This window comes from Vanessa cardui, chromosome 8 (assembly GCF_905220365.1).
Source record: "Vanessa cardui chromosome 8, ilVanCard2.1, whole genome shotgun sequence".
In the NCBI taxonomy this organism is placed as follows: Eukaryota; Metazoa; Arthropoda; class Insecta; order Lepidoptera; family Nymphalidae; genus Vanessa; species Vanessa cardui.
This window is the reverse complement of record NC_061130.1, coordinates 12,584,939-12,702,378: the sequence shown is the minus strand read 5'-3', so window position 1 is coordinate 12,702,378 and position 117,440 is coordinate 12,584,939. Positions and strand designations below refer to the sequence as shown.

Here is a 117,440-nt window from a genome sequence, read left to right as displayed (position 1 = left end):
GAAAAAACGCTAGCTTATCTTTTAGTGATCCTTAATTGTGGTTTTATTTAATACTTATAAATGAATAAAAAATGTTTCTATATGATAGGTAATATCAGATAAATTATCATACAAGCAATATGCTCACTGAAAACTTACTTAAAAATATTACTTAGTAGTGTTTTATGCATCTCTTAGAAAAATTAAATAAAAATATAAGGTTCTAAAAGTATTTAAATTGAATTGCGCGCTATGAGATGGAAATATGAGGTTTTACTAAAGTTGATTTACTTTTCGTTATTTACGTATTCTGTCAAATGTACAAAGATGGCAAACAGATTCTTAAAATTTGTTTTGAAAATTTTAAGTAATAATTATTTCAATGTTGTAATTTTAAGGAATATTTTGAGTAAACTAAAATATACAATAAATTTTAATAATTTGTGCACAAATATTTGGTGATCTGACGATATATTTGATCATACACTTTATATACATATAGTAAAGAGTTAAATACCTCAAAATATTCACAGAAAATTACACAAAAGTACATATTCATTCTTCACAAATCGTTACTGATATACATAGATAGATCCCATCTAAAACATAAATGTAAAATGAGAGCCAAATACAATATTAAGATAGAAGCCTTGGTTGTTGACTCCAACGACAAAAGAAGTGAGATCTAAATGTGTGCCAAGTACAATGGCCAGTCCTGAATGAATTTATAACTACATAAAACATCATTTATTTGCATAACTTAGGATAATACATTTTAGCCTATGGTCTGACTTGGATAGTCCTCGATACGAATTATATTATAGCCTAAGCAAGTTCTAAACCTAAAGTGATACTAAATGAGTTAAAGTCTAGTGAGTTAAAGTATCATTAGCATTATAAGCCAGAACAATTCACCCCAGATTATATAAAGGACTCAACTAAACATAATAATCGTGTAGATAAAATTTGAACTATGAAATCGTGGAATAATGAAATTTCCCGTTTATTTGCTATTAAATCATAATTTTCTTTACTACATATGACTTCTTCATAATGTTTTTACCAAAATTTAAAAACTTACAATTGAGTTGCAATATGTTTAGTTTTTATAATATTAATATATATCGAATTTCAAGCTCTGGAAAGTCAATGCATCTTTTCTGGGGCAAGGTCTACAACGGATATTTTATTTTTTTACAAGTGACACTTAATAAATTTACTTATGTTAAATAATAATACTAGTGTTCGCCTGCACCATCGCTCTTTTTTTAATTTTCGGTCAGCCAATGTTCTTTCTCGAAGTACAGGCTTTGCTTCATACCTAATTTTTCATACTTACTTGACATATCGATATATTTTGGAAAAAAAGAATATTAGTTTTTATATCATGTAAATTTTGGGGAATGGGTCAAACGGGAAATTACATTATACGTTATCGGTAAAAGCATTAATGTTAGTTTTTATTTATTTCTGTTTTTAATAAAAGACCGTTTTTAAAAATGTTTTGTTTTTATGTATAGAAACACTACGAATACATTTAATATTCATGACAACTGTCAAGGTCTTTTAACGAAAATTACACGGACGCAGCATAAAATTTGGCACACATACATACATATACTATTCTGGCAATAACAACAAACGCTACGTCAAAATTTTTGGAATTTTGATTTTTTATTGTTATATTGACGAGGTTTCCTCCATCTGAGTTTTACAAATAAACATTTATTTTTGTTAGCAGTAAATGATAGTCTTATTTCTAACAATTGGAGACGACCACTGGTTCTAAATCTGTCTCAATACTATCTTTTTATTCAAATGTAATTTTTTTTTAATTTACAGCTACTGAAAGTCCCATTACACTACCACTTACGGACTAATTTCTATTGAGGGAAAGGTTTGAAGCTAATTTTACCACACTACTCCAATGCGTATTGGTGTCTTGGGGGTTCGGGCAGATACTGGAAATATGTAGACCTTCCTCACGTTATTTTCCTTCACCACTCACGAGCACGAAATAATCATAAATACCATTGATTGAGCACATAAAATTCAGTATTCAGTAATTCGCTGACTCGTCAAGATAGAACCCGAAATCATTGGTCATGCGTTACTAGTTTTAACTAATTAATTAAAATATAATAAGTATATAACAGTACCTGCGTCCTTGAAGGAAAGAGTAACATATCTCTAAACAGGCGTATTGAGTTTGCGGAGTCGGAAACTAGGTGTTCTTTACTTCTCGGTTATTATCAAAATAATCAATATTATTGTAGTTATACAATAATGTTGACGTTAATATACTGTAACGTTATCGTAAGTATTCCTATATTGTTACAAACATCTCGACTTCTAACAACTATATCTAGAATATTGAATATCAAACTGAAGTTACACCAAATGTAATTTTCTGACAAAACACCGTATTTATAACATTTATAGAATTCTATGATTGGGAAGGGGCTGACGATGGTGAGTAACGCTTGCGTGATACATAAACTCGATTTTTTTAATTTCGTATCTGTATACAATCAATCATATCATATTTAATTTTAGTGTGTGTATAAATATATATACTTTAAGAAATATATTACAACAACTGTACAAGCTGTACCCGCGACTTAAATTGAAACGCGTACAGCGTTTGAATTTAACAAAAAAAAATATTATAGCCTCAGTTACTTCTTATTACATCAGCTATCTGCCAAAATTCCCATCAAAATCGGTCCAGCCGTTCCAGAGTTTAACCGGAACAAACAGACAGACAAAAATTGTAAAAATGTTATCTTGGTATATGTACCGTGTATTTGGGCAAGTTTAATATTACAAATAGACACTCCAATTTTATTATATGTATAGATGATTTGATGATTAAATGATTTGATGAATTAAATGATAACTTACCAGATTAGATACAATATATTATGCTGAGAAGATCCAGGTAACTCAGTAAGTACTTACTCTTTTTCGTCAATTAAATAACATACGTGTGTTCATTATTACAATTATTTTTATATAACATAAACAAATACTGACTTCAAGCTTTTTATGGTCAAATTATTCAATAAGAACATTATCTAACTAACAGATTTTTTTTTATTTATTCAATAAACAGTTAAAAAGCATATTCAAGGTAATTTAAATAAAATTGAAAACTTTTCTAAAGCTATTTCGCGCAGATTTTATAGATATAATAAAATAAACTAAACGATTCTTTGCAGTTTACCGTATTTGTTGTTCACGATAAAATACTGACGCCATTATTTTGAGCACCTATGTACCAAAGGTGAAGATTTACAAGATATGACGTACTTATTATTTTAAAGTTCCTTGCCTATTAACATAAATCATTCGTAACAGAAAAATAGTTTTTTTTAAATATTTTAACATATAAGGTGAGATCATAGTTAAAAATAGTTTTTATTTTTATTTTTAACATATAAGATGAGATCATAGTGTAGAGCGTTTGTGTGACTTCTGTTCAAACTATTGGCCACTAATGAGTCTCTTTATATACAATAGATACCTATTCGTTTCTCACCCCAGATTTTTTAAATAACTGTCTTACGATGATTTACTCTAAAGAACTCGAGTTAATATTTATATCTAACATCGGTTAATTTATTAATCAATTTATCACTTTTTTTGTTTTCATTCTTTTGTAAAAACGAGTGTCACTGTGAAAGTCCAAAATAAAAGAACTGTCTGATTCTCAAGAGATTACCTAAATAATCAATGAGGAGTTTCTAATCTTCTAACTATTGAAAATAATAAGTGTACATGTAAAATAGCGGTTTGATATTTATGTATCTGTAAAACCTAAGTCATGAAATCATAAGAATGATCGCAATCTAATCGTACTAAACTGACAAGATTAAGAAAAGAAAAGATTGAAAACACTTATTTCTTAAGTGTATCGATTTCACGTGCTAGATAAAGTCTTTATCTAAATTGAGGAGTCAACTGTTACCCTAGAATTTAATAAGCAAACTTAGCGAATAGTCAATATTAATGTATTAATTTGAATTTATAAAAAAAAGCTGTTTTAAGAAACTCTCTGACTATTTACCTACTCTACGCCACTTATTGTCGCCCATTATGAGTGTACTCTGCGATAACGGCAGCTATTTATCTCGAATTTACACGGTATATATAAATAATTCAATTATTGTAATATTTAATAATAAATTGCAAAAAACATACCTATAAAATACTGAGAGAGATCTATCCGGTCTAACAGTACAGAAAACTAACAGTGGGCTACACATCTTACGACACGCCCGTATTTTCATATTTGCTTTGCAGTCTTTATTCAAATACAACTACGATGTACATTTTAACTAAATAAAAAAAAAACAGATCTAAATACGCATAAAAATAACATTGTCTGGAAAGCGATGATTCAATGACATTGTTGACTGATAACAGTTTAGCTCAGAATACATTGACTTTCTGGTAATCGGCTAGGTATAAATAAGTATGTCCTTTCTTGAAGTTCGAGTTTACCTGAAACAAAACTTTATGTAATTCGGTTCAGTGATTTGGCTGTGAAAATACTTACAAAGTTACTTTCGTTATAATAATATTAGTAGAGATTTGAACAGCTTTGCTTGTCGTTAAACTATAAACAAATGTTATATGAAAGTTTTTCGTCCGTCAGATTAATATATTATTGCGTGAATCTGAAAATAAAAACAAAATCAACCTTATATCTATAAATCTAAACATTAAAATGTATTCCCAAATTTGATTGATTTGTTTAAAACTTTTATTTAAAATTATTTTTCCATTTATATAGGAACTCTTAAAATTTTTAATGAAATATAAAATAAAGTTTAATATTAAATTACAATCAATTTTATTAATCTTTTACTAATGACATCCACCGTTTCTTTCCCGCGAGATTTAATGTATAATATATATTTTTTTAAATATTCAAATAAAATAGAACATCCGCATGAGAGTAGTTTTAAAAACACCCATTATTGGAAATCCGTATTTTCATAAATTTCCACGTTTAATTAAAACGACCAAATTATGGATGATATTTACGATAGTTACGATTCAGCCGAGAAAGATCATTGGACAAACGACATTGACGTCCCGTCAACGTCGTTTCTGTAAATAGGGTCAGTCTAAATGCTTTATGTATTCCCTATGAGAGAGACATCCAATGACATTGGTTTCCAAGACTATCAGGAAAAATACCTGGATACTTGTATGGCAGATAAAACTTATTTTTAAAACGAATAAAAAGGAAAATCAAATAAAAAAATAATAATAATGGTAAACATAAATCTATAATGTATAATATAATTAGCTTTACTGAGTTTGAAATTCTAATCAGAAATCGGATCGGATCAAGAAATAACAAAATACTACTATCCGATTATTTTATCAAACCTACTAATAAATTGTTGGAAGGGCTTTTTTCGTACAATGGCCATCCGCTCACATATTCTGCAACAAACAACATTACTTATTATTTTTATTGATATGAAGGGTGAGTGGGCCAATATTATTACATATAGCATATGTTATAACATGAATACCCAAGAAGTGGATAATATTTCTTACAGCGCCAATGTGTATGTGCGGTGGAGACCACTTACCAACAAGGGACTTATTTGCCCGTACGCCTACCTATATCCTTAACGTTACATATATATATTGTTTATTGAACAAGTAAGTAATTCACTCCAATAATAACAAATTTTCTCGTTATTATCCAATTACTAAAACACTAATTAATTTTAGTAAACTAAACAATAATAAAAAAACATATGTACCAAGAAAGATATCATTGACAAATATAGACAAGAACGGTACTGTATTGTATTACAATTAGATTATTTGGATTAATTACTTACTTTAGTTCAACATAAATGGTATATAATATATATTACTCTAATTTAATTTAATAGATTCGAATCGTAAGTTTAACATTAGCAAATGTTAGAAGCAATACTTGAACTTTTTATTGAATGTACAACGATTCCTCGGAAGTGTCTGGACAGATTTAGACTCGCCTTTGACTATTTAGTCCTTGCTTTAAATATGAAATCAGATGATCAGCTTTTAACTGAAAAAATCACAGATCTAGTCAAAGTACTGAATTCAAATTTAAAAGTTTACATTGTAGTTTAATTCATTAATGAAAGTTTTTAGCTAAAAAATTAAATATAAAATGTTAAATTTTTTATTACTCTCGATCCATTAAATGAATAAAGTAATCTATCTATTCAACTGTGTTCAACTTTTTATAGCTTTGACAGTTACGAATATAATAATTTAGAGAATTTAATGTAAAGTTATTAATTGCTTTTCTAAAAGTTTTGTTTTTGTCACTTAATAAGTTTTAGCAAGCCGACGACATTAAGAGAATTTATTCAGTAAATTGTAACTAATGTGATTTTTAAACTTCTTAATTCTCGCTTCTAAATATATAGATATACATATACACATGGCCATGGCCGTAGGCTGGCGGGGTTTTGGGGGCTTAAACCCTCCCTGTAATTTTTTTGCTAACCGCTATCGTATTATCAAAAATTATTTTGCGCTAATTAAACAAAAATAACGTAAGTATTTATTGGTTTCTACAGAAAATTAAGCCGTTTGGTGTAGATACGATACTAAATCTAAACAAAATGAATCATTTTGCGCAAAGACTAGAGGGAATAATAATCATACCGTTATTCACATTTTATTAAGTTACAAATTTTTGATGTCATAATGTCATGTTACTTATTTTAGATACTAAAGAGGATAAACCTTTTACAGAGTGCCATTACATTTTGAAACATGTAAGACAGATTGTAAAATTTCTGATAAAAAACGGATAGTCGGCGCTCTTTACCGAATAGTCGCCGACTACTAAAGCAAAGCCGAACTCCTGGAAGACTACTTTAGTGCCCCTAAAAAAACAATCGACCAGACCAGTCCGATTATAGGCCAATAGCCATCAGCTCCTTGTTTCGTTTCCGTCGGGGTCGTTCAGCCAGTGATCTTCTAATAAGATAATCATCTTAGTCATAGATGGGCGAAAGCAGTGTAGAGGAAGGAGGAGGCACTGGCGGCCAGTCTAGAAATGCGAAAGCCTTCGATAGCGTATGGCACAAAGCGCTTCATTCAAAGCTCCCTTCCTACGGGCTTTCCGGGACATTATGCAATTGGATCACCAACTCTTTGGCAGATTGCAACATTAAAGCCGTTATATATGGTGCATGCTCTCATTTAAAATTCTGTAATGCTGTTGTTGCACAAGGCTGCGTTCTATCACCCACTCTGTTTCTACTACATATCAATGTCTTGTTGCAAATCTGTAACATTCACTGCTATGGAAACGACAGTACTGTAGACACCTCATACACCGGCCGGGCTAATATTTCTAAGGAAAACGTCGGAAAAAACCGGAACAAAATTGTGTCTGAAATCGAGTCTTCATTAAACAAAGTCTCGTACTAGAGGTGGCTAAACTTAGTCTATATATGATTGCTGTTATGCTATTATAATATCTGATGGCGGGGAAGTACTCTCCCTTAGTAGTCCCTTAGGCTCGTTTAGTAGCTTCGGATCCCCCGGCTAATATTAGTCCACTTCAACTCCAAAACGAGGCAAGCTTGCGCGTTAGCCGCTTAAAAAATTACCATTTCTCGTTACTCCACAATTTCAGAAGATTCCAATAGCCACTACAGCTAGTATCGGAATACTTGGCGTGGATATTTCGAGCCTCGTTCAGCTCCGCGGTCAATTGGAACGCAAAGCCAAATTGACATCAAAAAAGCTCGGTGTGCTCAGCAAGCCAAGACAGTATTTCACGCCGGCCCGTCACCTATAACTATACAAGGCGCAAATTGAACCCACATGGAATATTGCTCACACCTCTGGGCGGGTGCTCCCCAGTACCAACTCCTACCATTTGTTCGTATCGAACGCAAAGCGGCTCGAATTATCGACGATCAAGCCTTATTCTACCTGCTCAATCAGGGTCAATCCTTTGGCTTTGCGTAGAGATGTTAGATCACTCTGCATCTTCTACCGAATATTTCACGGAAAATTTTCGGAGGCATTGTTCGGATTAATACCGGCTGCAGAATTTCACCTTCGGATTTTCGAAAATTCAAAGTTTTACCCGCACCACCATGATGTCCGAAAATCCACAACAGCGCGATCCTTAAGACTTTTTCTACCTTGCACAACCACTCTGTTGAACCAGCTTTCGCCGACTCTTTTTCCGAACCGATACGACTTCGAAACCTGAAAGAAAAGAGCCTACTCCTTTCTTAAAGACCGGTAACGCAACTGCGGTAGTAATCATTTTCCATCTCGTGCTCGTTTGCCCCCTATAACATAAAAGAAGTCGTCGGTTGTTTTTTAAATATATGTGTATAAATGATGTATAATTTTAATACATTTATGCTTATTTTAAAATAAAGCTGTTGCTTTTTTTCCTGGAGCACGAATGGTTTTCTTACCTTTCCAAAAATGTAAAAAAACTAGGAACTAATTTCAAAGCAGCCGAAATAATATGACCAGAAAGGACGCTGGCGGAAATTCGTATTCGAACATGAACGAATTTGTACTAAAGGTCGCTCTTTAAAATTCCCACAAATTCAATTGAAAATAAAACGTGATAATTCAAAAATGGTTCACTTTTGGATTATGCATATTGGGGTTAAAATTATTGCAAATAGTCACCCCTATCACCTCCTAACGGAAGTACGTCGAATTACTAATAACCCTCTATAATACAGAAGAAGCTTTATTAAATTCCGATTACTATTATCTATTTATGCATAATATGTAATTAGTCAAATATTCGTTTAAATTATGTAATCATAACAATTATTAATGTTTTATTAAGCGAAACGGGTTTTTTCTAATGGGAAGTTAAATAAAGTGATTGATCAATAATTCAATACGTGACGTTTTTATATAAGGAAATTAATTATATTTTTAAGCTGTTCCTATGTAATTATAATCAGTATTGTTAGAGAAACCAGTGTCATTTATTTTTTAACAGTTCCCAGCCAATTATAAGTTATAAATAGTAATTTATTTTTTCACTGTAATAATTTTGTATCAGATGTATTTGGATACTAACGTTGTTATAGCATCTATTACGTTCGTTAGCATCTATTACGTTACGTTACGTATTTATAACTCACATTTTTTTTCATATTAATTGTTATACATTATTTTAAATGATTTATCTTTTCATCGCAATGTATCTTCTGCATAATAAATATTATATACTTCTACTAGCGACCTAGTCCGGCTTCGCACGGGTGCAATGCTGCTACATATTGGATTTGTTTATTTACGACATCACATTAAAACTTCTTATATTATCAGCGTTTCTTTACTTTTTCCATTATTCATTTATCCATGTACTATATACAAAAACCTTTATTTCGAATTACACTATCTATTAAAAAAAAAACCACATCAAAATCCGTTGCGTAATTTTAAAGATCTAAGCATTAAGGGACAGTCTGCGGTAAACGACATTGTTTTATTCGATGTAATGATAATGAAGAACATTAGATGTAGGTAAGGTAGTAAAATTGAAAAGTTTGTGGAAGAAATTGCAACTTTTTCTTACAAATATCTAACACGAATGACATTCAAATTATTCAAGTAGTTTTTAATGGAAAGCCACGCACGAAAATGTGTAAATCAATTTGACGCGTATCATACTCAAGTGTTTTTCCGCAAAGTACACTATAAAATTAAACGATTACCTATCCCTTGGCCTGTTGGATAATCTCATTTGCGTAAAATGTAACCCGTTACCAAAATCGATAGAGATTAATCACCAACATTTTAATTATTTTAATAACGATATCTCACAATGGCTAATTTAAATTATCTTTTATAATAAATAATCTAATCTCGGAAATAGATAAGTGATATCGCTTCTGTATTGATAGGTAACAATTATTAGTTCAGTTTAAAAAATAATTGGCGCGTTCCACAGTTGGAACGAGCTCAGTAAAAATATGATTTTGTGTTTGTTATTAATATCAATAATATCAGGAAAACATGTACATGGTGAGATTTCATTAATTAAACTTATTGACTTATTGACAAACTAAAGCACAAGAAGTCCTAAAAAGAAACGTTTAAGCATTTTAAAATTTGTATGTAAGAACGTTTAAGTAATTTGGTTAGCAATTCGAGCAGCTAACTGACATTGTTGTTCCAGTCTCTTTTTTCTCATCCTAAGCCGAAACCCAAAAGAAGTTGCAACAGCCTTGTCTTGCACAAGTTGAATATTAAAACATTTATCATAAGTTGTTAGGAAAAAACGAGGACAGCTGATTTGTATTCAAATTTGTTTTAAAAAATACGTTTACATTTTCTGTATAATATAGCATTACCAAATTGGGTAAGTGACAAGAAGTTTATTTTCGCTCAAATTGTTTCTTTCGAATTGGCTTAAATAACATGTACCCAATTATTCTTGTTCAGTGCAACTATATGGAAGAAAATTAAGTTGAATAATAATATCATAGTAAAGGCTGATAAGATCTTTTGATTAATAAAATGAGATAAATGACACAAATTATACTTCTACGTAGAATAAAAAGTTACAGCACATGTTAATTAATATTTAAATAGACTTTTATTACTGATAATTTAGCCTGACATGAATAGTTTGTTTATGCTTTCAACGTTACTCGATACAGGCCACTGCAAACCGGCTTCCAGCGGTCAATCAATCCTAAGGTTTGGCTCAGTTTAAAATAAATTCCTACCTTTCATACGAGTTCTTTCTCATGTCAAGTTGAATTCAATAAATGTACAAATATAACGTATTCCTATTTAGAATACAATCTATTGAATAATATAAAAATATGTACATTTTATTTTGCATTAGTAATAACAATATCTAGATATACTTCAGCAAATTTTAAATCAATTCAACTACATTATTTTATTGTATTTAGGAACATTACACGTCCTTTATAACTATCAAAAAGGTGATATAATTTTGAAAATAAAAAATCTTAGAGCTGAGAAAAATGATAAAAATTACATTTTTTTATTTTTCAACTTTTTTATTTACTATAAAAAACTGCCTTCAAGTCATGGATATTGGCACTCTATAAATTGTTAACCATCAGTTCAGTGGAAGAAATAAGGGTCAAAAGTGCAATTAAATTCTTAAAATTTTTTGAATAAATCCCATATTCTCGTAACATTTGATCGAAGACCATGTACTATTGTAATGGAATTATTTTGTCTGCGAACTGATGTACTAAACTTCTCTTCAAAATAAGAACTTGCTGTTTCTTTAATATAATCTTCAATCTTCAATTTCTTCTTACTAATTATTTTAAGTACCTATTTCATGCCAGTGATATTTTTTCAAGGAAGTTCTGGATTTTTAAGTGTTCAGCAGTTTCGCGAATCTTCTGTGCAATGTCAGTTTGTGTTTTGTTCGCTTCGGAATATACTTTGTACATCAATTTTAATCATAAATCAGCTTCCAAAACCCATACTTTTCGAATAAGAAACAATCAGTTATCTGTTTAATCATGATTTCGGTGAATCGCGAAGTAACTTTGCGTTGGAGTTGACAAAGGTCGTTTTGAATGTCATCAACAATGTTTGTCTAAAATACGAAAGATTGCTAAAATAAACGATTTTCCTAGGTAAACTAGGTTTGTATGATTCTCAGATAATATTCATGTTTCAATTATTTTTCAGCTCAATTCGAAAACTATAAGCAAGACTTTGGGTATGTCACCGTCCGCGAGGGGGCCCACATGTTTTATTGGCTTTTCCATACAACTGCAAATGTAACAAGTTATACTGAACGACCTCTAATTATTTGGCTACAAGGTGGTCCTGGGGGTTCTTCTACTGGAATCGGAAATTTCGAAATACTTGGACCTCTAGATCTGTCGCTTCAGGAAAGAAATTATACTTGGGTATGTAGTACAAAAATAATGATTGAACAAACGATGAACAATAATTTATTATGTTTTGTTTTTAGGTTTTTATATAATTTTTTTTGTTACTTTGGTGTTTGGTATCTAGTTGTATATTATAATTTTTGAAGCAAGCGGCCAGGGCTATTTAACAGGTTACGATCGTATATTTTGTAGACGATAGTCGATAACAGTACAAAAATTGTAGATCTAATTAATGAAGACGCACATCTTATTCAAATCACACTCAACACAACACAACTCACACACAATGATCTTGTTGGGGATAATTTTTATGTCCTTATTAAAAAAAAACTTGAGGTTATCGTTTTAATATTACCCGTTCCTCAACGAATTGAGTAGCTAAGTACTTATATAAATATTTTCTAACAATATTTAACTTATTATTTCAAAATCCTTTTTATAATTATATCGTTTTATACGTTAATAATCTGTTAAGACTTATAATAGGCATATTTTGTTACATGCCGCTGCATAATATTATGAACACGGTTCAATTTAGCTAAAATTGTGCAAACACATTTGTTCCTTGTTGTCCATTTGGTTCCAAAAGACGAAATAAAACAAACCACATTTTATTGAGAAATGTTAAAACTAATTTTAAGGTGTTTATTTGCTGCAATTTTGTTTCAGGTTAAGAATTTCAATGTCCTTTTTATTGACAATCCCGTAGGCACGGGATTTAGTTACGTCGATGATTTGAAATATTTGACAAGGACTAATGATGAGATAGGTACTTATTAATTTGTTCTTTTAAATACGCATACATCATTATTTTATCTCAGGAGGTAAAAAGCGTGCACACAGAGCTTTATCGCTATAGCATTCTCTTCCAGCTAACCTTTCTGACGAAAACTTAACTATAATTATAAAAAGATTATTTTTACAAAAAGTGTCCTGTAAAAAGGGCCATCCGATGGTAAGTAGATCGCCCCTCATAGACACTGGCGCTATAAGAAATAGTACCCATTCCTTACATAACTAACGCGCCACCAACTTTGGAAAATAAGAGCTGTAGTTACACTAGCTTACTAAATTCTAATCTAACCTACGTAATATAATTTAAAAAAATATATATTTGTGTTCATATAAAAAAAAAAACATTTAAATGACTAGTTAATACATCTATATAACTCATTACATTACAGCTTTGGACTTCGTTGAACTGATGCGAGGGTTCTATCGAGCTAATCCAGAATTTGAAGGAGTTCCACTTTACATTTACGGACAATCGTACGGAGGGAAAATGGCAATAGACATGGGTATCCGAATGCGTGAGGTACTTATTAAATTACCCTTTTAATAATTTAGAATACGTACATCATTAGACTTGTTTCGTATTCATGTTTAAACGCAGAACGCGAAAAACATATGTATGATATGTTACATGTATAAATAACCTGACAGCGATTTGAAACGGGTCGTCGTCAAATCGTAATATTTATTAATGTAAATAAAAGTTATTCACATTGAAAACTTAAGCAAATATTTATACAAAAAAAACCTAAATTACTAAAATAGTTACTGTACACGTAATGAAAGCGTGTATATCGTATGAAAACTGAATAATCTATTTTATTTTAACACTTATTTGAAGTACATTATATTAAAAAAGACATTAAAATAATTATTTTAATTGTTTCTTAATTGAATGAATACTTTTTAACGAGTTATGAAAGACTCGACAAAGGTAACAGCCAACAGGTAATGTACGTAAATTTAAAAACTTAAGAATACAACATTGTATATATTTAACTGTTATTTTCTTTAAAAAAAAGAAAAGAAGATTGAAGATGATTTTAAATATTACCAATGAATACTAACATGTATTTTTAAAATATATTTTTAAATGTCTCTTTTAAATGTAATTTGAATTAATCATTACTTACGTAAGTTTTTTTCCGTTATTTAGTACTTTTGTATCACATAGAAAGGCGGAAGAGCAAATATGACGATGGTAAGTGGACACCAATAAACATTATAAATAATATTACTTATTCCTTACATCGAAAATGCACCACCAACCCTGGGAACTAAGAAGTTATGTCCCTTATGTCTACAGTTACACTGGCTCACTTACCCCTATAACCGGAATACAACAATATTGGATCTTAATCCAGCAGTGGGACATTTACACACTGTTACTACTATTACTTACTTTAAAAGTACATACAATGTGGATTATTTACATACAAATTGAATAGACTCGAAATGATAGACGTCATGAAACAAAGTGTATATGACGAAAAGTTGATAATCAGTAAAACAAACAAATATTATCAGTCAAGATCCAGTGAGCAATCGCTAGGGTTTCGATTGTAATAGATAACTCTCAAACGACATGTTCATTCAAAGTTGACAATAAACAAATCCCTATTTCTACATAGGATAAAAATCATACTCCATATTTGTTTTGCTATTCTCATAACTATTCATAAAGTATTAAATGATTACTTTCGGATGTGACAAAAATATACGGATTTTAACTACGGGACTCTAAAAGCTGAAACACATTGTAATGTATACACTTACTTAGCATCCTGTAAATCACTTCGCATAATATTGTGTGAGAATTCTGTAACGTTAACATTAAGGTTCGAGAATAAATTTAGCATGTGACTTGTTTGCTAACATCCGGAAATTATGTTCTAATAGGCGGAATTAGCTGGTTCAATTAGATCAAATTTGCGAGGTATCGCTATGGGTAACGCATGGATCTCACCAGTCGATGCTACACTAACTTGGGGACCTCTGCTCCTTGCGGCTGGCCTCGTTGACCAAGCAGGATACGATGACATACAGAGAAGTGCCATGGAAGCCGAACGCCTTTTTAATGAAGGACAATATTACGAATCCACGATGCAATGGGCAGCAACCCAGCAAGCCGTGTTTAGGGGAACGACTAATGTAGACTTTTATAATATACTGACTAAAATGAGGACTTCTGGACCGGATACTTTTCAAAGTGATTACGGTAATATTACATTTTAATGATAATTTACTTTTTTACAAGAGTATATATGGTTTTTATACGAATACATTTTGTTTAGAATTTGCAAGAGACGTGATGATTCGTGACGGACGCTACACGTCGCCTCGTAGTCAAGAGTGGGACCTTAACCAGCTAATGAATACAAAAGTCAAGGAGTGGTTAAAGATTGACAGCAGTATTACTTGGGGCTCCCTTTCAAATGTGGTATTCAATTACTTAAGAGAAGACTTTATGAAGCCCGTAACTGACGGCGGTAACTATGAACATTTTTTATTAAAATCGGTCTAGCAGAGTTTCTGTAAGGAAATTGCACTGCCGTCTTTAAACATAGTTGTATACGCTTTTAAATATTACGTCTGCACTCAGAGTATTCGCACTTGTGATTTTAGATCTCTACTGTGAATCATAAGGGAGATATGGGGGTAACAGTAATGGTCTTTTTTTTCTCAGAAACTATTACAGATATTGAAATGAATCCAACGCGAATACTAAATATAGAGCTTTTTGATATATATATTTTTAGACGCCCGTGCAATTGCCTTATAGTAAATCTGCTACACCTTTATATCGATGATCTTTTATATATGTTTAAATGATAAACGAAAAACTTTTCTTTATAATTTATATGTTGGTATGCATGCTATCCTAGATGGCTCTTGTGTTTTATCTTATTTATATACAAATTATACTTACTACAAATTCAAAATATGTAGGTTAGTTATACTTTCTTTGTTTCCAGTTGAAAAACTCCTTAACGAAACAGATATTATTATCACTAAATACAACGGTAATCTTGACTTAATCTGTGATACTCCTGGTAAGTAATATTTTATTTAATATCATTATTATTATTAGACGACACTTAAACCATCCATACGAATTAGTCAAAATCAGATCGAAGATTCTCTTGCTTAGCGAAAAGAAATAGAACCACGATTTTAAGCCTATTTTTTTCTATAAATTTGACAATATTCTGTCTTTAATGCCTAGCTCAAAAAAAACTAAACTATCATATGTATAACTTATACCAGAAAGTGAATCGCGATATAATGATATATATAATATACCTAATGGTAAATAAAGCTACGTAAAGTGTCTGAAACGGACGAAATAGACCAGTGAACTGATTACAGACTATTATTTCAGTACCTATGTAACAACAACAATTTGCCTAAGAATTTCCAATACTCTAGGGTACTTACTCACATACGTACGGTGTCATAAGGGAAATACGGACAAAATGACATAAATGGACAAAATGACATAGTCACCTTATTTCGAAATTGGTGGATTTTATTTACACCCCGCGACAGTATCCTCTAACAACAACCATTTTTAAAATCCTGTGAGATGTTGGGCGTCATTGTAACAGTCGCGTCAGAGTAACCAGTTCAAACGTGTTTCGCCCCTTTAAAAGTTTATATTACACAAGGTTTTCTCCTATTTTCTGGTAAGTTATTTATTGTTATTTGTAATTATTTCTATTAAAATCGACGAACTATGTCAATACTCTGTGATTTCGATTATTTTTATTGCAACTACTTCATTTTCAATCTGAAATTGAGCATGGGTTAGTCGAACACATAAAGTTTTTAGAAACACGACTTGGTTTGACCCCTACATCGCTTCAAGAGCTTGCCTTTAAACTTTCAACAAGAACAAGAAACGTACTGGACAAGAATGACTTAAACACTCTCTGAGATGAAATAGAAAGTTGGATACGATGTATTTCTTGTTTCCTTTGGGCTCATGCGTCATGTGCTGATGCCCAAAAGAAGACCACAAACGATTTATTTGTGAACTGTGTTCTTAACCATTAGTAGGTCATTTTGTCCGTACTCTATGGATAGCATGGTTTTTGTGATTAGTTACATTTTTCTTAATATACATTTTATTATAGTTCCTATTTAATTGAAAACTGTGTTACTAATAGTCATCAAAATAAAAATTACCAGAAACGATTGAGACTGAGTATAATACTATTAAATAAATAAATATGATTAAAAAACCAAACACCATGTCATTTTGTCTGTACTTCCCCTATACATATATGTATTTGATAATAATGATGGTTTTTGATTTTCGTAACTTAAAACGTTATATGTGATTGGGTATTAAAAATAAACATACATTGTTTAATTATTTCGATAAAGATACGTTTGAACAAATCAATCTCTTTAAAACTTTAGTTAATCATAATTCCTAATGCAACAAACAACAATATAAACATCATACATATGATAAAAAATGAAGCATATATTCAAATCCTTCACTGTCTTCCAGGACAAATATTATGGGTAGATCGTCTTAAGTGGCCCGGAGCTGAAGGGTATAAAAACGCACCTCGACTGCCGATCTGGGAGAACAATCGGCTTGAAGGCTACTACAAATCCTACGGCAATTTCCGATTTTTCTGGATTAATGTGGCTGGACACAGCGTGAGTATAATATAAATGGATATAAAAAAATAATATTAAAATATCTAGTCAAAATATGATATTACGTCCCATCTATAGAAACACGTCTTTCCCAAAAATTAAGAAAAAAAAACAACAAAAGCCGCAACTTTATCCATGATAATTCAGTAAATTGACGCAGTTTTTGCAAAACCTCGCCGAGTTTTGATAGCAGTGGCGTTAAACAAATCATCAGCATTGTACCCAAAATAATAGGATTCGCAGATACATCATAATATAATTATTGTCAGTCCGATCGACAGTTTATACGAAAAATCAATCTTAAAGTGCAATTTAATCTTTAGCTGGTCAACACAACAGTTGCACCAGCTACACCATTAAGCCTAGTTCGAAATATCGTAACTCAGAAAATCCAACTTTTGGGTCATTGATTTTCGAAGGACATAATCGCATCGTAGTCGTTTTTACATACAAATATTATATGTATATTATTTTTATTTCTATTGCAGGTTCCACGCGACAACCCAGAAGGTAGCAATGCCTTTCTTCGTGACATGACGTCATTCGGTTGATGTATTTGTTATTAAATTGTAGAAACCTGATATTGTTTTATTGTATTCCTACCAATGTTATTATATAAATAAATCATAATATATTAATTAGACCTGGAAATTTATTCGTCTCGCCTTGTAAAAACACATACGGAACTGGAAAAATATTCCCATTGTTACTTGCTTTTGTGAGACATTATTAAATCTAAATACGAGACTATTTTTTACTACAAATATTTTTATTTATTTGATGGATATAAATTGAGAAATCTTTTCCAAATCATTTAAGACTATCTTCGGTAATAAAGCACTTTAACTTGGGAGATTTCAGTTGAACCAGACTTTGTCTATTATATAATCACGCTAGATATTATATTCAATTACAAATTTTCAATAAAATCTTATTATAGCCAATTCGTAATCGATATGTCGAATTTAAATATTATTCCTCAAAATTCGATTAACATATTTATAGCCGACACAAGATTAATTTGGCGGATCAAAATGTTCATTCTGTGTAATCCCATTGGCCTTATTGTATAGCGAGCCTGCATTATTTTTTAATTTAAAATGGTCATTTATTGGTCGTACTGAAATTCGAGTATTTAATATTTTAAATATGTATATATTAAGAACTCTGAACCCAATTAGTTTTATCTTACTTACGTATTAACTAAAGTATAACATTAAATATCTAATCAATAAAATGATAGGTTCCATAGTAATCGTGTATCGGTTGTGGAATCTTAATTCCTTTTTATATCTTCAGAAACGATATTTTTTTTGATTAATAACAATATGAGTTTAATCTATCGATGGTGACATCGGTAGATTAATGTCAGTAGCGTATAAGTAAATATTACAAATTATAAGTATTTAAAAATGGCGAACAAAATAATAGTTACTTTAGTGATTTTGGGAGTTATATTAGGTGCTGGTTTGGGTGTTTTGATTTGGTGGTTAATTCGTGCTGACGAACTCTATGAAACAATACGTAAGTTAGGCATTTATTTTGATAATTTTATTTAAAATGCAATATCATAATGTCTGTATTGTATTTATTTATAAAACTATAAACCATTGTTGATCAGTGAATGAAATCTTTATAGGACTAGAAGGAAAAGGTATCGGAGATGTCGAATACACGGCAGCATACACAAGAATCTCGGACCAAGGAAATATGTTTTGGTGGTTCTACCCAACACTTTCTGCATCGCCAACATCTCGTCCTGTATTGATGTGGTTACACGGAGCTACTGGAACACCACCAAGCTTTTTAGCCAACTTCGGAATGTTTGGTCCGTATGACACTAACATGAATAGAAGAAATGACTCCTGGGTTCGTATTTCGATATAAACAAAAAATTGTTAAATATTCTAGTGGTGACACTACTTGCTCCGTATCACTGTCTCATTAATTACTCTACCAGTAACTTCATATAACTTAAATCCGGTTTGAAGAGTAAGTACTAGAGTGTAAATACGCAGAAGTGAAATATTATCTTAGATATGAAATTTAGAAGACGATTAACGACGAATTTAGTTTACAAAGAATAGTTAATATTTCTTCAATTGGAAATGCTTTTATCTACATATATGCCCATAGGATGCTCAACTTTCACATTTTTATTTGCGTGTTTTTTATCAAAAAAGAAATTTAAATAGTTTGTATATAAAAAGGCTTAACCACTAGATTCTTGTATTCTAAATGTTGTGAAATATGTTCAAAAATTTCTTTAAGCAATGAAGTCCAAGTGCTTGCCAAATCTATCTAAATTCTTAGCACCTTCCATATATTGATAATGTTTTTAAGCCGTCTGTAATGGGTAAAAACAACTTGATAGAAAGATTAACTCTAAATTAAAAAATCATTATAAAAGTTTTAATATGTATTTATATTTGTTTGTTAAAGGTTAACGATTATAATTTACTATTCGTTGATGCACCATTGGGTACTGGTTTTAGTTCAAGTGTTTCTAGAAATGCCGACGATTTCCCTGATATTGAACAGAATGGTAAGTTAATATCTAACTGAGAATCTATTATCTGTAATTCTATCCCTCTTACTAAAATAATAGTAATGTTCCTTTCCAGTCGAACATTTACTAAGAACATTACAGTCATTTTATTCACTTCACGAAGATTACAACAATTCACCACTCTATATTTGTGGCCAAGGAGATGGTTCTCAATTAGCACTCTCATTGGCAATAAGATTATTGGAAGTAAGTTAACCATATCCTCGTGCAATTATTGGTTTATTCTAAAATACTATTCGTAAGAACTCATTAAATGATTACTTTTGGCAATATTTCAATTTCAGGAAAAAGATATATCTGGTAATTTTAAAGGAGTTATACTCGGGAATCCTGTAGTTTCGCCAGCCTTAGTTCTTACTAAACTTGGTTTCTATTTAGAAGAACTGGGCTACATAGATGGAAACGGTCGAGGAGCTATTAGAAATTTGTCAAACACAATTACCGACTTAGTTCGCTCAGAAGATTATGAAAGTGCTTTCAATCATTTCATCTCACTTGGATCTTTTATCAATGAAAACGCCGGAGCTGTGGCTGTAAACTTAGATCATATTGTTGAAAAGATGACCAGGCTGCCTAATCAAGGTTACTTTTATGCATTATTTTAACTTTTATTTTATCAGATTCATATTTTCTTCTTTCTTAATATTTTATAATTATATTTAGAATATATGCATGCTTCTAAAAAAACGTAAATAATCATGTAAATGTTCTTTTAGACTACTTCGGGGAGATGAGTTACATTGAAAGCGAATTTAATATGAAAAATAATATGAATGATTTTATGAACAACGTTGTGGCTCCAGCATTGGGCATAACAGATTCCGTCGAATACGATGGACAGCGAGCCTACGCTATACAAGCTTTAAAAAAAACTTATATGAAACCTAATGTTGACAAAGGTATTGCTTTTATTTAATGATATAGCTTATGCTTTATAACGTACTGAGTAGATGAGTGCGTATGTACACTAATTTATTATTAGTTCGATCAATCTATTTTGCATCAGTTTAAAAGTCGATACTATAAAGTGATTTGCTAGTAAAAAAAATACAAATATAAAATTATAATCAATCAACAATCTCCACCAGCGAAACTACTAGCCGTTATGTCTGAACTGAACGCTTACTTTCATGTGGCCATTTAACTTTTGACGAATAAAAAAATATTTAAATCAATTTGTTTTTATTGATTTTTCAGTGGAACACATTCTCAATAATACAAATTTGACTATTAGTATTTACAACGGTAATCTTGATGCAGTTTCAAACACTCCAGGTAAGAGGTACCCATTTTATTTTCTTTACATCTGTATTAATATAAAAGAATAAAGCATTACATTGCTTGTTTGGTTAAACGCACAAATCTCAGAAACTTCTGGAATGACTTGAAAAATATAATATATAATCATAGATAGGCTAATTATCTAAGAATATAAGGGATGTTCTTATCGCAACAACCAATAGGAGCAAAATTGTATACGAATCTGTAATATAACCGAGCAAAGGAACGAAGAGCAGGGTTGACATATATTTATTTATGAAATATTAATAATAATACATGTGAAATAAAACTTTTGATTATTTTATGAAATAAAACAAAAGTTAGAAAAGTGACTAACGAAAAAAATTTTGCATTTTCTCTAAATTCTTTAAATTAGTCGAGACTTCGGAGTATAATCTGTGTGATGCAATCACTATATTTTCCGCAGCCGCGCCATTGTGAGACTGATTGTGAAATGAAATGCAAATATATTAAAGAAGTACAAAAACCTTAATCTGGTTGTCCGGATTACAAACTAGCAACTTCTTTTTATTACACTACTACAACTACACAATTTCAACTTGATTATTCCACATTTAAAATAATATAGTGTTATAACAGTTAATCTTTATATATATTCTATTATGTGTTCTAAATAAATTGCACGAATGTGTAATGAATATACAATTTATTTATTTTTTTCGTTTTTTGTAATTTTCAGGTCAGCTCGAATGGATCAATCATCTTGAATGGACCGGTCAATCAGATTTTATGAATAAATCAAGAGAAACCCTTATTTTTAACAGTCTCATTGAGGGTTACTTTAGAGAATCTGAGAGACTGAGATTTTATTGGATAAATGTCGCCGGTCTTTTGGTAAGATTTTTTCTAAAAATTTGCGAATTCTATAAAAAATAATTGAAAGTTTGTAGCAAATTTTAATTATTTTTTTCAAGTACGAGTAAATAAGTCTGCATATTTTTAGTGGGGTTTTGGACTCTAAAAGAGTTCCTAGTATAGAATGAAGTTAGTTTAATTAAGTTTTTCTTTCTAATAACATCTTTATCCATATTACATTTCCATGTGAATGAAATAGCAATTCCACCGCGGTAAAGCTACATGGGGATGAATTCAACTAATTTATAACGTACACGATATGTTCCCGATTCTATATCGATATATTACGTTTCGATTCTATTACAATAAATTGACAATTACTTAGCAAAATTATTTGCAGTACCTTCGTACACGTGAACGAATATTTTTTTTTAAGCAGTATATGTAAATACGTAGGTATATTTCAACATATTGTATAATTTAGTGCTTTACTTTACAGGTACCGTATGATAATTCAATTGGTATGAGGCGTGTGCTGCACCGAACTGTAAATTTGGAACTGTAAAAAATGCTTATTAAATAATTAAATGGCTGGTTTTCCTATATAAATATGTTTTGAATTTAATTCCGAATAAATATTTGGGACGAAAATGTAATTTAAATTATATTTAATTTACATTTTCGTGCCATTATATATAATAAATTAAATTTAACTTTTATTAATTATCCGAGAATTTTTAATGTGTCATTTATTTTTTATAAAACGATAATTATAATGCGTCAAAGAGTTAATACACTGCATACTTGGCTGATGGACGTAGTAAGTTTCTGGGCCGCAATCTCTATTTTCCATTTAACCAAATATAATAGTGCAGAGAAAAAACTAGTGTGGCAATTTATTTTGGTAGTCAAAACTGTCTACAGATCAAGCTACAAGTACACGATAAACATTGCAAACTATGCTTTCCATATGACTTCTCAAATTTGATAAAAGCATACTACACTGAAACAATCGATTTCATTTAAAAACTGAAAATAAACAGAAACAAAACCGTTACTGGTTTGTATTACCTGACAGATTATCTAGATATAAATAATTAAATGCATTAAACTTTAACCCACTCCGTATTACGTATCGTGATGTATGTTTAAACCTTATGTTCGATCTTTTTTAAAATCACTGCTCAACAAGTTTATGACATTATTGTTTTCAAACAAATAATCAAATCAACATTTTATACGTATGTACTTTGAGAAATACTTATTTATGTAGTACATGTACATTTAAATCAGGATTTACAAATTTGCCGATAGTAGGCTATTCGATTTTTGCCGTCCCTACTAACTTTTAGAATTCAATACGTTTGTTTAGTTCACAATCACAAGTTATTCTGAAAATGAAAATTTATGATTTGTTTCCTATCGTCCTCATTACATCGGCTTTTTCCCTTTATTAGTATAATTATGAACTAGGTGACATTTCTGTCAATTACTAGATTATTTTTGCAACCTATTATGTAGATACGGATCACGGATGTAATGTGTATACATATAATTATAAGATTTTTTATTATTCTAAGATAAACCAATTTGGACTAAATTTGCCGCCCCTCTAAATATGCCGCCCTCGGCTCCAGCCTATTTAGCCTATTGGTAAATCCGCCACTGATTTAAATTAATTTCATATTTTTTGTAAGTAACATTTTGTTATTGCGTATCTTATCATCGTGTATCGTATCTTATCAGTGTGAGTCGAGATGGCCCAGTGGTTAGAACGCGTGCATCTTAACCGATGATTGCGGGTTCAAACCCAGGTAAGCACTGCTGATTCATGTGCTTAATTTGTCTTTATAATTCATCTCGTACTCGGCGGTGAAGGAAAACATCGTGAGGAAACCTGCATGTGACAAATTTCATAGAAATTCTGCCACATGTGTATTCCACCAACCCGCATTGGAACAGCGTGATGGAATATGTTCCAAACCTTCTCCTCTAAGGGAGAGGAGGCCTTTAGGCCAGCAGTGGGAATTTACAGGCTGTTGTTTTTGTTTGTTGTTGTATCTTATCAAAGTAGGTGTAATTGGTTTCAAACGTCCTATGGTTTTAAAAATAATACAAGATATTTTGAAGGTTTCCAGACTAGTCTGTTACTGAGACGTTATCGATGAACAAAATAAATATTTTATCGACCCAGCCCAGAGTTTTAACCCAGGATCTCGGGATATGCGGCCTTATCTAGCCACTAAAACGACGAGGTAGTCTTATACACAATTTACATAAACCTACTGTTCTACCTACATATTCTTATGCGTACATATCTATATAGCTAAATATTACTAGTGACCCGCACAGGCTTCGCACATACTACAGAATTTAAACAAATTGCGATATCACGGTACAAACTTCCAAAATGATGAGTTTTTTTTACTCCATGCATTATATACAAAAACCTTCCTCTCGAATCACTCTTTCTAATAAAAATAATAAATAAAACCGCATTAAAATCCATTTGAGATAGTATTCAATAAATAAACAATGTAATGATTAGGTATTAGGTTTATGCATGCTTGTAACATTTACAACTTTACAAAATAATAATATTTAAAAATGAATACAAACTCACCATAAAAGTTTTTTATAAAATCACACCATAACTATTTCATAATTAACATTTCCGTAAATTTATCATGCAACTATTTTTTCTCTAGGTAGTTCATTTGTTTTCCACATTCTAATTGTAAACGTAAAACGGTAGGTTTTTAAAAATATTTATATTTGGATAATGTAACCGATAAAGTACTTGCCAGTATTTCAGACTTAAATATCAACTTTACTCAAATGCGATTTTATTGATTATGCGATTATTTTTATCATTTCAATATTTCTAACTCAAATACAGCTTATTGTATTAAAATTTATTAATCCACTTTCAATAAACTTTGTGTGTAATTGACCATCCATGATCCAATAAAAAAATATTCGACTATCTTTCTATTAATTAATATGTTATATTATTGTCAAATTAAAGGCTAACAAAGTTAACACTGAACTTAAAGGACTACGTTAATGAAAAGTTTATTATTGTAATAATTTGTCCCTATGTTATATAACTTCAGTTAGGTGTAGCCATACAGCAATATTTATATTTTGTATCTGTGTCGTTTGAAGTTTTACTAGTGACTTTGATGTCTATAAATTGTAATTTATTCTTGATGCTACTGTATTACTTGATAGCTTTATTTATAAAATAAATTATATAAATGTGCATCGCATATTGTGTGTGTTTAAAATAATTTAAATTAATGATTATCCTGGTTTTAAATACTACATGTGATAAAATTTAGATACAATTAAGAAAAAAGAAAATGGCAGATATTTTAGATATATTGGATATAGAGCATCCAGGAGCATCAGAAATAACAAGGGACAGTATTATCCATGGTGACAAAGTAAAAAAGAAATATGTTACAACTAAGGCCGTACGGCGTCCTGAAGGGATGCACCGTGAAGTATTTGCCTTGCTTTACAACGATAATAAAGACTTACCTCCTCTTCTACCTACGGATACCGGTAACTAGTAAATTAAAATATTAAAACAGTGCGGACATTTTGTCTACCATTCGAATCTGTACGCAATGTCTCTTGAACAATTTTACCGATACTTGTTACTATTAGTTGACCTTACAGTTGTTTGTAACCAATATCTAAACTTGTTTAAGGAAAGGCATATAAACAAACAAAAGCCAAGCTTGGTATGAGAAAAGTGAGGAAATGGGTATGGGCACCATTCACAAATCCAGCACGCAAAGATAATGCTGTTTTTCATCACTGGAAGAGAGCCTCGGACGAAGCTAAAGAATACCCATTTGCACAGTTCAATAAGGTATGTCATATAATTAATAACTACTTTTACTGTACTGTACAATAATTTTATTTCATACTGGCACCCTGGCCTTGCACTGGTGCAATTTTTAAATAAATATGATATAAATATAAATTATACACTTGAGCACACAGGAATAAAGTATCTTTATGAAATAAACCATTGAAAACAAATGTAACATTTGATTAATTGTTTTGGAGATTTCTCCCTACATCCAAACATTCAAATTTTATCTATTTATAATATTAGTATGGTCAGAATAACATTTATTTCTTGTTATTTTTTGTGATTTTATTACTGATGTTAATGTGTGAAATGTGTAAAATGTTATGTTACTGATGTTTTAATACTGATTCATTATTGATGTGGTGGTATAGAAACTTTACTATCAAACAAAATCCAAAATAAATTATCTTTAATTAACTATTTGTAATTATTACATAAATAGAAGTTTATTTAGTATTTACATATAAGTCTACCAAGGTTGTCATTTTTATTATTTTATATTTTCTGTTTATGAAAACTTGTCCCATTGTAAATAAATAAAATAAAAATTAACTATTTAATGTTATTACAGCAAGTATCAATTCCTTCATACTCTGAATCTGAATATAATCAATACCTTAAATCAGAAGATTGGAGTCAAGCAGAAACTGACCACTTAATTGATCTTTGTCAAAGGTTTGACCTAAGATTCATTGTTATACATGACCGATGGGATAAAGCTGCATTTCGAGACAGAAGTGTCGAGGATTTAAAAGAGAGATACTATAACATTTGCAGTATATTAAGCAAGGTAAGTTCACTATTACTATATTTCCTACTAGGTATATACTATATTACTCTATTTTTACTACTGTTAAAATATAAAACAGATTAATAATCAATATTTATTACCGTGATAATTATTTTTATTTGATAAAATTTTCAGGTTAAAACAAATCCATGGTCTAACACAGTAACAATGGTAAATGGAGAAAAAAGAATATATCATTATGATGCTGAACATGAGAGGAAAAGGAAGGAACAATTGAAAAGGTTATTTGACAGAACACAAGAACAGGTACACAACTGATACAAAAGTATTTAATACTATTAGTAAAAATGCCTAAAATGCGAAGTGTATTCGCTTAGGGGGATAAAGATATTATATCATACATATGTATCCAACATAGATTTGCTCATAATCTAGTTTAAAATATGCCATTGGAATGCCAAAATTATAGTTATGGAATTCAGGTTTTTAGTCAATTATCAGTATGCATAAAAAGTAATATCACTCATGCATTATCATAATGCAAAACTTAATATTTGGTACTTTTTTAGATATTTCGATACTAAGGGATTTGCCATTTAAATGTATAAATATTTATAAATGTCTTATTTTATAGATTGATGAAGAACAGATGTTATTAACAGAATTGAAAAAGATAGAAGCAAGAAAACGTGAAAGGGATAGAAAAACACAAGACTTACAAAAGTTAATATCGAGAGCCGATAGTGGTAACAGTACTACAAATAACCAGGCTAATGTTACCAATGAAGCAACTATGCCAGCAAATACTGTTTCAAACATAGTAAGGCGACATGATAGGAAGCTGCATAAAAAAAAGTTGGCAACCCAACAGAGGCCAGTGCGTACAGTGGAGACTGTTGTGAGTTATATTTTTACTGTTAGCTGAGATCAGTTAAGGCTTACATTAAACTAAAGATTGCAAAGTCAAATCCAGAAAACACTTAACTTAATTCTCTTTTGCTTATAGTTTTGATAAAATTCTTCTCAGTCTTAGTTGTGATAATTAGGTAATATCATATGATATGGCCAGATGATAATCAGGAACAAGGGTATCTAACAAGCATAGTGGAGACAGCTCTTCGTCTTCTCATATGCACAAGAAGCTATAGCCCAACATTGTGACAAAATTGGGCCTAAATTAAAATAATTCGATAATATATAACTTCAAAGTTGTTCTTACATATATTACAAAATAAGCATGTAATAATTATTACTGATTCATTATTTCACCATTTTCCTTACTATAATTATTAGACACATTGACATTATTGTACTGACTCTGTAGGAAAAAAGTGTCAGAAAGAAATATCAATTTATTTTGTTTGAAACCAAAATTATAAGTACATAGCACATTTGTCTATTAGAATATCAACATAATTTTATCTAGAATGTTCTTTTATTTTATTATTTTCAACAGACAGTGGAGTGGTCTGGTATAAAGTTTCCTGAAGCACGTGGCACTGGAGTGTGGCTTCGGTCTCAACGTATGAAATTACCTCCAGGTGTTGGCCAGCGTAAAACAAAAGCAATTGAACAAGAGTTACGTCTTATGAATATTGGTAAGATTAAATTGGACCTTTTATTTTTATCTAAAAGACATTAAAGTATAATAATGTCATATGGAACAAGAGCAATTTCATTAATTTAGCCTATTCAGTCTATCAGGCACCTATAAAAGTTTTTATAATAATACTTACATGTATAAGTTGTAGACCAATCATTGTGGTGTTATGATTTACTTACCCAAACATTCAACATGGATTAATAGTCCAATGTGTCATCTAGTTGTATCTTTATAAAATATAATGTATGAGCCAGCAAAGCATGATCTTGTATGTTATTTAAAATATCACATTCCGTACAGATATTGCTCCTACCCCAACTGAAGCTATTTGCAAACACTTTAATGAATTACGTTCTGATCTTGCACTGGCATTGGATCTCAAGAATGCACTGGCTTCATGTGAGTTTGAACTACAAGCCTTAAGACATCAATACGAAGCCCTGAATCCAGGAAAGGTGATTATATTTTTACAATATTTCAATGGTATAAAGTGTTAACATTTAAGTAATGATTAATTATTATGTTGCTTCTCATTTTAATACTATCAATATTTTTTCTCAAACTGAAATAAGATGATATTTTAATAAAATCTAAATTTATTTATAAACAATTACCAAAATAAGCATTTTGTAAGAGATGCATTAACCTGCTTGTTACCACTATTTATGTTTTGATTGTTTCAGACTTTAAGCATCCCTCCTTCAATATGCAACACAAATGCCGATGGAGAAGCAAAGCCTCTAGGTGAAATCATTGACGTTGTTGGGTCTCCGGGTGCTTTAAACTCAACAATTTAATTACTTAATTTTAATTAAAACAGTAGCCCTTAAATTTATTTTATAAGCAGTATTTGCTCTGAGAATGTGTGTTTTTCTGGGTTTAAATAATACCAATATTTTAGAAGGCTCTATTCTGTTCATATTTTCAGATCATTACCATTTGTATCATGCAATTTAACTGAGTTTAATATTTATACACAAAATTATTAGACTCAGACTTTTCATTTCTGTAGTGTTATAATAAGTAAATGTCAATGAGTAAATGTTTCAATTCATGTTATTAATAAATGTAAGATGTTATCCTCTGATTATGTATAAATCTCGATAGGGTTACACTACAAAACAACATAACAAATGAGACAATTTTACAATCTTCATGTGTGATGCTATGCTTAACACTAGCCAAACATTATACTTCTTTACTGTTCGCAATACATTTTTTGATGCATTCTCAGGCATATAAATAATCAAAGGTATATATAAGATGTATGTAATAATATAGGTAATAACTAGACATGGGATTATATGCACTATCAAAATGCCAAAATATGCATGCAAATATGCACAAATAAAGAAACCATTTCTAATTAGATTTTGACATTTAGTTAAATTACCACTTACAGTTACAATATCTATAATTTTTAAGACCTAGACACCCTAAAAAATTTAAATGATTTAGCGTAATTTTTGTAAAAAAAAAACAATAATATATATTTCACTGCAAACTATATATATTCCACGCGGTCAAGATTTATACAGTAACTAGTTTTAGTTCATATTTGTATATATATATTTAAGCATTTAATGTTGTTAATTCTTATTTTAATAAAAATATACTGACTGCAAACTTATGACATTTTCCACTTAATATTCAATTCATACACTGAAATAGGTCTATTGGTGTAAACTGACATTACCGGACAAAATTAGAAATTTGGAGCCACTCCTGCAGATACCTATTCAGGATCGTCAATTGTCAAGGTGGCAATTTTCTTTATCGCGCCAAGACCAACCAATATGCATATAATCTGATATCTAGTAATAACGATTAAATTATTACTTTTAAGTTATGTAAAGAAAAAGTAAATAAATGACTTAATTTCTTAAATTTAAACATTTTATTTGCACTAAGTAAATATAAGTACTACTTATGTTTAGTATGCGATAAATAAAACAAAATGTATAGCATAACATTTTAATGCCTTATTTACTATACTGCACCTTTCGGAGCCCCATAAGCATCGGGCATTCTTTCTATAGTGTACTTATGTTCAGCAACATACATAATAGGCACACCTGGTATTTTCCGTATCCTCCTCTTTAAGTCTTTATCATTAGTTGCGACAATATAACATTTATGTTGCGTTACTCTTTGCACTAAGCAATCATCAGCATATGTACCTTTATGTAAACAAGCTAGTCTTTCAAATCGTGGATCTTTTATGATTCTCAGGGCGACTCTGTATTTACGTCCGAGCTTTTCCAACTCGCCTAGAACACAGTCCGTTACATATGGAATACATTTGGCATATAAACAATCCATCATATTCTGTATAACATCTAATTTGTTCTTTATAGAGAAATTTATGAAATTTGTATCAATTAAAATGTGATACGGAGGTCCCAACTGGGTGTTGTATTGAAAAAATAAAGCGGAACTCGCTTGTGGAACTTCACGAATTTTAACCTCATGTGGATCGATTTTCTTTTTTTTCCTCGGGTCCGCTCTCTCACTAGCTTTTATTCTATTATCACTAGGACTAATAATCTTTTTCATTTGTGCAAATCTTTTTACGACGATTTTTCTCGTTTTCTTTTGCTTGCCCTGTAAAAAATCAAAAAACAATATATTTTTAACTAACAAATATATAAATACCCATGATACCCATGACTGAGAAACTCACCATGTTGTAAGTAGTTAGTTTTTGATTATAGTAACTATAATACGTTAAATTATTCAATTTGTGTATTTATTAAATTCGATTTAAGTCAAATAACACGTGAGTGTGTTATTGGGTTAGTAAATAAAATTTGACAATTATTAATTTTTTTTTCGCTTTTTTCTTTCCTTCGAGGGAAAAGGCAAAGGTATTACACCGTACAGCCAAATGATAATTATTATATAAATGAAGCTGACAGATGAGTGAATATCCAAATACTTGCTAGCTTCTAAAATCTATTTAATATACGTCATTCAAACCTTTTTTTACTTTTTATTATTTTTAATGTAGTATTTAATTTCGTAATAACAACATAAGTTTTCACATTAAAAATGTGAAATTCTATTTTCTTTAAATGTATAAAAATCCATAATAGTATCTTATGTTTGTATTATTAATTTATTATGATATATCACCATCATTACGTAGTATAAAACAAAGTAGCTTGACGTGGTCTGTTCTTATGTATGCTTAGATCTTTAAAATTACACAACGGAATTTGATGCGCTTTATCTGAATAGATAGATTGATTTAAGAAGAAAGTTTAATACATGCACTATATAGTAGAGAAACTCTGGTATTTTAGTGGTTTTCAGACTGATATCATAAAAAAATTTTTTTTTTCGCCTACATTGAAAATGCTGGTTGAAGTAACCGGTTACTTGCGAGATGTCGATTATAACTAATTACTTTTTATACGACAGTATACTGTGTCAATATAGGGACTCGTATCGCTTCTTTCTTTTCATAGTTAAGGCGTGTGTCCGTGGCTAACATCGGCTCCAAACATATAATAATGGTAACTACATTATATACCTAATTGTAAATCGACTTTTAAATAGTCTAATTTGTCATTTCATTTTACTTAGAAGATCTCTAAAAATTATTTTGAATACATAATTTTTTTTTTAACTTTTTACTGCATATTAATTTGTTTTGAAATAATGTTTTGCTTGAAGTCGTCCTCTTTGTTAAAATTTTTATTTATTGTTGTGCAAGATATAGAACTCTGTCAGTTAGAACTATTGGTTGGCCAGTGTAACATTTTATTTATTAATTTATTGACACTAGAATTCGAAGATATACATAATATAATAAGGAGCTTTAATTTAAATCTAGAATTAATTATGAGATATTAATGTGGACTAAATATTAATGAGCGTTTTTTGGTTTGTATTTATTAGATTAGTGTACAAATCAATTAAATATTAGTAGGCACTACAGGTTATTATTGAATCTATAATAGTATAAAAGTCAAAAAACTATTTAGGTTTAATAAAATTCAACGACAAAATAGCCAGATTCATAAGATTTTTAAAACTGGTAACACATTTTCAATTAACTTCAAATTCAAATGACATTGACTATTCATATTCAATCTCAGTCAAGACGAAAACTCTTCGACATACTCGAAGCTTGAAGGAATATTTAATAAAAATGTCTTCAAATTTGACTGCATTAGAGTTATTAAACTTAGGAAATGAAGGAAGACAGAAGCCTGTTTTAAATCAAGTATGGCCATACCTTCTCGGTACATTTTTCGGGGTCGGAACAGGCATTATGCTTAATTTTGGCACTAAAAGGCCACTGTTTAGCGGTAATAACATTACATAATGGTAAAAGCATAATAATAACGAATTAAAATGCAATCTTAATTAGACTGTATTTTTTAGGAATACAAAAGCATATTGCGGGCGTAGTCGTATGGACATCACTTTTAACGTATGTAACACATAAACGTGAAGAATATTTAGCAGAGAAAGACGCAGTTCTGAGGCACTACGTACAATTACACCCTGAAGATTTTCCTACACCTGGTATGCAATTATTGTATTATAATAAATAAATATACATTTATGAAATAAATAGGATAAATTCTTAAATATGTTCCATACTATAGGTTAACATTTAAAAAAAAAATTCCTATTGAATAACAAAATGTTTAAAGTTCTCATTTTATAACATTTAAATCTTTAAGGGCTAATTTATTAATTACTTTAACAGATTAATCAAAGTCATTTAAACATTTTCTCTGAAAGTGAATCTCAAGAAAATGTATGTATGTATAGTCCATTCCAATGACAAAAGGAAACATTCAAAACATACCGTATTTTTCAATATCACAAGTGTTTTGTTGATAACTCCACTATAAGATTAACTACAAACAGTTCTTGATTAATATACCTTCATTTGTAATACAACAATATTTCACTAAACTACATAGATCCACTTTAATTTCACTTTCAAAGTAACTAAAACAGTTTTGTCGACATTCAAGACGCCATTTCTCGATGACGAACATTAAAAATAGAGGCCTCAACTAGGCATGTTCGTTAAACGAATGTAGACAAATGAATTTATACAGATAAAAAATATATTATTTTAATTTTAAAATTCATTATAGATATTTTTTTTCAATATATTTATTTAATTGGTTGTAATATATAATATGAATTATTTATTAGAAACGTAAAAAGTTACCTAACGATAGATAAAAAAGTTATTTTTACACAGTAAGGTTTTTACATAAAAATAATATTTTTACCAAAAATGTTAAAAGAATTATTTTACTTAAAAATAATCTCTTATCTCGAAATGTAGATCAGTTTTGTGCATAGCAATTTTATAGTTTTGAAAATAATACAATGTTAAGAATGACATTCGTTTCTCATCTTTCGTATCATGTGCACGGATGCATATTCGGAATTCTCTGAAGTTTTTTATTATGACCTGACTTTGTTTAAACGGAAAATTACTTTTAATATCAAGAAATATATATCGTTCTTTAGCATTAATTACCCATTCATTCAATTATTTTCACCTCACTAGTCGAACGCAAATGACATATCAATTCAAGGTCAAAGTTGTTTATTTACCTTTTCTCCTCTTCCCATTGGAATAGACTATATACATAAATTATATGTAAACAAGAATTCATAACAAAAACCTGCAGTACTATTACTGAGGGATCTACTACAAACATTAAAGTTCTTCTGCCATAGAGATAGAACTGAACTGCATTGACAATTGCAATTACTTCCTTTTTTTATAAAATCATGTATCCTATATATTGTGCTTGGTCTATGCAGGTAACATCCAGAGTAAAATACCTGCCATTTTTATGAAAAAATGTGCAAATAACCTACACTAGTAAATAATATAATATCCTTTTTTATTTTTACAAATCCGAAGCACTGTAATGCATAAAATTTGCTAAATAGCACCTTCATTAACTGGAATAAATTGGTGTCAATTAATGATTATAGACATTAAACATGAGTAAATCTTTAACTAAAATTCTCAAAAGCTTCCTAGCCATAAGACCTAATTAACTTTGATTAGTAAGAATTAGATATGATGTCTGTACATTTAGTGTTAGCTTTTATACACCCATTGAATAATTTAGAAGTTAAAAAATAATATTTTATTTTATAATGTTTTTACAGAGAGAAAGAAGATAGCAGATGTCTTGGAGCCATGGGTACCAATCCGTTAATTGGTGATTTAAATAATGTTATGCAAAAATACAAGATTCTAGTGCAGAAATGATGTTTTCATTTAAATAAATTATGATTAGTTATACTTCTTTTATTACAATTCAATTCTTCTTTTTAATAATTTTTTACCATATTGAGATAAAGTTGCATACTCTTTAGTTCTCTTTTTGAAAAAGTAAAGTTTACAATAATTAAATAATTAATTGATTTGTTTACAGATATAAATGTGACCATATTATTTAAGCATTATATGGGTAAAAAAAATAAAAATGTACATTGTTGAAATTATTAATATTTTATTTATTATTGCTTAATGACTTTATATTATGTTGTTTAATACTACATGGACATAAAATTAATCAATTATTTTGCATCTCAAGTTTATTTGTTTGAAACTAGTCACAATTTACAACAGTCTAATTTCATACCCCAATAGGGTTGGAGAAATTATTTTTAAAGCAGATATTGAAGCATTTGTTTGAAACATTTAAGGCATGCTATTTAATACTGTCATCAGTCTTGAACAGTGTGGTTTGCTGCTTTTCATGCTTTCATAAGTATGTGAGACAGGTAGTTTTATATTTAGCCTCTAGTACAATATTCCAAAGTTGGTTAAACAAAAAATGCACTTAATAATTATTGCCATAACTTTTTATTTCTACATTCCAGATTGACTGTCTGTCTGCATATTATTTATACTTTTGAGTGATGATTGAGATAATGCTGAGCTAAGGGTGCCATAAACTGAAAACTCTCTCCACAAATTGTACAATGCAAGGAATCATTAACAGATAAGTTACTTGCATAATGATGACCATCTTTAATTTTATTCTCGTATGATATAAGCGAATGGTTGCCAGATATATCATTAATTGGGATTTTGTTATCTGTAACATCATGCCTAACAGGTTGTGACATACTCTTTTTTTCATCTATGCCAATTATATCTATATTGTTGCTATTATTGTATTCATTTTGAGCCTTAGTTTTTTCAGATATTTCATGTTTCCTTAACTGGTGCAATTTCTGAAATGCAATAAATACATTTTAGTCTTGATTTCACTGGATAGAACTAATATATTAAAAGTTAAAACTATGCTAATATGGAAATAGACGTGTCTCTTAAACAAGAATTGCTTGTTGAACTTTTAAATATTGACGAGTAGGAAGACCTGCTTAATACAACCATGAGACGATACCAAGAGAAAGTGATAGAAATTCTTATAGCTCTTTCAAATTAGATATTATTTACATTTCTTTTAAAGAAACATTATTACATAATAAGCATGAGTAGATTTAATTTCACAATACTTACAAGGTCTCTGTTGTGTACATAAGCAGCACCGCATATATCACACTTGAAGTTTTTTACTCCTCTATGTTTAAACATATGCCTTGTAAGCTCACTTGATGTTATAAAGGATTTTTTACATAACGAACAAACCTAGAAAACAAAGAAAATATAAAATAAATTAATTTTATTATTTTAATAAATTAAATCCACAAATCAAACAAAATTAATTATCCTTACATGGTCTTTCTGTCCAGTATGTATTTTTAAATGCGCCTGTAGATTCCCTTGAGCAGAAAATGTTTTACTGTAAATAAAATAAATCATTGTAATTTATAATATTTTGATGATGTGATGAATGAGGTCTTTATATCAAAATCAAAACATACTTTATTCAAGTGGGCTTTTACAAGCACTTTTGAATTGTCTTTTAACAATTAAGTGAAGCTACCACCGGTTCGGAAAGTAGATTCTACCGAGAAGAACCGACAAGAAACACAGTAGTTACTCTTTTTCAACATTTAAAAAAAAAAATACAGTCATGTTAGTTAATAAAATTATTTAAATTAATATATCCTGCTTGGAAGTCAACAGGTACTAATTCCACGCTTTTTTATCATCTACAAAATCTTGTATCGAATAATACGCTTTTTTTACCAATGTATTTTTTATAAACGATTTGATCTTTCATTAAATCAAATAATATTTAACATTATACTAGAATTTTTTAAACCACTACAATATAATAGTGTACATTAAAGACTGACAATAATAATAACACTACATATGGTATATTTCATCACAAACCTGCATACATCACATTGAAACGGCTTCTCTCCAGTATGCATACGAAGATGTATTGTCAGGTTATGTTTTTGAGTGAATTTGCGTGGACAAAACATACAGGTAAATGGCTTATCTCCAGTGTGTGTCCTGTAATAAGATTACAAACAAAACTGTAATTTTGTAACATTATTTTCAAAGCCATTGTTAATTATTTACCACTGGTCGATTGGGTGTTAAGGGCGGGGTAAGGTCAAATCATACTACGAAAGACATGTTTTTTTTGTGACGACACAGTTAAAATCTCTTTACTTAACTAATGGTACATTGAAGTATGATATACGAAGAATATTTTATCAAATTTTTACGAAGAAATATTAAAAAATAAGGCAATGGCAGCAATTGTTCGGACGTGTCTCGAAAAAAACTAGAATCGCGGTCGGTGCCCCTCATAACTTGGTGTTGGATCATCGGAAATCAAAACTTTAAAGTTCGTTTGTTAGATAATAGGTAACCCCAGGTAACGCTGGGAGGGTATTTCGAAATTGACAATGATGGGATAAACGCAATTTATTTGCGAAAAAATCGGCTCCTACAGGGCCGGATATAGGGAAGGGCAACCGGGGCAACTGCCCTGGGGCCTCCACATAAGTGGGGGCCACAAAAGTTTTCAGTGAGTTAACAAATACCGAGATATAGTCAAATTATAATAATCTTACTACTTAATATTTTAAAAGTTACAGATACCAGTCAAGAAATACTTACTGATTCAAATTAATAAAAGCTAAGCTAATCCATTAATCCATGTTATAATTATTAGGATCTCCACGCTCCTGTTGGTCTAGGGCCTCCACTGCTTTGTTGCCCCAGGGCCTCCAGACCTTTAAATCCGACTCTGGTTATGTTATTGCAATATAAAAATTATCAACAAAAAAACCGAAAAATTCTCCAGCGTTACCTAGTAATTTAAGTACAGAAATAGTGTTTAAAATTTTAAAAGGATCGGTTTAGTAGTGTTAAAGTTATGCGGGCACAGACTTGAAAACGTGAATTGTGGGAAAAACGCTTTTAAAGTTTTAAGCAAATAAATCCGGCGTGACGCGTTTTATAAGCGAATTTATCGAGATACCTCACACTGAGTCATCAATGCCAGGTTCATAGGGGATGTCACTATCATCCTTTATGCCTGCCGACGACGAATCCTTCTTTGGTTTGTCTTTTAGCATCTTGCTTTGCACGACTTATGCATATGGAGTCAGATGATTGAAAATCTAATAGATATAAAAATACTCATAACTTCGTCAATTTTCTCCAATTGATTTGAAAATTTGACACAATATTCTTTGGATATTATGCATTCAATTTGATTAACAAAAAAAATGCAAAATAAAATAATACCTTACCCCCTTCTTAATGCAGGAGTAGGAAGCTTTTTAAATACATGTTTCTGTGATAAGCCTAAAAGACAAGTACAAATGCATTATGTATACATGTATACAAATGCTATACATAATGCCAACTTGGTAATACACCGAAATTGATGAAATTTGGTATGAAGCAAACTTGATCTTCAAAGGACATAGACTACTTTCTTGGCCAAACACATGACAACCAACACCCTAAAACGAGAACGAGCGAAGCTGCGGACGATAACTAGTAATTAATAATATCATCTTAAAGCAATTTAAAGCAAGGTAGGAAGTATAGTTATGAACACAAACATTAAATTGAATTAATACATTTTTTTCTTAAGCAACCAGGCAAGTACTATTTTGTTTAAAATTTATCTCACGCTCTGCGGTGAAGGAAAGTATTGTTAACAAACGTATATATGTCTAATTTCAATGGCATTCTTCCACATGAATGTCCAACTTGCATTTGAGCAGGTTCCGAACCTTCTTCTCAAAAGGGAGAGGAAAGCTTACATCAATAGTGGGGGACATTGGACATTTCAGTTACTTTAAATTTGTTTTAATTATATAATATATATAAAAACAATTATTTTACCTTACATGCATTTCCAATTGTGCCTTGCACTTAAACTGTTTATCACATTGATAACAAGAGTGTTCCTGTTTCGGTTTAGGCTTTGGTCCTCTTTTTAATTTCTCAGATTCAGGTTTCTTTTTATAATTTGATGAACTTTTTTTCTGTTCTACAATTTTACATTTACTAAAACAGGAATAATGTCAAGAACATCTAACTATCACTTTATATCTTCTAAGGGAAGGAATTAATTTTTTTTTGATAACACATAAGTGGCTTAAATATAAAATAGTAATAGTATTACTATTATGAAACTGAAGAGACAAATTAAAATTATACTTGATAAATTTGATAAAAGTTACTAAGGCCATAAATATTGATACAAGTAGTACAGAATACTTTGCACAAGCAACATAAACTTGATATTTTCTTTATAAATCCTTGATGATAAAATATCTTACCACTTTTTAATTAAAGTCCGTTGAGTTACAACCTGAAAATTAATAAAGTAAAATGCTATTTTTATTTTGTGAGATTACATAGTGAAAAACTCATGACTTTATACTATGCAATTTAAAAAAAATAGAAATGTGAATTATAGATTGTTGTAAGACAATAAATGTTGTTATAAGTACATTGATAAAAGGCACAAGTTACATTCTTCATTTTATATGAGATTGTAGTAGTATCGTTAATATTTAATACAATTAAACTATTTTTATACTAACCATAGCATCAGTCATTACCATCGCATCTTTGGTTCTGTAATAGACAAATATTTCATTGTTGAAAATTTATAATGTTCAAATTTTGGCAATTTATAAATTATGATTTAAAATACCTATTTGGTGTATGTAAGCCTAAATATTGACGAAGTCGCGTATCGGCGCTCTCGCAAGATTGTTTGAAATGATAGGCGACTCCCAATTTATAAACACAGTTGCTACAAATCTGTTCTGGTAGACCATCGTTACTTCTTATCTGAAAATAGAGCATAGATACAGAGGGAGTGATATCTCATAAAGGTGTAATAATTAATTTCTACCACCAATCTACCTTAACTTTTGTTGTGAATTCAATCATTTCACATAGCGATACCGCATAATTTTTTGCAAAAATTGACGATAAAACGCCTTCTCCTAAGCAAATCCTACATATCTTATTCATTTTGTACTTTTTTATTGATTTAACGTAAGGATCGTTTGTTTGTTTAGTCAGATAATATTTATTATTTAATGATTTATATTAACAATGCGCATTGAGATTTGAGAATTCAGAATAATAAACAAAACATTTGTCTATAGTTTCTATTAAATTAAGCCACCCATAGACAACAAATGTTCTTTATTTTATAGCAGTGCTCTGGGTTCATGTAATTTAAAGTTGTTTCAAATATAATTAAAAAATAATAATAAACGAACAAAAATTAGTTTTGATTGCATCTGCACCTAAAAAAACATTTTGTAGCTCCACTTACTTAAAAGATCCACTTTTTGAAGTCTTAATTTATTGATGGATGAAATTATTGGATTAAATTATTACACAAGACAGCGCTGATAATATATCATTGTAAGTGAAATTTTTCAGCCGTAGGCAGCTTCCTCCTCTCTCATTCTAATTAATAGATAATTTTTAGTGACTGTAATGAAATTAATTATTAAAATATATATTTTAATATACATATAAATTAAAAAAAAAACTATTTTTAAATCAAAATTATAGAGAAAATGGTATGTGAATTACAGAAATTATGCCGTCGAACTAATCAGAAGTGTTTACAAAATTTGATTCATTGTTTAAAACTAATTTTAACTATTAAAAGTGATGGAGAGCGTAAAAAACGAGCTCTATTCAAGTTAACTTAAAATTAATTAGGTATACAATTCAACCCCGATAACACTATTATTAAGCGATTAGGATTAATGTTCGCGTATTTCTGATGAAGGTATGAATTACTTCTATCGATTTCATGTCAACCACCTTTTACAATTATTAATACATATAATAAAATTGGAGTGTCTTTTTAATATTAAAATAGCCCTTTCTATGCATATGTTTTTATACACGGTACATATACCCAAAATAACATTTTTTACAATTTTTGTTGGTCTATTTGTCTGTGTGTTTGTTCCGGCTAATCTCTGGAACGGCTGGACCGATTTTGACGGGCAGATAACTGATATAATAGGGAGTAACTTAACTAATTTTTTTTTGTTTAATTAAAACGCGTACAAGGTCGCGGGTACGGCTAGTTACATAATATAAAACAAAGTCGCTTTTTCTGTCCATATGTCCCTATGTATGCTTAAATCTTTAAAACTACGCAACGGATTTTGATGCGTTTTTTTAATAGATAGAGTGATTCCAGAAGAACACTGATTATACAAGTTTCTACTGTGATGTCACATCATTGCACCCGTGCGAAGCCGGGGGGTCATTGCACAATAATATTAATAATGTACAATTGCTATGAGTTTATATAGTTCTATTTTTCTCGTCATAATATCAATTGTTATTCGGCGTTCTTTGTATATTGGTTGAAGGTAACTAACTAGAATAATTAATAATCCAATACTAAATGAGTATAAATATTGAGTTTTATAAATAAAGTTCTAAATTGATTAATATGTCCAAATAGCTTTCTTTTGTTATACATAATGGTTTTTTTTTAATAACAGCTACCAATTATTTTAAAGGATTTTGCTCAGATCTGAAAGTATTAAGATTGTTATATTGATTATAAAATAAACTTCATGTAAATTACAAAAAATGTATAAAGTAAAAATACCTTTAGTATTAGAAGTCGAAGAGAAAAGTTGCTAGATTTAAATATTGTAATTAGTTTATTGTATTTCAATATAATATGTACTACGTCGAATACAACTATTAACTATTATTGTGCGGTTACAATTACACCAATTATTTAATTAAAGTCAATTCGGATTGTTCCTGCTTACTATAATGATTTCACGACTAATTATAATAAATAATGTAATTATGATTACATATTACATGCATTGTTTTTGATGCACTTTTAATTTAATTTATATGACGTTATGATTTTGATATATTAAGGGAAGGAATTCGATGCACGTTGGATAATTTGTCTTTGATGAATAGTATTATAAAAAAAAACTTTTAAAGATATAAAACTGTCTGTGGCTGTTAGCTTGTTGTGATTAGCGGTGTGACGTCAGTGATGAAAAAAGCTAAATTATTTCTTCTCGAGAACTACATTATATGCACTGTATTTAAAGATTGATTGATGCACGATATATGTTAAGTTATTAAAGAGCCTTAAATTAAATAGAACAAATATTTTGATTACAAATAATAAACAAAAATTAAAAATTTACGTTAAATGTAGGTAATTTTGTTGTTGTTTTATCATATCAGAAGTGAATATAAAATTACGAACCTCGCACTGAACGATTGACACTTTTTTTGGAATTTACATTAAATGACGAATGATTTAGCACATATTTCACACTTCATGTAGATTTGCGCTTTACGAGCTTTGAGCAGTAGTTGACGATTTTCTATAAAATTATTGATAGTGGGTACAAAAAAATAATGTAGAATATTAATTATCAATTATAGTTTTTTAAAAACTAGCAATATTTTCTTAAAGCACTTTCCGACGTGATGGAGTTATAATATAATAGTCGCAGTTATGTTACAAGGAGACGGATGGATTCTCATTTCAGGTATTTAATTTTGTATTGCGATCTTTACTGAAACGTTTCAATAGTTCGAAACTTTCTCTGTATAAAGTATATCTCTAATCCTCTATAAAAATATATAAAAAACCTTACCTGTATTCTTTATTTACATATAGATGACAATTGTTATTGTACAATCATTGTAGAAGATTTTTTCGTTATTCCGACAACAATACTAGACATTATTAAGCCGGTATTATTTATGAGGCAATTTAATATACTTTAGTGTATTTTATTTCTTGTTATTCGTTAGAATATTTAAATTGCCTAATCCTATTGATAACTTCTTACATATGTGTACTTATATTTAATTTGTATATATTTAATAATTCCTAACGTTTTTTACGTGTTTTTATTTAACCTGCAATGTCTGTTTGTGAAGGTTAAATCCTACGAATTGACTGAATAAAAGAATCGCTGATCCTATATAATGGAGTTGCAATTTTACATTTAGTTTTAGTTCCAACGACAATACATTTTTATGTTGGGCTTGATTCGATTTTATACTCCGTATTGGCTCTAGACAAAGAAACTTCTCAATATTAACAGGATGGAAACGGATTTTGAATATTGTATAAGAAAAGGGTTTTATTAAAAGAAATTTAAAGTCGCAGACCACTTTACTTTGATAGTTTTGTCCGTACCTCTAAAATTTAGCAAAAAACTTAAATATTTTTGAGTTTAATTATAGGAAACAAATCTATAATAAACAATAAATAGGTATGTATTTAAATAAATTAAAGCCAATATTACATTTATTAATTATTCGTTATCTTCCGTGCTGGAACTTGTGTTCGTCTATTTTTTTATTGTTTGTTTAAATACTCATCTTTGTTAATATTAGTTAAAATTATAGTCACTTGACTTAATCTGTTATTCTGATTTTCTTGTTTGTTTCATTCTGGACTTTTATAAAATGTTAGTCTCAAAAAAGCGTGTATAAAATATTGTTGCTAAGAAATGTGTTAATTCTTAAAATAAATACAGAATCTTAATAGGTAATACTTAATAGTGTAAGCCGATTTTTGTCCTTGTGGATATAACAAAATAGCAACAGATAAAAAAACGGTTAATCTCATTTTGATGAACACCAGCCATAGATATGCAGTAAATTAAAGAGGTTTATTAATTCCATTTTAATAAATTGTTGCAATGTAAAAGACATATGTTTTAGAGAGCGTAAACAGCGGCTTTTTTGACTGGCTGTATTAAAATAAAATAAAAAACAAATGAATTAGATGTGATTCTACTACGACAGATTTTAATCTTTGTTTTGCATTTTAATAAAAAATATGTAATAACTCAAATAATGTGTAATCAGTGGTGATGCTTCAACGCCACGAGAATTTTTGGAAAGACATTTCACAGGAAATTCTATATCACAGAAATTTTCAAACATTATTTTACATACCTGTAAGCTCCGAATTGCATGTTTTTCCTAGAAATTGTATACAACAGTTTTAAAAAAAATCCAGTAGATACATAACCTACATTCCTGCATTATTGCTAAATAAACATAACTTTTTTGAAAATATTACCATTCCTTAAATTTTTATAAAATAAAGCAAATGAGTACTTAATATGAATCATTCCGTCCATAGATATAAACAGACAAACGCAGTAAATGGACATTGTTTTATAATTTGTAGTAAAAAAAGCGCTACTTCGAAAGTTTGATTCTACCAATAATAAAGGCCACCATTAGTTGCCGGTTGTCCTTGTAATTAATTACAATTGTGTATGCAAGTGAAAAATTCAACGAATGTATCTCAAATGTTTTTAATCGTCCGCTTAGTACTTTATTGAGTAAAACACCATTTTTCAATAGCGAATAATATTGAAATTTATGGATTGCAAAGTTAAAAGTATTGGATGAATTTTATTACAGAAGTAAACACTTTCCCCGAGAAAGGATGAATTAACTTTGCGGAGACGGAAACTCGGATATTGTAGTTTTTAGTTAACGACGTAATAAAAATAGGATGGTTAAGAATTTGATTATAAAATTCAACCTCTTTTTGATAATTTAGTATAAATGAATTTAGTATAAATGAAATGAAATTCAACCAAGACGAAGGTGTCTTTTGAAAATAATGCGTTTTATCTAATTAACAATATTTTTTGTTTTAAAAAATATATTATTATTTTAAAAAAATCTTACAATTAATTAAAGTAGTCAATATTTGGAATAGAAATGGAAGTTATCGGTCAGTGTACATTCGCTTTATCGTAATCTTAACGGAAGAGAAAAATTATTATTTTGTGAACCGAAATATATATTATACAACAAATTTTATATACCTATAAATATTCTTTATGCAAAGCTATTACTAAATAAATAATAAAGACGTTCTTTAGTATCGCAGTAAGTTCGTTCTCCAAGGCAATGTTTGTGTTATACTTTTAATATAAAACTTTTAAAATTTAAACACCAAGAGATATAAAATGCAACAAATAACACAATGAAGAACATGATTAATGTGCTTTTGAGATTTTTATGTTATACGTGAATTTTAACCGAAGGTTGCGGGTTCGAACCCGCTTAATTACCTTAAATTTTTTTTGTTTCATTTGTTTTATAATTCATCTCGTGCTCGATGTTAATGGCAACTTGCACGTATACAGTTATTGGATAAAATGTGACATACGTGTTTTTAAATGGAGTTTGGTATACGCGTTGTCGAAGGGACAGGAAACAAAGTGTTCCTACCTACAAACTCCGTTTCTTCTCTCATGCATACGGTATTTGGGACTTTGGGATTAAAATATGAGTTCGACTAGAACATCAAGTCTATCAGTTACATAAAGTTTATTGTTAACTTAATATGTCATTAACTTATGTAAATCTAATGTTGTCTTAGATTTTCCCGATTATTACACATTGAAATAAAACTAGTTTTAACGGTTAGTTTTATTTTGTACATCAAATAGACAAATGTCATCTCAGTCTACCCGTGACCACGAACGCTGTAAAGTGCTCGAAACGTCGGGATGACAAAAATAATTAATATACGCGATTTAAATCCGTTAAAACTATTTTTATTCCAATCATGTAAATCTAGTTAAACAAAGCAACATTATACATTATAAACTAGTTTTAAACTATTTTTTTTTTTATTAATAAACTCCCATGTTCAATTGAGACTGGTTTATTGTGATATATTTGAAATCAATTACAAAAGGTATTTGATGCTTTTTTTATTGAGTCTTTAAATAAATAAAAGAATAATTTATAAATCACGCAAAGCAGTAAGGAAAAACGAATTGCCAGAAGTAATCCCTATGGGATGATTGTGGGAAACTTTATCTATGAACATTTTATATAATTAACACTACCGGTCGTTTCGCCTGCGAACTTTAATGAGTATATATTACAACATTTTTGCATAATTTTATATGTATTATTATTATATATGTTATATTATTTCGGTTGTCTGGAAGAGATGGCTAATTAGCCATAAGACCGCCCGTTATACAACACTTTTAATCTACTTCTTTTTTATCAGGTTCTAATAATTAATAGAGATTTGATTGTTTTATTCTTTGGAAGATGTGAGCTCATGTCGCCATTTACCGGCAATCAATGATATTCTAATAAAAGAACATCATCACCGGCAATGGTTTTAAAATATTAGTGATATAAATTAATAATTATATACTGTTAAATGTAAGACCTTTCCGCAAAAATGTTTAGGAAGCAATTCATCTGTATCTCGCTTATGTAAAATTTTGAATGAGCACAGTGCTGTTTTAGACCCTTTTGGAGATTCATCAAACAAGTTTCACAAAAAAAAAAAAAATTTAAAAATTGTCAGCGAACTGATTTATTTTGTTTATATTTGTATGTTATTATTTTACTATTATTGATAATTCTTGTCTATTTTTAACCTTAATTTACTAACAATTAATTCTTTGTAAGTTTGTCATCTCCAACTTCATCTTTGCAAGTGGTATTCACCTTAATAGGTAATGCATTTAGTTTTAAGTTGTATTAAAATTGTATATCTTTGTACGTGTTGATGTATTTACCACTGGTGAATCTTAAATAAATAAATTATCATTTTAATGTTTTTTTTTTATTATGTAACTTTCTAAAACACTACATACATTGTATAAGTTAAACTAAAATGTGGATTCGTCATGCAGCGTTTATATTACCTACTTATTTTAAGTAATTCACTTGTAATTAATTAAGAGCTTTAAGATTTAAGAATAAGAATAAAAAAAATATTCATTTTTAATATTAAACTATATTTCAAGAATGAATTTGCAGTAATTGCATTAATTTATTATAAAAGTTGTAGTTGTGAATATCCGTTTGATTCATTCTAGAAGAACGCTTTAGAAACGAAGATTGTTTTAGCAACGTCACATCGCATTGACACTTTTTTCGAAGAATTTTTAAAATTGTTAATATCATGGAATAAAGATTATTTAAATGGTTGCGTTTAATTGCAATGGAGGCTGACAACCCAACTATATCTCCGACATATACAATGACTCAGATATAGGTATTGTGCACTACTCAGAGTTAATGATTAAAATATTTTTACTTAAGTATAATACGACATTATTTAGTTAACTACTTATTTACAGTATATTTTACTTCCGAAATTCCGATAATAGTTTCGTCGATATTTAAAACGATTTTTTTCGCAAATCCATAGTGAATATCATAGATTAAACAAGCTCTCGGCCAGTGATATCCCGTCAATTTGCTGTCAAATTTTGTTTATTTTCTCCTCTTATGTTTGAAATAGATTATAGGTTACTTCTGAACGCGTGACTTTAAGGCTTGCGCAAATTATAGCCGCGGCGGGCCTCAACGCATCGCATTGCAAAATTGCGCCAAAGCATATAAGCAGGCGCATCGGGCCGTACCGCAACCCAATATCTTATACTTAATCAGTCAGGTTTTGGCAATCTAAGAAGATAGATAGTTCTTGTTGATGATTCGGTTTATGTTTGGTAATTCACGAACAGCACTCATTCAGCCGTCTACTTGTTGCGTCTGCTAACGCACACTGAGAGGGGCTGCATTGCAACGCATAACATCGCCGCAAAAATACGCCTGGCTAGCGATGCGCCAATGCGTTGCGATGCGGCCCGTTGCGGCCAGCCTGAGGTGTGCGATAGCCCATACAAAATGTATGAAACTGATTCAGGAGAATTTTTGTTATGCGTTGCATCCCGCCTCGGTGTGCGCCTATCTTTATCCGTAAGAAATTTATAAAAGCTAACTTCTGGCATACAAACCGTTACAAACACAATGGGGTGTCTTTACCTTCTCGAGGGCCGAAGTAAAAATGTAGCCTATGTCCTTCCATAGGACTCATACTATCTCTATATAATATTTCTATATCTAAATCGGTTCAGTGGTTTAAGCGTAACGAAGTAACGGATAGAATACTTTCGCCCTTATAATATCGGTATATATAAGTTTTTATAATATAATTTTCCATTATTCGGATTCACTCAATTTAAAAAGTATACATTACAATTAATTAAGCATGTGTTAACAATGAAATAATATTGTCGTATTATTAATCTGTGCAAAATATTGTGTCTATACTAATATTCGAAAGAAGTAAAATTTACTTTATCTAACTATTTTATTAAACTTTCTTTATTAAGTCCGAAGTCGGGGCGGGTAGCAAGTGATTTAAAAAAATATATTTTTCATCACTACGCTACAAAAATACAAATAAAATTGACTAAATAAAACAATTACTTTAATTGAATAAAAAAGGAATATAATATTGACATGCCATTGTTATTTACGATGTCAATAAAAACAAAATTAAACATATGTATCATATAATACTTTAACGATATGAAACAACAAAAAATCTTTAAAATGATTTAATCTATGTAGCGAATACAAGTTTATACTTTAATTAACAACTAATACTTTCTTAATAATAATGATTTTGATCAGACATACTCCATATACTATATTTAGTACAGCTCTACACGTTTGCGACCGCGGTGATCAGATTAACGTAAATGTCTATTCCTCGTAAGAATATATCCGCGCTGATATACTCGTCGTGGTCGTGTAATAGGATGGGTGTGTTGTTCATCGGCGAAAATCCAATAGCGGGCACGCCGACACGACGAACGTATCTGCTGTCGGTACCTCCGGGGAAAATTCGAATGTCCAACTTTAAATCCCTGAAAAAAAGAATATTTGTACAGTGAGTCGAGATGGCCCAGTGGTTAGAACGCGTCTATCTTAACCAATGATTGCGGGTTCAAACCCAGGCAAGCATCGCTGATTCATGTGCTTAATTTGTCTTTATAATTCATCTCGTGCTCAGCGGTGAAGGAAAACATCGTGAGGAAACCTGCACGTGACAAATTTCATAGAAATTCTGCCACATGTGTATTCCACCAACCCGCATTGGAACAGCGTGGTGGAATATGTTCCAAACCTTCTCCTCAAAGGGAGAGGAGCCCTTTAGCCCAGCAGTGGGAGCTTACAGGCTGTTGTTGTTTTTGTTGTTGTACAGTGGGGTTAAAGGATATTGAAGATTTATAAGGAACTAGTAGTCGTCAGCGGCTTTTCGCGGAGTTTAAGTCGGTTTGGTCATGCCAGAGCGACAAACACAAAGACAGATAGACAGAGCCACTTTTACATTTATAATTTTATTATACAGTAGTGGGTTTCCCACGAAACTGCGTTTATTCAAGATTTTTTGGGAATCTCGAAATCTATGACAGGTTTTGTTTTGATTTCATTTCAAGAAAGTAATTAAATATATTGAAGTTTGTCGGAAACAATTCCCATTAATTTTGTTTACGTTTTTAATTTTTTTAATTGGTAGCAATTTAGTAAAATGTCATCAAGAATATCCTTTAATTTTCTACGCTTCTACAGCTTTTTGATGAGACCATAACCGATTTTTATTAGCAGCTATAATCACGAACGAAATTCGGCTTACACCATTAATACTTAACATAATTTAAGTTTAAAAAACGAAATATAGAAAGACTGGATTTAAATCCAAGGAGATTATTAGTAGCCAATGAATAGTCCCCTATTCACATTCTGGCTGTATCGTAATTATTGTCAAGAAAAATCACATATTTTGAAAGTTTCATTCTAACTTCACAGACGGTTTATTTAAAAGGTAGTTATTTTAAATTTAAAAGTCATAAACGAAAACTTTTTTACAAATTAAGTTTATTAGACTTCTTAGTTAGATACTTGTACGTATCTTAACAAAAAATATTCATATTTAAATATACAATATTATAAGTGAGAAAATAATAAATTAAAAAAAAATTTGATAAGGCTCGATCCGAACTATGAAAACATCGAAAAATACGCTACTATTTTTATGAAAATATTGTTTATTTATTTAGAAATTCTTCAAATTTGAACAAAGTTTATCAACTATGGGTAAAAATTACATACTTGAAACTTAAAACACTAATAATTGTTGTTTTATTTATATTAGATATTTAGATATTAAGTATCTATTGAGTTTCTGAATAAGTAATAAAGAATTAAAGGGTTTTAAATTTCTCCAGTTATTCACTATAAGTAGAGGGAAAAAATGAGCAGAATTTGAATGGGGTTGTAGAAGCGTACAAGTTGAACATCGCCTCGCATGCTCAAAAGTTTTACAGCTCCGGAATTTATCATAAAAGTGCACGATATAGTTTTACTTTATTAGCAACCGACGATTAAAATTATTAGAAATAGCTGGTACGCTAGATAGTTCCAAATAACGGGCACGGGCAATGGCGATGAAAAAATTAATAGCAAGCCATTGCACATGGTTCATCAAAAACGAGGTTTTAATGCAAATGTTTAATATCTATGGGCATTGTGTTTGCAAATGAAAACTATTTTAAATACAGCTTGTGAATATTATAAGCAAAGAGAACGATTTTTAATATTTTTAGGAATTCATACAGGTCGCTGTTAAGAAATATAAAGTGGTGGGCGGTTAGGACCAGTTAATATGAAAGTTTCAAATTATAAGTCCGTGGGAGGTACGATTAAAATAGAACGTTTTTGTAAAAGACCTTATTGTTTCTGGGAATTACAAGTCACTTACGCTCAGCGCAAAGGGAGGATATTAACTAGACACACATATATAAATTAAAATAAAAAAAAAAATCAAATAACAAAATTCAAAAGATCCGGTAGCTATGATATACTACGATTGGCTGAATGAAGATGATGATAAAAACTAAGCTCAAAGCTAAACGAAAATATGAGTTCAAATTCTGTCAAGGACCACTGAATTTTTATCTGCGTAATTAAAGAAGAAAATATCGTGACGAAACATGCATGGGTCGAAGGGAAATTTACCGTTGATCTACCAACACTCACTGAATAAAATCCAATATTCCTACGAAAAGGAGGAAGAGGTTTCAATCCAAAAGCGGAACATTTGATAGTTTTTTACAAACACGTTTGTAAAATCATTTAGCCCTTGGAGTAGTGGTGCAAAAAGCTTAATTCAAAGTATAAAACCTCGTCTTAATGCCTCCACTGTTGACAGGGCTGGTTCGTTTTTTTGCCCAGAGGATCGGAATTGCGTTTTAACAAGGAAATGCTACTTGCATTCTTGCCACCATTTCATACGGTCAAGATTTATACAGTAACTCTTTTTAATTCATATTTGTATATATACATGGAGTTAATGTTAATAATTCTTATTTAAATAAACTATAATCAAATTAGACCAGAAAACAAGAGTGAAAACATAATTTTACAACAAGTTGAAAATTTGTAAAATATGTACTGCTTGTCAGCATCTTTTCGAGTATATTATCAAGTTCAAGTGCTCTAGCAAACTCAAGATATGTGTAATATACATAACATTTTGAATCGTAATAATTTAGAAACAGTGGTCAGTGACTTCTAGCAAAAAAGTACTGCTACATTTTTGTTAGATAATTTAATGATTTACAATTTTTGACTGAAGTATTCTTACGATGGAAATACCGTTTTGATGAAAATCGTAAATAACTAGGTTTTTTCATTTGACCTTGAATTTTTTTTTTCAATACACAGGAATAACGGAGAACTTCAAAATTTTATTTATAGGTAATTATTTTTTTGAATAATTTTACCAATTGTCAGCTTGTTATAAATGTCTGGATTGACCGGATTACTATTAATGCTCTAATTTTCTATTACGTACATTTGATCGCAGGCCGATTTAAACGCAACCCAGTATGGATTGCTGTCATCTGTCTTCGTACACTCAACGTTTGGATTTTTTTGCTCGAACTCGTACGTTACGCCCTCCCCGGCCTCCTTACACCATTGTTGCACCTGATAACATGAATATTTGCTGATGATAACGATACTCGTAATGAGACAAAAACGCTATTCATTTTACTTATACTCTATTTAATTGAGTGACACGTGTAACATCGAGTAATCTCTTGGCAATGTCAAACTATAAACAGTATAAAATCTATTCATAAATTATTCGTAACTGACTTCTCAGTTACTATGATATCTATTGAGTATATAAACTGAAAATAAATTGGATATTCCAGATTATATAAAATCTCTTGTACAATATTTCAGCTGATTTTCGATGATAAATATTTTAAAATTCAGTTCGAAGATTTGTTAAAAACGATATGTTACGTTGATATAAATAAAGCTAATTATGTAAAGTAAATATCCAGTGGTTAGAACGCGTGCATCTTAACCGATGATTACGGGTTCAAACTTAGGCAAGCACCGCTGATTCATGAGCTTAATTTGTCTTTATAATTCATCTCGCACTCAGCGGTGAAGGAAAACATCGTGAGGAAACCTGCATGTGACAAATTTCAATGAAATTCTGCCACATGTATATTCCATCCACCCGCATTGGAACAGCGTGGTGGAATATGTTCCAAAACCTTCTCCTCAAAGGGAGAGGAGGCCCTTACCCCAGCAGTGGGAATTTACAGGCTGTTGTTGTATTGTTGTAAATAAATAAACTTACAGTGTTTTCAAACGCTTCTTGCTCAATAGTAACAGCTAAGCGACAATCGAAGACAGCGGTCAATTTTTCGGGAATAACGTTGGACTGCACTCCACCCTATAAATTTTAATCTATTAATATCATTTTTATTATTATCGACGAGATAAAATAAGAATACATGCTAATACTTTAATACATAAATAAAGAATAAATTACGAATACAACTTAGAAGCAAAGTTTATCATATGATCTAGTTTGTATTTGCTTTTGTTTCCTTTTATATGCATAAATCAGCTCAGGAACACTGCAACATCACGCCAATAGACTGAATAAGGAAGTCCCTTCCAGAGTGCGTAGGTCTAAACTCGTATGTTCATAGACTTCTAGAGTTCATAGATATTAGTATATTTTTAGGATAATGTATATTATGTAGTTATATTTCTATGGGCCACTGTTGCCTGATTTAAATAAAATAGACTTTTTTTTGACATAAGTTCTGTCAACAATCTAACGCCTTACTTATACTTATATGGTGTTTGTTTAAACATGGATTTTTCTCATTCAGTCATAATTGTTCACGTAGGCGGACGGACTAATTTGTCTTATAAATATAAAGGTAAATTATCGTCATTTAGAAAGAGAAAAATTTAATTCACCATTTCTTACAAATATGCCACCAACTACATAAACGAAGAAGTTTTGTTAGGTCAGTGACCTTTCAAGTCAGAATACAATAATACAAATTATTGATATTTAACTGCGACAAAGACCAGAAGTAGAAGACACGACATTCTCTAAATAATCGATCCCTTGAGTGTAAACAATTTATAGTTTAAGCTGTATCAGTAAGGGCAAAAGTCGCTAACTTTTGAAAAATATATTTCTTGAATTGCTCTACGACATTTGAGCTAAGTTAAAGAAAGTATGAACAAAGATGTGGGTAGAAAAGTTTATAGTTGGTATTATGTTGAGTAACTGTTTAACTAATCTAAACGAAAATATGTCTATCAATTGAATCTAGATTGACGTATCTCTAATAAAATTAATACCAATGACATCTTCATCTTTCTTATCTTTTGTTTTTTTTTTAAATATACGTAGAATAACAGGGAAATACTATTAAGGATAGGATCCATAGGAAAAAATACGTGCATTTTCATCAAAGATTATATGGGACTAAGAAGCTCTGAGTTTTTAATTGCTTTAATTGTGTAATAATTTTACTATTAAATAATAATAATTCATCTCGTTCTCTCCATGAAAGAAAATATCGTGAGGAAACCTGCATATGTCTTATGAAAATATGTCACACGTGTTAATAGCTTTGCGATATTATCACTACAAAAGGTTCTAAGTTCTAAGGTAAAATATATATATATTATGTCAATTAAATGCCAAAGTAATTAAATTTCCCGCGATTAGAGTAAGCTGCAAATAGTAGTAAGTAGGTATAAATTATACTCACGAAAACTTGCGTCAAATTAATCGTAGTCACATCTCCAATAGTCAATTTCGGATTGTTTTCCAGAATCGTTTTCTGCTCTTCTCTCATGTCCATAAATTTATTTATAATATATCTCAACTGTAAACCGAATAATCAAAAATAGCCACAGAATAATAAGCAAACAAAAAACCAATCAGAATTGTGTTTAAAATTAACTAATTCTCTTTGCGAGAGTTCGGAAACAATTGAATTATTTATCATTCGTATCATCACTGTGATCGTTGATTTTAATTATTGTCATTATTATTAGTCTGCTGTTTTCTATATATAAATCTCTACATTTATAATTAGGTCAGTGTTGGTTTCAATGAATGGGTTTCGCTATCGACAATTTTATTAATTTTGAATTTAATGTTATTGTATCAAATTATATACCATAAAACATTTTAAGTTATTAGCTTGTAAAGTAAGATCTCGCATAATACAGCCCTGAAAGTATTTAGTTAATACTACATCTCTACTTAGTCATTACCCTAGATTCTTCGAAACATACAGATGTAATTGATATATTTCAATGGAAATAGAACTGCACATTAATTATTATAGTTTATCTATCGTTGACTATTTTTAAATTGGTCCGTATATGTATGTTTTGATGTAGTATTTATTAATTACTTAATTTATATACATCCAGACATCAGGAAAATTGTAACAAATATATGAGGCTATCTTTATCCCTAATTATTTAGACCCGACAACTTGTTGAATGATTTATAAATAATCTGTACCTTTTCGCCAGAATTATTTGGCAATAAAAGGGATCCGTGACCTGGTTGACCCGTGCATATGACATGGATTTCTGAAAAGTAATTAGATTTTTATTATGAAATGCTAATTTACCAACGACGTTAATTAAACTAGTAGAACCGAAAAGGCCCGATGAATAGCACACTTGGATCTTAAGCGAAAACCTTGATCGGAAGGTCTGTAAATCAGCATGCCACGTGTGTTAAATTGTAAGTGGAGTTTATCCACGTTCACGTAAGGGCGCGTTTTGAACAACTCAATTGTTTCAAAGTAAACTTATAATTTAGAAGACTTACGCCAAATATTACGTTCACCGTTGAAGATGATAAATTCTTCGCTAGGATTCGCCATGCCTTCGTCTAATGCGAACCCAATATTCAGTGCTTTAAAACTATCTGTTAGAACGAATTTCTCCATTCCATCGTGTCCTCCGATTTCTTCATCTGTATTCAAATAAATCGTTTAATGTAACTCTTTTAGACAAGTTGTAGACTAATTAATATACAATGGATAAAATCAGGTGTAAAAATGAAGGGAAATGGAGCTCACGGATAATTATATAAAAGCATAAAAGCGAATGCGACCTTATTGTCTCTGTGTGTTTTTGATAAAATTTTGTATACACCGTACGCAAAAAATATTATAACTATTTTATTTATGATTTTTAGATTTATTTTAACTAGCTGTACCTGCGATTTTTGCCAGCGAAATTTATATTATTTTATTGCTTAACCTATAGCACAAGCGTCACACCAATTTTAGCCCACTGAGGGTAAATAACTGTTGGCTTAAACCATCTTAAGAATATCGCTTTTTGTTGTCAGGTTGTCGAGCAATACAAAGAGGATTTTTTTCATTTATCATTAAATTTTTTCTGTTGCTAACTAAGAATGTTTTAATCAGGATCAAAATAATTTATCTCACATTCCGTCACATCACATGACTCGTCAAGAACATATGTTTATTGATAAATGTAAACAGTTGATTTAATAACTTACATAATTTTACAACATAATTATAATATTTGAAAATTACTTTACGTTACTTTTTAAATTTTCTTAACTATTATAACTTATTTTTCCTTTTTTTGTTTGTTTTAAAATTTAATTAATTTAAACATAAAAATATTTAGTTACTGTATTTATGAGACGAAAATACTGATTATATATTTACAGGCATTACAATATATATGAAAGGAATACATAATTTAGATTTAATTGTTGTAGGTACTTTTCGGTTGTTGTGTTTAGTATAAGTACATTTTACGTATGCAAATTAAACACTGCGTTGCCATTATTTGTTTAGGTTACTGGCCTGAAAATCAGAAAGGCTGAGTCCAATAAATTTTGAACAGTGGTTTTATTTACATTTCATTCATTAAGATAGAAGGCTTTGTGCTTCTCTTGGTAAAAGTTACACGTTGGAATTTTTTTATTTTTATTTATACATATTTCCTACAATGCGTACAGAATTATTTGGATTTTTTTATATTTGAATTCTGCAGTGAATATTTACAGTGATATTTTACATTTAAAAATTAATTCGTATGTTCTTCATGGCCAAATTCCGACTGATGCCGTGTAAATATAGTGAATGAATAAAAGAAAAATCAATTTCAAAAATAGATTACACCACATAGGAAAAATAGAAATCGAAACTGGATTCTTATATAAAACCTTTTTTAAGGGATTAAGTTTTTCTCTTCTCTATTTATCTTTTCTGTACACAATATATTACTTTGTTTTTTCCCAGTCCATATAAATTTGTGTGTAAAACTGACACTATGATGTATGTTCTATTTTTAGTTACACATGGTGAATTTCTAGGAAAACAATACTCGTTTCGAACGCTCCATCTGGCTTTTGTTTTATAATCTTATAATAACTAAAATATTACGAACTGTTGAATTCTTACCCGGAACGAAAGAAATATGTAGAGTTCGTTTCAATTTGATTCCAGCCGATTTCAATTTACGCACAGCTTCCAAATATTGAATACCGACACACTTCATATCTTGAGAGCCTCGGGCGTATATTTTTCCATCCTTGTCAATATGTCCGCTAAACGGTGGGTAAGTCCAACTGTTCTATAATCATAATCATAACATAGTATAAAATAAAGTCGATTCCCGCTGTTTGTCCATATGTATGCTTAGATCTTTAAAATTGCGCAATGCATTTTGTTGTGGTTTATAGATTGAGTTTTTCGAGAGGAAGGTTTTTGTTTATAATAAATTTTGTGAACAAAAAAATGTACAATATAGTTAATAAACATTGATCATTTTAGAAGTGTCTAATGGAATGTCGTTAATAAATTAATTCTATTTTAGTTATGTATTTTAAGTATCAGTATTGCATCCGTGTATTGCTTTATATCATTAGATTATAATCTAATTACTACTAATCTTCATTGGGATGCTATATTTTTGACACAAAGTAGTTAGGTAAGTTATTATTATATCTTTTTTGATGGAGAGATAATCATATAAATTCCTTTAAATACAATGTAGAAGCATTACAATTACTTATTGATTATAAATTCAGCACTAACGTCGGGCTAGGAAAATTTAACCTGACTTCTGAAGTAAATAAGTAGTAAGTTCTGAAGTAGTATAAGTAATTTTAGTAAAACATCAATATGCGTTACAATGATTCGGCATTTTTATTGCTCCTAATATAGCATTATTAGGCAACATATAGAGCCTCATAGAGAAGGAAGAGAAGTAAGGTAAGAAGAAGAAGTACAGTAAGGTATTTGAAATTGTACTTATTAAGACCATTAGATATCGAAGCTGATTGCATTAGGTACTATATGTATATTCAGCTCCGACGACAATACCTAATAATAGAATTACCTGAATGATATTGATATCTCGCAGCGCGCGTAAATTAATATTGTTACGTATTTAGTTTCGTGAGATCAATGATTTCATAGAGTTACATCATTTGCTACAAAGGCTATCTAGCTATCTGATAAACTTAATGCATTATTACGTGAGTGGCTGATTTGATTAATCTTGTAAATAAGTACAAGAATTAGGTCAAAAATATACGAAATAAATTTATCTATTTACCAAAACTGCTGAATTGATAATTCATGAGATGTATACTTACTTCAAATACAGGTACAACGTCCATATGCGAGTTCAACAAGATCGCAGGAAGTGAGGTATCCTGACCTGGCCATGTCAGGACCACAATCGGTTTCTTCGGTACTGGTTCATATATCTTGAACTCGAGACCGATATCGTCACTTTGCCGTTTGAGGAAATCTACACAATCGTCTGAAAAAAGTTATTTTTTTCATTAATTGGTTTGACAAAAAATCTTGATTACTGTGAGAGTCTTATTTAAAAAGTAAGATCACAGTAATCAAGCTATAGATTAACTTTAAATAATTCTAATTTGATTTCATTTGAAAATAAAATACCTACTTAAATGGTTTCCGTATTTTCTCTCATAAAACTATTCTTTAATTTATTCAATTCCGCCCAGTATTAGTAACTGATAAGCTATATAAGTATAGGTAATGATGATACATAAGAATTTGTTACTGTTCATCCATTTTATCTTAAGCAAATATATGCAATGCATATTCGTCTTTGTAACACTATAAACATTTTATTAAATGATGAGGAATTTTAAAAGAATACAAAACACCTCGCCTCATTGCTTCCACTGGTGACAGGAGGGCTGGTTCGTTTTTTGCCCAGAGGATCGGAATTGCGATTCAACGGGGAAATGCTGCTAGCATTCTTGCGACGCGGTCAAGATGTATACAGTAACTAGTTTTATTTCATATTTGTATATATTTAAGCATTAATGTTATTAATTCTTATGTTAATAAATGTCTTTTGTTGTATAAGACAATCTTAATAATAATTATAGTTGCAAGACGCTTGAGCAGATATTTAGCGCGTTTTGCCGCCTGAATACGTTCTACAAATTTACGATTCACTGTTTTCGTAAAAGATCTTCGAAACAAAATAATATTTACTGCTGTTTCGAGAAATAAATTTGTCTTAAAATAATCCCTGTTATTTTAAAGGCTGTCTTTGCGATATTTACAATACAAAACTTTGATGGCGGACTTGGGTCCTTTGTTTGAATTGATAACGATTGATCTTCCAGGTATTAATCTTGCTTCAATTAGTTGATTCTGGGGCACATTTAATATTTAACATGGATTTTGTACGTTTCTACGTTTTGCTGTTAATAAAGTTTATTCCCATATGAAATTTCAACATTTCAAGATAATCAGATCTGCATGATAACAGTTACATGATGCATTTATCTTATCATAAACTCAATACTTGAAAAGTTATACATATATGTATATGACTTAATGTTTATTCTAAAGCTGAATAAATGACATTTTAAAATTAGTTATATAAGTAAAAGTAAAGGTGTTCGAAATTTTATTGCAGGTGATTAAAAACTGTATGGTGGATTTCTTTAATTTCTAACCAAGAAATCTCGTTGGCCCAGACTAGAGCTATGGTTTGTCGTAGAAAGAGAGAGAGAGAGAGAGAGAGCGAGATAGATAGATAGATAGAGAGAGAGAGAGAAAGTTTATTGTACTCGTCATACTTGTCAAATCAGTAATGCACCCGAAGCCGGGGCGAGTTGCTAGATGTTAAATAAAGTGATTTGGGTTAAAAAAAAAAGAAAGCCATATGCTTGTTTCACGTTCTCATTTGAACGTTATAGTGATACTCGTAGCCTATTATTATAATTAAATAAATCACTTGTACTTCTTGTTATTTTGTGAAAAATTGAATTGTTTGGACATTTATAAGGTCTTTTTTCCATGCAAACCCATCGGAAAAACAAAAAACGGTGATACTGACTATTCAAATCAAATTCAATTTATTTATATAAATAAGCATAAAATAAAGTTGCAAGTAGTTTACTTGCTAGCAGGGCTTTGTGCAAGCTCGTTTGCAGGTATTTGTAGGTATCACCCACTCATCAGATATTCTACCGCCAAACAATAGTACTTGGTATTGTAGTGTTTCGGTTTGAAGGGTGAGTGTTTTGAGCCAGTGTAGTTGCAGGCACAAGGGACATGACAAGCTTATGGCGTATTGGCGATGAAAGGAATGGTTAATGTTTCTTACTGCGCCATTGTCTATAGGCGGCGGTGACCATTTACCATCAGAGGGCCCATATGCTCGTACGTCCAAAAAAAAGACAACTACATCGCCGATTAGTTTAACTTTGGAAATGTTTAAAAAACGGCCTGGTCATTATAAAAAATGTAACCATGTAGTAATCGCAATAAAACGCTTCTTCGTTCAACCATTTCCCTATTCGATTCTTGAAGGTTGAATCGTGATCGTATCGTAATCGAAATAAAGGAGTATAATTGGCCCTTAATTACAATTAAGCAGTTTTATTTTTAGAACTCGAAGATACATATCATATCCGTTACCTAGAATAAGCCTTAAGGTGTTATCGTAAAGGAAAATCGTGCAAAATCATTTATTTATTTAATATATTTATCTAGATATGTTTTCCATCTTCGGTGTATCTTATCTTAAAATTGTCTTTGTCAGCACGTTTTTATTTAAATCGTAAATTACGAGTTGTTACTTGATATGGTGTATTTACTCACGTGTTTGCTAAAATCGTTTTAGCATATTATAATAATTCATATCACACACATAAGTTACAGTAATTTATTTGAATGACATTTGAAGTGAAGTTATAGAATAATCCTGCAAATAATACATTAATATTGTAGAGTTTATTAAATAATACCATATATTGTCACAGCCAATAGCAACCACACAGGGTACAATTGAAAATCAGCGTTGGTTTTTTGGAGCTCAACTTGGAAGCTGAATGGTACACCTCGTAGGACACGTTAATTATATCGTAGTTTTGTTTTGTTGTTGTTTTTGTTTAGATTAAGTTAGTCAGTAGTTATAATTAGTTTATATGTTTTTTTATTTTTTTTGTATTTTTATTTTTTATTTTTATTGTGTCTCGTGTTCTATAAAACATTTCTTTCTTTCTTTGTTTCTTTATGTCTACCAAATACCAATACCTAATAATGCCCATATAGCAATAAAGATGAACAAACCTCAAATTTACGTTTTTCATGCGATTTTCTTATAGCTTAGTTATATTTTGCACTATTAAATTTTTTTTTAAAATAAAAAAACATAATAGTAAAGTAAAGTAAAGTAACAGTCTGTAACCCATCGGAAAAACAAAAAACGGTGATACTGACTATTCAAATCAAATTCAATTTATTTATATAAATAATGGCAGGGCTTTGTGCAAGCTCGTTTGTGTAGGTATCACCCACTCATCAGATATTCTACCGCCAAACAATAGTACTTGGTATTGTAGTGTTTCGGTTTGAAGGGTGAGTGTTTTGAGCCAGTGTAGTTGCAGGCACAAGGGACATGACAAGCTTATGGCGTATTGGCGATGAAAGGAATGGTTAATGTTTCTTACTGCGCCATTGTCTATAGGCGGCGGTGACCATTTACCATCAGAGGGCCCATATGCTCGTACGTCCAAAAAAAAGACAACTGCATCACCGATTAGTTTAACTTTGGAAATGTTTAAAAAACGGCCTGGTCATTATAAAAAATGTAACCATGTAGTAATCGAAATAAAACGCTTCTTCTTTCAACCATTTCCCTATTCGATTCTTGAAGGTTAATCGTGATAATTGGCCCTTAATTACAATTAAGCAGTTTTATTTTTAGAACTCGAAGATACATATCATATCCGTTACCTAGAATAGGCCTCCAGGTGCTTATTGTAAAGGAAAATCGTGCAAAATCATTTATTTATTTAATATATTTATCTAGATATGTTTTACATCTTCGGTGTATCTTATCTTTAAATTGTCTTTGTCAGCACGTTTTTATTTAAATCGTAAATTACGAGTTGTTACTTGATATGGTGTATTTACTCACGTGTTTGCTAAAATCGTTTTAGCATATTATAATAATTCATATCACACACATAAGTTACAGTAATTTATTTGAATGACATTTGAAGTGAAGTTATAGAATAATCCTGCAAATAATACATTAATATTTTAGAGTTTATTAAATAATACCATATATTGTCACAGCCAATAGCAACCACACAGAGTACAATTGAAAATCAGCGTTGGTTTTTTGGAACTCAACTTGGAAGCTGAATGGTACACCTCGTAGGACACGTTAATTATATCGTAGTTTTGTTTTGTTGTTGTTTTTGTTTAGATTAAGTTAGTCAGTAGTTATAATTAGTTTATATGTTTTTTTATTTTTTTTGTATTTTTTATTTTTATTTTTATTGTGTCTCGTGTTCTATAAAACATTTCTTTCTTTCTTTGTTTCTTTATGTCTACCAAATACCAATACCTAATAATGCCCATATAGCAATAAAGATGAACAAACCTCAAATTTACGTTTTTCATGCGATTTTCTTATAGCTTAGTTATATTTTGCACTATTAAAGTTTTTTTTAAAATAAAAAAAATAATAGTAAAGTAAAGTAACAGTCTGTAAATTTCCCACAGCTGGGCTAAGGTCTCTCTAAGGGCTAGCTAAGGGCTCTCGCACTCAGGAGAGGGTTTGGAACATATTCTAACACGCTGTTCCAATGCGGGTTGGTGGAATGCACATGTGGTCGAATTTCGATTAAATTAGACACATGCAGGTTTTCTCACGATTTTAAAATTGAACTTCATATAGGTAAGCAGTTAAGCGTTTGCATTAAAAACAAAGATATATAATATTTATTCTTTGTGTGTGATGAAATTTACGGGTATCATATGTATAGAAGAGTTGTTAAGAAAATGTAAATATGGAGGATGCAGTTAGTTCTCATATGACATGCATTTAGTTATTACTGAGGGAAATTGGGGCGCGTAATTAGTATATCAACTGTATAGGCAGGGCCGCCGTAAGCGCACCGCACGCGGGCGGCACGCCCAGGGGGCGGCAAATTGAGCAATACATCACGTACCTAATTCAAGTCATTATTGTAATTCCCACAAATCCTTAAGTAGAATAAATTATTCAAAGCATCGAAAAATATCGCACACTGAGTAAAGTTAAAAGTCCGTCGTCTGTTACCCTATGAAAAACAGTACTGTCGAAGTTAGGAGAATCCCCTTTATCAATTGGTAGATTAGGTATCCGTTACTTGTAGTAGGGCGTTGATGTAGGGCGGCTTGAAGGGTATCGCGCCTTAAGGTATATTGATAGTCGCTCGAAATAGCAGGGCTACGGGCACCGTCAAACCGGGCGCGGACAGCGAACGTATGCCCATACGTTCGCTGTCGCAGGCGCAACTTGCTCAACGCAAACTTAAAGGAACAGCTGTAGGCCAAACATCGCCTGTTGAAAAAGGACTGAGAAGGCGTTAAGTAAACAGAGAGCAAAGGGGCGCCCCTATGGTGGTTTGCGAGGGAAGCTCCGGACACACGGCGTTCCTGTTACCGAATAACTACCGACAGATCTCCTGCGACTGGTTGGGGAGCTATTTTCGGGAAACAGGGCGGGTCACTCAACCATCGATGCCCTAAAACACCCTGAAGTCCCGGGCAATGGAGGCGGTGGTTAAGTGAACACCTTGCCTGCGTGCGCTCTATGGCATTGTATTTTTTTATTTATTGTAAATAAATAAATCCAATCCAATCCATCAGCCCATTTCCGTCCACTGCTGGACATAGGCCTCTCCAATTACACGCCACTGAGATCGTTCTTGGGCTACTCGCACCCAGCTCCTGCCAGCCGCCTTGCGTAAGTCGTCACTCCACCGTCCTACACTACGTTAGCCGAGACGCTGTCTCAACTCAATTCGTTTTCCCCAACGGTTATCGGTTCTGCGAGAAATATGGCCCGCCCACTGCCATTTCAGCTTACTAATCTGGTGGGCTATATCGATGACTTTGGTTCTTTGGGTGATTGCCTCATTTCTGACGCGATCCCGCAGAGAAATGCCAAGCATAGCCCTTTCCATAGCACGCTGAGCGACTTTCAGCTAGTGGACCAGCCTTGCCGTGAGTGTCTACGTTTCGGCTCCGTATGTCATGACGGGTAGGATGCACTGATTGAAGACTTTTGTCTTAAGGCACTGTGGGGTCGACGATGTAAAGATTCGACGTAATTTTCCAAACGCTGCCCAACCTAGCTGAATTCTTCTATTCAACTCGTCTTCAAGGCTGTTTCCTACTACCTAATCGCAAAGTCTGCCCAAGGTAGACATATTTTTAAACAACTTCGAGGACGGTACCGTGTATCGCAATCGGTTCCGGTAGAACATGTCCATTAAACATGACCTTGGTTTTATTCAAGTTCAACCGTAGGCCGATGCGCACAGAAGAATCAGCCAGCATCTGCTGTAGGTCCTGCAACGTTTCTGCCATAATAACAATGTCGTCTGCAAATCTAAAGTGAGAGATGTATTCGCGATTGATGTTGATGCCACGTCCTTTCCAGTTCAGCGTCTTGAACATATCCTCCATTGCATTAGTGAACAATTTGGGGGAAATAAGGTCCCCTTGTCTCACTCCTCGATGCAATGGTATGGGATTTGTTTGCCGATTCTGTACTTGGATGGAAAATACACCTATTTGGTTAGACTCCCTTAATGCTCGTAACAAGGCTCTAATCTTACGGGACCGTGGGAACAGTGCTGCTGACCCGCTTCGCCGAAAAAGACCAGAAGAAGGGTTCTTCGCTATGGATGTCTTCTCCTCCCGCCATAACTGTCCCGGGGTTAAGGTTTTCTGTACTCTGAGAACTCCCTAGGAAGTGGAGCCCCGCAGAGGTGAGCCTACCGTTAGAACTTCACGGTAGTATGTACAAACGATCTTGTGACATCCTCCGAAAAGACGGAGTGGGTGCTGACGTTGGGTTTTTAGCAGGTATTCACCCCGCCCCCACCTCATGTGGAGGAAAAGTGGTATGTGTTTTTGCAGCGAAAAAAAGGGCGGCATAATAGGTATTGCACGCGGGCGACAGAACAGCTAGCGGCAGGCCTGTGTATAGGCCTATATATTCACAGATACCGTCACGTGGAAGTGGATAAGTGGGAAATAACGCGTGATCCTCGTTACTCAATTGAGATTGATTGCGTACCTTCCTTTTCGAATACAAGGCTGGTACATCCTCAGACCATTATAGTACTTATGTCTAGTGTTTTAAGATCATGATTTGACTACCAGGAGAAGTATAATTTACGCTGTACCATTATATCGGCATATTATGATCAATTCATGACATTTCAAGTTAAAGTGTATGTATATTCATTTAAAATGTACGGAACAAAGCTTATCGCCGACTACTTCAATTGAACCACCAATTGGAAAAAGGGAATAAACGCCACTTTTCGACATATTCACTTTTATACACTCTTACATTCTTTAGACGTAGAGCTAAATATTATACTTTTAAGGCAGGTCTGTCGGTAAATCAGGATTGATATTTTCTTAATAATCATTGATGTCCTATAAGTATATAAGTTGAAAGCAAAAAGTTAAGAAGTTTTATTATCTTCGTTCCTATTTTTTGCATTTATTCCAATTTGTGGTTCAATTAAGGTTATGATTTCTGTGATAAATGCCCAATGAGCCCATAGTTTCCTTTGATATTTACATTATAATGCCCGTTATTGAAAATGAGCCTTAACTTACAATTGCAACTGCTACTTCTCTTCTCTAATCAAGGAGAAGGTTTGGAAACTTATAGCAGAATTTCAAGCAACAAATACGGGTTCTTACAAAGCTTTTTTTCATCGAGCATGAGATCAATTGTAAACACCAATTAAGTTCACAAAGAAGGAAGGTTCAAGTGTTCTACCTCAGTTTAATGAAAATACTAATACATTATTAAATGTTAAAAGTAATAAATTCTCGTCGGAGATCTGTAAGTAATCAGAGTATTGAAAGAAAAAGGTTCGATTTTCTTTAAAAAATATATTAGCAGGTACAATATTCGTCACTTATCCAACCACTTATTAAAGCCTTAAGCGTAGTCACATATTATATCATAAGTATTGGACAACATCACATACATTTCTGTGATTCCAATGTAAGTAGCTAAATCACTTGTGTTATGTAAAATGTAAAAGAAGTAACGACGGCACCACATACACCCACCTAGACCCAATACAACATAGAAAACTAATGAATTTTCTACATCGACTCGGCCGGGAATCGAACCCGGGACCGCGGAGTGGCGTACCCATGAAAACCGGAGTACACTATACTCGACCACGGAGGTTGTCTATATGTATACGCATAAAATACTTTCTGGGTTATTAATAAATAAATACCAAATGGAAATATTGTATTATTTGGAATAGGTAAAATATAAAATCATTCGAACTCGCCCAAACATTGTATTAATTTAAACAATTATTACGAAGCGATTAAAGTTACTAATAGTTTAGTTTGTTGATAATTATTAGTTAGAACTTTTGGTGTAAAGCTCATTAATATCTTAAAATAGCATACATATGAGGTCTACAAGTTTTATTTTATATAAATATATATATATTTAGGAGATTCCTTTAACTATGCAACTGGCTGGAAAGAATGAAATAAAAAAAAGAAACAAAAGAGCGCGAAACCGCATCAAGCTGTCGTTATTCTATCATTTTTGGCGCGAACAGTAAGGTCAATAATATTGGCGCGACTTGTAATTTGTTATAAGTGTTATTTGTGTTTTATTTGGATTTGTAAACTCAACCGAGTAAGTAATTTACTTCAATATGTATGATTTGGTGATTTATTTATGTTAAGATATTTTCGAAGTTAGAACTATTATGTTTGCTTGTAAATGATTGAAGTTGTTTATATCCTGATTAAAGTTATTTATGATCTTGTCTTTTTTTAATCTATTTCACTTCTGTATGCTAAATATATAGTATTTATAGTATTAGACCCGTTATTTAAGACCCGCAGAAGAAATATTGTAGTGTTATCCTACAATAGAAACGATAGGCTTAGATCACTCATTAGTCAGGTAATTTTTCGAAAAAAAAAAGGTATATACACGTATATATGTACATATACACGTTTTGAAATAAATTACGATAAGAGATTTTTTTTAAACGACGCCTACACTTAGCGTTTTGTATATTTTATGCGGAATAATGTTGAACATTCATTGTTCAATAGTGGATCGACAGTATTTTTCAGTAGTGATTTTATTAAATAAAATGTTACTTAATAAAATATGTACAGGAATTAAAGTATCTTTTAATCGTAATCGTTTGTAAATTATGATTAGATGATATTTAACTATTTTCCTGGTATTGTTACTGGTCTTCATTGTTAATTTTTTCTAAATAAATGTGTATGTGCCATTTAATTATGAAAAATACAGTGAATTGATATTGCTGGCAACATTTTTGTTACATGTTGGGTATATGTAACTGTGTTGCAGAATTATCGATAGTTTGACTATCGATACTTCTGCCTCTAAAACTATTCAGGATATCTGTATAGAGTATCGTTTTGATCAATACTATCGATAGTATCGACATCTCTCCGTAGCAATACTGTTGATAGTCGCATTCCTATCGACAGTATGAGTAAGCAATACTATAGGTAGCAGCGATACTATTGATACTATCGATAGTATCGATAGTTTTGGACTATATATTGGTTTTGTTCTTTGAATTAATTTTGAAAAAATAATATTGACGAAGTCAAAACTTTCGTTAATGTTTCATGAATCGAGGCCCTGATTTAACATTGAATTATGCTTTGAAACGCGTTTTTGGACATCGATGGTCCAAAGATTATATATGTAATTATGTAAAATTTACTTTTCTATAAGAATACACACTATTTTTAAACTAGAGGGTGTATATTAATGCTTTTATCATAAATCAAAGTAAGAAGTTTTAAATGAATTAATTTCATTAATCTTTGCGCAGGGTAATTTTAATTTAAAGTCTAAATCTAAAAATAACTGGCTATAGATGGTAAAAAACTATCGATAACAACACTAGTATGTAACATATGATCGCACAAAAGTTTGTCAATAAACTTTACTTCATTGAACGCTTTTGTTTAAGAGCGCTCAGATTACCTTAATTGACTTTTCGAAAAAGATTTCGACGAAAGCATTTGAAAGATGACGCGTGTGATTTTTTTATCATGTTTTCCTATTCAAAACAGTTTCACAGCTTTATTAACGGTCTAAGCAATATTCTATTCAGGTTCCCCGGGCATATATTTTCGCTTGACGTACAAATAACCATATTATTGTTATTATATTATTTATTATCATCAATGAATGCTTGTCATGAATTTGAAAATTCATTTTGTTTTTTTTTTTTTTTATTCTCATCGATATAATAATTCATAAATGATTTTGATAATTTTACTATTCAACTATATTTGTACTATATGACGTTTTTTAAATAAATATCAGTTTAGCAGGAAGTTTCTTAATTATAATTCTAGTAGAACAGCTTGCTGGAAGTTTGCTAACATCCCTTCAACTTTAGGGTTGATAATTTGGCACACAGTATTAACCCTAATCTAAATTTAAAACATATTACATTTAAATGTTTTCTGCAAATGAAAATAATCTTTAATTCTGATTAGTATTTTTGGTGTATTTTATGTGACACTTTAAAAACTTTTAAAAATATGTTATTAAGATATAACATATTTTCGAAAATAATAATAATAAATATTAACAAAAACAATGCACATTAACGCAAGTTATATCTATATTCAATATTAAAAATATGTTAATTAACTTATTACAAAAAAAAACCACGTGGAAGATTGAGTTAGATAAGCACAGAGAATAAGTCTCGAGAAACAAAACAATCTTTTTTTTTATTTGATTTTGATCATACTATAGGTAAAACAGCTTTCTTAACCATTATATCTACACATAATATATATGCTCAAGGTAAAAAATGTAAATTACTGTTATAAAAGCAATAAGTAAATAAAACATGAAAAAAAAAAAAATTGCAGAAAATACTAAAATAATTTTGGTTAAAAATATTTGTTGATAAAAAATAGAATTACATATTTTAAGTATTAGTTTGATATCTCTTAAAATATTTTTCTGTTACTATGTCACGGAAACATTGAATCATTAAAACCCTTTTTTTTAAATATTTTTTTGTAATATTTTTGACGTCTCTTTTAAGACTTTTAGTAGGCAACACTTCAAATTTTCATCGTTCGTGTAAATAAAAATATTCTTGACAGTCTTCGTTCGACGCGTTGGTCATTGTTGTAGTTATTCAAGGTCAGGAAGTTTATCGTCGAAGCATAAATAAATTATGCGTTCAAATTACATTTTGAAACAGGAATTATAAAGGTATTTCGCACCCTATGTTTTGAAATTATTTAATTGAATATAAAAATAATTTTGAACAATTGCACCAATTAGGTATTGAAATATATTCTGTGAAGTTTAATTTAATAGGTACGAAAACTTTATTTCAATTTAATTTATTGTTCCTTTTGATGTAAAATGTAAACTTGATACACTTTTAGGCCATTAGTCTTAATATGAAGATAAATATGTATACTTTGTAAGTTTGTCAAACGGCCGACTATAATTAGAATAAATATTTTACTCACCATAGTTAATGTTAGGTTGAACGCTGGCTATTTTCAGATATTCTACAAAATTCGATATTGAAGGATTATTTTTATAGTCGTCTGACATTATTTATTATTAAGATTAAATGTTGTTATGTTAGGAGGAGAGTTGTACGCCGTCTTGTGTTAACGTGTTCAATAACTGACACCGATTCAACGTATGCTATCAAAAGTGGGAAAACATCGGACTGACTGAGTGTCGCTGCAGAGAATGCGCCGTAATATACACATAAGATAAATAAGATAGAACTCAAGTAAATACTCTATAGAAGAAAATAAATAAAGGTTAGGTATTATGTCATTTAAATTTTCCATTATTTAATGTACAAGGCTCAGCAAGTATTGGTACTTAATAAAATATATACATATCTATTATTTGACTCTTATGAGGTAAAAATATCGGATTTTTTATTTAAATTACGGGATGTAAAATAAGTAGTTCTCTACCTAAAATAAAACGAGTAGAACGTAGTTGCTTTAAATCGAAGTCTGTGAAATTTTGATTCAAAAGTGCTTTAATGAGCCTATTTGAGTAAATAACATATTAATTTTGATTACAACTCGTCTTGGCATTGCTTGCCGTGAGGTTCATGGCGGTATTTATTGTGTAAGAATAACTGTTATGCACATTTAAACGAGTTTGATAATTTTAATAAACAATACATGTACGTTTAGTTATAATACCTGCATTTTTTTATTACTATTTGACGTTATGCAGATACAAATAACCATGATAAATTAGTAGAAAAATGAAGAAATCAATGAATAGAAACTCGTTATCTAAATATAATGCATGTTATTGCCATACAAATTAGAATGTCCGAAAACATTGTGCGATGAAAGAGAAGTTTAAACCTGCGAAGGTAATACATATCGAATAAAAATAACCAGTTCCATTCCAGACCGGAATGCTTCTGGAATGTTTGTGAACCGTAACTGGGAATGTAGAATAAAATAATTATTCAGTTAAAAAACTGTCAAATCTAAAAAAATGCTATTTTTTATTTCAAAAAGTATGATTATAATTTGTTTATTCATTTTATTCACATTTATATAAGTAAAGAGTAATTAGCAACAAGATCGAAAGAAAAAAAGAACATTTTTATCAAATTTATTGCTAATGAATTTCTCGATATAATTCGAAATATGAAAATGAATAATAATTCATAAGAATGAAATCAAATGTCAGCGTCCGGCATGTTGAGTTAAACAAACTATTATAATTAACGTCAGACCGAAGCTTCCGTTTCGGCGAAATGGTTTTTCACGTCGAAATCTTTGTTGTCGACAGATTTTGACAGGAGCCGAAGGTCAGTAAGCGTTATAATTGAACGGGTTGTATCGGAGGATGGGATTTCTAGTTGCCCAGGTGAGGTTCGAAAGGGGTTCATGAAATTGCCCAATTTACCTTCAAATTTTACTCGTCATATTTAAAGGCTTCCAAATATGAACGATCAAGGATTTTTTTATAACTTTTTTAACAATTTTTCAATTTTAGAGTATGGAATATTTTCAGATGTCTCAAATATAAATTGGCTATTAAGAATGAATGAAAAAAATTCAAAAACTAGTTTCCTGGTCATAAGAAGTTTCGACGATGTGACAGTAACACTTTTAATCAATATTTGTAGGTACACTATTACTTCTAGATCTTAGTGAGTCAATTGTCAACGAATCAAAGACATAATTTTGAATAAGAAATGGATATTTGCATTGTATGTTAACTTCAGCTTTTTCCGCGACTTGCCTTCAGCTGTTGGGCTCAGTGTATCAACGACCTGGGTACCCTTCATTTGTTTCTGACCTCGTTTCCAAGGCACCATAGTCAGTTCATTAGGTCTTTTGCCATCGTCGCAAATTCAATGGGTTTCAATAAGTGCAGTAACATCGAAGGCAGCGAGAGCCTGAATAAAAGAAATAATAAAATTTATATAATAAATAATTATTAAGTTATTGTATCATTAACAGAATCGTGGTGGATAACTTGAATGGTGACCTAAAATCCAAAGGCAAGAAATACGGTTGAAGTTGAAATAGTCCACATGCATTTCTTCACAGGCACCTGTGCTCAAAGTACAGCGGAAACATTTAGTTTCTTAATGTGTAGCAAGATTTTTATAGGATTTTATTTGCAGCAGTCTGGTACAGTTGTTTGTATTTTTATTTCAAACAATGCTGGGAAACTAAATAAAATGTAATTATTTCTAAGAAAGTACTATATGATTTTAATTTTTAACCATCCTGTTACGTTGGTTGTACACAGAATAATAATGATGACAAAAAATGATTTTGGATGTTTAACATTTAGGTAAAATTTTTAATATTCAATTAATATAAAATAATTTCAAACATAAATTACCATAAATAAAAGAAGTATCAAAATATTCGTCATATTATGTTATATAAACTTCATAAATATTGACGATGACTATTGATATTCGATAAAGTATTCCCTAGAATTGCGACTGCGTTTGTTAAGTTATGATTACACATGTAGTATCAATTTATAATTTATTTGGCATTTATAATTATATATTGACATTTGACATTAATGGATATTATTGTATCTGTAAGAAAGATCACTTTTGTCTATGGGACTTTTCACTGTTGTGCAAATGAAATAAGAATAACCTAAAAACTAAATATAAATAGTTGATAACTTTCGTAATATTATATTAGCAATGTATTAAAATAACAAATTATAGACCATTATTTTACTTTATTCACAATGAGTTTATCTCTAATAAATGCCATAAGGAAAATTAATATATCAGCCGTCTCGCAGATACGGTTGATCTCATCAGGATCTACTGAAGTTTCTAATATAAATAGTAACAGTAATAGTGATTTAAACGTAACACAGAAGGATTGGAAGTTTCCACCCCAATACACCAAACCACGAGAAGTATGGATCGAAAATTTAGATTCGATAGACGAGAAAAAACTTGGTCTTTTTGAATTACATCCCTCGGTGTACGCTGTTTTACCACGTATAGACATCATTCACAGGAATGTGATATGGCAAAGGAAATTCCGATGGGTGTCATGGGCTCATACGAAGACGAGGGCTGAAGTCAATGGTGGTGGTAGGAAACCATGGCCACAGAAAGGATTGGGACGAGCTCGTCATGGATCCATTAGGTCTCCATTGTGGAGAGGTGGGGGTATTGTTCATGGACCACGATCTGGCAAGACACATTTTTTCATGCTTCCATTTCATTTACGTATACATGGATTGACATCTACCTTATCTGCAAAATTTGCCCAAGATGACTTACACATTGTGAGAAATCTAGAGTTACCGACTGAGGACCCGGAATATTTGGCTGAATTAATAGAGAAAAGAAATTGGGGCCCTTCAGTACTTATCGTTGATGAGTAAGTTTAATATTTTGTAAAACTACCCTAAATTACCTGAATTTCTATAACATTGATACAATGTTGTAGAAATGTAACTAGCCTGCTAGTCATTTAAACTAAATAAGTACTTTAGTTGTCTTTATTTCACTTAACATGTATGTGCAGAAAAAGAATGCTATAACTGTTATTGATATAATATTGGACAATCTCAAGATTTTCTTTTTTTTTTAGTAATGATTATGCACCTCGGAACATAACAGTGGCTACAGAAGACCTGCCTCATGTCAACATAATACCATTTTATGGCCTCAATGTCTATTCTATGCTGAAGCATGACACTCTTATCATCACTCAAGCTGCAGCCGAGAGAATCGAAGAAAAGATATTACAACATCTTCATTCAAATACGATGCCACAACAAGCCAAGTTCAAATTAAACCAAGTTTAAAGTAGAGTTTTAAATTAAATAAATTAGAAAGATCTCATTATCTTTTATTGACACTTTCCACAATTATAAGAATATCATTATTGATTGATTTTATAGGAACATTGTTTTACATTATTATCATACTATTAAACATCACATGGGGTTTTTTTTCTTTTTAAATGTGTCTTGTTTCTCTGGTACCTGTAAAGATATTATTTAAAGATTAGTAATATTGATTACACATTAATTATATATAGGTACTGTACAGTAAACTACAATAAATATATTTTGCTAATTTTTTTGATAAATACACAAGTACAAATCAAGTGGAACTACTGATATAATATCTAGATATGATTAATAAGACTTGGTTAAAGGGCTTTGTGGAGGCCGAATAGTATCTAGTATGGTACCATCATAATTATATTCTGCTTTGGTTTGAAGAGCTAATGAGCCAAAACTAGAGAAAGTTGTAATATTTTAGATTCAAAGTTGGTAGTACATTGGTGATGTAAGAAATAAGAGTTGTGACCTTTAAACATTAGGCTAACCATGGAGAAGGTAACAAGTGTTTTTGTTTTATACTATACAAAGGTAAGACCACTACTGGTGGGCAATATGATATTTTATCAATACACAATTTTAAACCCTTATCGAGGTAATTGATATAAAACAACAACAACTTTCAGCACTCAAACTTTCAACCAATCAGCCTTGGGAAGGAAACAATTATTATTGTTTCCTGGCTATTTCATTTCATATTAAATTGTTTATATAATATATAAGACAAAAAAAAAACCCCACTGAGTTACTTTCACCGGTTTTTCTCAGGCCAGAGTGTTTTTCTTTTCCCAACCGGTGGTACTGTTTCAATTGCTCATCAATAAGAAAGTGTTATACTTCTATATTGAATAAAGTAACTTGAGTATGAGTTTGAGTGATAGTATTAAAACAATTATTGTGAAATATGACATTAAAAAAACCACTACATTTACTTTCCTGGTGATTCTTGGTGACACTTGAGGTTTTCACTTTAACATTTAAGTTCTTGAACTGACTTGAGTTAGATTGCTATTATCTGTCATTCATAGACACATATGTACAAAAATTAACAATAGAAATAAATCTTACTCTGCTTGAAGTTTGTGATGAAGAATTTCCCACCATTTTCTGACGTATGCTCCATCTTAGATCAGCCCAGTTATTTTCTCCTGGCACATTTGGTTTATACTTTTCCCATAGTGACATATAATAGTGGTATAGTGAAACAGGATCACTCTTTTTTTTTATTTGCTGCTTTGGTACTTTAATCACTGAAAATAAATCATTTGGTTATTGCCACTGTTTTATGTTTTTTAATGAACAAAATGAATAACATAACTAGTAGTGACTTAAAATTTGATTATTGATTAATATAAGTATTTAAATGCATTCAACAATATGAAATAAGTACATATGCTCGCTATGAATACTATATGCTTTCTCCTGGCATTTTAAAATTGGAACCAAAAACTCTGTGTTTTATTTACTCACAATTATTACTACAAGGTGTTTTAGGTGTTTCTTTAGGAATTTCAGTCTTTTTTTCAATTTTTACACATGAACATGCTCTTCGAGAAGTTTTGATTTCTTCTAGTTGGAGACCAATATTAGGAGCGGAACGGATGTTACGCAAATTTGTTACTCTTCTTGGTCTTTGACAATCTTTAGGGCAACTTGCATTGGGAGCTTTGGACCTAGTTCTAGATGAAAATGTACTCGCACTGTGCAACCTCTCTGGACCAATACTTTCAGTTCTGTGTGTCTTCTCACTGTGGTCATCACTGTTATGTTGAAGATCATACTTAATGAGCTTTTTGAGGTCTAAAATCGAAATGTATCTCTAAACTATATATTATTTTTATCACTTACAGTTAAAATGTTCATGTATCTATTTATTTAAATTTATTGTTTATTTTACAAAACACTGTCAAGAAAGTATAACAATAGTTATTAGTTTCTATAATTGCATAGAATAATAAAATTTTTGTTATGTTTGAGAAATATAATAGTCATATAAAATTTCAAAACTGCACTGTGAATTATTTAATAGTATGTTTTTTGGATAATAATGACACTTAACTAGCAAATCAACAAAAATTACTTCTTATCTAAGATACTTACCAGTTATGAAATATTTTAGAACTTCTCCATTAATATTACGTATCCCTAAGTTATTTAAATACCTCAATATTTCCCTGGCATCTAACTGTGAAGTAATATCACAGTAGTCATCTGTATCTTGGTCCATTGTAAAATTTTGTCAGTACATTAAAGTCGTAACTTGGAAACCTAAACAATTTATTTCTGAACTTAGTAAGTTGAATATTTACTACAATAATGGATACTTTTTGTAATACTAAATAAAACTTCATACGAATTCAAATTAACTTAACGAACTATGAATTGAAATGTCAAAGCCGGGTATAAATAACAAATATATAAGATTTACATAGTCTGTTCTTGTACTAAACTTTTAAACTGTCATCTGCAGGGTTGCCATTAGAGAAAACATATCAGTTATTTTCTACGCCTGGTATATTGAAATTATAAACAATCATACCTTATTATTAAAAGTAACACAGCCGTGCTCTCGTAAAGTTAAATAAGACATTTTTTTCGCGTGGTTCTATTCGTATACTTATACATATTTCGTAGCTTCGATTTGTCTCTATTTAATGTGCTAAAAAAGCAGTGTTGCTGTTGTATAAAAGTCGACCTTCAAATGAAAATTGAAATATAGATGATGCTTTTTGTTACTTTTGAGAATCTTTAGTCTTAGTGTTAAGACCATAACCGATCTTTTTTGTGCATCTATCGTCCCATTACCACTGGGACACAATCAGCTTACGATTTTAATAAATAAGATTTAAATAATTTTACTTATGACGTATTTTATCTTCACTTTGAATGAAGAAAATTTCATGACGGCAATGATTCTAAAGGGGGTTGAGGACAAAGTAAGTAAAAAAAAAAAACAGAAAAAGACGTAAGTTTTTTGTTACGTTTTTATTAGTTACGATTTATTTTAGTTTATATATTTTTTATAGAAATATATTTGATTATTTGCCTTCCGCATCCAGACACGTATCGCCATATTTTTTAATCGGTTCATCAGACAGGGTTCTGCTGCGTTTGCCAATCAGCGGTTTCAATTTTATGAGATGTCTGTTCCAATGGTCATTGGTCTTCGATATACGTGAGTTCCACTTCAATCTGTTATATGCGAACTATGTCGGTATCTCCGGATACCCAAATTGCTGATTTTATCGTTTAAAAATACTTTAACCATAGACCAAAATTCCTTTAATTTAGGTATGGATTATTCCCAAAGTCTTTATATAAATTAAGATATGCCAATAGAAAAAAAAACAATAATAAATATGAAAAAAAAAATTTTGCGAAAGACAAAGCAAACCAAAATTATTTTATATGTCACTTTTTGTGGTATTAATAAAATTTATTAGCAAACAAATTTGATGATTTGTTCTTAAATATACACAGAGGTGTGTAAAGAATAAATCCAATGCTATGATTATGAATAAGGATAATACATGGATAATTAGGTGAAAAAACCTATATCACTCGATATTGTTGTGTAGTGTCTGTGATATTGCCAGAATAAATTGTATTTAATAATTACATTTTTATTAAACTGATATTGGCTTTACTGTGTCATGAACATTAAAAAAACAAAACAAACCATTTAGATTAGGTCAAGTAGAACACAAAAGGCTATTTGACTGGTTTTAAAAATTCATTTTATATTATTTAGTAGAAGTTAAGGAACCAAGTAAAAGTTGTGTTTATTATTTCTAGAACATATTTGCCGAAAAATATCATATTAAAAAATACATATTTAAATAGCCCGCGTAAACGCTACTTGGACAATATGGCGCTGCAATGGGGTTGGTGTCATCACTTATTACTTACTCTGTATTTTAATCTCTGGTACATACAGTAGAAAAGCAAAGTTTACAAGAAATTGACTTCATCATAAGCTCAGCCAATCAGGAGCGTTTTGTGTCACATGACAAACGTTTGAAAAAATGCATTTTTATTTATAGATTTTTAATAAATCAAGTTATATTTTCATTTTTAAACTCATAATATACACAGATTACAATAATTCACAATTTATTTTTCACATTGTCAAATATTACATAATTTTTTTTAATAAACTTTCAGCACATTTTTATAATTTTATTAAGCCTTTATTCTAGGCTAGGCTGTTAAATGAACGTCTAATTAAGCTAGTTGCCCGGTACATATGCGTCATGAACTCACTATTATCTTTTTGTCAGTAAAGCTATAATTAAGATTAAATTAGTTGGTAAAATGAAAATATGTTTTCAGTTATTATAACAAACCGGCCCACTGACCTAACCTTACTTGGCCCCTTTTGATGACCATCCTCGGTACAGATTCAGTGTGGTCGTGAAATATATCCATATTTAAACACGTCGTAATTTAGCTCAACTCTAATAACTAATGGAAATACAATTATTATTACAAAATGAGTATCTATTTCATAAACGGTCTGGATATTTTATTAATGAATCGGTTGCTTTTCGAAATCGAAAAATATAAAGAAATTTTAATTTTTTGGTATTCATTTGTGAATGCTATCGAAATACTCAAACGATTTTCAGTTGTTCAAGAGTTTATTTCGAAAAAAGCCAACACAACTTCATTCACTCAGCGATCGAAGCGAATTAATTTAAAACTTACCGACAGTTTCCAATAATTAACGTTCAGAGCCAATACTTTTTATCAAATCGGCTTATTTTTAAAGCTATTATGATGATAATAAACTTCATTAGTCAAATTTCAAACTTACTTTGGAGACATTTTTTTTCAATATAAAATATAAAATACTTTTCTATACACGAATCATATTAAAAATTTCGTTTAAATAAAACTAGTTATACCGGATTTGAATCGCGTATATTAATTATTTTTGGCATCCCGGTCACGGTCACGGGTAGTCTACCCGTGACCACGAACGCTGTAAAGTGCTCGAAATGTGGGCCCGGGGTCGAGTGCCCGTGTGCCCTGGGACAAATTTTGCACAGATACTTGGCAGCAAAGCCTGAGATAATATAGTATTGTATATATATAGATATTATATTGAGATAATATGCCTAAGTACCTATGTACGTGTTATATTCATTGCAACACATGTTATTTAGCACGCATCGGAGATGACAGAATGTAAACAGCGAGCTAATCCGTAAACTAATTTGATCAAACATAATATATCGTTTATGGGCTATATCGTGTGTAGTAAAGTTCTCATTTAGGTAACATTGGTTGGTTGGCCTGCCACGAATATTATTACATAATGTTAGCGACGAGGAACATAATTTACGAGAATATTAGTGGTTTTAACTCTGGGTGATTTCAGTGTTATAATAATCTAGTCGCATGCAAAACCTAACTTACGCTAACTTGGAAAACATGATAGAGCAAAATCTTGCAATATTAAAGTTTAAATTAAAATATCCTAGTTTTAAGGCCTATTATTTTATTATTATTATATTGAAAACAATAGTCGCTCGAAGAGTATATAAAAATGAATTCGAAATCTTTTTTTATAACACGCTATATATCTAATATTTATAATAGAAATGTTTTAAGCCTTTAGGTCCTACTTATTAAAAGTCGAGTAAAGTCCTATTTAAAATAAAAACTTCTTACTATTGAAACTTATTTCTGTTTACTTATTCGACATCTTCTTCGATTGGAAAAACTATTTTGTTATTCTCTGTTGTTATAACGATTTCGTTTATAAAATTAGAATGCAAGATTCGTTTTGTATAAGTTTAAAGAAACAACCTTCACTTAAGATTGGAACGAGGATAAAAAAATGGGGCATTCGTCACGTGTAGTGTATATTCGTGTATTACACTACAATTATGTGAGTGTGAATGAAGTGGCAATTTTAACATAAAAACTTTTTTCTTCGTTAATAAAACACAATTTATTAATGCATATATTTTGCAACTAGAATTTGAATCAAGAACATTTTACGATCAAAGATAAAAGTAAATATTTATAGTGGTTCTTTCTATAAAACTAGAGAGGGTCCTAAAATAAATGTACAGTTAACAAAACAATTTTTTTTATGAATCTGTTAATTAATTTATTTGGAAATGTTATAATGCGAACGAAAATAGTTATTAATGTAGTTTTATTAATATTAGTATAGCCTTCACTATATACTATGTTTATAGTATATACTACATTACGAAAATCTTATTCTATACATATTTTATGACATAAAACGTTTGTAATAATATTTTATTATATTTTCAGTTATTTATCTACGAAGAATGAAAGGGATACAAGTATATTTCGCTGTTGACACTTTGAATGGTCCAGTACTTAGTAACAATACCAAGCTCAAAATAGGAACTGATGTAATCTTAATCTGGACACTGTCCTCTGAAACTATTTTAAAATAAATACTGCATCTGTTTTGCATGTTCTGTAGTCGACTACGTTTCTTAATATTTGCATAGTGGGATATTCAATACTTTTCTACTGTGTTTATGTAAGTCAAAGGATTGTAGTATCCCAAATGTCATAGAGCAGGAAAAAGAGTTCTCCTCTAAAAGAGGTTAATTTTACTTTTGCGGGTTATTTGGTGCACATGTTGCAGAGTTTGATCCGACACATAAAAGTTCCCTTACGATGTCTTCCTTCATTGCTGAGTACAAGATTTATTATAAAAAAAAAAAATCCCAAAAATATTTGCTTAAATATTACGTTATCTAGTCATTGGGTCACTTGTATTTTATATTGATTAAATGATTACTGTGTTTTTTAATATGTGTGTTTTTATGGAAGGTCTTCAATATTAAGAAAAAAAATTAACATTTTCTTTGTCACTGTACCGAAAACTTTCCTCCCCAGGCCTACCGATGATCTATTGCTTACGAGGGTTCGAACCATGAAGACCCCCTTTTATTTTACCCACTGCATGATACGCTATTGTACTTGTTTATATTTATTTATTTTAAGGGAGACGTTTTATTGATCTATATTTCTAGATAAAACGAATCTTGATATCACACAAATTCAATTAACTAAAGCTGCTTTCGTTATGCTATTTGAAGTCTGATATCAGATACTAATTTCGTTTATACCTGAATATAAATTAAAATGTTTAAGATAAGAATTTGTTGTTTTTCTGTAAATGTTTTATTAACATTTAAATATATAAATTAAGTACATATTTAGGTTCCTGCTTATTGGAGTCGTTCATATATAATTCATAACATATTCTCACAGTGTCTTTCAGAGTTAAATGTCATTTAATATATATGAAACTAAAACAATTTTTTTTTAATTAAGTAATCTCTTAAATGAAATAATCTAATTAAAGCTTTAAATAATATGTATACAGGATCAAATCGTATGTAAAGGTAGAACCTGTTTATCATGCAGATAGTCTTCTACATTCTAAACTGGTAAAAACTGGCTACATTTGTATATATTTCAAGAAATAAGAAGAGTAAGAAAGTCAGTCACTCTTCGGGAATTACTGAAATTTCTTCTAAAATTCTCGAGTCCACACCATCAACAAATACCAATTCTACGGCCATTCCGTGAAGATATCGTTATTGTACGTAAAAATCCTTATATTCCTTATCAATTATTATTTTATTAACCGTTAGACTTAAGTTTATTAATAGGCAAAGTTAACAACTAGCGGAATCTCGTTATAGAAATGAATAACATGGCCAGGAAGGATGTGTTAACTTTGCGAAGTTGGAAACTTGGTATTACAAGTTTACCAACACGCATACACGCACCACCCTTGTTTATACTAGTATTTTTTAATATCTTAGAAAAATATGAAGACTCAACATGCTTCTATTAGTAATTATTGTGTTTTTGCCAAAAGTATCTTGTAAGTATCTAGTAAAGTTTCTAGTGTATTTGATACCGAACTGTAACGTTGCAAGACATAACTTATTAGAAATACATGTAATTAATTTTTTAATAAAGCCTTAGGGACTTTTTATTGGTTTTAAAGAATTATAATGTGAAATATATGTAAAATAAACACTTATTATGTGAAACTTTTTGTTTGCTATTTTTTTTACAAATTGCATATTACAGTAGCTTAAGGATTTAATTGTTTTTTATTTATCTTGAAAGCTAATTTAGTAAAAATCTTATTGATAACAAAATAAATGAAATACCCAAAAAGGCCAAAGTTATGTCTGCACTCCGCACATAAATCATAGTTATATGATTTATGTGCGGAGTCATTTTAAGCGCAGTACACAAAACTGAGGAATATACTGATAATAAAATCTTTATCTAATTAATCATCGTCTCGGATCAGCGATGTCATTAATTTTAATTATGGAGATATCCCCTTTTTTGCACAAAATGAACGCGGGACAGTCCCTATCTCGCTTGGAGGTGATTACTCATCGACGCGATGCAGTCCCATTTTGAGCAAAAAAGCGCCCGGGTGCCAGCAGTGCTCTCACGTTCTCCTCCATCTGCAAAAAATATAGTTAAAACCTTCTGGGGCTTCATTGATTGTCTCAGACTTATACCTGGGCTTAAGGCAAGCGTGATATTTTACCAGTTTCAAAGACATCGTAATATCAACAAAGGAGCAGGTGGGACGCCAGTGGGTGGACAACATTAACTCCAACTCAAGTGTTTGACGGGCCGGATACTGCCGGAGTGATGATGATAAAGGTGTGGTTGATGGCAGAACCAACTTTTCATCCGCAGTGGAGCATCGTCCCCTGACTCACAGTCTCATGGATGTATTTACTACCCTATATAAAAAAGGGCCTGATACGGTGATGAGCGAAGCAAACTTTAATCGATACTAAATCTTCAGATAGATATAAACAAGCAAACAAAATGTTTGGAAACAAAAGTTTTCAACGAATGTGTCTCTTTCCATGAGATGTCGAGACGTGGAGCATAACTGTGGCACTAGTCTACATGTTTAAGTTCGCAATATCTACTAATAATAATAATAACTAATAATTTAAGACCTTTAAGAAATTCAATGATACTAAAGGTATTATTTTCGGGATATTTACCATGTTTTTTATTTTTGTAAACAAGACATTCGTAGATAATGTCGAAATATCGAGCTCCAACGAACAAAAATAAAAAACATAGTAAATATCCCGAAAATAATACCTTTAGTAATAAAAATAACCGTGTTAATTTAACATCTTATGTAATTGAAAGATACTCTAATGATAGCTATGAGTAGTTTGGAGTATCCTAGTAAAGAAGGACCGAGAACGGTGACTTACTTTTAGAGAGGTCTACGTCCAGTTGTGATATGTTCGGCTAATGATGAAATAGGTATGCAGTAAAAACATGTACAGTCTGTAATTTTTTTATTGCTGGGCTAAGGTCTCCTCTCTCTTTGAGGAGAAGGTTAGGACCATATTCCACCTCGCTCGAAGTCGGATTGTCGGATTTACTTACATGTGTCACGATTTCGTTAAAATTAGACACATGCATCATTAGGCCTATTTGCGAGATTGCCAATCTGTTAGAAATTATAAAATACGAGTTTAAATTGCAATTTTCTGTCCTTATCATTATATATCATAAATATTTAACAATATTTTATTATTAAATTTGACAATTTTAATTACGTCCTATTTTTATTATTAAATGTCATTCGGGGATTTATTGTTTTGTGTAGTGCATCGCTGTCGTGATTTTACGACCACGAGAAATGTGTTTATTAATTTAATATTGTTTTGAGAGTCGCTCTTTGTTTGCGTCCACGGGTGGTGTTACTGCCAATCTATTTGAAAGTAGTCACACACACACACTCACGCCTTTCGCTTTGGAGCTTTACATTGTGAGGTAACTTTATCGATGACTTATTTTTAATTATTTACTCGCGGCTTCACTCGCATTTTAGGGGACAGTCTTCAGGTTTTAGGCACTAATAAGCATGTTTATTACAGTTCAAATTAACTTAATGACAAATTTCATCAAATTCGGTTTAGAGATTAGACTGTCAAAGAATAACAAACTATATAACAGACTAAATATAGTTACTACATCATTAACAATATGAGAATACAGATAAATTGTATATTTAATCTAAAATAAAATAAAACATATTTCGATTGTTTTTTAATTTTATATTTGATATTTCATCTTCATTTACAACAATATTTTCTATTACATCTAGTTAGGATAGTAAAAGCGTAAATATACAATGGGTACAGTTGAAATAAAGTTTAAAATTAACAACATTATAAATTATAATAACAAATAAAATTTATGCAAGTATATAAAATTACATAATATAATATTATTACACAGTCAAATATATAATACTAGTAAACAACATACATCTGATACTCATAATATGTAGTTTTATTTTACTTCGTTTTCAAAGATTTTTTCAAAAGATCGTAAACTAATACCACTCGATGATAAGATCACCTATTATATTATACAAATAAATAATACATTTTCAAGATGCATTAAAGATGTTTGTATTCAATATAATAAGTATGGTAGTAGAACAAGTTTCCGAACGCGTGGGATGAGTTGTTGGTGGAGGTAAAACGCCCGCGCCATATCTTTTTTGGGCACCAAATCTACTAACCAATTGACAGTTTATCGTAATGAAAATGCAACGAAATCATTGCCGTTCAGCAACTATACTCTTCTTTATTCCGACCATAACAGGATAAAAGCCAAATAAACAAAATTTGACTGCAAACGACGCGATAAAATTGCTCGAGAGCTTGATTAATCTATGATATTCACTATGTATTGAAAAAATGGCGTATTGAACGTCGACGGAACAGTTATCGAAATTATGGAAATAAAATTAAAGTGGAAGTAAAATAAACTCTTAGCTGTCCAAAATATAGCATAATCTTTTTAAATACGTCAATCTAAGGTTTATTTATCTTTTTTCCTACTCCCATTTAAAATGAAAAAGTGACTATCCAGTTGCATCATCGCTGAAAATTTCATTCGAATATAATTAGTAAGTAAAAGTGGCAGTGGGCTGGCCATATTTGTCTAAGAACCAATAACTGTTGGGGAAAACGTGTTCTAGAGTGGAGACCGCGTCTCGGCAAACGTAGTGTAGGACGTCCTCGGGCGCGATGGAGTGACGATTTACGCAAGATGGCGGGCAGGAGAGGCGAGTAGCCCAAGAACGATCACAGTGGCGTGCAATTGGAGAGGCCTATGTCGAGCAGTGGACGAAAATGGGCTGATTGATTGATAATTAGGAACGTATAATTACCGTTATTAGTTAGTAGAATTAGTCCCCTGTACTCCTAATATACTATATTTATTGCTGGTCAGTTGAGTGGTTTAAGACTTGAAAACGTTACAAACAAGCAAACTCGCCCTCGAATTTATGTTGTTATTAGTTGGGATTATTTACATGAGAAATTGGGTTTATCTTGAAACGGTGTATATACAATTTCTGATTGCAAAATCAACAACAGGTATAACAAATTTATACAAAATATAATTTAATATTATGGCTGAATAATGAAATACGTTTTCTAAATATAAATAAATATTTTTTTTAATTATTAAAAATAAACGAATATTATTATTAGTAACTTTTTATAGGTACTACGTATATACAATGTTTTATCGGAATGTATTGTACATTTATTGATAAAACTTAAACTATGTAAATAATATGATACTGGCCATTTAATTTTATTGTGGGAATGAAATGATCGCTCCCAGGTTATTTCATATTTTAAATAAATTTAAACGATCCTGACTATTATAGTAGTTTATTTTTCGATCCGCTAAAAGGTTTTACTTTATTAATTAATAGTTAAATGTAATGCTTATTTCTGAATTAATAAATTTGAAATTGGAACAAATAATTCTATAAATCATAATAATAATAAAATCGTAGATTTTCTAGTGACATATTTATTCTTAAATGTATTAAATAATTTCAATGTAAACATTTATATTTATTTTCTGAAGGTAGTTACGGCATATTATTAATAATGACTGCATGTGCCGCGCGTCATATAATACATATTAAGAAATAAAATCTAGTTTAAAATATATATTTTAATCGGCGCGTAGATTAGACTAGATTTAACAAGTAAAATTTTATATCATTATACAGAAATGGAATACAGCGATAATCGTGAAGTGAAGCGTAAAAGTCCATCACTTATCAAACTAGATACATTAATAGTTTAATAAGTGTATTTCATTTAATGAAATACATAAATTCGGGTTGGCACAACTACTAACATACAACGATACAAATATATTTTTTTTTCAGTCATTAAACCAGACTCCGTATTCAGTAATACAACATTTATTTCATAATTATTACTAGCTGATCAAAATATAGTATAATCATATTCTAAAATGTGATTGATTAATAATGAAAAGTAAAATATTTAAAATAAAAATCAAACATCGGTACCATAATGTGGCATTGATTGAGAGATTTCCTTTTTTTTATTTATAAATAGTCTATAAAAGTATCATCTCGTATAAAAAGAGGGTGGTTTTTGGTGGTTTGGTGGTAATTAAGATTATTTCTTAAATTTTTAATGGGACCATTCAATTCAATTCAAATTAGTTCACGTTAAAAGGATAAAAAAATTAAAAAGTATAGAGAAACTCTATTTTTCCTTTTTTTAAATTGTAGCTAACAACATGTAACAGTAGCATGCAATCTAAATAAAAAAAAAGAAAATCCTCTGTAGTATTAAATTCGTGAAAAAAAATATTGCAACATAAAATTAAATATCTGTGGTATCCGTGTGATTTATTTTTGGCATAGCGTTGTACAAGTTCCAAGATCGATCCTGGACGCCAGTTGGGTAGTGAAAATATGATTGCTTTCCAAATAGATATTGCTTGTTTTTAAAACAAATAACGATACTTATCCACAACTGTTTCTGTCCTTAATATTATTTTATACATTTGTGTCGACCATAAAGAAGATTGTTATTAGGTATAGTTATGATGTTGAAATCACGAAGATACACATTTTTAGAGACCATTACGAGCAGGAGATATATTAGTCCTCAGTTTGGGCCTCTCATAATAAGATCAGTAATGCGAGATGAAATTCAGACTCAGGATTTTTACTTTACAAGGCTTAACGCAGTTTCTCAGGCATTTGAAACTTCTTTCAAGAATGAATAAATAAAAACTTATTTTTGGTTTGATGCTTCGACTAATAATTATTAATGCTTAAACTCTAACTAAAAACAAATGTCACAATTTTCATACACTAAAATACAAAACAAATGTTCATTTATAAATTATAAAATTAATTAATTATTCAATTGCTATAATATATCGTGATCAGATAGCAAATTCCTAACTAAGGCCTACGGAAATTAATTTAATACATATGCTAGTAATGTCATTAGCGTAATTATTAATAATTCCCTATATGCAATCCCGGCAAAACTCCATGCATCTGAAAATAGAACAAAATGTTAGTGATGACAAATATGAATAGATTTTTTTAATATTATAAGACTCTTAGTACTTTAGTCTAAAAAGGTAACTAAGTAAATGTCTCAAATGCTAAATCTTCTCTTGAGGAATATCATTTGAATTTGTTCCACCTCGCCGCTTTAATGTCGGTGGATGCTTGAAATATAACATTAATGTAATAAGATAAGGTTTCTCTAATTGGCGCGAAAAATCAATAGGCGCGCTGACTGCTATGTTTTTATAAAGATTAATGGCAATGATTTCTAATAAAAAATCGGGTTCTTATTAAAGTAACATAAATAGGATCTATTACTTTTAAATATTCCTTATCCTACTTTATATTTATATTTCAAAATTAAAACCATTATTTTAAGTTAAGTTTGTCTAAAGTTTAATATCTCTACAAAGTATAAAACAAAGTTATTTTTAAACTACGTATGGGTATTTTAAATTTTTTCTTCAATAAATAAAGTGATTTAAGTGGAAGGTTTATACTTGTAATACGTGCAGAATGTTGTAGGAGAGAAAAGCCGAATTTCAATTATTTTTTATAGTAATTATTCTTTTCGTATTTGTTCTTCAATCTAATAGCCGTTTATAGACCCTTATTGTTGCTATGACGGGTACCTAGCACACAATAAATAACAGTTTTTAAGACTTCACTTGATATAATTGTTAAATTAGTAAAAGTCTACTTGAGTAAAGCATATTTTGATATCGATTTTTGATTACTGTCATTTAAGTTTTCTTTTTTTTATAGGTCTTCAATATAGGATATTAAATATATTTCCTCTCTTCAAAATTACGAAGTGGTTGAACTCAATTAGTTGTTATTCTCGAGAGACCGTGTGTCCAAACATTCAAACGTGCAGTATTTTAATTGACATTAAACTTATAAGCTTTATTTGACAGCTCTTATAAATCAATGTCAATGTCAAAAACGTTTTCCTAGTTCTCTTTATAATGTGATATAATCTTGACAAATTTATTTGGAAAGAGTACAGAATATTCATGTACGTACAAGAACATGAAATTCACGCTTGTCACGTCAATATTCCAAATTGAAAGTCTCAAAAAGAAAACAGCGAAGCGTAGCTACTTTCATAACAACATTATATACTGAAACCTTCTCCGTAACGTACTGCTTCTTCCGGTATAAGTTTTATTTTTATTCTGTTTTGAATACATTATTTCAGTTACAAATAACAAAAAATATTTATATCTTCATACAAGTGGCGTCGACGTGGCGTCGACGTTATCATATAAAACAAAACGACGACTAATACTCGTTTATATAAGACTGATAAAATATTTAGACGAATAAAAAACAACAAAATAATTCACACGAATATTAAAACATAGTAAAATACCATTTGCAAAATCAGTTCAATGCTGTAAAAGCAGCAAAGCCGCACGGCAGCGCGAGCGCTTGGTAACCCGTTCACCCGCTCCCCGAACAGTCCCCTGGCTTTACTTTACGGTAACAATTTGAGAATGAATGATTCGGAACGGCAACTTTTGACCTATTTTATCCGTAAGTTATTGATTCGCTAGTATTTATGTAACAATATCTCCGGTAATTTTATAGGATGTTGCAAATTATCTAATGAAAAAAATGTTCTCTGGCCTAGTTAACAAAAATATTTTAGTTTTGGGTTCGGTCATAGAACGCTATATAATTAGAGGTATCGTTTTATGCGTTGCCGTCACAGCCACATAATATAATAATTATGTAAGTTGCACTGCATACATGCAATCTATTGGTTCACGTTGTGCACGCCAATTAAAATTCCAGCCATCACGTTTTTCCTGTTTACAGAAAACTTTTCTCATAATTCATTTTATCTAGTGGTAAAAGACTATGAAAATCTGTTTACTAATTTTTGAATTTATCGCTTTTTAAACATATTATACAAACAAATGGGTAGACGCTACGGAGGGGAATTTGTATTACATGGAATATCGAGCTGCTAAGGCCCAGTGGTTAGAACGTGTGCATCTTAACCGATGATTGCGAGTTCAAACCTAGGCAAGCACCTCTATACATATATGTGTTTAATTTGTGTTTATAATTCATCTCGTGCTCGGCGGTGAAGGTAAACATCGAAGGACAATCTGCATGTGTCTAATTTCATCGAAATTCTGCCACATGTGCATTCCACCAACCCGCATTTGAACAGCGTCGTGGAATATGTTCCAAACCCTCTCCTTAATGTAGGAGGAGGCCTTATCTCAGCAGTGGGAAATTTACAGACTGTTATTTTACTACTTACTTTTACTACTTTATGGAATAGATACGCTTTATAGTTTTACCCACTTTCAATTTACTCGAACTAGGAACCAAAAATTCAGCAGACAGCTAGAGTCATACTTTCAAACGATAAGTTTTCACCTAGCAATTCTCTAACTGCGACGATTTTCTCGCAATTTTTCTCTTTGCAGCATATGGCACATTTAAAAAACTGCGTTTTCATTTGCACGATATTATCTTTAGCAGTCATTCGAAACATATCGTTCCTACAATTATGCTATTAATCAGTTATTCTATAATTAAAATCTTTATCAAGACCTCTCATAATTTAGGGAAATTAAATTCCGAAAAACATTATAATGCCAATTATTCTTGTAAAATTAAAAATGACTGGAGTTATTGAATACACGAAAATTCACCCTTAAATTCAAGGAAACAGGGTTCGGTAATAATATTTATAAGCCTAGTAGAGTGAACTCTTTGGTGCGTAATTTGTTTACATAATTTAATTAAATTAAAAATATTGAAAAACTATCGTAAGTGAGTTTCGATGGTAACGCTCAACGATTACTGGAAAAAGCTACTGTGAAAGATTATTTTAATATGTATGTAATTAAACAAAAGTATAATTGTGTAAGATAACTTCAAAGATCTACAGAAGGATAACATAAAGTGATTTTTTAATTTTCTTTTAGATGCTCAATGTTTGTATGATTTCATAAAACGTTTCACTTATTTATATTTAATTTATAATAATTTATTTTATCTCTATCGCCTAGTTCGTTGTATTTAATAGTAAATAAGCTAGCAGTTATAAAGATAATAGTATTTCGATTAAATTAAAAAGATAATTAAATCGTTGATTAAAAAGTTGGGATTTTTTAAGTACTACATTACCATATTGGCCTCTAGTTGGTAAGTTTTTGCCACTGCCCTTATATATATTATCTATATATATGAGATGTAAATAAACCGGCTCCAAAATAAATCTTAAATCAACAAACACATTTGAAATATCACACACGCATACCATATAACACGGTATAACTAAGAATATTATTACAAAAATATTAATATCTTACCACTGCTAGCTACGGACAATCCAGAAACACGATTGTGATCTTTGCGATGAACAATCCTCTGCCTGGTCACCAGCTCTGGGGCCGTCGTCGTCCTAACTCTTATTCGGGTTGTGACCTTCTCATGACTCTTTGAATATATTGAATAGATGAAAGCTGTACATCGGATCTGTGGAAATTAACAGTCATTAATAAAATGAAATCTATTTTTTATAAGCCGAATATTTATTTTTTAAACGTAGAACACAATTATACGTTCATTTAAGACAGTTTCAAATTATTTTAGTGAATTGATACTGCTGTATCTTGCACGAATAAAGCCGCTGAATAAAAGTAAATGGCACGGGGTATAGGACTTATAGCTTAGTCTAAGGTACCTAGGTTAGGTTAGATAGGTAGGTTACATGAGTAGGTAGCATATTTACAATTACTTCTAAACTCAAAATAGGTTACGAAAATAAGTGCTTAGCATCCCAGATTTGTCTTGATTTGAATACGCTATCAGGTAATATTTATCTATTAAAATCATTGTGATACATCGCCAAATATATATTGCCTATCATGTATTTTAAGATTTTAACGAATAAATATTCGCATGTAATTAACGAATCCATTCATATAACTACAGCTTTTATTTTTACTAATAAATATAACTATGTTTATTTCAAAAGAATTCATTCATATTGATTGATACCTATCAATTATTATCAATTTCAGGTATTTATGACTAATGTTATGTTTTATATTTTTATTTATTTTATGGGATAGGTGGGCGGACCTCAATCAAACTACAGAGCCGAATTTGATGAAACTTGGTATGAAGCACACTTCAACTCCGAGGAACGACATAGGTTACTTTTTTGCCTAGCACGTGACAACCAACACACGATACCCTAAAATGCGAGCAAAGCCTAGTGTTTAATATAAATACAAGCGAGCATACCGTCATATCATCATTTTTTCACACGTTACCTGTAAATATTTTTGTATCTTTTTTATTTTATCCATTTAGTTATCTATTATCACGTAGGGCAACACAGCCCGTTACGATGACGACAGATGGACCACCATAGTAGTGAAATGGCCAGATCCTAGAAGCCGTAGGCCGCTCAGGCGCTAGATGGACCGATTAACTAATTGAGGTGGCAGAAGAAAATTGGCTAGACAAAAAGAACGATGGAAGTCCTCGGAGGAAGCTTTTACACGAAAGGGGTCCATTTAAACCACGATAAATAATTGTTAATTACTTATAAGTTATTTAGTTTTAAAATAATCTTAGTAATATATTAAAGTTATTAATTTCGGGATATTTACCATGTTTTTTATTTTTGTTCGGTGGAGCTCGATATTTCGACATTGTCTACGAATGTCTTGTTCATGAGACTCGTGTTCAAGACAGTTCAAGAGTATCGTGAATTTAATAACTTTAATAATAAAAATAACCATGTTAATTTAAAATCTTAGTAATATAGTTAAAAAAAATATTTACACTAGTTTATTAACGAAATTGTGGTATGTAGAATTAAATAAAGCTTCATTATCATTATTGTTATCATTATTATCATGTAATTATATCTGTGTATAGATAGACATCTTGAACTACATCAACTTTAGCAATCTCTCCATGAAATCTCACCTATTACTTGCGTATAGTTAAATGAGCAGAAGTTTAATAAGTTTCGTCGAAAACGCCGTGACTTTACACAGGTAACGTTAAATTGCGGTTGATATACAATCGACATGATCATTATACTTGATTTGGGATAAGAAACAAGTAACTAAATTAATTTTAGTATTGACTCACACACAATACACGTAATATATTCTAAAATACAGTCAATGAAACGAGATATTATAATAAATGAATAGAAAAATTTACTGTTTCTTTTTACGCCTTTATCATTAAATACATAATAAATTAAACCGTAGATTTTGTGTGCTATGTATAACATAACTCAAACCTTTCCCAATCGCGACGCATCATGGTAATACAATTTTCAGTATATTAGTTTTTTCAGCAAAACAATAAGAACGTCTTTTTAATTCAAAGGAATATTGTAAAGTTGTAACTGTTTTTGGTTTGTCTGGTGGAGCAATAAAGATTCATTATTCTTGAGTATTAAATGGTATGAATTATTTTTCAATGATAGTATTTTCTATATTAAGTAATTGGGCACGAGTTATAAAGATTAGTAATAAACGTCTCAGCTTGAGAAGAAGTCTTTTAACCTTTTACTTAAACGACTTTTAAGCGATCGTTTTTCTTGCGTCAGTGGGAAGTAAGCACCAAAGTCTCGACATAAAACATAGAAATGAAAAAATACGTTTTATGTGTTTGGGTGATAACAAGGAGTTACTTAAAATCAAATTGGTTATAAGAAACGTAGGATTATTTTTGTGGACCGAAAAATAATCGAAAAATGCGAAAATTTTGAAACAGAAAGAATAAGTAGAATTAATAATGTAATAAATTATGTAATAGTACAACGAATATACATTTCGTAAACTTCAAACTAGTAGGACTTGACTCGAGTTGACTAGTTCGAAGGAAACATTATAATTGAGTCGTTGATATGGATCGTAGGCTGTACCTGACAGAGTAGTTAAGTTTTGGGCCTGTAATTGGGTATAAATATTCAAAGCGTTGCGTTATTTCTTATCGTACTTGGTGGTAGGGTTTTCTGCAAGCCCGCCTGGGTAGGTACCACCCTCTCATCAGACATTCTACCGCTAAACAACAATACGCAGTATTCTTGTATCTTGTATCAGTATTCAGTATTGTTGTGTTCCGGTTTGAAGGGTGAGTGAGCCAGTGTAACTACAGGAACAAGGGATATAACATCTTAGTTCTCAAGGTTAGTGGCGCATTGACGATGTAAGGAATAGTTAATATTTCTTACAGCGTCATTGTTTATGGGTGATGATGACCACTTACCATCAGGTGGCTCATACGCTCGTCCGCCAACTTATTCCATAAAAAAAAAAAATCGTATTGAATGTTAGCTGATTCGATTTCGAGTACATCAATCAAAATCAAAATGTATTATATGTTCAGGAAGGCACTTTTGTGCACTGTTCGGAATGTAAATTCTACTTAGAAGAAACGGTAAGAATCTCGGTACGGTATCTTTTCCAACGTTTGAAATATAAAGTTATGTCAGTAATACAACAAAAATTTACGTGATATATGCTGTCTGAAAGTCAAAAGTATATGTTCCGCGCTTTATATCATATATATAATCTTGTGTTGAATAACATGTCTTATTTGAGTTTATTAATAGGTGAAGTTCATAACTATCCCATTACTAGCAGATACCTCCATAAATCTTAAGGTTATACAGTAAAAGTTTACTGTTGAGCAACCCTGCCCAGGCATTCCCTTGGGTTCCAACCCAAGGGAACGCCTGGGCACGAAATTCGGAAATTTCCCACAGCTTCAGAAGCCGTTGCGAATTATTATGTCGGTGAATTTTGGTAATTTATAGATACTCATATTCTTCTAATAAAAATACTATATATAATACTATATTAATGATAAATTTAAAATATTGCCAATTTTAATATGTAGGTAGGTTTATAATAACCTTGAGCTGAGATGGCCCAGTGGGTAGAACACGTGCATCTTAACCGATGATATATATGTGCTTAATATGTATTTATAATTCATCTTGTGCTCGGCGGTGAAGGAAAATATCGCGAGGAAACATGCATGTGTTTATTTTCATCAAAATTCTGCCACACGTTCATTCCACCAACCCGCATTGGAACAGCATGGTGGAATATGTTCCTAACCCTCTCCTTAATGGAAGATGAGGCCTTATCCCCGCAGTGGGAATTTTTTTTTTTTTTTTTTATTTAAAATACAACATCCACAGTCTCGCAGATGCCCGTGCCTTTTTTACATTTTATATTCAATTACATTTTGGCGTTTTATATTTATAATAAACATCAGCAGATCTTCGCTGGAAATCATTTTTGTCGTCTTCTTGGGAGACGTGGCCCACACTGTTTTTTTTTTTTTATTTATTATTAAATAATATATACTAATGTATAATAAATAATATATAAACTATAATAAATAATATATAAATAATATATAGCAGTATATGTGTTCGAATTACTACAATCCAGCGGGTCCTGGTCCGCGTTTGATCAGAGAGAGCACGGCCTCGGCGACTCTGATGTCGCGTTTATGTATAGATGTCTTGAGGCTGTGCTCTAGGATGATCCTTTCTGAAGCACCCGCCGCTCGGCCGATGAATCTGCCGATAGCGTCGTCACCATCGTCCGTGTAGTAGACACAGGTGTTAGTGTGTCTAGTAATTGCCACAACTGCGTGAGGAACACTTTCGTGAATACGGAGCCTCACATTTTTCGACTGGACTATGATAACGTCACCGTAGGTCTGTCCCTGAGATTCGTGGATGGTCATGACGCCTGATCCTTCTCCTTTTCCATATCCCTGGTCCATCAGGAGTTTCTTTTCCTCCTGCGTATGGACCAGATATAGGGTTTCGGTTTGGTCGGATGGTATGTTGGCGTCAGTGAATCTCTTCATTTTGAGGGAGTGGATTATAGAGCTTGCAGAGTAGATGGTACGGTAAACCTCACTAATGGCGTATGCGACGTCCAGGGGGTTTCGGTGCGTACAGGATAACTCGCGGGTGATGTTTGTTGTCAGGCTTGGCCGGCAGTACCTCATTTCGAACAGATTTTCTCTGTCGATATAAGGCAGCTGGTTGATGTCTCCGATAAGGACCACCTCACTAGCTCCAGACATCTGTGCCGCCATTACTATGGCTCCGAAGTGGTTCATGAGGGCTTCGTCGACCGTCAGTCGGTTGCACTTTGTGCTCTCGTTGAACCCGTTTACTAGCACGGATGCCATAATTCGTACCCTTGATTTAGCTTTTTTGCCAAATCGGCGTGTAAGTTGTTCTTTCAGATCTTTGGCGGCTTCGATTGTTGAGGTGATTACCACTTCGTTATCCTCATCAAAATTCCTGACAATGTGAGTCGTCTTTCCGTCTTTGGGAAAATTTACACGCTATTACTTTACTTTACTTTTTTATAATAACCAATCCGGAGGAGGGTGATAGCTGGCACAAACGGAGGACATCAGGGGAGTTGGACATAAGACCAAAGAAGCAAGTCAAGGGAAAAATATGTATTTTAAATCGATCCCGCGTCCTGATCGATGACTGATGGCCATTCACTCAGATGAGTGAAAGGCGATCATGACCAGTGTATAATTCCACGTAATTCGATTACTCCAGCTTTTTGTATTTAGAAGAAATCGTATGCTCCGTAAATAAACAGGTCATTACAGGTAATCTGGATATTTTTCACCGAAATATAAAAAAAAATTAAGCCGATTATGATAGCCGTGAATTAATTAAATGGGACAATTTACCAGAATCAATACGTTGGTTGAAATATGATCCAATTATATTATTAATTAAATCAACAGAAATATCACCGCGTGTTTTATTATTTAAGGATATATATAATCTATATTTCTATACTAATATTATAAATCTGAAAGTAACTCTGTCCGCTGAACCGAATTTGATGAAATTTGGTATAAAGTAAATATGAACTCCAACGAAGCACATAGGCTACATTTTTTGCTTAACACATGACAACCAAACCCCAAAACGCGAGCGAAACCGTGGCTTACAACTAGTAGCTAATATATTTTAAGGCAACTTTTTATTGTTGCAATCGTTCAGAAATATCAAAAGCTAAGGCAGGTGTTATTAATTTTATTTATGTTGTTACTCACTACTAATTAAGATATTAATTTAGGTAATTTATATATGAAGAGAGTAGCTCGGGTGGACTGATTTATTAATGAACCAAATCCCTTAAGCCTTTGTTATTCGGATGGGTTCTTATTTAGCACTTTTCATATGTCACGTTCGAAAGTAAATTAAAATCATCTTCTGACACCGGTTCGAAATATAGATTCTACCAAAAAGAATAGACACAAAACTCTTTCTGAAATTAAAAATATATGTAATTAACATTAATAAATAGGCTATTTGACTGGTTTTTAAAATCCATTTTATATTATTTAGTAGAGGTTAAGGAACCCAGTAAAAGTAGATTTTTTATGTCTAGTAAATATTTGCCGAAAAATATCATATTAAAAATTCCATATTTAATTAAAGCACGAAAACGCTACTTAGACAATATAGAGCTGCAATGGGGTCGGTGAAGTCACTTTGCTGTATTTTAATCTGTGGTACATATAGTAAAAAAGCAAAGTTTACAACAAAGTGACTTCATCATAAGCCCGGCCAATCAGGAGCGTTTTGTGTCACGTGACAAACGTTTGAAAAAATGCATTTTTATTTATTTATTTTTGAATAAATTAAGTATTATTTTCAAGTTTCGTTAGTAAATAACCACTTTTAAACTCTTAATATACACTGATTACAACAATTCACAATTTATTTTTCGCATTGTCAAACAACCTATTAGAGTATTTCGTAAAGTTACTGCATATTCTGCTTTTATGGAGGTGTGTGGAAGTGAAGATAATTGCAAGATATGTGGACAGTCACTAATTCCCTGGGATCGCAGACGCTAGGTTGGGACACTTTTTGCGTTGACATGCTGACCCCGTCTCATATCAGGGAAACAGTGTTACGAGTCACAGCCGACGCGGAATATCAATGTGAGTTTTAATTTAAAATGGCGACCGAATTGCGCCAGTGTATTAGCCGCCATCTTGAATTAAACGAAGAATTAATTTTTAATATTGGACATATTCAACTTTTCGATAAAAAAAGTAAGTGGCCTAAAATTTTATTGATCGGGTCGATAGTAGTCGAATTAAAATGTTAACAATGCAATAATATAATTATCTAGGTTTTTATAAATATTAAGACATTAATGTATAGAATAAGGTATATAATTATAATTTTTTTTAGTGCCAGCATTAGAAAAGATTAAGCTAAAGTGTTTTTTGGTAATGGAATTGTATTTGGTTTTCGTTAAATTAAATGCTCAAGATTAGCGGGCATTATCTTTAAACGTTCAAAAGCTTTTATAATTTCATATTTATATAGTTCCAATACTTGTAATATATTGAAAATCTTACCATTACTTGGATTAATTTATTTATTAAAATTTGTAATGTAATGAGTGCATCGTACTTTCTGTATTTTCACTTCATTTAACTTATAAAGATGTTATCTAACTAGTTTAAAATGTAAAATCTCATGATGAGATGCCAATTGAACTTTAAAGATTGTCTAACCTAGATTACCTACCTAAATAACAAATAATAAACCTAGGAAACTCGGGGTAAATAAACCGTATAAAACATGCGCGAACGTTTGCACAGATAGCCGCATGAAATCATTAATGAATTCAAGATGTATCTCTCTTACATTGTAATTAAATTAATATAACAATCAAATAATATAGCGTTTGACAAATATTATTTTTTTGCATATTCATATTATTCTGCTAATTAATTAATTCCAATAATAAATAAATTTTCGAACCTCTCGATGAAAAATAAAATCGTAAATCAAAAAACAAAGCAATTAGAGAACGAGTGTTATGAAACTTTTATTGGAATACCCGAAAGTAATTGCTATACACAACTGTAAATAACTTTATCGAGTCTCTATTATATTGTTTATGGAATTAATATATTTATATTTTCATACAAATAACAATTCGTGTAATCGTATAACTTTTGTTGTATAGGTATTTCATTAACTTATCTCAGTTTGTAAACTATAATTACATTATCAGAATTACGATTTTGCTATTTGAATTATTAAATTTGTGGTAGACCACATTATAAGCTCGTCTTTGTCCATCACAAAATTGTATTGTATTGTGGCAATGGTCACATCAACAACAACGACAACAACAACAGACTGTAAATTCTCACTGCTGGGCTAAAGGCCTCCTCTCCCTTTGAGGAGAAGGTTTGGAACATATTCCACCACGCATTCCAATGCGGGTTGGTGGAATACACATGTGGCAGAACTTCTATGAAATTTGTCACATGCAGGTTTCCTCACGATGTTTTCCTTCACCGCCGAGCACGAGATGAAATATAAAGACAAATTAAGCACATGAATCAGCGGTGCTTGCCTGGATTTGAACCCGCAATCATCGATTAAGATGCACGCGTTTTTACCACTGGGCCATCTCGACTCAATGATGGTCACATCAGGTGGCATATTTTTCGACTCTTTTACAATTTGATTCAATAGTTTTTTGGGGGTATAAATATTCATATATACAAAGACAACGATGACTTAGTCTTGATTTTGGTCTTAATTCAGTTTTATTAGATCATTGTAAGATATTCATGTTTTAATTAGACTTTCCTTTATTTAATTTCTTATTGCATCAATAGGACGGGTAAATGCACACATAAACGGCCTATAAAATTTCACAATTTTCACATAATAAACGCACCACCTATATTTTAAGACGGTCTGCGCCGGTGTCTCTAGTTACACTGACTCACTAACCTTTCAAACCGAAACACAAAATACTTAGAATTACTGCTTGTTGGTAGAATATAATTATGAGCGTGTGGTACCAGTACAGACGAATTTGCATAAAGCCCTACTACCAAGTAATATATAAAACAATACGTATGGTAATTAAATACAATTAAACTTATTATTTATCCTACATGAAAATCGACGAATTCTATAAAAGATCGATAACCTTATTGTGTCGGTTATTATAAACTATTCTAGTGAGTAATAGGCCTTATCAATATTTTATTGACATAGTATTAATAGACGAACGTTCCAAATTGAAATATTCCAACCTAAAATTATATTGCACCAATGCACACTTAGGAAATCACAAGATACGTCAAATTATTAGTATGCTGTGTGCATCTCGACTGTTGAACATATATAATTAATAAAATAATTCTTATTTACGTATAATGTTAGCCGTGTATTGTTTTGTGTGTTTAACAGCAACAGGTCATCGAGAGTACATAAGTTAGATTTAAGCCTGATGCATAATACAAAAATCAGCACACTGAATGTCGTATAACGTTCGTTTGTTCTTTTTTAAAAAAAATATATTTTGTTATGAGCCGAGATGGCCCAGTGGTTAGAACACGTGCATCTTATCCGATTATTGCGGGTTCAAACCCAGGCAAGCACCATTGAATACTCAAGTGCTTAATTAATATTTATAATTCATATCGAGCTCGGCGGTGAAGAAAAACATCGTGAGGGAACCTAAATGTGGCCAATTTCATAGAAGTTCTGCCACATGTATATTCCACCAACCCGCATTGGAACAGCGTGGTGAAATATGTTCTAAAACCTTCTCCTCAAAGGGAGAAGAGGCTTTGTTAATGGCTGTGGCAGGGAAGGGTCTCAAAATGAATAGATAAGATAAACAGAGCGTATCTCTCTTATTAGGTATAAATTGGATCAAGTGTGGGCGGCCCAAAGCGACTTTTCTTTAGAAAGAGACCATTTTTCCGAGAAATATTAGCGCGGCCAGTCTATAATGGGTCTTTAATACTGTCGTCTGCATAGGATTCAATATAATTCTACGCAATCATGATTTGAATATTATATTACTTTAATTTGTAAATACCTATTTAAATCCTCTGTATAAATAACTTTCCAGCGAAAATTAATTTATTAACATAAGAATTGACAACATTAAATGCTTAAATATATACAAATATGAACTAAAAATATATGTATTAAAAGTTAAATATATTATCCAGTGAAATAAAATATATGTATTATATTTTGTTGTTCTTACAAATACAGAGTATGATAAAAATTAATCAAAATTTTACATGCAATACTTGATAGTTGCCTAAACAATTTCTCAAAAGTTTATTAGAGGTATTGGAGATTATATTTTCCATTGGTTATTTCATTTGGTTTGGTATACAGGTATTATAAAAGCTTCCATTTGTTAGATTAAAAACTGTTTTGAGAAGCTTTATAAGGTTTAAGGCGTATTGTATACAACCAATATGGGATAGATAATTACTCGCAATATTTTTTTATGTCGTATCTTGGCGGACGCACAAATGGGCCACCTGATGGTAAGTGGTCACCACCACCCATAGACAATGACGCTGTAAGAAATATTAACTATTCCTTAAATCGTCAATGTGCAACCAACCTTGGGAACTAAGATGTTATGTCCCTTGTGCCTGTAGTTACACTGGCTCACTCACCCACCTAGCTGGAACAAGACAATACAGAGTACTGTTGTTTGGCGGTAGAATAACTGATGAGTGACGGTACCTACACAGACGGGCTTGCACAAAGTCCTACCTCCAAGTATTATTTATGCATTTACAGTTTTTAACTTTAGGTCATTGTTATTTCTTTATTAGAAAATATCAATAATAATCTTCGTTCGATTGTATAGTCTACAATTTTTTTCGAGTCTTTTGAAAATTTGCAGTCGTATTAAACTAGTGAATTTTATTTTCGCAAGGGAAATCTTTGAACATTACCCTCGATGCTTTAGGGGACGTAACGCGTTATATTGTATTTTTAGCCCGTAAAACCTTTGTTGCAAAACATCAGTGATTATAGCGTCTTCGCCAATAGATAAGAGCTTTAAGAGTTAATCATTTAAGGTATGTTAAAAAGGGAGAACATAAATATCATCAAAAAATTTGAAATTTAAATATAAAATAGCTAATTATTGATTCTTAACTTTACGAAGAAACCATTGAAGTACAGAGCAATCAGTAACGTCTGAGAATCGCTGTATTAATAAAGTAAGTACTATGCCTTTGTATTTTAAAGAGACTTCTCAGTACCGGATAATTGATCATACCAGATTAATTATACCAATTTTTTTATGTTCTAACATCATTTATCATTGAACCGTTTTCAATGAAAAAATAAATCAAATATGACATTGATATCTAAAAAATAAAATTTGTTATTAATGAAAAACTAAAATATATAACATTTTCCAATTAATCTTAGTTATTGTTTAAGATGCTTGGAGTTTTTAAGGCAAGTAAACTCAATTAATTATAATTCAGGGCCTCTCGATTTGCGACTATACTATCCAAAAATGTAACCTAACATAACCCAAAACAGTTAAATTTTAAAATTAAATAAATATATGTTAATTAAATTTTAAATACAATGAAATGTGGATACAATAAATCGACCTATTTAAAATTATTATTAATAAAAAGTCATCATAACTCACCCTTAATTTGTCGTTTATGAAGTGGTGGTTTTGCACGACGAATTGTATAGTGCTGTAGGCGGTCCATAGGCTGCCATTCGTGCCCCCAGATACTTTGTGCCACACGTGTTTCGAGTGAGCCTAAACAATACAACTTATTTAACAACGAATATATGTTCCGATGTATACTTATAATATGGTAATGTACGTGTTATAGTCTAGTTAAAAAATTAAACAAATTTTGGTTGTCTCCGGTTGTCCTAGCGACAGAGGATGCTCATCATAGGAAGGACCAAGATCTTTTGATGGTTCTTTTTAAACATTATCATTCTGAGTGATAATTACTTTGGAATAAAAACAAATATATGTGTGAGATAATTAGTAAGGTGATAAAAAATCTGCGAAATAAATTAGCGAACGAATTTCGCTGTCATGATAATGATCAATTAATATTTCCCATCCATCTGCACAATCGCAATTGTACGTAAACGAAAAAGTATGAGATATTCTTGTGAAAGAATAAATGCAGATAGAATATATTTTAAAGCTCACGAGAGAAAAAAAAGCTGCATATTCTTCTCGGGAGCGTACACGGACGTCCCAGATTTATCAATAACTTCTTTAAAGATTTGAATGAAGATAATTATTTATCCTGCATGAAAACCAAATAATGACAACTTTGCGGTTTTTTATCATCTATATTTTGATTTATTTGAGATTTGACGAAATAGTATTTTGAATGAAATAAGTTATTTTTATTTTATTATTGAAGTGAATTGTCCGAGGATTGGATTGCATGTCTGAAAACAAGAACTTGGTGCTTCTTCCTATTCGTTTCCTCATTACTGAGGGTCGTGACCACCATGTGTGTGGCTTTTCTGAACAACTTGATGCTACAAGGGTTCTTTTGTCTGTTCAAACAAATAGCGTCACGGATTTTAAACACACAATATATAAAAGAATATCAAAAGTGTAACAAAAAAAATAAATAAACAAATAAGCAGGTCTCATCGCTTAACCGATCTCTCACAGACAAACTTTGAAAAACGTTTTTAAAGAGATTAGGTAAGTGCATTTAAATATGAGAAAGGAATAAATCATTTTTATTTGTTGGAATTATATTTATATACAAAATGAAATTTAAGTTACTAATTACTAATTTGTTGTTTGTAGAGTACTCATGATCTTTAAATATAATTTATATCGAGTCACAATCCCGTAAAAAATAAATAATAATAATAAATATGAAACACCATCACATACATTACTCTGATTCCAATGTAAGTAGCTAAAGCACTTGTGTTATGGAAAATCAGAAGTATCGACGGTACCACAAACAGCCAGACGTCGGAGGTCGTCAAAAATAATAATTGACCTAAAAAGTTTGGGCTGATTTTGTTGTTGTTTTTCTTTAGATTAGATTGCTAGATTTCAGACTGGCTTTGAGAACGGGACGTAAATGAACATCTTATTTCAGTATATATTGTAATAATGTCCATTACATTATAATTAGGTACTTTAGGTCGCTTGGCTAGGTCATGGGTCGAAAACACAAAATCGTGATAAAGCCAACGCTAGTTAATTTGATACCTCGTTTAACATAATAAATGAGGCGGCTGCACTGTAAATTGATACGTCTACTAGTAACCTATTTTGAACATTTGACTTCTCTGTTCAATTAATTGATCCACAAATAAAACTTATAAGCGTCGTAGTTTATTTGTCTCTAGCTGTGCTCGGTTTTTAGGTCCAGGTTTCAGACACGTTATCACTACATAGTATAAAACAAAGTCGTTGACCGTTATCTGGCCCTATGTAGGCTTAGATTTTTAAAATTACACATTGGTTTTTTGGTGCGGTTTTTTTAATAGATAGACTGATTCGAAAGGAAGGTTTTTGTATATAATACATATACAATATAGTTAATTAACACTGATAATTTTAAAAGTTTCTAATGTGACGTCGTAAATTTATAATTGTTGCGCTTAAATTGTGAACGCTATCTGGACCCTACTAGATATATCAAAATAATGTACTACAAATTTGTACACACCACAACAACAATAAATACATGGACAATTTTATAAAGAAATACTAATCATTTTTAGTAACTTCTACTGTGATGCATTGCACCCGTACGAAGCCGGGGCGAGTCGTTAGTATGAAATAATAAGATGGCGAGTTATTAAATTGTATTTTTTTAAACATTTGGTATGACGACATAGTATACTTTTTCTGTCGTATGAAATTTGTCAGTAAATACTAAATCAAGCAATATCAGAAAACATGTACATATTTGGTATTCTTGATAACGTGTATGTTTGCAAAATAAACAATCCTTATACATGATTATTATTTGGTCAGCAGAATTATACACACGGTTGGAATGAAAATAAATTTGTTAGGTTTTTGAGGAACAAAGTTAAACACAAACCTAACCCGCTGATTGCTTAAATTAATTTAATTTTAAGGATGCCCAATATTATTTGTTGATTAATTAAGTTATTTTTGCCGTTTCATAGAAGCGGGTCAATTTATATTCTCATTGTAGCTGATCGAATACGATTAAATAAGCTGATCGTTAAAATATCAATCTCCTTAAGTCCGTAAACTTAAAGGAACAAATGTAATTATATCCTCGGAGGCCTTCGAATGTCATTTTTAGTGATGATAAATCTGTATGTGGGGGAAATCAATCAAAATCAAAATATACTTCATTCAAGTAGGCATTTACAAGCACTTCTAAATTGTCATTTAACAAATACATTAAGTTAAGCTACCACCGGTTCGGAAAGTAGATTCTCCCGAGAAGAACAGCCAAGAAATTCTTTTTCAAACTTTAAAAATACAGTCATGTTAGTAAAATACAATTATACATATATGCATGTGATACATCCTGCTTTGAAGTCAACGAGTATTAATTCCACGCTTATTTATATTAGAGGATACTATGGTTTTAGTACGCAGCATGTGCCATATGCGGTCAAACTGACCTGTGTTCAATAGTGTCCGAGCGCTTTGCTTAGTCGCTTCACAGTTTGAGCATGAGTTTCATGAAACTGTAAAATTCCGATATCCTTAATGTAGTGATGCGTAGTGGGACCGAAATTTTATCGATATATTTAGTATCGCTCCTCTATCTCTACTTAAACTCGCTAGCGTTCTTATTATTATAATCAAATCGTCTTGGATAACTGCTTCTTTTCCCAAGTGGTTCTTAATTACAAGAGCTCCCAAACATATGTATGTGATCTAGAGGAGAATATAATTGTGTTATTTCTCCTTTTTTGGATGTATTAAGATTTGTGAATACGTGACGTTTTTGTATATTCGACTTAGTTGTAGTTTTGTAGGCGGGAAAAGAGACGAGTCTTGGACATTTTTAACTTTGCCGTTTCGTAAATTCAAATCGTTTGTAAAAAAATACATCGGTAGAAAAGCATATTATTCGATACCAGATTTTATAGATGATAAAAAAGCGTGGAGTTAATACCTGTTGACTTCCAAGCAGGATATATTAATTTAAACAATTGTATTTAACTAACACGACTTTGTATTTTTTAATGTTAATAAATAAAATTTTAACAAAAAGAAAAACCGACTTCAAACAAAACACTATTTTAAAATAAATGAATATGCACGAAAAAGTAATAAAAATAATTGCGTATTCAACATATTTTTTAGAGTCTTCCTAAGTTAAATGAAATGAAAAATATTAGACTACTTAAAAGCCGATTAACGATTATATCATGTAGTTATAGTTATTGGTATATTTGGAGCCGGTGTCAGCCACGGTGCCCTTGCCCCAACAATCAAAAGAAAGAAGCGATACGAGCCCCTTGATTGATCCAGTATATTATTGTGTAAAAGGTAATTTGTAAAAAACATATTTGTTAAAGTATTCTCGTATTGTTTTTTGATAGATATACTGTAGAGTTTTATTGGCTGACACCGACTCCAAATATAACAATAATTATAACTACATGATATAATCGTTAATCGGCTTTTAAGTAGTCTAATATTTTTCATTTCATTTAACTTAGGAAGACTCTAAAAAATATGTTGAATACGCAATTATTTTTATTACTTTTTCGTGCATATTCATTTATTTTAAAATAGTGTTTTGTTTGAAGTCGGTTTTTCTTTTTGTTAAAATTTTATTTATTTTTTGATTTTAAGTGAAGCTGATGTTGACTAACTATTTTTTTTTAATATGGATAGGTTAAGCGTTCCGTTTATATGAGTCAGAAACTACTTCGAGTAGAATTTCAAAGGAAACTTGCGAATAAAGCAAAAATAGACTTTCGAAAATGCGGATTTAATACGTCACGCGGCGTAAACTACAAGGATCCCTCGAAAGAGCTGTAATCGAACTCAGCAAAAAAACTTTGAAAAAGACCAACTATATTTCGTACATCATATGACATCACATCACATACACAAAATTTGATTAAATATAGTAAGAAATTCTGCCCCATATCGCACCCTAACTGCGAGCCGTATAGGAGTTCCATTACTACACAGTATAAAACAAAGTCGCTTTCTCTGTCCCTATATCTTTAATAAATCTACGCAACGGATTTTGATGCGGTTTTTTTTAAAAGATAGTGTGATTCAAGGGGAAGGTTTGTGTATATAATACATGAACAATATAGTAAAGAAACACTGATAATTTTAGAAGTTTGCGATGTGATGTCGTATATAAACAAATTCTGTAGTATATTTAGTATCAGTATTGCACCAGTGCGAAGCCGGGGTGGGTAGCTAGTTGATTATAATATTCGACTATGATAATTACATAAACATAACCACATTACAGAAGGTGCATCAAATATCCAAATAACTTATAAATAAAAGATTCGATCGAGTATCGCTAACGTGCTCCTCAGAATTGTTACGTTCCCTTCCGTTCCGTTACTTTGTCATGGATCCTGTGCTCAGAACCTTACCAAACTTTCACCAAATTACCCTTGAAGTATATATTTTATAATACAAAAAGAATTATCAAAATTGGTTAACGTGATTTTCAGTTATTCACCTATTTGTCGCGCATATACATAATGCAAATTTAAGACTTATGTCGTTTTCACATGGATACCATCATCGGAAAAAAAAATAAAAAAAATGGGACCCCACGGGAAGCACTACCTTTCAAACAAAAAAAAAATTATCAAAATCGGTCCACCCAGTGAAAAGTTATGAGGTAACAAACATAAAAAAAAAAAAAAAAAATACAGACGAATTGATAACCTCCTCCTTTTGGAAGTCGGTTGAAAAGAGAGTAACTCTTGAGTTTCTTGCCGGTTCTTCTCGGTAGAATCTACTTTCCGAACCGGTGGTAGATTCAATTAATTGTAAAATGACGATTCAAAAGTGCTTGTAAAAGCCTACTTGAATAAAGTTTAATTTGATTTGATTTGGAATATAACTAACCCGCAATATACATATATAACTTACATTACGATATATGCCAATATATATATATATATATATATATATATATATATATATATAAATCTTGCAGTTCATGTTGCGTCCTACATGGCGCTTTTTACCAATGATACTGCGTCCGACCTACTTGATGCGTCCGGTATACGGATGCAAGATTAACCAACCCTCATTTTTGCTGTAACAGCGTATTTTAATGAGTAGAATGTATGGACAAAAATTTGGCATGGACACAATTTTATCACTAGAATGCTTTTTAGCGTATTTTGTAGTTCAGCCATCTGCCGCGCCGAATTTGGAGGGCGGTATCGTAACGTGTATAATTTGTAACGTATACTTCGCGTTTAATTTACCGATTTTATTGCGTCCCATTAAATATATTTTAAAGTTTTTATCAATTCTTTACGACTATCATCTTGCGTCCAGTATTTAATATTAAATTGGGAAACCGACGTTCCTGTGGGGCCCGTTCGGGGTGTAGGTAAGAGCGGAGGCGGAGGGAGCGGTGTGAAGCGGTCCTGTGTTTTATGTTTCAAATTTTCAATACAGACTGCGTCCCGCCCGGTAAGACGCAAATTTGTCATCGCAGTGATTTATCAAATAACATATATTATTAAAAGTTATTTAAAAATTAAAACACAATGAAACGAAGTGCAAGGATTCTTCAATTGGCAAATGGTAAGTACTTAAAACTACATTAAAAATATTATAAATTTAATATCTAAGTACATAGTATGTTCTTAACTCATTGTTTGTTTAAGTGAGCTCAGTTTAAATTAGTTTGTCGGTTAGGGCGCTTGTGTACTAAATAATATTTGTAATAATGGTAGTTGTAATTGATGTGGACCAATTATTTAAAAGAAGTGATTTCAAATACTTTTATAAGACTAAAATGTGTTGGCCTTGGCATTCGACTCATTTCATTTTGCAAAATTATTGTATTAATTGTGGCAACCGTATCGCTAATAATACAATGGTAGAACATTTTGTTCTACCTATGACTTGCGATGATATAAAAAGGCTCATTCAGTCTTTATTTTTCTGGTGTCCTGTTTGTGAATATACCATTTATGACCATTATCCGGAAGACGAATGTTACTATAACAGACATTAATTATTAGGTAGCCATATAACTACTGTTTACTTATTTTGTATAATACGGTTTAAGATAGGTTATTGAATAATCGACTATTTATTGCAGATGAGGAAGAATACTCATTTAAAAAATATATCTGTAACGTTCTAATGTACAATAGTTCAATGGCTTAACTGTTGCGTCGCATTAAAACTATTTAAGCTGAGACAATATTGGTTTTATATGTCTTGTTAGTTATGTTAAATAATTACAATCGTCATCTAAAATATAATAAAACATTATTTTTATTTATCTTTAGAAAAACACGAAAATAAAGAAAACCAGCAAGAATGTGAAGAAAACAATCTAGAAAAAATAATTGAGGTATGTATTGCCAGCCTATTTTTCTAAGACTAACGTCAGCTACCCGTGTCCTTGAACTTACTTGTATACAACTTATCTGTCTCTAAAGCTTACATACATAAATCAACTTACCTATCCGTATCATTTGATTTACTTGATTAGATCAACTCGTTTGAACTACTCGTTTTCTAGAACTTACCTGTTCACATTACTCTCTCTATCCATTCTCTCAACTTATCTATCCTTGTTTCTAAATGTGCTTGTAACAACTACTTAGCTATTGGTTCCACTTAATTTACCTGCTAACACTAACTGACGTAACTCTACGTAACTCACCCATTTACTAGGTCTTACCTCTACAACCTCCTCTACCCGTTCTTTGAAATTACCTATCCGTAACATTTAACTTACCTGTCTATCTTAACTATATGTATCTTGAAACCTACTACTACTACTGTCCTTGATCTTATATGGTAGCTGCGTCATTGATTATTCTCTGTCTTCAGTAAAACATTCAGTCTTTATTTCTTTGCATTAATTAATTACATAAACTCTGTGTGTTTGTTGCAGGATATATCTGATTCAATATCTTCTTTTTCTGATACATGTTCAATTTACACCCCACCAATACAACATGTAAGTATAAAAAATAATCTAATGCGCATTGATGATGTAAAGAACAGTTAATATTTTATACAGCATCATTGTCTATGGATGGTGGTGACCACTTACCATCAGGTGGCCCATATCCTCGTCCGCCAACCTATAGCATAAAAAAACTTATATGTTTCTAAAATATGGAAAAACTCAATAGAAAATAACTAACTAATACCATAATAATATGCTAACGATGAGCTGAGATAGTCCATGGTTAGAAGGCGTGCATCTTAACCGATGATTTCGGACTCAAAATCGGGCAAGCACCACTCTATATTATATATAATTTGTGTTTATAATTCATCTCGTGATGTCTTCACGGCAGTGAAGGAAAACATAGGAAACCTGCATGTGTCTAATTTCATCGAAATTCTGCCACATGTTCATTCCACCAACCCGCATTGGACCAGCGTGGTGGAATATCCAAACCCTCTCCTTAAAAGGAGAGGAGGCTTTAGCCCAGCAGTGGGAAATTTACAGGCTGTTACTGTAGTGTACTGTACTGATACTAACGATTAAGTTAGGTAGTTGCAATCTCAGTAATTCTATAAATAAATAATGTATTTTTTACAGACTAGTTCAGATGATTCTTTTCTAGAAGAATTTGGGACATTGAAACAATCTTCAATACTTAAAGAGGTAAACCAGACCTGCAACAAACCTGCAAGTATTCAAAATAATTTATCGTTATTAGAGTGTGTTCCTTTATCTGATATATCTATAGCATCGCATAGAAATATAAACTATAGTGAAGTTAGTCATATAAGTAATTCTCCTTGCAATTTAGATGTTGTCGATAAAAAATTTCTACAACCTGTATCTTTTCCACATTATACAACAGAAGAATTCGCAAAAAATAATGGGACAGATATTAATAATGAATCTCAAATGGAAGATACTTCGAATGACAGTTTAACAATAATCCAAAGGCGAAAACCCAGAAGTACTAATAAAGTTCGAGATAGAGACTACTGCTTTTACTGTGAGATTTTTGTCTTAAATTTTGCTCGACATTTATTTCGAAACCACATTTATGAAACTGACGTGCAAAGAATTATATCAAAACCAAAGAAAAGCCTAGAAAGGAGACAGCTTATTGCAGCACTACGCAAAAAAGGTAACTACCTTGTAAATACCAAAGAGGTTACTAAGCCCATGAGAAAACAAAAATTTACTGAACATCTACCTTGTACAGATTGTCTGGGATTTTATTCAAAAAGATTACTTTGGAAACATAAAAAAAAATGCACTGGTAAAAAGTCAAGTAAAAATGTTCAATCAGAAGCTCAAAATTTACTAATACGTCATTTAAAAATAGATGAAAAGCTCAAAGAAAAAGTATTTCCCCGAATGAGGGCAGACAAGATATCACTTATTGCAAAATCAGACTACCTAATATGTGCTTTCGGGTCCCAATATTTGAAAACTCACCGAGAACAGCATTTTGCAAATGTTGTGTCAAGAAAAATGAGAGAGCTAGCAAAATTATTAATTGAAATAAAAAAGGTTGACCCATCCATCAATGACTTATTTTGTGCCCTTCGACCAAATCATTACGATATTATCGTAGAGGCAACCAAAGTGTTAGGAAAATATGACAGCCAAAAAGACAGATTTGAAACACCTACGTTTGCAATGAATGTTTCAACTACTTTAAAACAATGCTGCCATATAGCAATAATGTTGGCATTAAAAAAACAAGGACCGTATATGGATGTTGAAACAGGCAAAGCAGAAGCAGACTTAAAAACCATGGTACACCTCATAGAGTCAAATTGGAAGTACGATATTTCTAGTCAAGCTGCGACTGATTTAAACCAAAAGAAATGGAATAAAGTTACTATTGTTCCTTTAGCAAATGATTTGAAAATTTTAAAAGAATACCTAAATAAAAGATCTTTGGAGGCGGCTAAAAGCATTAAAGAAGGCTTACAAAATATTGCGACATATATAGAACTTTTAGAAACTGTTTATTGTAGAGTTTTATTGTTGAACAGGCGGAGGCCTGGAGAATTACAAAGAATTACACTGTACGACTATTTAGAAAGTGAAAATAATTCTGATAAGTATGAAGAATTTGATCGTGCGCTCACTGTCTCTGAGCGGATACTCGTAAAGAAATTTAAGAGAGTTGTTATTCGGGGTAAACGTGGTCGTGGAGTACCCGTTCTGTTTAGTCAAGAGGTTCAAGATGACATAAAACTATTACTGTCGGTTAGAAATATTTTTTTTACTACTACATCAAATCAATTTTTGTTTGGTAATCCTGGTTATGAAAACACCATATATGGCTACAAAGTTCTTGAAAAGCATGCCAGATTATCTGGGGCCAAAAATCCAAAAGCAATCTCGGCTACGAGACTTAGAAAACATTTGGCTACCTTATCACAAATATTTAGCATGTCTGAAAATGATAAGGAGCAACTAGCTACATTCATGGGTCATACTAATGAAGTACATAAGAAATCGTATCGATTACCAGATGACGTTTACCAAACCGCCAAGATATCGAAACTTTTAATACTTATGGAAGACGGCAAAGGAGATGCCTTCAAAGGTAAATCTCTGGACGAAATTGAATTAGATATGGATGAGGAGTTAGAAGAAGAAGTCATTAATAATGATAAAATATTAGACTATGATTTAGATTCTATCGTAAACGTCAACTCTGATTGCCTTCAACAAATAAACAATCATAATGATTTATCTCAAGCTGGACCATCCGGTTTTCAGAAAATTGAACAAATGTCACAATTAAATGTCAAAAATAAAATAAACAAAAGTAAAAAAAGAACCTTGGTACCTTGGACAGTAGAGCAGAAGAATGTCGTAACAAAATTTTTCAAACTCCACATAAAAAATCGTCAACCACCGAAAAGACACGAATGTGAAAAACTAAAAGAAAAATACGGAGATCTCCTTCACAACAAAGACTGGCTTAAGATCAAAGTCTTTGTGCAAAATATTTACTCCAAGAAATGAAAGAATTCGTATTAGTGACGTCTTCATGGGCCGTTAGGATAGACAACTTTTAAATACTAATGGTGTTTGAAAAGATGTGAGTGCAGTTCAAGTGTCTTTTCTGTTCCACAATATTGGAATCTATTGATTAACATAGGTGTTGATGATTAGGAAGCTGTTAATATTATAAAAAATCATTTTCAGGACTTTTATGAAACCAAAAATGCGATAAGTTATTTTGAATGTCTCAGACAGTATGTGTGGATTTTTATTTATATAATATTTGAGTTATTAAAATAATAGTAAAGTGGCTGGGTATAGCAATGATTAATTTTTAAAAATATCTGGTTTGTGTTCGTATCTTTTGTGTAATACATATCAAATTATGACTTGAAGACTGATTAATGTGATTTGATTATTGTTGACTAATTACATTACTTTTAGCATATTTTTGTTAGTTATGTTTTTTTTGTCTTAGATTATCAATAATGATTAATATAAAAATTAAAGCGACGTTGATTTCATTGAGAGTATTTTAATAATTTTGTTAATAATGAATATTATTTTAAGAATATGGTTACCTTGTGATTTATGTTATTTTCAGTTTTTTTTATTTTTAAGAAAGTTTTTTACTTATGTATATAAAATGGAAAATAAAATTCTACTTATATTATAATACGCTTTTATTTACATACATTTATTATACATCTTTTCAAAACCAAATTAAAATTAAACATAAAGAACTTTATAATTAATAATTAAAAATTACACTTCAATTAACCGGAACTTTTTTATATACAGCATTAACTTCTTTGTATTTTTGAACCCACCCATGTACATTAACTTACCAAACCATATATAGTTATATATCTTTCTACTTACCTGTTTACAGCAACTGCTTTAAGAAACATAAGAAGGTGAATTCTTCTACCCAAAAACATGGGTAGAACTGGTAGAAGTATTCACCTACGCGTGATTGCCTTCCTGTTTCTATGAGTTTGGCTACTTAAAGATTTATCTTTTTATTTACCTGTGTACGCCACTGCGCCTGTATATTTAACTGACCTGTTTACACTAACTTACCTGCTTATAATTTAAACAAACTTACCTTTACTCGGCAATACCCGTACGTAGATATTCTAAATTTGTCTTTGAATATATACTAAAACTATAATTATCTTTCTGATTATTTTTTACACCAATTCATTTATGTGGTCAGCTTACTTATTTCATCTGTCACTCTTATTTTTAATTTCGCTAACCACTAAGCTGCAGTGACATTAAAATGCAATTTAAATACAAACCTAAAAATAGTAGGTACTTATGGCTACGGACGCAGTATAAGCATTAGTATAGTTCGAAGCTAGTTGACCAGTACGATGAATGCAAGATTACAAAAACAGTATTCGGTATCGCTATATATTCTAAAACAGATGGATGTAAAATTGGTAACGTAATCTCTGTACTATATACAGGGCATTATATAGAATCGGTTTAAGCATACGTTTTGATGGACGCAGGAGCATTCACGCAGTGTATAGAAAGTATACGGACATATACGGGATATAAGATGGTTTAGGTGGTGCACGGATGCGCTAAATGACCGGGAAATTTGCGAAATCGAATATTAACAAATCATATTTAAACGAAATTCTGCGTTAACCCATGAAATTATACTGATATAAAATTCATATATATGCATTAAAAACATTGGAAATGTTGTTACATTCAGTGGACGCCGTAGGGTGGTACTTTGGGAAGATGCAAGAAGTCTTTGGCGATTTATATATATATATATATATATATACGATATATATATACGATATATGTCAAAACAAAATAACTTTACGTAAACAAGAATGTTGCTTACCGCTGTAAACATGAAATCTTCGTGACGAAGAAAAAGCCTTCAAGAAAAAGTTTCAAACTGTACTGCCGATCTTTTACGGCTCCCTATTCAAGGTATTACGTAACGCGTCAAATACATTTTCTCGGCAGGTGACAAAGATCCTGCGTACTTTTTAACAGTTGGCTCGCAACGCAATCTATGAAAAAGGCCTATGATAGGGAAGGACTTATAAATATATAAATATGAGACAACATCACATACATTACTCTGATCCCAATGTAAGTAGCTGAAGCACTTGTGTTATGGAAATCAGAAGTAACGACGGTACCACAAACACCCAGACACAAGACAACATAGAAAACTAATGATAATCTACATCGACTCGGCCGGGAATCGAACCCGGGACCTCAGAGTAGCGTACCCATGAAACCCGGTGTACACACCACTCGACCATGGAGGTCGTCAAATAAATAGTTGTCGCCGGCTTCGTTTCTTAGCTTATAGCTTTCTTAGCTTCGTTTGCTTTTCATAGTTTGTTATTACGTCACTTATTTTGACTCGTTACGAAATGTGGCATACAGAATCAGGGACCAGGCAGAGTTAATTTCACATCACGTCATCACATCATCAGCCCGTTTTTGTCCACTGCTGGACATAGGTCTCTCCAAGTGGTCACGCCACTGTGGTCTTTCTGCGGCTCCTCAAAAAACCCGGTGATTCTTAGCACCCCCCATTCCGCCGTTACCATCATTAAACAGTTATAGTACGACACAACTTAGATGTTGCATCGGCAAAATTCGTAAAACCGGTTACATCCGAATTGAGTACGCTATCCCAAATACAATATTTATTTCTCACGCGAATATGATCTTTGCACAAACGTAATAACTTGTAATATCATATGACCTAATATATTCGTCAATTTGACTCGTCGATTTACTTGCACTTGCTTTCTCTACGCGACGCGAGAATCTATAGCGACGAATAGCGTCGAATGGCGCGATAGGGAGCTTTTTCTATTGGTTGTGTAAATCGGTAGTAATCGGTTTTATTTTCATTCCATTGCATTTTCCGATGCTACATCTAATTTTTGTTGAACTATACTTTCACATTTATAATATTAGTGTACATTAAAAAAACCCTTTTATGTACTAAAAACTGAAAATTAATCTTTATTACACATTTCAAGTGTCAGTTTAAGTGAAAAGTATAATAAAACAATGTCGATATTATCGTTAGTCATACGCAAAAAGAAATTTTCAATTTCCTTGAAGGTTTAATATAAATAATATATTATAAATATAAATAAATTATTGTATGTATCGAAATAAGCTATCAAGCTATCAAGCTTATTTCGATACATACAATAATTTATTTATATTTATAATATATTATTTATATTAAACCTTCAAGGAAATTGAAAATTTCTTTTTGCGTATGACTTTTCATCTTTAATCATATTTAATATATTCACGGTTTTGTACAGCCCTAATGATCTTAGGTACAGACAATTAATCAATACTCCAGCGTTGCTAAATATGTATGTAGGTACATAAGTATAGGGATTACTTTTTGATATAAGTAATCATATTTCAATAACGTATTTATAACATTATCGTATAATAACTTAAATAGCATTTGCGGACGAGTGTCTTGTTTACATGTCAAATACATTTCTACTTATTTAATCCAATTATATTTTCCCGCAAAAAACTCGAGCGCGTGTGTAGTTTTTTTACTAAATATATGTTTACATCTTACATATACCAAAATATCATTTTAGACAATTTTTGTTTGTCTGTTTTTCTGTGTCTGTTTGTCTATTTGTTCTGGCTAATCTATGGATTTGCTGAACTGATTTAGACGGAACTTCACTGGCAGATAGATAATGTAATAAGGAAAAACTTTTTTTATAATAAGAATAAAGTCACGCTACAATTTCCAAAGACGGACGAGTACCGTAGGTAGCCTTCGCGCATGCCACCACTCCGCTATCACGTGGGTGCCTCCTACCAATGATTTAATATCAGAAAAGCTGCCTTATACTGAATTAATTAATATCAAAATCTGCGAACTGAACAGTACTGTTTTGTTAATTTCAAACGCGGACGAAGTTGCAGGCACAGCTAGTTGAAAATATATTCAGGCTTAACTTATTTAGTAATAGAAACATAGAAATAGTTGTTAACATACTCTCTCATCGTTGACGAAGAACGATATGTTAGCTGGCGGCAGCGAGTTGCGGCTGATGCATTCCACCTTCAGTTTCATACCGGGTTTGTAATAATTTTTAAGTCCATTCAACTCGGGATAATCTTGAGGTAAATCTGTGAACAAAATCATGATTAAGTATATATATACTTTAATATATTTTTTGTCTCTTTCTTTTATTAGTACGTCTAGAATTTGCCTCTTTTAATTGGTGGTATTCGATTATTTAAATTTAAATTAAAATATTACATGCGGCTAACTTAATTTTTTATTTATTCAATTTCTATGTGTTGACTACTCGTTAAATATGTATTACATATATACATATATCATCATGATATTACATATATCTAATAAAGTAATAGAAATTACTTATTTTTAAAAACTCACGTGATTTAAGCATTTGCAGGGAAGTTAAAATTTTAAAATATGCTATTCGTAAAAAGCGCTTATAGACTTTTTATTTGTTGACTGTGGGCAAATAATCGCTTAAATAATAATTCTGTGCCTGTATGGCATAACGAACGATAGTTCGTTATGGCTGCGTTACGCGACTGAATTTGCAGCAGTATTTGTACAGTATGGGTAACAAAATAAAAATGGATAGTGTAGGATTGATCTAATTATATTGATATCGAAATCTTAAGCAATTTGATTTGGGCTAGAGCTGGATTAAGGAGATCCGAAGCCTTCACGGCGCAATAGATAATTCTTAAACAATAAACATCCCAATTTTTAAGAAAACACATTTAACAAAGTATATTTGTAGATAAGGTGAAATACAATTTGTTTGGTGTATTGTACTATTGACAGATTTCCTTTAAAAGTAGTTTGATTAATATAATTATTATGTATAATAAATTCATTAGTTTCTTAATAAGTACAAATGTTTAGAACACATTTTTCTATTTATTGCTAATTTAATTAATTCTTTGTTTCCCCAGGGCCTTTAAATCCGACCGTAAAATTACAAGGTACGTATAAAACACAAGGATATCGTAAAGCGCATATTATAATATATTCAAGAATAATTCTTGTGAACGACGAAAATATAAGGATTGACTTTGGAGGCGTTGGAAAGCTCTTTAAATATAAAATCAATCAAGAATCATTCAAATTTCAGTTCCTATTTGTTATCATGATTGTCATAATTTTGATATCATATCTTAAGCAGAATTAACAATCTGATGTAAAAATGTTTATACCATTTGTGTTCTTTATGACAGCTATTATAAGCAATGTAAGCTCAGATTATAAAACAAAAGGCACATGGAGCGCGCTGAATAATATAGTGAAGCGACGAAAGCGAATACAGAATGCCTTTTGTTTTATAACGTAAGAATGTAATAGGGATTACCCTAGTCATATTGAATAATAACCATATTACAGCGCTTACTGTTATATTTATTAATTTCATAAATATATTCTAAGTTTAAATAAAACTTGTACAGTCAGAGTAAGAAAACCTTCATCAGTTTTCAAATTCATTCCTTTATGAAGTCTTAAACTCTTAGCACCTTTTGGATCTAAACATCGAATTATCGCGACGCAATATCTAGATAGGTAAATCAGACTATCGTTCATACTGAGCACACGAAAATCGATCTTAAGGTAAATCTTTCCTTATCCCGACTGTACATAGACAAAAAAGGTGTAAAGATTTGTTAGCAATACAAGCATATGCAATAGCAGCAATGATTACTAAATTTGTTACTAATGCATTGTATATCTATTATGGTAAAGCACTTACCGACTACGTACATCATTCCCTGCATTTGAGATGTTATGAACGAGGGTGCATCTGCGGACACTTCGCACGTGTATCGTCCATTTGCTGTATTCGTAACAGCCTTTATCGTAACCTTTTCCCAGTCGCTAGCTTCACGCTGCACAAACAATTCATTATTAATATCAATGATTTAGTTCTTAGAGCTTAGTATAGAATTTCCTTGGTATTATGAACAGAT

General features: G+C 31.1%; 10 protein-coding genes across 10 annotated transcripts; 6 read left to right on the top strand and 4 right to left on the bottom strand.

The window, feature by feature from the left end:
• Nucleotides 1–9,965: 9,965 nt before the first annotated feature.
• On the top strand, nt 9,966–17,950 carry LOC124532150 (retinoid-inducible serine carboxypeptidase-like). Its single transcript, XM_047106866.1, has 9 exons — nt 9,966–10,032; nt 11,695–11,918; nt 12,573–12,672; nt 13,088–13,218; nt 14,595–14,913; nt 14,990–15,184; nt 15,671–15,748; nt 17,215–17,369; nt 17,858–17,950. Exons 1-9 carry the CDS (start codon nt 9,981–9,983, stop codon nt 17,918–17,920), a joined length of 1,317 nt encoding a protein of 438 aa, XP_046962822.1. The 5' UTR covers nt 9,966–9,980; the 3' UTR covers nt 17,921–17,950.
• Nucleotides 17,951–18,689: 739 nt separating this feature from the next.
• Nucleotides 18,690–22,640, top strand: LOC124531881 (retinoid-inducible serine carboxypeptidase-like). Its single transcript, XM_047106449.1, has 9 exons — nt 18,690–18,893; nt 19,009–19,238; nt 19,812–19,914; nt 19,994–20,124; nt 20,223–20,520; nt 20,655–20,837; nt 21,136–21,213; nt 21,920–22,074; nt 22,535–22,640. Exons 1-9 carry the CDS (start codon nt 18,782–18,784, stop codon nt 22,598–22,600), a joined length of 1,356 nt encoding a protein of 451 aa, XP_046962405.1. The 5' UTR covers nt 18,690–18,781; the 3' UTR covers nt 22,601–22,640.
• Nucleotides 22,641–25,252: 2,612 nt separating this feature from the next.
• On the top strand, nt 25,253–29,725 carry LOC124531858 (DNA methyltransferase 1-associated protein 1). Its single transcript, XM_047106414.1, has 8 exons — nt 25,253–25,605; nt 25,755–25,918; nt 26,496–26,714; nt 26,850–26,981; nt 27,310–27,573; nt 28,132–28,273; nt 28,579–28,733; nt 28,962–29,725. The coding sequence occupies exons 1-8, from the start codon at nt 25,401–25,403 to the stop codon at nt 29,073–29,075; spliced, it is 1,395 nt and encodes a 464-aa protein (XP_046962370.1). The 5' UTR covers nt 25,253–25,400; the 3' UTR covers nt 29,076–29,725.
• A 513-nt stretch (nt 29,726–30,238) lies between these two features.
• Nucleotides 30,239–31,139, bottom strand: LOC124531859 (rRNA-processing protein FCF1 homolog). Its single transcript, XM_047106415.1, has 2 exons — nt 30,962–31,139; nt 30,239–30,882 (listed from the first exon to the last, which is right to left on the bottom strand). The coding sequence occupies exons 1-2, from the start codon at nt 30,962–30,964 to the stop codon at nt 30,268–30,270; spliced, it is 618 nt and encodes a 205-aa protein (XP_046962371.1). The 5' UTR covers nt 30,965–31,139; the 3' UTR covers nt 30,239–30,267.
• A 1,191-nt stretch (nt 31,140–32,330) lies between these two features.
• Nucleotides 32,331–34,577, top strand: LOC124531976 (NADH dehydrogenase [ubiquinone] 1 subunit C2). The gene is made up of 3 exons (XM_047106579.1): nt 32,331–32,594; nt 32,671–32,814; nt 34,444–34,577. The coding sequence occupies exons 1-3, from the start codon at nt 32,435–32,437 to the stop codon at nt 34,491–34,493; spliced, it is 354 nt and encodes a 117-aa protein (XP_046962535.1). The 5' UTR covers nt 32,331–32,434; the 3' UTR covers nt 34,494–34,577.
• Nucleotides 34,578–34,846: 269 nt separating this feature from the next.
• Nucleotides 34,847–39,810, bottom strand: LOC124531975 (zinc finger protein 605-like). The gene is made up of 9 exons (XM_047106578.1): nt 39,611–39,810; nt 39,396–39,535; nt 39,283–39,316; nt 39,016–39,047; nt 38,576–38,740; nt 36,593–36,718; nt 36,026–36,092; nt 35,810–35,938; nt 34,847–35,520 (listed from the first exon to the last, which is right to left on the bottom strand). The coding sequence occupies exons 1-9, from the start codon at nt 39,719–39,721 to the stop codon at nt 35,188–35,190; spliced, it is 1,137 nt and encodes a 378-aa protein (XP_046962534.1). The 5' UTR covers nt 39,722–39,810; the 3' UTR covers nt 34,847–35,187.
• Nucleotides 39,811–47,986: 8,176 nt separating this feature from the next.
• LOC124531862 (aminoacylase-1-like) lies at nt 47,987–69,291 on the bottom strand. The gene is made up of 9 exons (XM_047106419.1): nt 69,058–69,291; nt 57,588–57,757; nt 56,389–56,560; nt 54,771–54,917; nt 54,456–54,526; nt 53,689–53,805; nt 52,245–52,340; nt 51,441–51,574; nt 47,987–48,450 (listed from the first exon to the last, which is right to left on the bottom strand). The coding sequence occupies exons 1-9, from the start codon at nt 69,143–69,145 to the stop codon at nt 48,246–48,248; spliced, it is 1,200 nt and encodes a 399-aa protein (XP_046962375.1). The 5' UTR covers nt 69,146–69,291; the 3' UTR covers nt 47,987–48,245.
• Nucleotides 69,292–71,649: 2,358 nt separating this feature from the next.
• On the top strand, nt 71,650–72,921 carry LOC124532016 (39S ribosomal protein L4, mitochondrial). The gene is made up of 2 exons (XM_047106640.1): nt 71,650–72,456; nt 72,670–72,921. The coding sequence occupies exons 1-2, from the start codon at nt 71,807–71,809 to the stop codon at nt 72,884–72,886; spliced, it is 867 nt and encodes a 288-aa protein (XP_046962596.1). The 5' UTR covers nt 71,650–71,806; the 3' UTR covers nt 72,887–72,921.
• Nucleotides 72,922–72,927: 6 nt separating this feature from the next.
• On the bottom strand, nt 72,928–75,186 carry LOC124532017 (hydrolethalus syndrome protein 1 homolog). The gene is made up of 4 exons (XM_047106641.1): nt 75,029–75,186; nt 74,399–74,728; nt 73,997–74,178; nt 72,928–73,066 (listed from the first exon to the last, which is right to left on the bottom strand). Exons 1-4 carry the CDS (start codon nt 75,153–75,155, stop codon nt 73,019–73,021), a joined length of 687 nt encoding a protein of 228 aa, XP_046962597.1. The 5' UTR covers nt 75,156–75,186; the 3' UTR covers nt 72,928–73,018.
• Nucleotides 75,187–108,319: 33,133 nt separating this feature from the next.
• On the top strand, nt 108,320–111,938 carry LOC124532151. The gene is made up of 2 exons (XM_047106867.1): nt 108,320–108,431; nt 109,026–111,938. The coding sequence occupies exon 2, from the start codon at nt 109,341–109,343 to the stop codon at nt 111,432–111,434; it is 2,094 nt and encodes a 697-aa protein (XP_046962823.1). The 5' UTR covers nt 108,320–108,431; nt 109,026–109,340; the 3' UTR covers nt 111,435–111,938.
• The last annotated feature ends 5,502 nt before the right edge of the window (nt 111,939–117,440 follow it).

Coding starts and splice junctions, on each gene's coding strand:
- LOC124532017 (XM_047106641.1), bottom strand. CDS start 75,155: ATGGACCAAGATACAGATGACTACTGTGATATTACTTCACAGTTAGAT. Junction 74,179..74,398: donor AACACCTTGTAGTAATAATT/GTGAGTAAATAA, acceptor ATTTATTTTCAG/TGATTAAAGTACCAAAGCAG. Junction 73,067..73,996: donor CATCACAAACTTCAAGCAGA/GTAAGATTTATT, acceptor ATATCTTTACAG/GTACCAGAGAAACAAGACAC.
- LOC124531976 (XM_047106579.1), top strand. CDS start 32,435: ATGTCTTCAAATTTGACTGCATTAGAGTTATTAAACTTAGGAAATGAA. Junction 32,595..32,670: donor TAAAAGGCCACTGTTTAGCG/GTAATAACATTA, acceptor TGTATTTTTTAG/GAATACAAAAGCATATTGCG. Junction 32,815..34,443: donor TGAAGATTTTCCTACACCTG/GTATGCAATTAT, acceptor ATGTTTTTACAG/AGAGAAAGAAGATAGCAGAT.
- LOC124531975 (XM_047106578.1), bottom strand. CDS start 39,721: ATGAATAAGATATGTAGGATTTGCTTAGGAGAAGGCGTTTTATCGTCA. Junction 36,093..36,592: donor TTTCAATGTGATGTATGCAG/GTTTGTGATGAA, acceptor TTTTATTTACAG/TAAAACATTTTCTGCTCAAG. Junction 35,521..35,809: donor ATGTACACAACAGAGACCTT/GTAAGTATTGTG, acceptor ATTGCATTTCAG/AAATTGCACCAGTTAAGGAA.
- LOC124531858 (XM_047106414.1), top strand. CDS start 25,401: ATGGCAGATATTTTAGATATATTGGATATAGAGCATCCAGGAGCATCA. Junction 26,715..26,849: donor TTTGCAGTATATTAAGCAAG/GTAAGTTCACTA, acceptor TAAAATTTTCAG/GTTAAAACAAATCCATGGTC. Junction 28,274..28,578: donor GTTACGTCTTATGAATATTG/GTAAGATTAAAT, acceptor CATTCCGTACAG/ATATTGCTCCTACCCCAACT.
- LOC124531881 (XM_047106449.1), top strand. CDS start 18,782: ATGGCGAACAAAATAATAGTTACTTTAGTGATTTTGGGAGTTATATTA. Junction 19,239..19,811: donor ATAGAAGAAATGACTCCTGG/GTTCGTATTTCG, acceptor TGTTTGTTAAAG/GTTAACGATTATAATTTACT. Junction 20,521..20,654: donor GACCAGGCTGCCTAATCAAG/GTTACTTTTATG, acceptor ATGTTCTTTTAG/ACTACTTCGGGGAGATGAGT.
- LOC124531862 (XM_047106419.1), bottom strand. CDS start 69,145: ATGTCAGACGACTATAAAAATAATCCTTCAATATCGAATTTTGTAGAA. Junction 54,918..56,388: donor ACATATTTCTTTCGTTCCGG/GTAAGAATTCAA, acceptor ATTTGAATACAG/ATGAAGAAATCGGAGGACAC. Junction 48,451..51,440: donor AAATCGGCCTGCGATCAAAT/GTACGTAATAGA, acceptor TCTTTTTTTCAG/GGATTTAAAGTTGGACATTC.
- LOC124532151 (XM_047106867.1), top strand. CDS start 109,341: ATGGAAGATACTTCGAATGACAGTTTAACAATAATCCAAAGGCGAAAA.
- LOC124532150 (XM_047106866.1), top strand. CDS start 9,981: ATGATTTTGTGTTTGTTATTAATATCAATAATATCAGGAAAACATGTA. Junction 13,219..14,594: donor TGGGTATCCGAATGCGTGAG/GTACTTATTAAA, acceptor ATGTTCTAATAG/GCGGAATTAGCTGGTTCAAT. Junction 17,370..17,857: donor TTAATGTGGCTGGACACAGC/GTGAGTATAATA, acceptor TTTCTATTGCAG/GTTCCACGCGACAACCCAGA.
- LOC124532016 (XM_047106640.1), top strand. CDS start 71,807: ATGAGTTTATCTCTAATAAATGCCATAAGGAAAATTAATATATCAGCC. Junction 72,457..72,669: donor TCAGTACTTATCGTTGATGA/GTAAGTTTAATA, acceptor TTTTTTTTTTAG/TAATGATTATGCACCTCGGA.